This window comes from Hemitrygon akajei, chromosome 7 (assembly GCF_048418815.1).
Source record: "Hemitrygon akajei chromosome 7, sHemAka1.3, whole genome shotgun sequence".
Classification (NCBI taxonomy): domain Eukaryota; kingdom Metazoa; phylum Chordata; class Chondrichthyes; order Myliobatiformes; family Dasyatidae; genus Hemitrygon; species Hemitrygon akajei.
The window spans coordinates 140902053-141046231 of NC_133130.1; the positions used below are offsets into that span (position 1 = coordinate 140902053).

General features: G+C 46.6%; 4 protein-coding genes and 1 pseudogene across 6 annotated transcripts; 3 read left to right on the top strand and 2 right to left on the bottom strand.

The window, feature by feature from the left end:
- Positions 1 to 20495: 20495 nt before the first annotated feature.
- On the bottom strand, positions 20496 to 35192 carry sapcd2 (suppressor APC domain containing 2). Of its 3 annotated transcripts, XM_073052134.1 has the most exons (7): positions 34673 to 35180; positions 31751 to 32062; positions 30810 to 30937; positions 25113 to 25259; positions 23231 to 23332; positions 21771 to 21887; positions 20496 to 21058 (listed from the first exon to the last, which is right to left on the bottom strand). In XM_073052134.1, the coding sequence occupies exons 1-7, from the start codon at positions 34971 to 34973 to the stop codon at positions 20930 to 20932; spliced, it is 1236 nt and encodes a 411-aa protein (XP_072908235.1). In that variant the 5' UTR covers positions 34974 to 35180; the 3' UTR covers positions 20496 to 20929. The 3 variants fall into 3 exon arrangements, with proteins under 3 accessions (XP_072908235.1, XP_072908236.1, XP_072908238.1); XM_073052135.1 differs by lacking the exon at positions 21771 to 21887 and having other exon boundaries at positions 34673 to 35192; XM_073052137.1 differs by lacking the exon at positions 25113 to 25259 and having other exon boundaries at positions 34673 to 35190.
- A 5042-nt stretch (positions 35193 to 40234) lies between these two features.
- On the top strand, positions 40235 to 66230 carry LOC140730988 (UDP-N-acetylhexosamine pyrophosphorylase-like protein 1). The gene is made up of 9 exons (XM_073052133.1): positions 40235 to 40593; positions 43206 to 43410; positions 43777 to 43952; positions 45560 to 45732; positions 46376 to 46569; positions 53590 to 53730; positions 54615 to 54803; positions 55496 to 55562; positions 64982 to 66230. The coding sequence occupies exons 1-9, from the start codon at positions 40320 to 40322 to the stop codon at positions 65039 to 65041; spliced, it is 1479 nt and encodes a 492-aa protein (XP_072908234.1). The 5' UTR covers positions 40235 to 40319; the 3' UTR covers positions 65042 to 66230.
- A 4210-nt stretch (positions 66231 to 70440) lies between these two features.
- Positions 70441 to 90328, top strand: edf1 (endothelial differentiation-related factor 1). Its single transcript, XM_073052138.1, has 5 exons — positions 70441 to 70587; positions 81487 to 81538; positions 83651 to 83811; positions 86927 to 87020; positions 89922 to 90328. Exons 1-5 carry the CDS (start codon positions 70510 to 70512, stop codon positions 89981 to 89983), a joined length of 447 nt encoding a protein of 148 aa, XP_072908239.1. The 5' UTR covers positions 70441 to 70509; the 3' UTR covers positions 89984 to 90328.
- On the bottom strand, positions 72196 to 77702 carry LOC140729910 (eukaryotic initiation factor 4A-II-like; annotated as a pseudogene).
- A 31463-nt stretch (positions 90329 to 121791) lies between the features above and the next one.
- On the top strand, positions 121792 to 143333 carry LOC140730067 (ciliary microtubule inner protein 2A-like). The gene is made up of 7 exons (XM_073050206.1): positions 121792 to 121916; positions 126802 to 127022; positions 135081 to 135229; positions 137035 to 137170; positions 137919 to 138013; positions 138837 to 138945; positions 143226 to 143333. Exons 1-7 carry the CDS (start codon positions 121864 to 121866, stop codon positions 143297 to 143299), a joined length of 837 nt encoding a protein of 278 aa, XP_072906307.1. The 5' UTR covers positions 121792 to 121863; the 3' UTR covers positions 143300 to 143333.
- The last annotated feature ends 846 nt before the right edge of the window (positions 143334 to 144179 follow it).

Below are 144179 nucleotides of genomic sequence, written 5' to 3' on the forward strand. Positions count from 1 at the left end.
GGGGGGGGGGGGTGGGGTGATGTGACAGTGTAGAGAGAGCTTCACTCTGTGTCTGTCCTGCTACCCCCGCCCCGGGGGTGTGTGATGTGACAGAGTAGAGAGAGCTTCACTCTGTGTCTGTCCTGCTACCCCCCGCCCCGGGGGTGTGTGATGTGACAGTGTAGAGAGAGCTTCACTCTGTGTCTGTCCTGCTACCCCCGCCCCGGGGGTGTGTGATGCGACAGTGTAGAGAGAGCTTCACTCTGTGTCTGTCCTGCTACCCCACGCCCCGGGGGTGTGTGATGTGACAGTGTAGAGAGAGCTTCACTCTGTGTCTGTCCTGCTACCCCCGCCCCGGGGGTGTGTGATGTGACAGTGTAGAGGGATCTTCACTCTGTGTCTGTCCTGCTACCCCCGCCCCGGGGGTGTGTGATGCGACAGTGTAGAGAGAGCTTCACTCTGTGTCTGTCCTGCTACCCCCGCCCCCGGGGGTGTGTGATGCGACAGTGTAGAGAGAGCTTCACTCTGTGTCTGTCCTGCTACCCCCACCCCGGGGGTGTGTGATGTGACAGTGTAGAGAGAGCTTCACTCTGTGTCTGTCCTGCTACCCCCCACCCCCGGGGGTGTGTGATGCGACAGTGTAGAGGGATCTTCACTCTGTGTCTGTCCTGCTACCCCCGCCCCGGGGGTGTGTGATGTGACAGTGTAGAGAGAGCTTCACTCTGTGTCTGTCCTGCTACCCCCCGCCCCGGGGGTGTGTGATGTGACAGTGTAGAGAGAGCTTCACTCTGTGTCTGTCCTGCTACCCCCGCCCCGGGGGTGTGTGATGTGACAGTGTAGAGAGAGCTTCACTCTGTGTCTGTCCTGCTACCCCCGCCCCGGGGGTGTGTGATGCGACAGTGTAGAGAGAGCTTCACTCTGTGTCTGTCCTGCTACCCCCGCCCCGGGGGTGTGTGATGTGACAGTGTAGAGAGAGCTTCACTCTGTGTCTGTCCTGCTACCCCCGCCCCGGGGGTGTGTGATGCGACAGTGTAGAGAGAGCTTCACTCTGTGTCTGTCCTGCTACCCCCGCCCCGGGGGTGTGTGATGCGACAGTGTAGAGAGAGCTTCACTCTGTGTCTGTCCTGCTACCCCCGCCCCGGGGGTGTGTGATGCGACAGTGTAGAGAGAGCTTCACTCTGTGTCTGTCCTGCTACCCCCGACCCGGGGGTGTGTGATGCGACAGTGTAGAGAGAGCTTCACTCTGTGTCTGTCCTGCTACCCCCGCCCCGGGGGTGTGTGATGCGACAGTGTAGAGAGAGCTTCACTCTGTGTCTGTCCTGCTACCCCCGCCCCGGGGGTGTGTGATGCGACAGTGTAGAGAGAGCTTCACTCTGTGTCTGTCCTGCTACCCCCCGCCCCGGGGGTGTGTGATGTGACAGTGTAGAGAGAGCTTCACTCTGTGTCTATCCTGCTACCCCCGCCCCGGGGGTGGGGGGGGGGTGATGTGACAGTGTAGAGAGAGCTTCACTCTGTGTCTATCCTGCTACCCCCGCCCCGGGGGTGTGTGATGTGACAGTGTAGAGAGAGCTTCACTCTGTGTCTATCCTGCTACCCCCGCCCCGGGGGTGTGTGATGTGACAGTGTAGAGAGAGCTTCACTCTGTGTCTATCCTGCTACCCCCGCCCCGGGGGTGGGGGGGGGGTGATGTGACAGTGTAGAGAGAGCTTCACTCTGTGTCTGTCCTGCTACCCCCGCCCCGGGGATGTGTGATGTGACAGTGTAGAGAGAGCTTCACTCTGTGTCTGTCCTGCTACCCCCGCCCCGGGGGTGGGGGGGGGGGGTGATGTGACAGTGTAGAGAGAGCTTCACTCTGTGTCTGTCCTGCTACCCCCCGCCCCGGGGGTGTGTGATGTGACAGTGTAGAGAGAGCTTCACTCTGTGTCTATCCTGCTACCCCCGCCCCGGGGGTGTGTGATGTGACAGTGTAGAGAGAGCTTCACTCTGTGTCTGTCCTACTACCCCCGCCCCGGGGGTGGGGGGGGGGTGATGTGACAGTGTAGAGAGATCTTCACTCTGTGTCTGTCCTGCTGTCTCTGTCCTGGAGGCTATGACAAGACAGAACAGAAGGAACTTTACTCTATTGTGTTTCTTTGCTTCAACCCACTCAGTCGGTTTAATGGGACAGTGCAGAACGAGCATTATTCTCTCCAGACTGTTCCGAGCCTAGTAATATGTGACAGAATAATACAGATGAAGATTTACCATCTCTAACCTTTTGCTCAAAAATAACACTGAAATTTCCCCCTTGTCCAACTCCATACAAGGACGTACAACTAGCTGTCAGAATCAGAATCAGGTGTATTATCACCCAGATGTGTCATGAAATTTGTTAATTTATTACTTCAATTTTTTAATTTGTACTAATTATTTGTAATTTTATGAATTGATTTTCTAAAATTCTGCTTAAGTCAAAGCTCTGTATAGGATTCTCTGAGAAAAGATCTTCAATTCTGAATTGTAGAAGGTGAGTGCGTTTTGTTCGGGTGTCCGAGTGCAGGTGACAGCATTCTCCGGTGTATCTGCAGGCCGAAGAAAACAAGCTGCTCTGAGAGGGTTGTTGTGGAAAGAAAAGGAGACATTGACATTCTCTTTGTTCCTCCAGCTTAATCATCCACTGCAGACTTTATGTTTAAACCCGCCAACTGCAGCTCCCGCATGTCACAAAGAGCCAGATGAGTTGTAGCATTTATATCCAGAGAGGTCTGGGAATCTACGGTCTTTACTTTCAAGTTGTGTCTTTGTATAAATTATAGGCCTTTTTTTTGTACTTCTGTAAAGGTTTTGTTGACTTTACAAATGTCTGATTGTTCATAATACTTGTCTTGTGAGTCATAGTGATCGATTGTGTCTAGCTCTCTGTCCTGCCCTTTGTTGCCTCTTTCAAAATAAGTTTATTCAAAGTTAAGTAAATTTATGATCAAAGTATGTACAGTATATGCTACCTTATACTACCTTGAGATTTGTTTTCTTGTGCAGGAATCTACAGGAAAAATAAATAATGCAATAGTATTTACAAAAAAAAACTGTTCATAAAAAGTCTGACAAACAATCAATATGCAATGTGCAAAAGAAGGCAAACTGCGAGTTTTAAAAAATACTGAACACAAGAGTTGTAAAGAGCCAGCGAGATTGAGTCTGTAGGTTATAGAATCAGTTCAGTGTTGAGGTGAGTGAAGTTGTCCACGCCGGCTCGGAAGCCTGTTGGTTGTAGGGTAGTAGCTGTTCTTGAACCTGGTGGTGTGGCACCTAAGGCTCCTGTACCTCCTGCCCGGTGGTAGGAGCAGGAAGAGGGTACGGCCCAGGTGATGGGGCTCTTTGATGGGGGGATGCTGCTTTCTTGTGGCAGCGCTCTATGTAATTGTACTTACTGGTGGAAGAGCTTTTGCCTGTAATAGACTGTACCTACCCACAGTCTGACTGTCATTCCCAGTATTGCCTTTTCTGTGGCAGGTAGTGGTGGAATATGCCCCACTGTGCATCAATACAAGTTTGCCGAAGTTTTTGGTGACATGTGGAATCTGCACAAACTTCTAAGAAATTCAGTTTCAAATTATAACACAATCATTTCTATCCAGAACACACTCTAGCCCCTGTGGCCCCCACCAGTCCCGGAGAGACCTCAGTGTACCCGTGGACACCATGAGTTCCCTCTCCGGATACACACGGGTATTGACATAACCCCGGAAGAGAGGCAGGTAGTCGGCAGGGGTGGAATCCTCAACAGTCCACAGCCTGGACTCATGAGTGGCTACTTTGGCCGAGCCAACAAGTAGATTTAGTTTCAGAAACGATTGAGAGGAGGGGCAGGAGTTGTGCTATTAATCAGGGGCGATATCACAGCTGCACTCAGAGAGGATATAATGGAAGGCTTATCTATCATGTCTGTATAGGGGCAACTGAAAAATACGAAAGGTTCAATCACACTGGTGGGATTATACTACAGTCATTGAGACATTGAGGAACACGTATGCAAGCAGTTATAAAAACAGCAGGGTGTCCTGAATTTCCCGAATAGGTATTGAGACCTCCTTAGTGCAGGGTTTAGATGGGGTAGAATTTGTTAGCTGCATCCAGGAGGATTTCTAAAACCAATATTGGGCAGTCCAAAATGAGATGGGCTCATACTCGACCTGGCGTTGGGCCCGGTGACTGAACTCTCAGTGGGAAAACAGTGAGGGAACAGTGATCACAATTCTATAAGTTTTAAGATAGCTGTAGATAGGGATAAGTATGGACCTTGAGTATCAAATTGGAGCATAGTAAATTCTCAGAGTATTAGGCAGGAAGTAGGCAGAGTTAATTGGGAACACATCTGATACGTGGAGAGTGTTTAAAGACCAACGGCGCAGAGTACAGGACAGGCATTTTCCAGTCAGATGGAAGGACAAGAATGGCAGGTAAGAGAATCTTGGATGCCAGGGGAGGTGGTGAATTTAGTCAAAAAGCAAAAGGAAGCATATGTAAGCTTTGTTGTTCCTTCTCATGCCTTGTGGCACATCGGGCGGCATTTTGGCCCTTTCGGTAGCACCTGGCTGGTTTTTTTTAACAAGGCCGTGTTGTTAGTGTGGAAGTGTGCAAGAGGCCAACCAGATTGAACTTGAGACCATTCACCTCGAAGTCCAGTGCTGATGTCACTACACCACTGGCCTGCTATGTAAGGCTTAGGGAGCTAAATTGGGAATTACAGAGAAGCTAGAAAAGGAGTCTCTGTGGGTGGAGGTTAGGAAGAGGAAAGAGTCAATAACTCTACTGAGTGTTTTTGATAGACCACCCACTGGTAACAAGGACATCGAGGAGCAGATAGGGAGACAGATTCTGGAAAGGAGTAATATTAACGTGGTTGTTCTGGTGGGAGGTTTTAATTTCCCAAATATTGATTGGCATCTCCCTAGAGTGAGGGGTTTAGATGGGGTGGAGTTTGTTAGGTGTGTTCAGGAAGGTTTCTTGACACAATATGTAGATAAGCCTACAAGAGGAGAGGCTGTACTTGATTTGGTATTGGGAAATGAACCTGGTCAGCTGTCAGGTCTCTCAGTGGAAGAGCATTTTGGAGACAGTGATCACAATTCTATCTCCTTTACCATAGCATTGGAGAGAGATAGGAACAGACAATTTAGGGAAATGTTTAATTAGAGTAAGGGGAAATATGAGGCATTCAGGCAGGAACTTGGAAGCATACCAGGTGTGATTGATAAGTTCAAGGCCTAAGGTAGAAGGAGTCAATTTTAGAAAACCCAGCACATTTATTTTTCAACATAGTCCCCTCCTACATTTACACACTTAGTCCAGCGGTCGTGGAGCATACAGATCTTGGACCTCCAGAAAGTGTCCACAGCAGGAGCGATTGATAAGTTTGTGGCCTAAGGTAAAAGGAGATGAGTTATACAGCTCTCGTTACATGCACGTGCAGTTCAGCTCTTTGAGTGATTATGCAGAAAGTTTGAAGTTAATAACTCATCTCCTTCTACCTTAGGCCATGAACTTATCAATCACCCCGATGGGGGTTGCGGATCAGACCCCACTTGGAGTACTGTGCTCAGTTCTGGTCACCTCACTATAGGAAGGACGTAGAAACCATAGAAAGGGTGCAGAGGAGATTTACAAGGATGTTGCCTGGATTGGGGACATGCCTTATGAGAATAGGTTGAGTAAACTTGGCCTTTTCTGCTTGGAGTAACAGAGGATGAGAGGTGACCTGATAGAGGTGTATAAGATGATAAGAGGCATTGATCATGTGGATAGTCAGAGGCTTTTTCCCAGGGCTGAAATGGCTAACACGAGAGGGCACAGTTTTAAAGTGCTTGGAAGTAGGTACAAAGGCGATGTCAGGTGTAAGTTTTTATGCAGAGAGTGGGGAGTGTGTGGAATGGGCTGCCAGTGGCAGTGGTGGAGGTGGAAACGGTAGGGTCCTTTAAGAGACAGGAGGCTTAGAAAAATAGAGGGCTATGGGTAAGCCTAGGTAGTTCTAAGGTAAGGACATGTTCGGCACAGCTTTATGGGCTGAAGGACCTGTATTGTGCTGTAGGTTTTCTGTGTTTCTATGTTTTTAACACATGTTGGGAATTAGTAAAGCCAAGAGGGGCCATGAACAGTTCTCAGCAAGTTGGATTAAAGGAAAATTGCAACTGTTACTCCGCTATTTAAGAAGGGTGGGAGGCAGCAGAAAGGAAACTATAGACCTGTTAGCTTGACATCAGTGGTTGGGAAGTTGTTGGAATTGATTGTTATGGATGAGATTACGGAATACCTGGAGGCACATGACAAGATGGGCCAAAGCCAGAACGGTTTCCTGAAAGGAAAATCCTGCCTGAGTAACCTACTGCAATTCTTTGAGGAAATTACAAGCAGGTAGACAAAGGAGATGTAGTAGACGTGGAGTACTTGGATTTTCAGAAGGCCTTTGACAAGGTGCCGCACATGAAGCTGCTTAGCAAGATAAGAGTCCGTGGAATTACAGGGGAGTTACTAGCATGGGTGGAGCATAGGCTGATCGGCAGAAAACAGACAGTGGGAATAAAGGGATCCTATTCTGGCTGGCTGCTGGTTACCAGTGGAATTCCACAGGGTTGGTGTTGGGACCGCTGCTTTTTATGATGTGCTTCAATGATTTGGATTATGGGATTAATGGATTTGTGGCTAAATTTGCCAATGATACAAAGATTGGTGAAGGATTAGGTAGTGTTGAGGAAACAGAGAGCCTGAAGAGAGACGTAGATAGTTTAGGGCAAAGGGCAAAATAGTGGCAAATGAAATACAATGTTGGAAGGAGTGTGGTCATGCACTTTGGTGGAAGAAATAAATGGGCAGACTATGATTTAGATCAGGAGAGAATTCAAAATGCAGGATATATTGACATTGGAGAGGGTTCAGAGAAGATTCCCCAGCATGATTCCAGGAATGAAAGGGTTACCGTATGAGGAATGTCTGGCAGCTCTTGGGCTGTATTCCCTGGAGTTCAGGGGAATGAGGGGGGATCTCATAGAAACATTCCAAATGTTAACAGATTAGATATGGCAAAGTTATTTCCCACGGTAGGGGAGTCTAGGACAAGAGGGCATGACATCAAGATTGAAGGACATCCATTTAGAAGCAGCTATGCAGGGCAAGTCATTGGGTGTATTTAAGGCAGAGATAGATAGGTTCTTGATTAGCCAGGGCATCAAAGGGTGATTTTTATCGCCTGGGTGAAGGCAGGGGAGTGGGGATGACTGGAAGAATTGGATCAGCCCATGATTGAATGGTGGAGCAGACTCGATGGGCCGAATGGCCTACTTCTGCTCCTATACCTTATAGAATCCCAAGGCCTTCTACACATGTATCAAGAATACCAGGATAACTTGTAGGCCAACTCAATGATAAAGGAGAGAACATGTGCTTGGAGGTGCAGGATCTGAGTGAGGTCCTAAGTGAACACTTTGCATCAGAATTTACCAAGGAAAAGAGTGTAGAGAATAGTGAGATCAGTGTGGAGCTAATGCGCTAGGGTGGGTTAGTAAGTTTGCAAACAATACCAAGATTGGTTGTGTTGTGGAGTGTATAGAAGACTGCCGTAGGATACGGGGGAATATAGATCAGTTTCAGATATGGGCAGAGGAGCAACAGGTGGAGCTTAACCCAGCCAAATGTGAGGTGTTGCACTTTGGGAGATCGAATATAAATAGACAGTACACTGTTAGTATCAGGACCCTTAACAGTGTCGATGTACAGACCTCCTTGAAGGTGCAAACACAGGCTGATAGAGTGGTGAAGAAGGTCTTCGCTAGTTTAAGAGTCAGTAAGTTATGTTGCAGGTTTATAAAACTCCAGTTAGGCTGCACCTGGCGGATAGCAAAGAGAGTGTGTGTGAGCCCGGAATGCGATGCCGGGGGTGGTACTGGGCTAGCTTGGCTGAATATTTCATTATTAATTAGTCTGGCACAACATTGTGGGCCGAATGGCCTGTCCCTGTGCTGTATTGACGTATATCTTATGAGATTCTCCACCTGACCCGCTTCCCCCATCCACCCGCCCCACCAGGGAAGATCAGGAGTGGGGCTGAAGTACGGAGCGGGCTCGGCGGCCCAGACGGTCGCCTCCTGCTCCTGTTTCCTACGCAGCCCCTTCGGATACTCAGATGGGAACTACTCTCTTTAGGTACCCGATAAAGTGGCATCTAAGTGTATGTCTGTATGTTCATGGTCTTCTGTTGCTGTAGCCCATCTGCTTCAAGTTTGAGGTGTTGAGTGTTCCGAGATGCTCCTCTGTGCATCGCTACAGTAACGCGCGGTTATTTGTGTTACTCTCGCCTTCCTGTCAGCTTGAACCAGAACGGCTCTTCTCCGAACTCTCTCCGTTTTCACCCACAGAACAGCCACTCGCTGGATTTTTTTTTTTGTTTTTTTGGTTTTGTTTTTCATACTTTGCTCTGTAAATTCTTAAAACTGCTGTGCGTGAAAATCCCCGGAAACCAGACGTTTCTGAGACACTCGAGCCACCCCATCTTGACATCATTCCACAGTCAACGGCAGAAATCGTGCTCCCGATGTTGGGGGAGTCCAGAACCAGAGGCCACAGTTTAAGAATAAGGGGTAGGCCATTTAGAACGGAGTTCAGGAAAAACTTCTTCACCCAGAGAGTTGTGGATCTGTGGAATTCTCTGCCTTAGAAGGCAGTGGAGGCCAATTCTCTGGATGCTTTAAAGAAAGAGTTAGATAGAGCTCTTAAAGATAGCGGAGTCAAGGGATATGGGGAGAAGGCAGGAACGGGGTACTGATGATGGATGATCAGCCATGATCACAGTGAACGGCGGTGCTGGCTCGAAGGGCCGAATGGCCTACTCCTGCACCTATTGTCTATTGTCTCCTAGGTCAGTCACATTTCTCTCCCATTCTCGTGTTTGGTCTGAACAATAACTGCACCTCACGCCATGTCTGCATGCTCTGAGTTGCTGCCTCATGATTGGCTGATTAGGTATTTGCACTAACGAGCAGGTGTGTCAAATAGAACAACCGTTGGGTACATGATCCACCGTCTCCTCTCGGTCGCAGAGCGGACAGGCGGCTGGGGAGTTGGTGAACTGGCCAGGAATCTGCTGCACGGCACTGCTCGATGCAAAACTCTCCAGCTCGGGTCCCCACTGAAAGCGGAAACAACTCCCCCGTAAGGAGGTCTCCACTAGGGGACCGCCGCCTTTGCCGGACGCAAAAACAAACCACGTGTCCAGACGGCAGGCGAGGGCAAGGAAGAGAGCAGCCCGCACAGAAAAGCGGCTCATGGTTTGCAGGACCCGCTCCTCAGATAGATTTGGGGCCTTGGGTCCGATGTGTAGTTCTGGCCGAGCAGGAGTCGGCACAGTCGGGATCACTCCACACTCACAAGTCCCCTTCTATCACGCACCGTGACGGAATGGGGACCGGCCTCTCTCCACTCACTGCTCTGCCCCTGCCCTGGGTCTGTGTGACAGGATAATATAGAGGAACCTTCACTCTGTGTCCAGCTCGTACCCCTTGAGTGTGTGATGGGACAGTACAGACGGAGCCCCACTCTGTGTCTAGACAACACCTGGAAGTGTCTGATGGGACTGGTTATAGAGGGAGCTTTACAAATGGAATTGGGAGCGGCTGTTAGTAGGTGAGGTAACAACAGTAAAATAAGGAGGAGATTGGATTTATTGGGACTAGCCAACAAAGGGATGAAATCATTCTCCCTGAGACTAGCTGGTATTTCAGCTTCCTCCCACAAGCGCGTTGGTGGGTGTGTTGCTGTAAACTGTGTGGCTAGGTGAGGGAGTCTGGGGAGTGGAAGAGAATGTAGGTAAAAATAAAGTTGGGTTAATATGGGATTAGTGAAAATGGGTGATTGATGGTCGGCAGGGACTGGATGGGCCGAACAGTCTGACTCCGAGCAGCGTCTCTCTGTGACTGCCCCCACCTTCAGCGGTAAAGACCGCACGACCCTGGCGGACGCGTAATTTAGATTTGAATGACACTGCCGAGGAGACACGGTGGAAGTTACGGCAGCCCCCGGCGTGACTGTCCACGGCCGCGCCCGGCCTGCTCAGTGTCGCTCCCCAAGCCCCTGCCGGCCCACGGCCGCAGTTTCGGGGCGTGGTTGTCGGTCTCCCCACCCGCTTTGGAAGCAGCTGCCGCTTTCAGCTCCGAGCGATGAGGGGTTCCGCTGTTTGCCGAGGCGTCTCCAGGCAACACATTGAAGATGAGAAAAACTGCTTGTCGGGGCTGTTTGAATGAAGAGCGGGGACTGTGTGTGTGTATGTGGGGGGGGGGGGGGGTCAGCAGAGGTGGTTCCAGGGGCGGGGAAGAGGGGAGAGGAGAGGGGAGATCGATGGGGAGGGAAGGGGCAGAGGAGAGAGGACGTGATGGGGAGGAGGAGGGGAAGGGGATGAGGGAAGGGAGGGTACTCCCCCCCCCCACACACACACACACACACAGGGCTCTCATGGGTTAAAGCGGCTGCAGCAATAGCAAGCCATGCCAGGCGCTCTGCGGGAGGCTGTGGTTTCAGGAACAAATCAGCATCCAAGGAGGAATGCGCACAGAATGCAGCAGACCCGGCTGCATCCATGGAAAAGAGTAAACAGTGACTTCTCGAGCCGAGACCCTTCATCAGGACCGAAACGTTGATGTTTTTCCAATCTTTTCCATAGACGGTGCCCGGCCTGCTGAGTGCTTCCAGAATTTTGAGTGTGGGTTGTGTTTGGATTTCCAGTATCTGCAGATCTTCTCTTTGTTTGTGTAACATCTTAGGAGGAGCAGGAGGAAATCCAAGAAAAACAGAAGTTCCAAGGTTTGAGTAATTAAAAAAACACACAGACGCTAATTCGTGGGGGACTGCGGGGATAAACAAAGGGAGCTCATACTTAGACCAATGATTAACCTGGGCACTGGTACTTCAGCAATGACGAGTGTTCTGGGGGTTACTGCGTTGCTCCGGTAACTGGTCTAAGGGTGACCCCGTCCTGTCCGGGGCAGGTACTGGTCGGACTAGCCACAAATTGGATGCCACCCGGATCCAGAGTCAGGTGTCAATCCAAGCCGACGACGGCGTGTTTCCGCCGATCAGCCCAACCTGGAACCCCACGGGGTCATTCGCTGTCCAGCACCACTCACCAACCACGACTTGACCTCAGGTTTCTGGTTGAAAATGGATAAGCTTCCAGAGATGACACTGATAGTGCCCACCATCACTGGGCGTATTCCACTGGCAGTGCCCCACCATCACTGCTCACACTCCACTGGCAGTGCCTGTCTCCACTGGACATACTTCACTGACAATTCCCACCATCACTGGGCTCTCTCCACTGGCAGTGCCCCACCATCACTGCTCACACTCCACTGGCAGTGCCTGTCTCCACTGGACATACTTCACTGGCAATTCCCACCATCACTGTCCACACTCCGCTGGCAGTGCCCCACCATCACTGCTCACACTCCACTGGCAGTGCCTGTCTCCACTGGACATACTTCACTGACAATTCCCACCATCACTGTCCACACTCCGCTGGCAGTACCCACCACTGCTCACACTCCACTGGCAGTGCCTGTCTCCACTGACAATTCCCACCATCACTGTCCACACTCCGCTGGCAGTGCCCCACCATCACTGCTCACACTCCACTGGCAGTGCCCACCACTGCCCACACTCCACTGACAGTGCCTGACACCACTAGATCTGTCCCGCTGGTAGCGCCCGTTCTCACTGGACAAACTCCACTGTAAATGTCTGCTATCACTGGCACACTCCATTTACAGTGCTTGCCATCGCTGGGTGCACTCCACTGGCAGTGCCCACTGGATCGTCAGGATGCCCTCACCCTGACAGTGTTCTCTGACATCAACAGATCCCAACTGCCCACGAGGGAATGTTTGAAGAGTGAGGAGGCGGAGGGGTGGGCACTGGGTTAAGCCCACTGGAGTACCCTCTTCCAGTTGTCAAGCTGCCAGGGTTTTGGGACCAGGCACCCAGATTCTCACCAGAACTTGTTCGGCCAGCTCTGCTACTGCCTCTGCTCTGCCATGGCATTAGCTCGCCGATGCCCAAGCTTCGCCCCTGTTGTCTGAGAGTGACAGCAGGACAATCAAGTGTAATAAACATAACAGCCATATCGAGCAGGGTGTGTATCAGTGTGCGTGTGCACTCAGCCTCGGCGTTAATTACCAGATGAGCACGTCCCTGCTGTTTACCGGAGATCACGCTGAAGGCAGACACACGGGGACCTCGACAATTTCAGAAAATACAAGCAGCAGGGACGAACCCGTGGAGACAGCAGGTGTAGGTCGAAAGGAGCCGGTCGAATCCCTGGAGAACGAGGCAGCGAGAAAACAAACCGCGCCAGCAGGAGCTGAGCCAAATATTGTAAACAAGAGGCGGGCTGAGCGGTGCCAATTTCGCATCGCCGACATCACCTGCCAGCCAGGGCAGGAAGAAACTCCAGCACAGTCCTATGACCCAGGCTCGGGAGTCAGAGGGGTCAGAGGACAAAGAAAACTGGGGTCTGAGGAACTGAGGCCAGAGGGACAGGAGGACTGGGATCAGAGTACAGGGGCAGCAGGCGAGCCCTGCATCCGCAGGGACCCGAGGCTCCAGCAGGGAGCAGGGAGAGCGCACCGTCGCTCTAACCTGGGTATTTGCTGCCCCTTGCTGGTGACTGTCACCATGTGCACGGATAAATTTCAAATTCCCTCAGCCAAAATCTCCCGGCATTGGCACTTCCATCGACCAAAGGCAGGGTCTAGGCAACGGCCAGCCCCGCAGTCTTGAAGTGTGCCCTGTCCCTGTCAGGACGGAACAGGGAGATCTCTGTATTCAGGGCTGGTGAATCAGAGTTATATAAGAAATGAACCGAACGCCGTAAGGGCACTCGAGAGGCAATTTCAGATTAAACTGGAATCAGTGATGGACGCTCGACAGCTCACTGTAGGTAGTATTAATATAGTATATTAATACTCCCTGCAGTATTAATATAGGAGTATATTAATACTCCCTACAAGGACAAATCGAGTAGAGGCGACAGCAGCGAGCGTCGCTCTCAGATGAGCTCAATGACTTTAATATATGCTTGCATAGGGACTGCCCGCACAACTCCCCCCCCCCACACACACACCCACAACCCCCCCACACACACACCCACAACCCCCCCACACACACACACCCCACCCCCCCCCACACAAACACACCCACAACCCCCACATACACACCCCCACCCCACACACACCCCCCCCACACACACACACACCCACACCCCCCCCCCCACACACACACACACCCACAACCCCCACACACACACACACACACACACCAACTGTTGACCCTGTGCTTTCGGATTCTGAGGCCGATGTCCGGGCATCCTTCAAGAGGGCGAATCGACGAAAGGCGTCCAGTGTCCAGACAGCGAGCCTGGCCGGATACCGAAGATCAGGCTGGGATAGTTACGGATATATGCAACCTCTCCGTTTTACAGCCCGAAGTTCCCACCTGCTTAAAAGAAGCAATAGGTATACGGGTGGTGACCTGCCTCAACGACCATCCGTTACATGGATTGTAATGAAATGCTTCCGGAGGCTGGTTTCGGCGTGAATCAGCTCCTGCCTCGGTGATGCCCTGGATCCGGTGACACTGCCCCACCGCAGAACAAGTCAGATGTGATTTCTCGTGGCTCTTTGCTCTGGGTCATCCGGACACCCGGAACATGCCACATCAACCAAAGCTCGGCGTTCAGCAAGATGATCCCATTCCAACGCCATCATCCAGTTTCCGGGCCGAGGCTGGAACCTCCCTCCGCAGCCGGATGGATACTGGACTTCCAGCTTGGCGGACCTCAGCCAGTGGGGGTCGGTTACAACATCCCCTCCCTGCGCGGGTGCATCGCAAAGCTGCGTGCCTAGCCCACCGCTCTGCTCTCTGAACTGAGTAAACACGGCTCCGATGCCATCCCGGTGTGGCCTGGACGCGAGTTTATTAGCTGAAGGGACAAACTGGTATTTTTGCGGTCTGACCTGATGGAAGTTCAGGAAGGCCCTGCTGGGAGGGGAACGTGGTCTGCGTCGCCATTTTCCACAACGTGAAGCCACGTCGTCTGCACATACTTTCAGAAATGTGACTGGGAGTAAAGCGCTGTTCGCTTATTTAATTTTTCTGCGTAACTTCTGTGAGTGAATTTCACTCCAAATCTCCAATCTTGGGGAATGATTTATGACTGCCGTAAGTCCCAAATGCCGGTAATGCATACTCGCCTGCATATAAGATTAGAAGAGGCACAGATAGGGTAGAGTTCACCCAGGCAACACCAGGGGTTCCCAACCTTTTTATGCCATTAAACAAAAGGTCCATGGAACCCAGGTTAGGAACCCTTGGGGTAAACAATCCTGGGAGGAGGAAATACTCCAGGGCATAGATTTAAGGTGAGGGGGTGGATTAAAAGGAGATTTACACAAGACCATAAGACATAGGAGCAGAAGTAGGTCATTCGGCCCATCCAGTCTGCTTCACCATTCAATCATGGGCTGATCCAATTCTTCCAGTTATCCCCACTCCCCTGCCTTATCCCCATACCTTTTGATGCCCTGGAAAATCAAGAACCTATCTATCTCTGTTTTAAATACACCCAATGACTTGGCCTCCTCATGCTTGTTCCTCTTTGGCCTGTATATATCCTGTGCCTTCCAAATTGCTTCCAGAATTTCCAGCCCTTACTGCTCTGCCATCATCCCTGCGGTGTTCTTTCCCAATCAATTCTGGCCAGCTCCCCTCTGAAGCTTCCGTAATTCCTTTTACTCCGCTGTGATACTGATACATCTGACTTCAGCTTCCCCTTCTCAAATCTCAGGGTGAATGTGATCATATTATGATCACTTTCCACTACGAGTTCTTTTACCATAAGTTCTCTGATGAATTCTGGTTCATTGCACAACACCCAATCCGGAATAGCTGAATCCCTAGTGAGCTTGACCACAAGCTGCTCTAAAAAGACATCTCATATGCACTCGAGAAATTCCCCCTCCTGTAATCCGGCACCAACCTTGTTTTCCCAATCTCCCTGCATATTGAAGACCCCGTAACTCCTGCCCTCTTGGCGTGCATTTTCTACCTCCCATTTGTAGACCACATCCTTACTGCTGTTTGGGGATCTGTATACAACTCCCATCTGGGTCTTTTTAACTTTGCAGTTCCTTATCTCTATCCACAATGATTCAACACCTTCTGACCCTATGTCACCTCTTTCTAATGATTTGACTTCATTTTTTACCAACAGAGCAATGCTGCCCCCTCTGCCTTCTCTTGGACATTAAGCTCCCAGCTACAATCTTTCAGCCACGATTCTGTGATGCCTACAACAGTATACCTGACAATCTCCAACTGTGCTGCAAGCCACCTACCTTATTCCGTATACCATGTGCATTCAGATACATCTTCATTCCTGCACAACATTGTCACTCGTTCTACCCATGTCATTAGTACATACATGGTCCACGACTTCTGGCTGTTCACCCTCCCATTTAAGAAAGCTGAGGACTCTCAGATAGCTCTTGATCAGAGATATCCCGGACCCTGGCAAACGGGAAGCAACATACCATCCAGGAATCTCTTTCTCGCTCACAGAACCTCCTGTCTGATCCCCTAACTAATGAGTCCCCTATCACCACAGTGTGCCTCTTTCTCCCCCTTCCTGTCTGAGTCACAGAGGCAAGCTCAGTGCCAGAGCTTGACCACTGTGACTTCTCTCTGTTGGGTCTCCCCCTCCCCCTCCACTTCCTCCTGCACCTTGGGTATAATTACCTCTCTATCATCCCCTCAGTCTCCCAAATGATCCGGTGTACATCCAGTTCCAGCTCCAACTCCTGGACTGAGTTTGTTAGAAGCTGCTACTGGATGCACTTCCCGCAGGTGTATTGGTCAGGGATACCGGAGGTCTCCCTGCCTTACCAGGTCCCACAAGATGAACATTGCACTATCCTACAGGTCGTCTCTACCTAGCTGAGCAGTTATAACGAAGAGAAGGGAAAAAAAACTTGTTCTTTGCTTTCTCTGGGTGAAGTCTCTCTTCACGGAAGCCTCGAAGGGCTAAAGCCTTGAGGAGGACAAGGAAATGGCGGACGAATTACGGAAGTATTTGGGATCATTTTTTCCACTGTGGAAGACACTAGCAGTATGCCAGAGGTTCAAGAGTGGTGGGGGCAGAAGTGAGTGAAGTTGCCTTTACTGGGGAGAAGATACTCGAGAAACTGAAAAGTCTGAAGGTAGATAAGTCACCTGGACCAGCTGGTCTACACCCCAGGGTTCTGAAAGAGGTAGCTGCAGAGATAATGGAGCCAGTAGTAATGTCCCCTCAAGAAGCAATGGTTTCTGGCTTGCTCTGGAGGACTGGAAAGTTGAAAATGTCACTCCACTCTTCAAGATGGGAAAGAGGCAGAAGAAAGGAAATTACAGGCCAGTTAGTCAGAGCTCAGTGGTTGGGAAGATGTTGGAGTCAATTGTTAAGGATCTGGTTTGGGGTCTCTTGGAGGCACATGATTAAAATAGGCCATAGTCAGCATGGTTTCCTGCTGGAACTCTTTGAAATAACAAGCAAGTTAGACAAAGGAGAATCAGAGGATGTTATGTACTTGTATTTTTCAGAAGGCCTTTGACCAAGTGCCACACGAGGCTGCTTAACAAGTTAAAAGCCCGTGGTATTACAGGAAATACACTAGCATGGATAGAGCATTGCCTGATTGGCAGGATCGAACAGTAGGAATAAAGGGAGCCTTTTCTGCCGATGACTAGCGATGTTCCGCGGGGGTCTGTGCTGCGACCACTTCTTCTTACATTATATGTCAATGATTTGGATGGAGGAATTGATGGCTTTGTGGCAAGTTTGCAGATGACACAAACATTGGTAGATGGGCAGGTCGCATTGAGGAAGCAAAGAGGCTACAGAAGGATTTAAACAGATTAGGAGAATGGACAAAGAAGTGGCAGATGGAATACAGTGTCAGGAAGTGAATGGTTATGCACTTTGGTAGAAGGAACAAAACACAGACTATTTTCTAAATGGGCATACATTTAAAAAATCTGAGGTGCAAAGGGACTTGGGAGTTTTCATGCAGGATTCTCTGAAGGTTAACTTTCAGGTTGAGTCTGTGGTGAGGAAGGCAAATACAATGTTAGCATTCATTTGAAGAGGATTAGATTATAAAAGCAAGGATCTAATGTTGAGGCTTTATAAGGTGCTGGTGAGATCTCACTTGGAGTATTGTGAGCAATTTTGGACTCCTTATCTAAGAAAGAATGTGCTGACATTGGAGAGTGTTCAAAGGAGGTTCACGAAATTGATTCCAGGATTGAAAGACTTATCATATAAAGAGCGTTTGATGGCTCTGGGCCTGTACTCACTGGAATTCAGAATGAGGGGGGAATCTCATTGAAGTGTATCAAATGTTGAAAGGCCACAATAGAATAAAGTTGGAGAGGATGTTTCTTATGGTGGGGGAGTCTAAGACCAGAGGATACAGCCTCAGAATAGAGGGATATTCTTTTAGAACAGAGATGAGGAGGTATTTCTTTGTCCAGAAATGCAGCTGTGGAGGTCAAGTCATGGATATATTTAAGACAGAGATTGATAGATTCTTGATTAGTCAGAGTATGAAGGGATACAGGGAGAAGGCAGGAGATTGGGGCAGAGAGGGAAATGGATCAAACATGATGAAATGGCAGAGCAGGGTCAATGGGACAAAAGGCCTAATTCTACTCCTGTATCTTATGGTCTTGTTGTCTAACTCCTGGGCGTTCTGTGACCCAGGCTTACTTAAGTTGGAGGAGTTTCAGTTGTTGTGTGTTGCAGTGATATAAAACTTTGGTTAGTGGTGGTGCTGAGAACCTCAAGCTATGTTCCTCAAGGAACACACAGAACTGTAGCATAAATAGTGAAAGAAATGAACCACATCCAAAAATAAAAACACAGCTCCCTTCCCACATCAGCTATCTCAGACCCATTGAATTGGAGTGGAACCATAGACACAAGAAAGGGATTCTGCAGATGCTGGAAATCCAAAGCAACAGAGACAAAATGGCAGAGGAACACAGCAGTTCAAGCAGCATCTATGGAAAAGAGAGAAGAGTTTACACTTTCCATAGATGGTATCTGGTCTGCTGAGTTCCACCAACATCTCGTGTATATTGCGTTGAACTGGAGTGAAAGCAAGCTACCCCCAGTAGTGTGCAGATGACATGGAGACTGGTGGTGTTAAATGTGAAAAGGGTAGTCTTGCGCTACAGGATGCCATGGATCAGCCGTTGAGTTGGATAGAGCAGTGGCAAATAATACTTTATCCTGCTAAGTGTGCAGTGATGCATCTTGTGGGGTCCTGAGGTCCTGACCAGAGTACTGATCGAGGGGGTCGTTGAGGGTCAGCAACGGAAAGGGTGAGCAGCTTCAAGTTCCTGGACATCAACATCTCAAATGCCTATCCAGGACCCAACATATTGATGCAATTGCAAGCAACACATGCCTGTAGCTACCCTTCATTAGGAGTCTGAAGAGACTTGGTATGTCAGCAAAGACTCCAGCAAATTTATACACATATACCGCGGAGAGCACCGTTTGAGATTGTATCTCAATGGAGGCTCCAATGCATAAGATTGTAAAGGGCTGTAGACTCAGCCAGCTTCATCAGACACAACCCTCCCCAGCACTGAGGACATCTTCTCGAGGTGGCGCCTCAAGAGGGCTGCACACATCATTAAGGACTCTCGCCATCCTGGACGTGCCCTTTTCTCATTGCTGCCATCAGGGAGAAGGCACATGAGCCTGGACCCACACTTAGAACCCACAGTTTTAGGAATTTTCTTTCCTTTTGACAGCATACTTTTCTGAATGGTCCATGAGCAATATTCTCTTTCGTACTAATTATTTACTATTGTAACATATAGTAATTTGTTTTAAGTCCTGAACTGTACTGCGGCCACATTCCGAGACATATGACAGTGATGATGAATGTGATTCTGAGGAACGGAGGTGTACAAGCCCAAAGAGGCCTGAAGGTGGCAGCAGAGAGGTGACCACCTCTGTAACCAGGGCAGAGACTGGAAACAGTGGGACCTTGGTTCAACTTGATCAAATAAAGGGCACCGCTCTAATCAGCACGTTGCAGGAAGGACAGGGTTGCAGTGGAGAGGATGCAGAGATTCATCAGGATGTTTCAACAGAGGGGAGACTGGGTGTGTTTTCCTTGGAGTGGACAGGGCCAAGGGTGATCAGTTAGAGACGTACAGAATTATGAAAGACAAAGATAGCGCAGACAGCAAGGTTCTTTTTACCAGAGTGTCTAAGACCAAAGGGGATGGTTTAAAGAGGACTGAAGGAATCGCCGGGGGGCGGGGGCTATTTATGTGATGGGGGAAGCAGCGAGTCGCTATATTTACAAAGCTTCCGGATCAGCACAAATCTTAAAGGCATAAAAACCCATTAAGTGGGTTTATAGAAAGGGGCATGATGGTTAGCAGGACACAATGGGCTGAAGGGCCTGTCCCTTGCCGTGTGATTCCATGATCTTGATTGGCTGAGAAGATACTGAAGCACACCCAGGATGGGAGCACAAATCAATTGGGAATTTGGAGGCAGCAACCCAAGGAGTCATGAATACAGACACCCAGGGCCCAGTGTCGTTGCGGCCAGCTCCCCAGGGTCCAGGAGAAGCTACGAGTGGTGTCCTGAGCACCAGGTGTCCAGGTTCTGGGAACTGACTGCCCCGTCTCCCCAGCATCAGATCAGAGTAACACTGCTGTAACTGTTACACCTTATTCTGCAATGTTATTGTTTTACCTTGTTCCATCTCGATGCACTGAGTAACAATTCAGTCAGTGTGAACAGTAAGCAAGACAGCCCCTTCACTGAACGTGCGACTATAAACCAACTTCATGCTTGGGTTGAGTTGTTCTCCGACCCCGACAACCCACTTGCAAACGTTTCCACATCATCAGTGCGCTCTAAACTTCTGCTGTGCCCTCTCAATGCTCAGCTCTTATAAACTTACATTTTGATTCGGCCGACGTAACATTTGCCGCCGTCCCCACAAGGATCCATGAACATCAGCTGGCCATAAAGCAACATGACCAGCTCTTCCTCGACTCCCCCCAAGAAGATCGAGAGGGGCACGAATTCGGCTGGGCGTCAGCGGAAGTCACGGCGTGCGAGAGGCCAAGCATTCGGGGGGCACACAAGTGAGCACGGCACCGATGGTGTCTCCCCGTGTGGTGACCGAACGCTTGCAAATGGGCTCCCGAGATCGGAGAAGAACTCACCCATATTTCCCAGGTTATTTCCCAACCCACTTCATTTCTAAACTGGGTCAGTGCTCCTGTCTCGGGGGTGGGGGGGGGGGCTGGAATAAATCGTGGAGCGGGGCATGAGACTGAGAACCCAGCACCAACTCCTCCCCCCCCCCCAAGATCACGGCATTGCCCCACTCTCCCCCTTTGACAAGTTCACACAGACACAAGCACACAGGCTAGAAGTTTTATTATTGGAAAGAAGCAAACAGAAGCTTCGTCCCAGGTGGTCAGTGGTCAATGCCCCCGCAGTGTGGCTGACAGGGGCCTTTGTCCAGAGTCTGACAGTGAGTACCGACGGTAGTGAAATGTAAACAGAATGCAGATGTAAACACAGGCTGTGGGGATCTCCAGCACCGAGTAAACAAGGAACAGAGGGAGCGTCACTGCCTGCTCTCCCTCCGCGTCGACCAGCAAGGTCCTCCCGAGACCCAGCCCACCGGAAGGTCAGTGCCGGCGCAGTACGAGGATTTAGGAGTGAAGAGGTGTGGAGAGTGCAGGGTGCCTCCGCCTCCACCCCCCCCACCCTCGGGTGGGAGCAGCGACCAAGCAGGAGGCAGCAAGGAGTGTCGGGCCTACCGGCAAGGAGCGTCGGGCCTACCAGCCCTTAGATGAAGGTGGAGTCGAGCTGGCTGTTCTCCAACGGGGCCCGCGACCGGGCGGCAAAGAGTTGTTTGATGAGGGCCGACTTCTCCTGTTCCAGCTGGGTGATTCGCTCGCTCTTGGTGGTCACCTCCTGCCGAGACATTCCGATTAGACCAGGGCCTGCCACGCCACACCACCACCATCAGCCCCCCTCTCGCCCCATCCCCTGAGCTATTTCATCGTCACCCCCCAACCTTCGGCCACACAAGCTAACCCAAGGGTGAAAAGCGTGAACATTCTGGGCTTAATTCCGGCTGTAAGGCCGTTGCGCCCTACTAGGGAATGGGTATCAGCCCGTTGGAACTAGCCGGGCAAAGGAAAGGCTCCTCGATGAATCCAGCTGTGAGTTCAGAGCAGAGGAAGGTCAGACCACATCTGGAATGGTGTGCACTCATCTAGAATCCCTAGCCAAGGATACACGCCAATCAGGGGAAGTGCACAAAGGTTCACCAGACTATTCGGGCAGTTGGGAGGATGGGCAGTTGTCCTCCAAGGAGGGGGTCGTGCAGACGGCGACTACGCTCGCCCAGGCTGGGGATGAACAAGATCTGAACTCATCACAGCGTGCAAACCCGCCACAGCTCTGTCACCGGGGAACCGAGACCAGGAGGGTTGCGTTGGTCCAAGCAGCTGCGGTCAGCGTAAACAATCCAGAGGGAGACCCCCCGTTGGGACGGATACTCCGGGGACAGGGGTGGGGGGTGGGAAATGGATTTGGGACACACCCAGCAGGAAACAGGCAGCAAATTCGACTGCGTGAACGTGCCGCGGATCACTCCCCCTTCCCCCCCACCGTCTCCCACCTTGGTGAGCAGCCGGTTCTGCTCCTTCAGCATGCTGACCACCTGTGCGTTGTTCCCGAGTCCCGGAACGCCGGCTCGGACGGGGCCATCAGCCGCATTGGACGGCCTCGCCAGTGGCTGTGGGCAGGAGAGCAGAGCAGCGTCTGAAACCACTTTCGCGCACGGCAGGGACCAGCAGTCCACACCCAGCCTTCGGAAGGAATCAGACACGAACCGGACACCCCCACATCCAAGTGCCAGGCACTCCTCACTCTGAGTTAATGCAGGGATCAGCTGGAATGAGGGTCCTGGAAGGTTAGGGTTAGATACAGGGCAAAGCAGAGGAGGGAAATTCAATTCCCCCTGTAGCTTGTCCCGCAGACCCCACTGACAGACTGGGCACCACTGCAGCCTCTCTCCACAGGGACACGTCTTCCCAGGGCAGTAGCAACCACTGTGTGATTAAACGTGGCCACAGCATAACCTGTGATGCAGACAGCAAGAGGACCATGGCTCGGCAGGAAGAGTCGCTGCCTCACAGCACCAGAGAATTGGGTTCCATCCTGCTGTCTGTGTGGAGTTCGCACGCTCACCCTCGGACTCTGTCCCTGTCTGCTCTCGGGTGGGGGGGGTGGGAGGTGGCTAAACATCTGGGCTTCCTCCAGATGCTCCAGTTTCCACTTCACCACGACCCGCAGGTTGGTGGGTTAACCGGTCACGGTGAGCTTCCCCACAGCTCGTTGGGAACGTGGGGAAGAATTTTTTTTAAAATTAGGATTAATTTACAAATAGTGTAAATTGGTGGTCAGTGGTCGGCATGGACACAGATGGGCTGAATGGCCTGTTTCAGTGCAGTGTGATTTTATGGGCTATCGCACCCCACAGAAATTGTCCAGTCACAAACAAGAGAAAATCTGCTGACGCTGGAGATCAGACTCGGCTCAAAACATCAGCCTCCACAGATGCTGCCTGGTCTGAAATGGTGTGAGTTTTGATGGCAGTGGCTATTGGCTGGGACACTGTAGAACCCCAGATGGTCAATCCCTCCTCCCCCCCCCCCCCACCCTGAGAGCACAGGGTCAGGGTGAGAGTGACCATTGTCCGAGCTGCAACCCAGCCGGGAGGGACGGAGTTAGGTTCCAGAGCTTCTGACCGAGTCCCCCCCACTCACCGGGACACACGGATTCCGAGTCGAGAACCAGAGGGAATCAGAGCACCAGGTAACACACGAACTGAGGGCACAGGCAAGCTCAGTGACCAGCCGCCTCTCTCCATCCCCACACAGAAAACAATGAGGGACGACCCACGGCCCAGTCAGGTCAGCAAGAGGTGTAGGGCTTGGTCAGGTGTGGGTGTCAGCCGGGGGCCAGGAACAGGGCGTGAAAAGGGAGGACAATGTGATGCGAGACCGCAGGAGGTCGACCCAGACCAGAGACAGGACGGGGGGGCGGGGAAGGAGGAGTAATTTGCTGGAGCCAGACCTTTGCCGAACAGGAAGTGAGGTCGGCGAGGCAGCGGCTGACGAATTGGAGTTTGGGCAGCAGCTGGTCCAACCTCCCTGAGGTCCGCCGGGCGGCTTCAGCCTGTGGGTGGGGAGAAACAGAGGTCAGAACCCGCAAGTCCGCCAGCCCCCCCCCCCACTCAAACCCAGCACCCCACGCACACTCCTGGGGGTGGGAACACAGCGCCACGCCTCTGTGGAGCAGGGACCTGGAGCGGTCTCACAGCATCTTCTGTGTAGTGTCCCCCTCAGAAAACACTCCCCAGCAGGGGTCAGTGGAAGTGCTTCCCTCCCACGCCTAAGGGCCCAGACACTTTGTCCCAGTCACCTGCTGCCAAAGGCCCCTCCCCTCTACAGTTTTCAGCCATTCTCCGATCCTGTGAGAGCTCACACCGTCGATGAGTAAAACCCCCAGTGCAGGTTTACAAAGCCCTGCACAGACCGGTTGTGAAGTGTAAACTGACAGCGGATAAAACCGCACAGCACATGAGCAGGCCTCTCAACCCACGTCTGTGCCGAACACAATGCCAAATTAAACTAAATCCCTACGTGACCCATGTCCCTCCATTCCCCACGCATTCACATACCTGTCTAAAAGCCTCTTAAATGCCACGATCACACCCGTTTCTACCCCACCTCTGCAGGCTCATTCCAGGCACCCTCTACCGTCCTTGTAAAACAGAGCTCGACCTGCACATATCCCTTAAACATTCTCCCTCTCACCGTAAACACCTGCCCTGTAGTATTTCTGTCATAAGGTCAGAATGGGGATGTTCGCAGATGACTGCACAACATTCTGCACCATTCGTGACTCCTCAGATAGTGAAGCTGTTCAGACCCAAATGCAGCAGGACCTGGACAATATCCAGGACAAGTGGCAAGTAACATTCGAGCCACTCAAGTGTCAGGCAATGACCATCTCCAACAAGAGAGGCTCTAACCATCGTCCCCTGACATTCAGTGGCGTCACCAACACTGAATCCCCTACTATCAACATCCTGGGGGTTACCATTGATAGGAAACTGAACTGGTCTAGCCATATAAACACCGTGGCTACCAGAGCAGGTCAAAGGCTAGGAATCCTGTGCAACTCACCTCCTGACTCCCTGAGGCCTGTCCCCCATCTACAAGGCTCGGGTCAGCAGCGTAATGGAATACTCGCCACTCGCCTGGATGAGTGCAGCTCCATCGACACTCGAGAAGCTTGACACCATCCAGTACGAGGCAGCCCACTTGAATGGTACCCCTTCCACAAGCATCCAATCCCCCCACCACCAACGAACAGTTGCAGCAGAGTGTACTATCTACAAGATGCACTGCAGCAACACACCAAAGTTCCTAAAGCAGCTCCTTCCAGGCCCACGACCACAACCATCTAGAAGGACGAGAACAGCAGATACCTGGGAACACCAGCATTTGGAAATCCCTCTCCAAGTCACTCAGCATCCTGACTCGGAAACATATCGCCGTTCCTTCATTGGGTCAGAATCATGGAATTCCCACCCCAACAGCACCTACACCTCAGAGACTGCAGCGGTTCCAGAAGGCCCTCATCACCACCTTCTCAAGGGCAACTAGGGAAGGGCAATAAATGCCCGCTTAGCTGGTGACTCCCACATCTCGTAAATGAATAAATAATTTTAAAAAATTGACTGGAGAAAAGGCTTCTATCTATGCTATCCGTGCCTCAGATAAACTTGTTAACTTCTTTGCTCATTTACTTTTCTACTAAACCCATTCCCAGCTATATGTTAACTAAATCAGGTCCCACTCTGCAATGTGTCAGGAAATTGCTCGAACCAATTTGTGCTTCTTTAAGGTAAATAGTTGAGAGGCAGAGGCCAGAAGCCCCGCCCACTCACACTGCCAGCAGATGATTGGCCGATGTTCCTCTGATGGTCCTGGATGGCCTGGATGTGATGGAGGTACCAGTCACGGGCACAATCGATCATCTCCAGACCCTGCAGCAGAGCATCTTTCTCCTGCTCCAGCTCCTTCATCCACTTCAGCTGCAAACACAAAGACAGGGTTGACAGACACCAGTCATCAGGCCATGGTCCAAAAAGTCTGGGACAAAATGGGTAAAGTACAAGACATGAACTAAACTGATACAAGGGGTCAATTATAGCACAGAGCAGGAGCCCGGTCACAGACCAGCCAATTAAAACACAGACGAGAATCCCTGCCACAAACCAGCATAGACCAGGACACCTACCTACAGGCTGACCAATTACAGCACAGACCAGGACCCCCGCCACAGACAAACCAATTACAGCACAAAAGAGGACCCCTGCAAAATACAAGCCAATCACAACACAGACCAGGACCCCTGCCATGCTCCAGCCAATTATAGCACAAACCAGGGCCCCGGTCTTAGACAAACCAATTACAACACAGACCAGAACCCCTTTTGCAGATAAGCCAGTTAAAACACAGACCAGAGACTTTATCAGAAACCTGCCAATTATGGTTCAGACTGGGAAACACACAACAAACCTATCACTGACCAGTCTGAGTACAGAACAGAGGCGGTACCCAGAATCACACCACAGGCTACACAACCACAACAGAAACATGTACAAGAAACAGGAGCAGGAGCTGGACATGTATCCCCTTGGCTCAGCTCCACTTATTAACATCAGGTCATATCTGGTATTGTTTGGCCTGTGTCCCACTGACCTTCCTCCCGACCAGGTAGCTGGCCTTTGAATATACACCTGCTTGTTAATGCAAATATCTATTCAGCCAATCATGTGGCAGCAACCTAATGCATAAAAGCATGCAGACATGGATAAGAGGTTCAGTTGTTGTTCAGACCAAACCTCAGCATGGGGAAGAAATGTGATCTAAGCGACTGACCATGGAATGATTGTTGGTGCCAGACAGGGTGGTTTGAGTATCTCAGAAAATACTGATCTCCTGGGAGTTTCACACACACCAGTCTCTAGCGTTTACAGAGAATGGTGTGAAAAACAAAAAACATCTAGTTCTGTGGGCAAAAACGTCTTGTTAATGAAAGCGGTCAGAGGAGAATGACTAGACTGATTCAAACTGACAGGAAGGTGACAGTAACTCAGATATTCACAAGTTACAACGGTGGTGTGCAGAGAAGGATTTCTGAACGCACATGTCAAATTTTGAAGAGGATGGGCTACAGCAGTAGACTATGGACATACACTGCGTCCATTTTATTACGTAAAGAAAGCAGCTGAAGTGGCCACTGAGTGTATCCGAGCTCTCCCAGTTAGAGATTCCCGTGATCCCCAACACTCTAAGTTTCTCGCAATTGCCACCTTGAATGAAACAACGTCTCCCGCCCCTTCTAAACTCCACTAATCCGGGCCCAGCCTGTTCAACCTCTCCTCACAAGAGGGTCCTTTCAACCCAGGAACCATCTAACTAAACCCCCTCAGAGCTGCTCCAATGAAGATGGAGGCCAAAGCTAATCGCAATACTACCAGCACGGTCAGAGCAACCTGATACTGCATGTATACATCCTGTAGCTTAACCTTCCCGCTGTTACATTCCAGCCTTTGGATTTACTGCTTGAAGTTGATATTGCCTGCCTGGTTAATCACATAACTGCACGATCAGTTCTGTGCTTCACATGCGAGGATTCCACACCCTGCTATACTGCCCCGGTCCGCAATCTTCTCTCGCTGTTCAATCGGCCTGCCGCCTCTCTGTTCTCCCAATTCCCCCATCGTCCTCTATTTGCCATCTTTTACCATGCTTCGCCTGCAGATATCCCATCACTGTGTCTTCCTCAACCTGTTATCGTCAGCAGACTCCCCTACAGTATCCCTTCACCCGAGGTCCCGCAGTGGTACCGAGGTGCAGGTACTACAGGCATTGCTCCAGTGACCCAGGTTCAAATCTACTGTCTGTGTGGAGTTTGCACGTTCTCCCTGTGACTAGAATGTAGAACACTGCAGAACAGTACACCCTGCCGCCCACAATGTTGCGCTGACCTTTTAACTGACTCCAAGATCAATCTAACCCTTCCCTCCCTCATAACCTTCCATTTTTCAATCATCCATGTGTCTTATCTAAGAGTCTCTGAAATGTCCCTAATGTATCTGCCTCTGCTACTACCCCTGGCAGCATGTTCCATGCTCCCACCACTCTCTGTGTGGAAAGCCCATCTCTGACACCCCCCTTAAACTTTCCTCCAATCACATTAAAATTATGCCCCCTCATATTGGTAATTCCTGCCCTGGTAAAAAAGTCTCATTTTCCACTCTGTCCTTGCCTCTCGTACACCCCTATCAAGTTACCCCTCACCTTCCATCACTCCACAGAGAAAAACCCCTGCTCACTCACTTTTCCTCATAAGACATGCTCTCCAATCCAGGCAGCATCCTGGTAAATCTTCTCTGCACCCTCTCCGAAGCCTCCACATCCTTCCTATAACGAGGCGACCAGAACTGGGCACAATACTCCAAGCGTGGTCCAACCGCAGTTTGACAGAGCTGCAACATTACCTCACGGTTCTCGGACGCAACACGCCGTATGCCTTCTTAATCACCCTATAAACTCGTGCGGCAACGCTGAGGGATCAGAGCTGTCACACCTCTGGGTGCTCCATCCTCCTCCCACGTTGCAAAAGTGAGCAGGCTGCTCAGAAATAGCCCCTGTGCAGGTGAGGGTACAATCTGGGGGCCGGTGATGGGTACATGGGGAGAATATAGCGGGTTTATTCTGACTGTGCGCATGGTGGCACATGCTGAACTGAGATCAGTCTTGGACATGAACATTGCCAAGTTTACCTCAGAAACTAATCATTTTTTAAAAAAAACACTTCTTGCTAGCTCATTCTCACAATTTTCATCTTTATTTTGAAGGTTATCGCTTTAAGTTCGTTGTTCCCCAGAAAATCCATTACTTTACAAAGGGCAATTGATAAGTTTGTGGCCTAAGGTAGAAGGAGATGAGTTATACAGCTCTCGTTACACGCACGTGCAGTTTAATCCTTTGAGTGATTATGCAGAAAGTTTGAAGTTAATAACTCATCTCCTTCTACCTTGGGCCATGAACTTATCAATCACCCCGGATGAGGTATTAACTTCAAACCTTCTGCATAATCACTCAAAGAGTTGAACTGCACGTGCATGTAACGAGAGCTGTATAACTCATCTCTTTCTACCTTAGGCCACAAACTTATTAATCACCCCTGCTGTGGACACTTTCTGGAGGTCCAAGATCCGTATGCTCCACGACCGCTGGACTAAGTGTGTAAATGTAGGAGGGGACTATGTTGAAAAATAAATGTGCTAGGTTTTCTAAAATTGACTCCTTCTACCTTAGGCCACAAATTTATCAATCACCCCTCGTAAGATTATTAGTTAATTCTGCCTTATCGCACATAACCTGACCTAAAATAGACTTGCCTGGTTTGTGCCACAATGTGTTGTTCAAAGGTACTCTCTGGATATACTTGCCAATTTGAATTAAAACAAAGACTAAAGTTTTCTGTGATTATTGCAGAACCTTTCTTGCATTATTTCCCAAACCTTCAGTGAAGCCACTATTAGCTGACACTCGCCCAAGTTCGTTCTCACCTCCTGCACTAGCAGCCGAGATCAAATTTGCATCACAGTGTTGGTTTCATCCACCATTAGCAGAGCCCCTGCTTCCCAAATACCCTGGGCTATTCTGTTCCCAGCTATGGTCACACCAACCATGTCACCATTCCAGTTGTCAGACATACCCATTTATTCCAGTTCTGCCAGCAACTCACCTGTGTTTCCAAGTACACTCAATCTTTTCACTTTGTCCTTTCCTTCACTTTTCTCTGACCTGCCTGCTTACCTTCATTCCATCCTGATAACCACTAAACTTTTCACCAGCCAGCACTGTCACCCTTTCTCTTTGTTCAGCTTTCTTGTCTTCCCCTGAGCCGAACCACCTCACCTCCTTCCTCTGCATACAAAGTCACGTCTATAGACCTAGTTATTCAAAACACTAGGGCCCTCGTCTCAGCCTGATTTTTCGGATCCCTCCTGCCCTGGCATTTCTGCCAGAACCCTGTGAGATGAAAGCTCCTCCTCCCACACCTAACCATGGGCCAAGCGTTCAGCTGATCTCATTCACCCTCTGTCAATTTGCGAGTGGCTCGAGGAGCAATCTAGAACTCATTACCTCTGGAGTTCGGCTTTATTGAGACCAGCTCATTGTCCTCAGCAGAACCTCCTTTACTCCAACAATCAGATCTTCTTTTCCCACTCTGATCCCCTCTCCTGCCCCAAAAAGGTGTCTTTAACCCTGGCACTGGGCAGGTAATTCAATCCTGGGACTCAGGAGAACAGTGCCTACCATTCCCTCTCTCCACTAACTGTATCATCCATTCCTCTGTACCTGTCTCACCTGCTCACACCCTCTGACCAGGTTTACAGTCATCGTGAGAGGCAGAACTTCCTCCTGGAATGAACTGCCCAGCTAGATTTCTTCCCCCGCCCCCGAGGAACCACGGTGTTTGAAGCTTAGTCACCAAACCAACAACTGGGGCGGCACGGTGGTGGTGTAGTGGTCAGCCCAACGCTTTACAGTACCAGCGACCTGGGTTCAATTCTCACCACTGCCCGTCTCCGCATGGGTTTCCTCCCACAATCCAAAGACGTACCGGCTGGTAGGTTAATTTGTTGTAGTAAATCGTCCTGTGATTAGGCCAGGATTAAATTGGGGGGGGGGGGGGGTTGCTGGGCAGCACCGCTTGAAGAATTGGAAGGGCCTATTCCTCGCTGTACGTCAATAGATAAATCAATTCCAAGTTTAGCTTCCACAGCTGCTACGTGGGACGCTGGGCTGTCAGTCTCAGCCACTGGGTGAGAAGTCAGTGGATTTATCGCCACTGCTCCCACTTCCCAAATACCACTCCGCTCTGCTGAAAACCCACTCGAGCCCACGCAATGGCAGAGAGTAGCTGAGCCCAGCTGGGATTCCTGATCACAGATGGCTCACCGTGACAGAGGGTACAGGGACAGGGTCACGAACCGGTGATGGTATATCTGTCAGCTAATCGTAGCAGCTCACAATCCTACGACTGCACTTTGCTGTCTACCTGCACGGCGCGCTCTCTCTCGGTAACCCTTTACGCTGCGTTCTGTTACTGTTCTCACCGCACTGATGATCTGTATGGACGGCAAGCACAAACATTTTCACTGTGCATTGGCTCACGTGACAAATAAACTCAGGAAGGCCCCAGCAAACCTTAACATGTCCACCGCAACAGACAGGATCTCCCGGTTGCCACTCACTTCAACTCTCCTTCACATTCCCATTCGGGTATGTCCATACATGGCCTCTTCTACTGCCGTGATGAGGCCAAACTCAGGTTGGAGGAACAACATCTCATATACCGTCTGGGCAGCCTCCAGCCCCTTGGTACGAGCACTTCTTCGCCCATTCTTCCAATCTGTCCAAGTCCTGTAGACCCCCTGCTTCCTCAACACTGTCTGCTGCTCCATCCATCATTGTATCATCCGCGAACCCTAGAATCAGATTTAACCTGTCCACAAAGCTATCAATTCCGTCCGCTAGGTCATTAGTAGGTAACTCACTGCGCCATAGTCTGTTCCACTGGTGATGGTGTGACGCCGTGCCTCGCCGCGGTCACGTCCCAGACGCCGACTATAAGCTATTCCACTGCAGGCAACCTCACTCTGGCAACGGTTCATGTGCTTCCTGTCTGCAGGAGGAAAGAACAACAATGAGGTTCAACTGAGTAGCGGTAACCTCAATCTGGGGTTAGGGATTGTGGTGTCGGCCAGAGCTCCCTCCTCACTGAACACGCCGGGGGGTTGATGGCCGAGCCACACGGGCCCTCGACAGAGCGGTTGGAACTAACGGGTTGGCGGGGCTTCTGATTATCGCCCGGTGACCCCCTCGCACCCCGAGTGTGGGAGGGTTGGAAGGGATGGGGGGGATGTGGAGGAAGGGTAGATCCCCTCCTGCTGCGAACTCCAAAGAGATCCCCATTCGGGGAGAGGAGGGGACAAGGGGTTCAGGGAATGTCCCGTCAAAAGCAAACTTCAAAGGAGACATGGGTAAGGGGGAGTCCCGTTGCAGACTAGATCCACAGGGAGGGGTGGGTGGGGAGATATGGTCTGTGAGGATGGGTTTGCTGCGACAGTTCTTGTCGATGTTTGTCATTTACAGAAGAACCGACACTCCACCTGCCACCACCCCCGCCCCGTGCTCACCTCCCTCCCTCCCCGCCCACAACATGTCCCAACAAACACCTGCTAGGCAACTTCAGTAAGAGACAGCTGAGCTGCAGGGAAACTGCAGAAAATAAAGAAGTTGTGTCGGTTCTTAATTGAAATTTGCACAAGTCAGCAGGAACGTTTAATCCTGGAGCAGGGGAGAAGACAACAGAAACAGGGGAAGGGGAGAACGGGGGGAGGAGGGTTGGATGGTACAGACGGCCTGGGGCAAGCTATTGTACTGATACCCTAATATTGCCGAAATCAGCCCCCCCCCCCCCCCCCCCCCGTCTCACCTGCCTTCAGGCGTCTCTGCTCCTCCAGCACTCTCTGCTCGGAGGCTTCCCGCCAGAGCGCTGGCCTCGCCTCCCTCCGCTCTGCCCGCTGCTCCTTGTCGCCCACAGGGGCCCAGTGTCGCCCCAGCTCCTGGCCCAGGCAGCCCTCGGGTACGTTCATGGACCTCACCCCCAGGGGGATTTTCTGCTTCTCTCCATGACCGTCGCAGTTATCGGAGCCGGGTCTGGCGAGCATCGGGATCTGCCCGGCCAACCTGGGGCCGCCGGGGCAAGGCTGCTCCACACTGCCCCTTCCGACGTCCCTCTTCCATTCTGCAAAACATTCCCACAGCTCACAGACAGGGCGAGGACACTAATCCACCACCCTACCCCCTCACACCCCTGGGTCACGGGGTGGGACCAACTCTAGAGTCTCATCAACACAGGCCACAGCAACACTGCGGGGTTGAAGAAGAGAAGGAAACCATGAAGCAAACAACAACAAGGGCAATTAGTGCTACAATGCAGGCAAAGCTGTGCAAAAAAATAATCTCTGCATCTTATCCCCACTGCAACCCTGGCCTTGCCCGATCAGAGATACTCCTGTGGTCCTATACAATGCCTTCCTGCACCCCCCAACAACCCATTCACAACTAAACACTACCTACATCCCACGGCTGTTTATCGGTTACAGCTCTGCATTTAACTCCATCAGACCCTCAGTACTCATCAACAAGCCCCAAAACCTGGGCCTCTGTACCTCCCTCCGCATCTGGATCTTCAACCTTCCCATCAGGAGACCACAGTCCGTGCGGATCAGAAGTAACATCTCCTCGCTGACCGTCAACAGTGGCGCACTGCCAAGGATGCGCACCCCTCCTCTCTTCACCCACAGCCGTGCGGCTGGGCACGGTTCAAACGGCAAATCTATAAATTTGCCGATGACGCGACCATTGTTGGCAGAATCCCCGATGGTGACGAGGAGGCGTACAGGAGTGAGGCAGATCGGCTGGTTGAGTGGTGTTGAAACAACATTCAACATCAGTAAGACCAAGGAACTGATGGTGGACTTGAGGAAGGGGGAAGTCGAGGGAACACATCACTGAGAGTTCAGCAGTGGAAAGGGTGAGCAGTTTCAAGTTCCAGGGTATCAACATCTGAGATGATCTATCCTGGGCCCAATATAACTATGGAAGTACAAAAAAGGCACAACAATGACTTTGAGGGGACTTGGCATGTTACCAAAGGCTCTCATAAATTTTTTTAGATGTACCATGGGGAGCATTCCAACTGGCTGCATCGCCATCGGGTATGGAGGGGCCATCCGAAAGTCAGAAACCCAGCCAGCTCCACCATGGGCACTGGCCTCTCCAGCATCGAGGACACCTGCAAATGGCAATGCCACTGAAAGATGGCATCTACCACCCAGGACATGCCCTCTTCTCACTGCTACCATGAGAGAGGAGGTACATGAGCCTAAAGACACACGTTCTACATTTTAGGAACAGCTCCTCCCCTCACCATCAGGTTTCTGAATGGACAATGAACCCATGTACACTAACTATTTTTTCTTTTTTTTTTGGCTCTCTTTTAAAACTAATTAGTTAAACTTACACAAATATATTTCTTGTTGAAATTTATAGCTCCTTTCCTTTTATTGTGTATTGCAATGTATAAAAATTGCCAATGATATTAAACCTGATTCTGATTCTAATCTGGCTTCTTTTGCAGTACTAAGGGTTGTCATTCCGTTCCTCTCTCTGCAGATGCTGCCTGACCTGCTGATTATTTCCAGCGTGTTCTGACATTAATCCGCGGATGTTTCATGGTAATAAGGAAGGTGGTTGGGGCTGTCCCCCAGACGTGCAACGCCCAGGATAACCCAAGTGTTACAGGCAGAACACCTCTGCCACGATCATTCTCAACACTGGAGCTCCACAAGGTTGCGTCCTCACCCTTCTACTCTGCTCCTTCTACACTGATGACCGTTTGACCAGATCCTACTCTAACTCCAGCTCCATGTTTGCAGATGATACCACCATAGTGAGCCATCTTAAATAAAGATGAGCCGGAGTACAGGGAGAGAGAGGGCTTAGTAACATGGTGTCACAACAACAACCTTTCCCTCAATGTCGGCAAGAGTTGGTCATCGACTTCAAGAAGGGGTTGGTGCACATGCTCCTGTCCACATCAATGGTGCTGAGGTTGAGGGCTTCAAGCTCCTAGGTGTGAACATCACCAACAGGTCCTGGTCCAACCACGCTGAGGTCACAGCTAAGAAAGCTCACCAACACTTCTAGTTTCTCAGGAGGCTAAAGAAATTTGTTGTGTCACCTTTGACTCTGACCAACTGCTGTCAATGAACCATAAACCACCTCATCCCAAAGCATCTGCTCTGCCCACAAGAAATTGCAGAGTTGAGGACACATCCCCTCTATAGACTCCCTCCGTCAGCCTTGGTAAGTCACCAAGCATAATCAAAAGCCCCACCTACCCTGGACACCCCTCCTTTCTCTCCTCCTGCATCCGGAAAGCAGAACCTGAAAACATGTACCACCAGGCTCAAAGACATCATCAACCCTTCGGTTATTGTTATACAGTCCCCTGGTATAAGAAGGGTTTTTGGCCTCAAATCTACCTCATTATGATCTTGCACCTTACTGTCTGCACAAAAAGGGAAAGTCTTTACACACTGCCAGAGGAACTCATACAGATGTTGTGCAACAATGGGATGACCCCGATGTCACACTAGGAACTGGGAATGCCACATACGTTATAGGCGCCGTAGGCATTGTCAGATGTTGTTTTGAATGGGATGTTGTGTGGCTGGAGGATGCCCCCGCACAGAATTTGACAATCGTCCCACCCCTTAAATGGGGTGGGGAGAGGTGCCCCGGACACCCTGCCTCTCCGCCCGCCCTCCCCGCTGCACCCCGTTCTCACCGCTGCTGTGGCCGGACTCTCGACCGCCGCCGGGCCCGGGGCTGATCAGCGCCGAGCGGAGGCCGGCCACCAAACTCTCGAAGGTCAGGTAACCGGAGGACGGCGCCGCCCTCCGCAGGCACTGGAGCACACCCGGGGGCAGAGCCTGGCCGGCCCCGCCCCGCCGCCAGCGGGACTCGATCTCCAGGACGTGCACCGAGCCTCGCCGCTCGTCGTCCATGATGTCAAAGAGTGTCCGCAGGCTCTGCAGGAACCCGCGGGGAAAGTCCTGTGGCTCGGCATCCGAGAGCAGCACATCCATGAGTCTGCGGCCGGCTACCCAGTCCCGGCCCTTCCCCGATCAGTCTCCACCCGATGTCCCTGTCTCAACTCTGGCCCGGGTCCAGCTGTTATCCAAGTCCGGATCAGCCTCCGCCGGGACGCTTGATCCCGGTTAGCCTGCTGCTGCTCCGGTCCAATTGTTACCTACAATTTCCGGTGAGATTCCACTTTGTAACAAAAACTTTTCCCGCCTTGTGCTCTTCCCCTCTGATTGGCTGCGGGGAAAATCCTGCAACCTGAGTGGCCGAGTTCGGATCCCTTCACTTGCAGGATGGAGAAAGAGGCAGGGAGAGAGAATGAGAATAGGAAGATATCACAACAATATAGGAGCCAGTCATTTGATCAATTCAATCAAGATCATAACTGATCTCACACACACCACACAGTTATTAACACTCAACTATCACGCTCTTGGACCAGAGTGGATAACTTTACTCAACACAACACTGAACTGAATGCACAACCCATGGACTCACTTCCAAGGAGTCTACAACTCATGTTCTCAATTCTTTTTATTTATCCAGTCATTTATTTATTATGTTTTCTTTTTTTTTTGTATTTCCAAAATTGATTGATCTTTGTTGTGTTTTCGTATTTATTCTGAATGTCCACAAGCAAATGAATCTTGGGGTGACATATATCTACTTTAATAATAAATATACTTTGAACTTTTTAATATATTTTATTCAATTTTTTAAGATAATTACATAGAATGAATAGTGTAATAGAATAATAGAGTATAATATCAGCCCTCCCCCTCCCCTTAACCCTTCCCCCTTAACACCCCATCTGAAAAAAAAGAAAAATGAAAAAGAAAGAGGAAAGAAAGAAAGATTGCCTGGATATTGGAAGATCCCCACATGCTCCATGGAGTTCAAAATAACTTTAATATATATATTTATTTCTATCCCCAAATGGCTAATAAATTTATCTTCAAAGGGCCTATATATTTAATCCTATCTTTTGTAAATAAGGATGCCAAATTTTCAGAAATATATCATATTCATTTCTTAAATTATACGTAGTTTTTTCAAGTGGAATGCAGCTAAAAATTTCATTATTCCAACAGTCCATAGATAAGTATGAATCTGATTTCCAAGTGAATGCAATAGCCTTTTTGGCTACTGCCATTGCAATTTTTATAATTTTTTTCTGATATTTGTTCAATTTAAGTTTCAGTTTTATCCCTTCAATATCACCTAGTAAAAATAATATTGGATTGTGTGGAAGTTGTATTCCAATGATTTGTTCCAATAAAACTCTTAAATTTATCCAAAAAGGTTGAATTTTAAAACAAGACCAAGTAGAATGTAAAAAAGTACCAATTTCTTGAATACATCGAAAACATTGATCAGATAATTTACTTTAAACTTTGATGTGCCACTGGAGTATCATTTTCCTGTCCACCCCCTCGTTTATTTTTCTAATATCCACAAACACTCGTGTCAGTGCTGAATGTAACCTGAGCCTCTGCAGTATTCTGGACATAGAATTTCAAAGATCCACTACAGTCCAGGTGAAGAAATTACTCGTCAACTCGGTGCTAAATAACCCATCTCTTATTCAGAGGCTGTGACTCTTCAGCTGGGCAAGTGCTTGACCCTGTATCACCTTTTCCTCTGGTATTCCCCCACCTTTTTATACTAGCAATCCTCCCCCCTGCCCAGCCTCCTTCCAGTCCTGGTGAAGGGATCTCAACCCAAAACATCAACTGTCCATTTCCCTTCATTCATTGTGCGATTCCCTGAGTTCTCCAGCTCTCTTTTGTCTTTATCGAAGCTGGACGTCCTGGTTTGGAACCCAGGAACCTCTAGGTTGGGTAATTCCCTAGGGTGTAAACTCTCCAATTACTTTGGCCTGTGGCAGATGAATTAAAGTCAGACATCTCTATCAAAGCCATCTGGCAGGATGCTTTGTTACCAGAATTCACCAACACAGAGATCTCACCAGCTGGCAGTGAAATATGGAACTGATAAATTAGTTTATGACTGTTAAATGTACCAAGTTACAGTGGAAAAACTTCTATTTTGCATACCAGCCATACAGATCATTGTATCAATGGATCCATTTAATACCGGAGAATGTATCCAGTCCACAATCTGAAATTCTTACTCTTTGCAGACATTCACAAAGTAGAAGGAAACCCCCAAAGGATGAATGACAGGAAAATGTTAGGATCCCAAAGCCCCCTCCTCCTCCATCCCATACACAAACAGCAGTAAAGCACCAACCCTCTCCCTCCCTCCCCCCCCCCCACTTGTTCCAGCAGGAAGCATCAGCCCCTCCCACCACCCACCAAGCAAGCAATAGCAAAGCCCCCGAAGATCTGGGTCCATCGAAAGCTGTAGACCATAACTCTCTCTCTCTCTCTCTCTCTCTCTCTCTCTCTCTCTCTCTCTCTCTCTCTCTCTCTCTCTCTCTCTCTCTCTCTCTCTCTTTCTCCCCCCCCCCTCCCTCTTCCCGTCCCCTCCCCTCCCCTCTCCTCTACTCTCCTCTCCCCTCCTCCCCCCCCCATAACGAAATAGACAACAGTCCGCCGTAAAGTACTAGGTGACAATTCAGCAGTCTACAACAGCGGGATAAAAATTGCTTCAGGTACGGCTTTTGTATCTTCTGTTTGATGGGGGGGGGGGGGGGGATTACAATAGAGAACGTTCTGGAGGAGGCGGGAGGCATCTTTGATTATACTGGCTGCATTACTAAGGCAGCTAGATGCGTAGACAGAGTTCATTGAAGGGAGCCTGGTTTCCATGATGAGCTGCAGTTTTTCGTAGTCACGGGCAGAGCAGTTGTCACGCCACCGAGAGTGTCCCGACTGGCTGCAGCGTTGTCAGGCGCGGAAGCTACAAGACCCCGCAGGGGAGAGTAAAAACTGCCGAGAGGATCACCGGGATTTCCCTCCCCCCTCTTCGTGACATTTACCGGCAGCTTTGCAGACATTGTTGAGGATTCCTACCACCCATCTAACAATCTTTTGAAACCCATTATCATCAGGAAGGAGGTACAGGAGCATCAGGATTAGTACTGCCAGACTGTGAGACTAATTGATACCCTGTCACCACTGAGGGCGCGTTACTAGGACGGTGAGATGTTTACTCTTTACCTGCACTGGGCATTACTGCATGAATGTTTCGGTTTGTATGTTGTGTGGGTGAACTGTGGTCCGGAGGAACATTGTTTCATTTGGTTACACGTATGTACAGTCAGATGACAATAAACTTGGACTTGAAGCAAGGACACATCCGGGTCGGATGCTTTCTGTGGTGCGACAATGAAAGTTGGTCAGGATTGACGGAGACGTGCCAAGTTTCTTTAGCCTCCTGAGGAAGTAGAGTCACTGGTGAGCTCTCTTGGCCATGTTTGGACCAGGACAGACTATTGGTGAGACTTGAAGCTCTGAACCTGACTGCCGTTGACGTAGCCAGGAGCATGGGCACTGCCCCCTTTCTGAAATCTCTTCAGAGCCAGCTCTTTGGTTTGCTGATGTTTGAAAACAATCTCGTTGATACAAAAACACCAAATCAAACAGGCTGTTAGGAAGCTTTCCGATGAAAAAGGATCTTGTGCTTTCCCAGCGAATATGATGAATGAACTTGATGAAGGTGGCAGAGTTTGCCAGCGGAACGTCAGTTATAATCGATACCTGTTACCCGGCTGAAAGTCCGAGAAGAGTTCATTTGTCAAGCTTTCTGATATTGATATAACTCACCCAGCCAGACCGTGAGCAGGAAAAGCAGAAAATGCTGGAACATCTTTTCAGGTCAGGCAGCATCTGTGGAGAGAGAAACAGTCTAGCTCTGAGCCTGTGGCCCTTTTGTTCTTCTCTCTCTACAGAAGTTGCTTGACCTGCTGAGGTCAAGTTAAATGACAAAAAAAAACTTGACTTAAGTTCTTTTCAGCAGTTTCTTTTTTTATTTCAGATTTCCAGCATCTGAAGTTTCTTTCCTGCCGAAGGGTCTCAGCCCGAAACGCCGACTGTACTCTTTTCCATAGACGCTGCCTGGCCTGCTGAGTTCCTCCAGTATTTTGTGCGTGTTGCTCGGATTTCCAGCATCTGTAGATTTTCTCTCGTTTGCAGTTTTTCCCCCAGCTAGTCCAGACTAGGATACATTGGCGTTACGTAAGGTTGGCATCAAATAACCTGTTCTTAAGAAAATCTGTACAAAACATTCCGCTAATGTTTACACGACAAAAACAAGTGCTGTCGGGGGGAAGGGAGAACTATAAAGACGGGCTCTTTCCGATCTCAGATCCTGGATTTGTAATGCTGGGATATGCTGGAAGAGCCTGCCTTTGCTTTTGCAGAACAGGCGCCCCCAGCTTTGCTTTCAGTGCGGCGGGGTGTGGGCGATCTGGGGCTGACCTCGCTCCGCCAGCAGCCTCAGCCGACTCTCGGGGAATGAGTACGGCACGGGTATCCTGCACCTTTCCTCCAGCCTCAATCCTATCCGGCCGAAACCGCTGGGCTCGGTCACCGACCACCAGACCTTGCAACTCCAGCCGTAACTGCGATTCGTGGCGAGTGCTACCGACGTTGGTTGTTGACATCACGGGTTGGTTACTGCACCAGCAGAGGCTCAGCATTCTTGTCCTCGGTCAGGCGTAGGCTGGACTGAACCGAGAAGGGCTTCAAACACAGATCAGACCCTCAGAGCCCCGCCTGTCCTATCGGGAATGGAAGGAATCCCCGGGGACACACACTGCAGATGACGGTTCCAGGAGCAAAGCAAAACCAAACCGCTGCAGGGGCCAGAGGGGTCGGGCAGCATCTGTAAAGGGAATCAAAATCTATAGGGAGAGGCCAAGACCCTTCACCCGGGCTGGTACTGTCCCTGCCACTCTTGAAGGAGGGCGGAGAGTTCTCTATTAAACCTATGCCAACATGATGCACCTGGAAAGTTGTCCGGTTCCATGTCTGTGGGAGCTCATGCACAAAGGAATGCATTTTGTGATTCACGTAATAATGGAAAGGATTTATAGAAATGCAAATTAGATTCAAGGTGCTTAAGTTATTTCATCAGGATATGAGAAAAAAAGAACAAGACAGGATATTCAGCACCTCGGGCCTGTTCCAGCATGCCAGCAGACCACAAACATGAACACCATCAACTACAACGTTCCTGGCCAGTCCATGCCCCAAGATGCTTTTTCGTTATTAATCCGTCCACAATATCCCAACCGGTCGTGAATTTCAGGCCCCGCCCCTGTCCTCAAGCCCCGCCTCTTGTCCTCCAGCCCCGCCCCCTGTCCTCCAGCCCCGCCTACTCCGCCGGGTCGGCTGACAGCAGCTCCTCGGTGCTGCCGTGACTCTTTCTCCGGAGCTGCGATGTTTGAGGAGGCGCAGCGGCGGCTGGCCGAGGCCGGGCAGCCGGAGGTGCTGAGGTTTTGGCCGCAGTTGTCGGATGCCGAGCGCAGGGCGCTGGTGGCCTCGGTGGAACAGCAGGAACCGGCCGAGCTGCGGGCTCACTGCGAGGCGGCCGTCCGGCCCCGGCCCGCTGGCCAAGCGCCGCTGCCCGGTCCGATGGAGCCGCTGCCCGAGGAGGTGGTGGGCGGCGTGTGCCGAACGGACGCCGAGACCCTGCGGAGGTGGCGGGATCGCGGTAAAGAGTGTGTCCGATGTGGGGCAGCATGGAGCTGCTGGGATGATGCCTTCGGGGGTGTGCGAGAGGGTGCTGGGGAGTGGCTCTCGGCTTCTGGGAGAGCATGTAGAGGGAGGGAGATCCGAGGGGTGGGAGGGGATGGGACAAGGAGATCCGAGGGGATGGGGAAAGGGGTCTGGGGTGGGAGGGGACATGTGAGGGGATGGGGAGGAAGGAGGTGGTCTGGGGGGGTAGGAATGGGATGGGGAAGGAGGTGGTCTGGGGGTTGGGAGGGGGATGGGGGAAGGAGGTGGTCTGGGGAGGTTGGGGGGGAAAGAGGTGGCCAGAGGGGGATGGGGAGGGAGATGGTCTGGTGGGTTGGGAGGGGGAAGAGGTGGTCGGGGGGGGGGGGGGGTGGCGTGGGGGAAGGAGGTGGTCCAAGGGGGATTGGGGGAGGGAGGTAGTCCAGGGGGTTGTGAGGGGGATGGGGGGGAAGGAGATGGTTTGGGAGGATGGGGGGTGAAGAGGTGGTGGGAGGGAGATGGGGGGAGAGATGTGGTCCGGGGGGGGGGGGGTTGGGAGGGGGATGGGGGAAAGGCGGTGGTCTGGGGTGGGTGGGAGATGGAGGGGTGAAGGGGGAAGGAGAGGGATGGGAGAGGATAGGGAGTGTGATCAGGGCTCAGGTGTAGTGATAGATGTTGGGGTATTGATGGTGGATGGTAGGGGCTGATGAATCTGAGCCCTGGGTGGGCGTAGCCAGTGTGACAGAGTTGGGCTGTGGGCTGGATCGATCTGTGTGTTACTGTGACCTGCCCTGTGACGTGGTTTGCTCCACTCACCCGTGGGCTGCAGTTGTTCATCCTGTGATTCTCTCGTGACTGGGAAAGTCAACAGGAAGCTACACCATTCCAGCATGTTACACAGAACCTCTGTCTGCCTGACGTGGCAGGATGCCTAAGCCAACACCAGACCACGACCTGTGTGCCTAGTCAGCACGCCGTTCTCCAGCATGGGCTGCCGAGAATCGTGTGGTTTCAGCTCTCTTGCTGATGACCTTGCATCTTGTGTACTGTGTTAGCCTGTGGCTCAGTGTTGTCTGGGTACAGGCTGTTTCATTCACTGAGGGGCTGTAATGGGATCAAACACTCAGTGAGAGAGCAGATAGACCGAAAGATTTTGTTATTTAGTACTGTCCTCTTCCACCTTCTCTGGTCCGATAATAGATCCCCAATTACTAATAAAATCAGACTTCTTAAAAATTACTTTATAAATTTGTGTTTAAACATTCCTTTATTGAACCCTGAGGGGCCCACTCCCATTTCATGTGCTGCTACCTTGATATTTCCATGCACAAGTGTGTGTGTGGTGGGGGATGGGGTTGGAGCACTGCTGGTAGAGCTGAAAATCCGAAGTGTGCTGCAGATCTAAAATATGAACAAAATGTTCCCGGGTCACGTTTGCGAGAAGAGCTGGAAAGCGAACGTCTGAGGAAAAAGTTAGGAAAGTTTCAGGGGGTGTTGGGGGGAGAGGGAGTGTCTCTGACATTCTGTGTAACATGCTGAAATGGTGCTGTTTCCTGTTGACTTTCCTTGCCACTTCTGGGTACACCACGCTGGGAAGTTTAGTTACATGCAGCCAGTGGAGCCAGAAGCATTAGGACAAAACGGAAGTGGCCGCAGGGGCTCTGTCCCCTCTGAGCTGCGCGGGTGTACGGCCGCACGGTGACCGAAATGCTCCCGTGCTCGTAGGTTTTGTTGCCATGCAGTTTGAACTCTCTTTAATACAGTGTTAGTATTGAAGTGCCGTGCGGTCTTCAGGCTGTGTGAAAATCTCCTGCTCACGACAGTTGGTCTACCTAGCTGCGTAAAAAAAAAAAATCGATGGAATGTTGCGATGGGAATAAGCCGTGAACCCGGTTATCTGGTCGGAGACCGTGGGAGTTGTGAAATGTGGAAAAGGGGGATGAGGCCCACAGGTCAGGCCAGACATGTACTCCACTCCCAGAGAGGGTGGGGATAAAACAAGCTGAGCTAATACTACAGGTAGTCAACAGCCACAGACTGAGAAATCAAATTATAGAGTTCAGGAGGTTGCAACCTGCCCGCCGGATGTTCCTTAAGCTTGCCGTGGGCCCTAGCTTGGCAATACAGAGGGCCACAGACTGGTAGGTTGGAGTGGGATTGGGAATTTAAGTGACAGGGGACTGAAGCTGGTTGTGATGCTGCTTTGTAGTGCCAGCAACACAGGTTCACTCCTGACCCCCGGTCCTCTCCGTGTGGAGTTTGTTCTGACTATATGGATCTCCTCAAAGTGCTGTAGTTTCCTTTTACATCCCAGAGATAGTTGGTTTATTGGCTCTTCACCGGTTTCTGCGCGAGTGTTAGATTCTAGCGGTGGGGGAGAGGAGTGGTGAGTTTGAAGGAACTGTGTGGAGAGGATTGGATTACAGTAAATGGGTCTCTGGTGGGCCAACGGGATCTGATGCTGTAAGAATCTGTTCTGCGTATAACATGCTGGGAGGTTTAGGTATGTACAACCAGCAGAGCCAGGAGCATTAGGAAGCTGGGAGAAGAGGGGTTGCCTCTGTGATTTTGTTTTCATCTGCCGCTTCATACTTTGACCTTGTGCTCTAGGTTTTCAGGAGATTGCCAAAGGTCATGTAGCCGTGCTGCTGTTGGCTGGTGGGCAAGGTACCCGGTTAGGTGTCCCGTATCCGAAGGGCATGTATGACGTTGGGCTGCCAAGCAGGAAGACACTTTACCAAGTCCAGGCTGAACGAATTCGCAAAGTAAAGCAGCTGGCCGAGGAGAGGCTGGGCGGCAAATGCACGCTACCTTGGTGAGATCCCGGTTCTCCGATCGGTCTCCAAAGGGTTGTTTACTCCAGGCTGTCTGGACAAGAGGGCACCGCCCCCTGATGATATGATGCAGTATTGTCTTTGTATGTCTGGACATCAGTTACCGCAAAGTTGGCCCGAGTGTGTGACTGGATACCAGTTATGGTATGGTTTGTGTGTGTGGATTCCAGCCATAGCATGTCAGGAGTGTGGAGACCTGGGTGAGCGTGTGTGTGATAGGGCTGGAGATACCTGTGGAACTTGTTATCATCTCTCGTTTCCAACACCAGTTTATAGTGTTTACTCATGCTTTGTGCATTGCTTTACAGATAACAGCTGTTGATGGCATCACTGTTTTTGTTCCGAAGGTACATCATGACCAGTGAGTTCACGCTGGAACCCACAGAGAAGTTCTTTGCTCAGAACCAGTACTTCAGCCTGCCTCAGTCCGACGTGGTCATGTTTGAGCAGAGGATGCTGCCGGCTGTTGGATTTGACGGGAAGATCATCTTGGAAGGGAAGGGTCAGATTGCCAGGGCTCCAGGTTGGTGAACTCCGAGCTGGTTTACTCTGAGCGTCCAATGCACGTACCATGATCATCGGCAGACTGAAGCTGGGTTCTGATTTCCTGAGTGCTCCTGTGTCCGAGGTCATTTCCTGCTGCCGTAATCGGGACTGCGACAATGAAACGTAGGTGGGAATGCCTGCGTCCGGTGGGACTGTGGGGCAGATATAATGAGGGATAATGCTTTGGCAGGTTCACTAAGTTAGGCCATGTAGGTTGACTGGAGGATCAAGATTTTGCTGTGAGTTTACACGGCCTTCCAACATGCCTTAGGAGATGGAAGAGCAACTGCAGTAAAATTGATAACATACTATTCATTGGCAGGTGGCTCATCTGCTTCTCTCAATCACATTCCCTTTAACCTCACTGGGCTTCTCTTGTATGTTACTATATATTAACATTAGGAACAATGGCATGCACCTTGGATAGCCTCTGGCAACCAAGTCCAGCTCCTGGCCTTTACATGTGGCTTAGCTACTAAGCCCAGTGGAACCGTTTCTACTGACAGGCGGGCTACTGATGCCTTAAAACCAGTGTCTTTGGGTGGATGGGGCTCCTCAGCCTCATCCTCTTCATCGAGGAGAAGGAAAACTCTGATCTCAAACTTCAGCTGCCTTGCACCTGTACCCACTCATGGAAAAGGCTTTGGGAGTAAACCCCGAGGAAAAAATCTGGAGCTGGAGTCCCTAAGGCAGTCCTACGTCGAGGTCAGTGTAACTCCTGTGACGCTGCTGGTGCCAGACTCTATCCGTCTCTGCCGTTCCTTTGGGTTCATCAGATGCGTTGAGAGGGGGAGCTTGCTATGTGGGCAACAGCTCGCTCTCCATATCGTACTGCCCAGGCTCGCATACCTGGACATCTAGGACGCAATAGCCATGGTCGACTCTGACCAACGGAGGCCCTCAGGAACAATTGGAAGTCTGGAAAACCACCAGCGACATCCCGTGGCTGCCAAATTACTGGAGTTTGACTCCAGGTGGCTTATCTCTGAGGTAAAAGGTAACATGGCGGGAAGTCCAACAAAACGAGCAGAATTCTTTGACCGCGTCTAGAAGATTTTATCAGTCAGCATGTGCCCTCCAAGGCCATGTGTGGCATGGGTTCGACGTTGAATAAAATTCAGTCCCTGCCTTCTGTGCCTCTTTCTCCAGCCCTGGAGGGTACTGAGTGCTTGGTAGCAGGTGTCCATGGCACTGGCTGGATAAATGGAAGCCGTTGTTTGATGGGCTCTGAACACTTTGCAGAGAAGCAAGGTAGTGAATCCCTCAGTGTCTACAGACCCCTTCCCACAACTGAGGTTCCTGGACGTCACCTTGTGAAATGATCTCGACGTGGGTTTGGCCCACAGAGTGGGGGTGAAGAATGGGTGTGATATGGTGTTGTTACCGAGGACTCACTTTCACTTTAAATCAGCCGCTTGGCAGGAGGAATGAAGACCTGTGGGGAGAGTTATCGGATCCTGCGAGAGACGGGGAGGAGCAGCAAGTTGCTGAGGGACATGGAAGGGCAGTGTGAGGCCAGGAACTGGGGCTGAGGATGTTTCTGGGTGTCCTCGCTGACCGGATCCTGTGCTTGCTGTATTGTAGATGGAAACGGCGGCCTGTACCGTGCTCTGACGGACTACAAGATCCTGGAGGACATGGACCAGCGAGGGGTCCGATTCGTTCACGTATACTGTGTGGACAACATCTTGGTGAAGATGGCGGACCCCACCTTCATCGGTTTCTGTGTCGAGCGGGATGCAGACTGCGGGGCGAAGGTGAGTTCACCGGCCCAAGCTCCCCGCTCCTGAGAGAGTCGGGCAGAGGTTTGCCATCCTGCAGAGGCAGGGAGTGGGGCAGGGGGGTGATCAGCAAGCTCACTGCCCACCTCTCTCCAGCTCCACCACTCCTCCCACAGCCTAATCCCACCTATAATGACCTACTAAGCACCCCTCCAGTCACCAGCCCACACCCCATTGTAAAAGCCTCCCTTTGCTCACCACCAGTGTCTGTATATCATTCCCCTCACCCAACCCAACTCCTCCCCTCCCTCCCCAACCAGTGACTCCGCTGACCAAGACGGTCTCCACCAGCTGTGGTCTGGACATCCACGCACCCTCCCCCCCAGTGCTGTGTTGGGGGTGGTGTCTCTCTTGTATTGGGCTGGGCAGCTGCAGTCTACTCCATCTGGGTACCCACAATTAGATTTGTTTTGCACTGTGTCCAAATGGTGTGCGCTTTCCTAACATATTATCAGGCAAAGGCTTCCCTCAGGTGTTGAAGCCGCTGTGGGCATGGGTGAACGTTGATGGGCTCAGAACTTAAAGATGGACCGTGTTCGTGGCCAGCTTTCTCTTTGCGGAAGAGGGAAGGATGGTTGTCCCTCCGTGTCCCTCACGCCGTGGCTGTGTTTATCCCCAGGCGGTTGGTAAGGCGTACCCCACTGAGCCGGTGGGTGTGGTGTGTCGAGTGAACGGCATCTACCAGGTTGTGGAGTACAGCGAGGTGAGCCAGGAGACAGTGGAGAGGAGGAACGCTGACGGCCAACTCACCTTCAACGCTGGCAACATCTGCAACCACTTCTTCACTGTGGAGTTCCTCAAGTCCGTGACAGAGTAAGCCATGGTTACCTGATATCTGAAGCTGTCTCTGTGCAGGGTGGCAGCCACTGCTTCCTTATGGGCAAGGACGTCATTCCACCTGCTCCCTCTCTACCCCTTCACCGGGTTGTTGCTGCCTCGCCTGAGCCAGCATCTCGCCTTGGGTTACTTTTGCTTCCCCAGCCGATCCCCCATTCCTGTGGCCCTCTGCCCTCAAACCCCTTCCCCATCCCTGCTGTTCCCTACACTCCCACCACTATCTCTCTTGGCCCAGTTATCGCCTGTTGTCAGACCTTTTGCCTAACATCTAATCAAGGCACTGATTCCCTCCTGTGGCTCTGGTTCATCTTTCTACTCTGAATTCTGTCTGAACCCACCACAATCTTGTATTCCCTCCAATTAAGTGATGTGAGTAAAGATTCTGCAAGTGCTGGAAATCCAGAGCAATGCACACAAAATGGTGGAGCAATTCAACAGGCCAGACAGCATCTATGGAAATGAATAAACAGTCAATGTTATGGGCTGAGACCCTTCTTCCCGACTGAAAAGGAAGGGGGAGGATGCCAGAATAAAAAGATGGGGGGACGAGGAGGAAGACAGCTGGAGGGTGACGGGTGAAGCCAGGTGGGTGGGAAAGGTGGAGGGCTGGAGAGGAAGGAATCTGATAGGAGAGATGGGGGAAATAACAGGCAAGCGAGAAGAGGTAAAAGGTCAGTGGGGAATGGGGAGGGGAATGTTCTACTGGAAAGAGATATTGATATTCATGACATCAGGTTGGAGGGTACTCAGACGGAATATAAAGTGTTGCTCCTGCGCGCTGAGGCTGGTTTCATCGTGGCACGTGGACCAACATGTCTGAATGGGAATGGGAATAGTAATTCAAAGGTTTGCCCACCAGGAAGTCCCACTTGTGGCAGTGCTTGATGAAGCGGTCTCCCAGTTTTCGATGGGTTCTCACCAGTGTAGGAGTACTGGACACAATGGATGACCCCAGCAGATTCACAGGTGAAGTGTTGACTCACCTGGAAGGACAGTTTGGGGCTCTGAATGGAGGTGAGGGAGGAGGTGTAGGACTTAGGCCGCTGACAGGGATAAGTGACTGGAGGGAGATTAGTGGGGAGGGACAAATGGACAAGGGAATCCGAGGGGGCAGCGTTCCCTGTGGAACGCGGAGGGGGAAGTAAAGATAAGTTTAGTGGTAGAATCCCGTTGTAGATGGCGGAAATTGTGTAGGACAATATGTTGGATGTGGAGGCCAATGGGATGGTAGGGACTCTATCACTATTAAGGCAGCAGGAGGATGGGGTGAGCGTGGATGTTTGGGAACTGGAGGAGATGCGGGTGAGGGCTGCATCAATAGTAGAGGGAGGAAAACCCAATTCTTTGAAGGAGGAGGACACCTCTGTTGTCCTGGAATGGAAAGCCACATCCTGGGAACAGATGCGGCGGAGGCAAAGAAACTGAGAAAAGAGAATAGCAATTTTATAGGAGGTAGGGTGGGAAGAGGTATACTCGAGATGACTGTTGGAATCAGTAGGTTTTAAAAGATGTTAGTGGCCAGTTTGTCTCCAGAAATGCAGATAGAGAGACTGAGAAGGAAGAGGGAGGTGTCAGAGATGGGCCAAGTGAATTTAAGGGCAGGGTGGAAGTAAGAGGCAAAGTTGATAAAATTGACGAGCTCAGCATGGGTGCAGGAACCAGCACCAATGCAGTTATCAATGTAGCAGAGGAAAAGTTGGGGAGGACAACCAGGGAGGGCTTCAAACATAGACTTTTCTACATAGCCAGTGATGAGCAGGCACAACTGTGATCTTGATCATTCCTGGGGAATAGTTGTAGCTTTCAGAAGGAAGTTGGCTGGTATGAGAATTTACAGGGTTACGAGGAGAGGGTGAAAGAGTACATCGGATTAATCTTGCACGAAGATCTTACAAGCTCGTTGACTGAGTGGTTTCCTTTGTGCTGCAACCAAACTAAGACTGTGAACCTAACCTTTGTCCTCGTTAATCAGGAATGCCAATTTATTGGTCTGTGAACGTGATACACTTTGTCTCTGTATTGCTTTAACTCAATGTCATCAACAGATAAAATCTTGCCAGGAGACGCAAGGAATATAAAGTACAGTGTAAAGTTCACTGCTGTGCTTTTGTAATAATAAATGAGCTGGATCCCATTTTCCTTTCCTCACTCTAAGTGCTGATCTAAGCTGTGCTGTTTCTTTCCTGGTCCACTCTCCTTGAGACATGACGATCACCTGCTTAAGATATGTGAAGCAGATCAAATGGATGCTTGTGTGTTTGAAACTTTCTCTAATGTCTTCAGACTTAGTCCTGCTTTAAAACCTTCTTACTTTTACCTAACTCCTCTTAAGTATTTCTTTTCACTCTCCTCTGCAGTTTCTCAGTAACCTCTCTGGGTGAGCGAGCTGATTCCTTTCTCTGCTGCACTTTCTTTGCTGAAGGTTGGTATTAAGCCAGGTTCAGGTACTTGTCATTTCCTCGTGTTGTTACGCTTCCTTTGCTTATCATTCCACTTGCCCATTCTATGTTTGTATTATCTGAATCTGCAGACTTGTTCTTTTTCAAAGTATCAGCAGAACCATTTGTTTAGTGTTCCAGAATAAGGTCACATGTTACGCATGTGATATTGATGTTTTTGAGGTGATGAAATGTTTGAGGGTAGGGCAGTCGTCGTCCTTGGTCAAGCATTCAAAGTGTCCCGGGTCTAATCCAGAAGATTAAGGTGCATGGGATTCATGGAGCCTTGTAAATTGGATTCAAAATGGATTTGGCTGTAGAAGGCAGAGGGTGTTATTCTGGCTGGAGGTCTGTGACCAATGGTATTCTGCATGGCTAAAATCTCAGTCATATATAAATGTTTCAGGTAAAAATGTAGTTTGGATTGATTAGTAAATTTGCAGTCAACATGAAAATTAGGGGAGTTGTGGATAAAAGTGAGGAAAATTGTCAAAGGATACAGCAGGACCCTTCAGACCATTGGTATACAGGGAGACCTCGGAAATGCCTGAAAATGGCTTCAGGAGTGGGTAGAGTGGTGAAGAAGGAAGGCATGTGGCATGCTTGCCTATGTCAGGCAGGGCACTGAGATTAAAAGTTTGGGTGTCATGCTGTGGCTGTACAAACATTTAGTTAGGCCACGTTTTGAGTCTTGTGTATGCTTCTGGTTGTCAGGTTCCAAGGAAGCTTTGGAGAGGGTGCAGAATAGATTCATTGGGATTGGAGAGTGTTACTTATAAGGAGAGGTCGAATTGTTTGCTGTGGAGCGTCAAAAGCTGAGGGGCAGCTCGATAGAAGTATTTAAAATTATGAGAGGCATAGATAGTTTTATTCAGGGTGGAAATGTGTACTAGAGGTCAGAGGTTGAAGGTGACCTCAGAGAGAGGAAGAGTTCAAACAAGACTTACAGGACAATTTTTGTTACACAGAGAAAGTTATGTGCCTGGAACGTGTTACCAAAGAAGGTGGTGGAATTAGATACCATAGCTAAGTTTGATGAATTTTTATAGACACATGAACAAACGGAATAGAGGGATACAGACCATGTGTGAATAGATGAATTAATATGGAACACACGTTGTGGGTCAAAGAGCCTGTTCAGTGTCTCCTTACTGTGAAACTCTGCTGTCTAGCACTATTTCATTTCCAAAGGAGAAACATCCTCTTAGCTAGAGGTTTCCCCCCTCTAAATATTCAAACTAAAATTTTGGAAATATTCAATGGCTCAGGCAGAGTTAATATTTCAGGTTGGTGACTTTTCACCTGGTGAGCTATAACCAGAAAGTTAGGGCTCAAGTATCAGATGCATATTAGCAAACTGGATCAAAAATCAGCTTGTTGATAGGAGGCAGAGGGTTATTTTCCCGTCGAGAACTCTGTAACAGATGCTGTACCACAGCGATTGGTTTAAGGTGGCACTCGTGAAGTACAGCAATAACTTGTGGTAGCAAACAAAACAAAAGTTACTGTATTAATCTCACTTTTCCTTGGATACAATCACTGCAGTCAGTAGCTTGTAATTTGCCTTTTGGCGCTGAGCTGTTGAACCACCTGTCTGTATGACCTGGCATTTCTGCAGGTGCAAGATGGTTACGGCCTGGCGTGTATGAGCCAAATTGAGGCGGCACAAGAGCAGGGAAATGAGCTAATGTGTGGCCTTAGCTGGAGTGGACTCAGAGGCAAAACTGAGGGGAGGTGATGCAAAGTCAAGGCGGCGGGACCTGGGCCCAAGAGCAAGGAAAGACCCAAGGCTGATCGATTTAAGCACCGGGCTGAATTGGAAAGGTTGGGTACGGGCCAAATGGAGGTCATGGGGCCTGGGCCTGAGAGCTTATCAAAGTGGTAGGGCAGGGCCTAGGCCCGAGAGTGGGGAACAACCTGAGGTTTGGGCAATATAAGCACCTGGCCAGATCAGGCGAGGGATGGGCTGGTGTTCAGCTCGCTGCTCTGCAAGGTTTATTTGTCTCTGCTTGAACTGAGGCTGTGGCCTGCAACTAATAAGCTTCTGAATCGGCTTCAGCGATGACTGGCTTCGTGGTTGTGGACTCATTTTTGTGAACTTCAGTTCTGAATGTCATTTTCTGCTCATTGCGTGCTTGACAGTCATTTTTTAATGGATTCTATTGGGTTTCTTGTATCGTGGCTGCCTGTTGGGAGACAAATCTCAAGGTTGTATGTAGTATTCTGTGTATACTTTGGTAATAAATGTACCTTGATCTTTGAAACCGCTGTCGTTTGTAATGTATAGAAATAACTTGGGGGTCTGATTAAGTTTGCCAATGACACAAAATTTGGTGGGCCATAGATAGCAAAAAGGTTTGTGAAGGGGTACAGAGGGACATAGATCTGCAGAAAATTGGGCAGAAGGTAACTGATGGAATTTAATCCAGACAAGTGTGAGATTCTGCACTTTGGGACATCAAATTCTGGCAGGACATTAGGAGTGTTGGTGGACAGAGGGACCTTGAAGTGCTCATCCTTAGCTCCGTAAAAGTGGCAACTGAAGTGGACAGGGCAGTGCAAAAGGCATTTGATGTGCTTTCCTTCGTAGGCAGAGGCATTGAATATGAGAGTTAGGTGTCATATTGGAGTTCTACAGAAGATTAGTTATTCCGTACTTGGTCTATTGTGTACAGCTCTGGTGTCCTCACTACAGGAGGGACGTGGTAGCAACAGGGAATGCAGAGGAGATTCACCAGGATGTTGCCTGGAATGAAGGGATTGTTTATAGGGGGGATTCAAAAGGCTGGGGCCATTCTCAAAGGAATGTAGGAGGCTTAAGGGTGGTGTTATAGAGGTTCATAAAATAATGGGGGACATAGATAGGATAGAAAGCCTTCTTCCTATGTTAGGGGAATCTGTTTAAGATCATTAAGCTCTATGTGAGAGGGGAGAAATGGAAAGGAGATCTGATGGGCAGGTTTTTCACAAAGGCTGGTGAATATCTAGGATGGGCTGCCAGAGGATGTGATGGAGGCAGATTCTATCACAACGTTTAAAATGCATCTTGACGGATACAGTGGATTCTGGTTCGTTGGGCTGGCACATTTTTGGACTAGCTCTTGGAGAACAAAAACTAATCGAGAAAATAGCTTGGATTTCCTTTGTTGGTTTGGGACACGATGCTGTTTAACTGGGACAGGAGATTGCTGCCGAACAATCTCCAATTAGCGTTATTCACGTGCACTTGTGTGGCCGTTAGACACTACTCCATGCTTAAAGCAAGCTGTTTTTAAATAGCGTCAGTGTGCGTGCTTGTGTTCTGTTATTCATTTCAGCCGTCCGACGCTGAATAAAAACCAGTGACTTATAATGCTACTTCATGCAGAAAAGCAATAAAACAGTCCATTAGCTGAAGCATCACACACAAAATTCTGGAGGAACTCAGCAGGCCAGGCAGCATCTATGGAAAAGAGTAAACAGTCGACCCTTCATCAGGTCTTATCCGCACTAGGTGTCTGCACTGATTTTGTTCAGTTACAGTCAATCAAAAGAACAAGGCAGCGTACACTGTAGGAGTTCCTCCAATAACTATTAGGAATATCCAGTTTTATAGTACAGTAGTAATATTGGCAGTGTTCTGTATTTCACTTAAATACATAATTTGTTACTCAGTTAAATGTAGTTTGTCTTTTTTACCTATTTCCATGAAACTTTGGCTAGTTGGAGCAGCCGCTGAATTGGGCCAAAATGTACTGGTCCCAATTAACCAGAATCCACTGTGCTTTGATAGGAATGTAGAGAGGGAGATGTGCCTAATGTAAGCAAATGTGGTTAGTGTGAACTGGCACCATGGTCGACATGGATAAGACGGGCCAGAGGGGTCCATTCCTATGCTGTCCCCAAGAGCGTCCTCTGGAAATCCCAATACAACTGAAAGTTCCCTCATGGGCAACCGAAAGAAATTTGTCCAACCTGATTTCTCTCTCATGAAGCCATACTAACTTTATTGTCCTATCATGAACACGAGAACGTCTGCAGGTCCTGGAAATCCAAAGCAATACACACAAAATGCTGGAGAGACTCAGCAGCGTCTATGGAAATGAAAAAGCAGTTGACGCTCTTGATCAAGACCCTTCTTCAGGAATGAGGAGGAAGGGAGATGATGCCAGAATAAAAAGGTGGGGTGGGGGGCTGATAGGTGAAGCCAGGTGGGTAGGAATGGTAAAGGGCTAGAGAAGAAGGAACCTTTGGAGGAGAGGAGAGTGGACTGTAGGAGAAAGGGAAGGAGGAGAGGATGTGGGGACGTGATGGGCAGTTTATTAATGATATATTCCAGCGCGTTAGCTGTTTTCTGTCCATCTTTGCTTGATAAGTGCTGCTACATTTGTAGTTTTCTAATTTGTTGGATTTATAGAATCCAGGAACTTTTAGAAGATGATAATCACTTAGAATCCTTGGGACTGGAGTCCTGGGGGTTGTCAATCTATGGGCTTCTTAGTTTGATTTTAAGTTCCTCCTTCCCTTCTGCCTCCTAATCTGCATTAACTTCGTTATGTTCTCCTGTTACTCCCTGCAGAGAGTACGAACCAAAACTGAAGCTTCATGTGGCTGTGAAGAAGATTCCCTACGTTGATGAGGAGGGAAACTACGTGAAACCAGAGAAGCCCAATGGCATTAAGATGGAGAAGTTTGTCTTTGATGTTTTCCAGTTTTCCAAGTAAGTTGTGTGGTCAAACCTCGGCAGCTGCTTTGTCCTGCCCTTCTCCAGCCGTACTCACGGTACGGTCAGATCTGTGGCAGTCCTGTTCCTCCTCCTGCTGTAGCTGGTTGGGTCAGTGGGTATTAGAATATCCCAAAGAGCAGGGGTTATGAACATCAAAGAACAGTCTACAGAGGGGGAGAGGGTATTGTGATTTGAAAGCAGAGAATGGAAATCGGGGGGAAATATTCACAGATGCTGGAAATCTGAAAAGGTTGGCTTTAAGTTGCAGCGAAGGTATGGGAGAGATGAAGAGGATGGAAAACCAAAGGGGATGTCTGTAATAGGCTGGGGCTGGAGTACAGTGATTAGCGGGGCAGTTAGGGTAATACAAAGAAAGGGAAGGGAGGTGAAGTGCTGTGGGATGCAGGCTGTACGAATGGAGAGTAGAAAACTCAGCCAAGGTTGGAGAAGGATGACACAGTAAAAGTAACCGGTAAGATTCCTGATGTTGCAGAAATCAGTATTGAGTACGGAGGCTGCCACTGTGCCCAGATTAAAGATGAGACACTGTTCTCAAACTTCTGGCCTCTTTGTGCTTGTGCAGCAGGCCCCAACAGAAAGTTCAGATTGTGATGGAAAATTAAAGTAATAAGCAACAGGAGGCTCAGGGTCCGACTTGTGCACAGAACGTGGGCACTCTTGACCGTAGAGGCAACTATATTAATACCGGATTCAGTAAACCTGGAAAGACTTTGGCCTTCTGTGTCTAAACTGAACTATGGGTAAACCAGTGCCCCCCACTACATAGCCGCAGTAAATTGCATAGTCCTGCGCGCACGCACACACACACACTTACTTACTTATTTTAAAGATGTCTTCCTGTTTCTGTTTCTGCTCAGGAAATTTGCTGTGTTTGAGGTGCTGAGGGAGGATGAGTTCTCGCCTCTGAAGAACGCGGAGAGCACTGGTGGCAAAGACATGCCCTCTACTGCCCGGCGTGCTCTGCTGTGGCAGCACTATCGCTGGGCCGTGCAAGCTGGCGCTCACTTCCTGGACAACAAGAACAACCGTGTGCCTGTTCTCAGCCAGTAAGTTGTTGAATTTTCTCCTGTCTCTTGGGCTCGGTAGCTCCAGGTTGGCTTGGGGAGGAGGCCGGGTCTAGGTCAAGGAATCGGCTGGGTTTGAGCAAGAAGTTGGGATCTGGGCCTAGCAATCTAGGCTAGTGGGCAGAGATGAGAGCAACATCTGGCCAGGGTGGGATGAGAAATTATAAAACCATCTTCTCTTCTTGTCCGTGGTTCTATTTTAGAATGAAGCTGAAAACTAAAAGTAATAGTTCGAACCCGTTCTGCTCTGACCGTAACTCTCCAGGAGGGTAGGTGTGAATCCAGCTCCTTGCTGGATGTGTTGTGGGAGCGTGTGGTGGTTGGGTCAGACCAGTGGTGAAACTGTCCAAGGTCAGTCTGCAGATGCAGACAGTCTGCCCAGCAGCTGAGCAGCAGACACGTCTGAGCCACAGCCAGGTCGGGCAGAAGCAGCAACCTGGAACAGCGGAGGAAGGGAGCTGAAATGTTCCCTGTTCCACAGCATTGAGTACTGGCTTTGTTCAGATCTATCCCTGACCCCAGTGACCCCCAATCTGGCTTTAACAAATTGACTTTTAAAGTCTCCTCCAGTGCTGAATCGGTGCAGGGGTCACCGGAACCAAATTGGAGAGGAAATCTGAGACGTGACTCAACCCAGAGGGGCATTCTTGCTGAAAGTCTTGTGTTCTCTGCAGGCTGCAGGAAACGGAGGATCCCCCTGTCGTGTGTGAGATCTCACCACTTATCTCTTATGAAGGGGAGGTAGGTTAAAAAACTTGCAGTTTTCATCACCAGCATTGTGAAGCGCGGGCAGTACTGAGCTTGTGCACATTTCTTAATCATTGACCAGTCCCAGGAGTCTGTCCTGGTATAACACACCTACAGTTCTGGGGTCAGGTCAGTCTTTGTGGGTACCGTACTGATGGAGACAGGTCTGCCTATAACATGGGTACAAATCCATATTTGTATAACACTGGGGTACCGTATTGGTGGGGACAGGGTTGTCTGTAAGTACTGTGCAGAGGTCTTAGGTGTATATGCATAGCCAAGGGTGCCTACGACTCTTGCTTAGTACTGTATTTGTGGAGCAGAGAGTGAGTTTGTGAATCTGACGGGAGTAAAGATGTTGGGAATGGTGAGGGTGGAGTACTGTAGGAGGGGTGTGGGCCAAGTGGTAGAGGAGTGCCGGGGCAGGGGGGTGGCATGTGGGCAGACACTCACAGCCTGAGACACCAGGCAAGGTCATTTGATTACAAACAATTGGTTTATTGATTATTCTCAGTCCACAGTAGAGACCCATATCAGAATCAGATTTATCATCACTCACATATGTCATGAAATTTGTTTTTTTTGAAGCAGCAGTACGGTGTAATACATAAAATTACAACAGTACTGTGAAAAAGTCTTGGGCACCGGAGCTAAATATATATCAAAGTCTTTTGCACAGGATTGTATGTCTGTATAACACATGTACAGTACTGATAGAGATGGGTCTGTGTGTATAACATGGGTACAGGACCAGTAGAGACAGGTTTCAGTATAACAATGAGCATTGTTGTTAATATACATCACAAAAGCATCACTGAGCTCTGTAGAACTCCTATAGCTCACCCACTCAGCAAATTTTGGATCTATGGCTCTTGTGGGCTTTTATTTTTCTGTACAATCTGCCTCCTAGAGCTGTCTTTGTCAAATGACTAAGATTCATCTAGAGTGCATCAATGGCAAAACCCCACCCTGTGTGTTCCTTGTTACCTCAAACTTTTAAAAATTTGTCTGTCAGATTTGGCCTGTCTGACACGCAAACTGTGCTGCGATCTCTTCACGCGGCTGTCAGTCTCAGAGCTCCCTGCAGTGAGAGGAGCGGCCACTAGTGCTTCAGAACTTCGACCTCTGCATATCCTGAACTTGTACGTTCAGCAGGCACATACAAAAATATTTTGACAATATTATTTGAAAAGGATTGCAGTGTAGCTGTAAAGATATTGGAGAAGGCAGATGATATTGAAGGGTCTTTTCTGGATTGTGTTAAAAGCCACCCAGTTTGATAGTCATAAAACATAGAACAATACAGCACAGTACAGGCCATTCAGCCCACAATATTGTGCTGACCCTTAAACCCTCCCTCCCATATAACCCTCCACCTTAAATTCCTCCATATACCTGTCTAGTAGTCTCTTAAATTTTACTGGTGTATCTGCCTCCACCACAAACTCAGGCAGTGCATACCACGCACTAACCACTCTCTGAGTAAAAACCCTTCCTCTAATATCCCCCTTGAACTTTCCACCCCTCACCTTAAAGCCATGTCTTCTTATATTGAGCAGTGGTGCCCTGGGGAAGAGGCACCTGCTGTCCACTCTATCCCTCTTAATATTTTGTATACCTATGTGGCGACCCACTTTCTGCGCAGGCGAACCGGCTCACAAATAGCCCGCGTGTGGGGAGAGACTTTGGTAATGCACCTCTGATGTCATTTCCGCCCGGAGAGGGCGGGAACTAGGGATTAAAAGCCAGCACCGCGAAGTTTGAATAAACTAGTCTCAAAATGACTTACCGACTGCGTGTCGTTTCTAGCTCTGTATGTAGTACATCGCTACACCTCTATCATGTCTCCCCTCATTATCCTCCTCTCCAGAGAGTAAAGCCCTAGCTCTCTTAATCTCTGATCATAATGCATACTCTCTAAACCAGGCAGCATCCTGGTAAATCTCCTCTGTACCTTTTCCAATGTTTTCACATCCTTCCTATAGTGAGGCGACCAGAACTGGACATAGTTCTCCAAGTGTGGCCTAACCAGAATTTTATAGAGCTGCATCATTACCCCGCGACTCTTAAACTCTATCCCTTGACTTATGAAAGCTAACACCCCATAAGCTTTCTTAACTACCCTATCAACCTGTGAGGCAACTTTCAGGGATCTGTGGACATGTACCCCCAGATCCCTCTGCTCCTCCACACTACCAAGTATCCTGCCATTTGCTAATCCTGCCTTGGAGTTTGTCCTTCCAAAGTGTACCACCTCACACTTCTCCGGGTTGAACTCCATCTGCCACTGCTCAACCCACTTCTGCATCCCATCAATGTCTCCCTGCAATCTTCGACAATCCTCTACACTATCCACAACACCACCAACCTTTGTGTCGTCTGCAAACTTGCCAACTCACCCTTCTACCCCCACATCCAGGTCATTAATAAAAAATCACAAAAAGTAGAGGTCCCAGAACTGATCCTTGTGGGACACCACTTGTCACAACCCTCCAATCTGAATGTACTCCCTCCACCACGACCCTCTGCTTTCTGCAGGCAAGTCAATTCTGAATCCACCTGGCCAAACTTCCCTGGATCCCATGCCTTCTGACTTTGGTACCTTGTCAAATGCCTTACTAAAATCCATGTAGATCACATCCACTGCACTACCCTCATCTATATGCCTGGTCACCTCCTCAACTCTATCAGGCTTGTTAGACACGATCTGCCCTTCACAAAGCCATGCTGACTGTCCCTGATCAGACCATGATTCTCTAAATGCCTATAGATCCTATCTCTAAGAATCTTTTCCAACAGCTTTCCCATCACAGACGTAAGGCTCACTGGTCAATAATTACCCGGACTATCCCTAATATCTTTTTTGAACAAGGGGACAACATTCGCCTCCCTCCAGTCTTCCGATACCATTCCTGTGGACAACGAGGACATAAAGATCCTAGCCAGAGGCTCAGCATTCTCTTCCCTTGCCTCGTGGAACAGCCTGTGGAATATTCCATTGGGCCCTGGGAACTTATCCATCCTAATGTATTTTAACAACTCCAACACCTCCTCTCCCTTAATATCAACATGCTCCAGAACATCAACCTCACTCAAATTGTCCTCACTGTCATCAAGTTCCCTCTCATTGGTGAATACTGAAGAGAGTATTCATTGAGGACCTCGCTCACTTCCACAGCCTCCAGGCACATCTTCCCACCTTTATCTCTAATCGGTCCTATCTTCACCCCTGTCAACCTTTTGTTCTTCACATAATTGAAGAATGCCTTGGGGTTTTCCTTTACCCTACTCTCCAAGGCCTTCTCATGCCCCCTTCTTGCTCTCCTCAGCCCCTTCTTAAGCTCCTTTCTTGCTACCATATATTCCTCAATAGACCCATCTGATCCTTGTTTCCTAACCCTCATGTATGCTGCCTTCTTCCACCTGACTAGATTCTCCACCTCACTTGTCACCCATGGTTCCTTCACCCTACCATTCTTTATCTTCCTCACCAGGACAAATTTATCCCTAATGTCCTGCAAGAGATCCCTGAACTATGACCACATGTCCATAATACATTTCCCTGCAATAACATCATCCCGATTCACACCCGCAAGTTCTAGCCTTATAGCCTTATAATTTGCCCTTCCCCAATTAAAAATTTTCCTGTCCTCTCTGATTTTATCCTTTTCCATGATAATGTTAAAGGCCTGGGAGCGGTGATCACTGTCTCCCAGATGCTCACCCACTGAGAGATCTGTGACCTGACCTGGTTCGTTACCTAATACTAGATCTAGTATGGCATTCCCCCTAGTCGACCTATCAACATACTGTGACAGGAATCTGTCCTGGCCACACTTAACAAACTCTGCCCCAACTAAACCATTGGAACTAATCAGGTGCCAATCAATATTAGGGAAGTTAAAGTCACCCATGATAACAACCCTGTTATTTTTGCACCTTTCCAAAATCTGCCTCCTAATCTGTTCCTCAGTATCTCTGCTGCTACCAGGGGCCTATAGAATACTCCCAATAGAGTAACTGCTCCCTTCCTGTTCCTGACTTCCACCCATACTGACTCAAAAGAGGATCCTGCTACATTACCCACCCTTTCTGCAGCTGTAATAGTATCCCTGACCAGTAATGCCACCCCTCCTCCCCTTTTCCCCCCTCTCTATCCCTTTTAAAGCACTGAAATCCAGGAATATTGAGAATCCATTTCTGACTTGGTGCCAGCCAAGCCTCTGTAATGGCCACTACATCATAATTCCATAGAGAGAGACATCATGCAAATGGGCTTTTTGGCTCACTGACTGTGTTGACCATCAAGCACCCATTTATGTCATTCCTACATTAGTCCTAATTATTAAAAATTATTACATTCCCGTCAGCCACCCTCCCCCTGAATTGAGTGGCACAGTAGAGTAGTGGTTAGCACAGCACTTCACAGTGCAGGTGACTGGGGTTCGATTCCTGCCACTGCCTGTAAGGAGTTTGTACATTCTCCACGTGGTCACGTGGGTTTCCTCTGGCTGCTCCGGTTTCCTCCCACAGTCCAAAGAAGTACCAGTTGGTAGGTTAATTGGTCATTGTAAATTGTCCTGTGATTAGGCTGGGGTTAGATCAGGGACTGCTGGGCATCTGGCTCGAAGGGCAGGAAAGCACTATTCTGTGCTGTACGTCAATTAAAAAAAAATAAATTCTACTACTGGCTACAGATAGACAATTTACAACGATGTCTGGTCACAGCAAGAACTAGCTAAATTCACATATCGCTGTGGAGTTTGAAGTTTTTGTTGAGACCACATGGGTCTCCACCCACAGACATTTGGGAGCAGCTGAGGTAAGGATTGAATCTGGGACTGTGAAGTAACAGGTCTGCCAGTTGTGCCACTGTGCTGCCCCCTTGTGAAAAGAAAAGGTGAAAATTTAAAAAACTTTTGGCACTTCCTCCAAATTTTAATTTGAAGAAAGTGCCCAATTAAATTTAAATTGTGTAGATGATTATCTATACATACATCAAGAGCAATTAGGAATAGGGTAGAACCACTTAAGGGTAAAGGGAGAAACATTTAATGGGATGTGGAGGATGTGGGTAAGGTCCTTAATGAGTACTTCACATCAGTATTTACAAAGGAGAAGGTGGAGGATAGGGAGATCACTGTTGAGCAGGTAAAGAAGGAGGTATTGTGGGGTCTCTTAAAGGGCATTAAGGTGGATAAATTCCTAGGGCCTGATAGGATATTGCCCAGGTTATTGAGAGAGGCAAGGGCAGAGATTGCTGAGGTCTTGACCAATATCTTTGTGTCCTCTCTAGCCACAGTGAGGTCCAAAGAACTGGCGAGTAGCTAATGTTGTTCCATTATTCAAGAAGGGAACCAGGGACAGCCCTGAAACTATAGAGCAGTGAGTCTCATGTCAGTGGTAGGGAAGTTACTGGAGAGAATTCTTAAAGATAGGATTTTTGAGCATTTGTTAAACTATAGCCTAATTGGGGAGAGCCAGCATGGCTTACTGCAGGGAAAGTCATGTCTTACTAACTTGATTGAGTTTTTTGACGAGGTGATGAGGGTGACTAATGGAAAATAGAGCCTTGGACATTGTCTACATGAATTTTAGTAAGGCATTTGACAAGAACTTTCTTGGGAGGTTCATCCAGAAGATTAAGCTGCACGGGATCCATTGTGAATTGGCCATTTGGATTCAGAACTGGCTTGCCCATGGAAGGCAGACTTAGTCGTCAAATGGGCTTATTCTAGCTGGAGGCCTGTGATTAGTGTCTACAGGGATCTGTACTGGGACCTCTGCTATTTGTGATGATCTGGATGGAACTGTAGATGGGTTGGTTAGTAAGTTTGCAGATGATACGAAGATTGATGGTGTTATGGATAGCATAGACGATTGGCAAAGAATACAACAGAATTATAGATCAGTTGTAGTTATGGGCAAAGAAATGGCAGATGGAGTTTAACCCGGCCAAATGTGAAGTCTTGCATCTTGGTAGGTCAAATGTAAAGAGGGCAAGTCTCTAAACAGTGTTGATGAGCAGAGGAATCCTGGGGTTCTAGTTCATAGCTCCCTGAAGGTGCTACACAGCTTCATAGGGTGGTTACGAAGCCTTATGGCATGCTTCCTTTATTGGTCAAGGCGTTGAGTTCAAAAGTCAGGAAATTATGTTGCAGCTTTATAAAACTGGCTGCATGTGCAGTATTGCATACAGGTTTGTTTACCCCTTTATAGAAGGGATGTTGAGGCTTTGGAGAGGGTGCAGAAGAGGTTTACCAGGATGCTGCCTGATTCAGAGGGCATGTGCTATCATGAGAGGTTGGCCAAACTTGGGTTATTTTCTCTGGAGCAGTGGAGGCTGATGGGAGATCTGGTAGAGGCTTATAAGATTATGAAAAGCATAGATAGAGTAGACATTATCTTTCCCCCAGGGTTGAAATGTCCAATTTTAGAGGGCATGCATTTAAGATGAAAGGGGGTGACTTCAAATGAGATTACCCCGGAATTTAGAAGAATGCATGGGAATCTCTTTGAGAACTACCAGATGTTGAAAGGATTAGATAGGGTGGATGTGGAGAGAATGTTTCCTATGGTGGGGGTATCCAGAAATAGAGGGCATGGCCTCAAAATTGCAGGATTTTAGAACAGAAGCAATTTTTTTAGCCAGAGAGTAGTGAATCTGTGGAATGCTCTGTCACAGACTGCAGTGGAGACCAAGTCTGCTGCTATATTTACAGCAGAAGTTGATCGTTTCCTGATGGGTCAGGGCATCAAATGATATGGTGAGAAGGCAGGTGTATGGGGTTAAGTGGGATTTGGGATCAGCCATGATGGGATGGGGAACAACTCAATGGGCTGAATGGCCTGATTCTGCTCCTGTCTTATGGACTTATGAGATGTGAGGGGCAAGTTTTTTTACACAGAGAATGGTGGGTGCCTGGGATGCACTGTCTGGGGTGGTGGTAGAGGCAGGAACATTAGGGGCATTTAAGAGATTTTTGAGGAAAATAGAAGGATATGGATGTCGTGTAGGCAGAAGAGATTAATTTAGTTATCATTTGATTACTAATTTAATTGGTTTGGCACAGCATTGTGGGCCAAAAGGCCAGTTCCTGTACTATAATCCACAAATGGTGCCAGCGAATTTGAGAATTGCAAAGACTAGAGGGAGAGGGGTGGGGGGGGGAAGAGTGCCAGTGTGACAAGAGACTGAGAGACCCAGAAAGCAGTGCAAAATCGGTGGTGGGAGGGGGGTGAATCGTGTGAAATCAATAATTCAGAATGTGTGGAAACTTTTGAGAAATGGTAATGAATCAGAAGATCAGCTTTGATCTTAATGAATTGCAAATCAGGATCAAAGAACTAAATCACTTATTCCGACATAATTCTTTTTTTTAATCGAGTACACTTACTCACGCTCAGTTTGAGTTTACCAAGACGATTCAAATCCAGGTTCGTTATACCCTGGGTCTATACACGGAATGAACAGCTGAATTCCAGAAGTGAGTGTGACCCTAAGACAGCATTTTACTGAGTGTGACACTGAGGAGCCCTGGTAAAAACTAACGTCAATGGGCACTGGGGGAAATGATCCAGACGTTGGAGCTCTGCACGTTCCACACAGTGCAGAGAAAGAATCTCTTAAACTAAGGACAGTGCTGCTGTTAAAGTCAGGGAGCCCGGCTGGTTCTGGGAAGGCTCACTTTGTGTTTGGGGAGGGTCGGCAGCGGGAAAGGAAAAGAGGGTTAAGGTGCACAGAGGAGTGGGAGTTGTTGGAGGAGAAACCATTTCCAATAGAAGCAATCCTGCACGGACTGCAGGGTACACCGACTCTTCCTAATGGGTGTAAAAGAATAGTGAAGCAGGTTGGTGAGCTACAGACACACGTGGGAACATTCTGTGGTTACAACTCGGCTTTAAAATGGTCAGATTCAGATGCTTAATATCTACCAATAAAAATGAGAAGGTGGAGTGCCCATGACAACTCGGGAAGGGAGGGGTCCTTGAGGGGCCAAGGGGAGAATCTACCTGGCTGGGGCTGTGGGGCAGAAGATCTCACCATGCACTGGGGCAGTCTTTCGGACTCTGGAGCAGTCTTTCGGACTCTGGAGAGGGAAAGGGAGCTGGAGGACAATTGTGCAGGGACGTTTCAGTGATTTGCAGGTAGTAACATGGAGGATTTCAGTTAGCTGAATATCCATTGGGAATGTGTTAGAATAAAGGGAACAGAGGGGGAGGAATTTTTGAAATCTGTTTAAGAGCCACATAAATTGGTGGCCATTGTCGATAGGAGGATAGGCTACAGGATGAGATCATTGGGTGAAATGGGCTGAGAGATGGCAAGTGGAATTTAATCGCGATAAGTGTGAAGTGAAGCATCTTGGGCGGAGGAAAAAGGGAAGGATACATGCAATAAATAGCAGGGCCCTGGGGATTCACGAGGGAACAGAGGGATCTTGATAAACATGTACAAGGATCCCTGAAGGTGAGAGCACAGTTACAAAAGGTGCATGAAATTGAGAGGTATGGATTGTGTAGACGAGGCTGAGTCTTTACCCCAGGGTGGAAGTGTCAAACACGAGAGGGCACAGATTGTACATCAGAGATGTGGAAGGGAAGATTTTTAACATAGTGCTATGTGCCTGGAGGAGTGGTGGTAGAAGCTGATAAAGCATCATCATTTAAGAGGCATTGAAACATAAACAGGCAGGCAATGGAAGGATGCAGGCAGATGGGATTAGTTAGGTTAGCATGGTCAGCACAGGCATGGTGGGCTGACTGCTCCATCTCTACAAAGGAAGATGTTTGTGGCTGGTGGTTGTCCATCACAGCCTCAGAACATCAGTGCAAAGTTCTTCAGGGCATAAACACAGCCATCTTCAGCTGTGTTACGTTTCTTTCTCTTCCTTCACAAAGGCATCTCTTCAGTGAATGAAGCAGCTCGAGCCTCTCTGCAACAAGACCAGGAAAACATTCTCACTGCTTTGGGCTGATGTTCAACTCAATCATACAAATTGAGTGCCAGGGAATTTCCATATTGAGCATGATAGAGTATAATCTTCTCACAACATTCAATGGCATTTAATGAATCCTTGAAGGGGGAACTTTCAGGGTTTTAAAGAAAGGATAGGGCTTAAGGCAGCTTCTTCAAAGTACTGACAATTCAAGCATGATAGGCTGAATGGCTGCCTGTAAATGGGATTTGTCACAGTACTGGAGGGAATAAGTTTGTGCACCTGACTAGTGTTCTGCCGAGCAGACGAGTTGCCAGGGGCCAGATGGTACCTGCCCATGGAGTGGTGTGAAGGACAACTGGTTTATCTCCCTATTACATGTCTGCACCTCTGTGCGGCCAGGTTTGATCCTGTGGGTGTCAGTCCTCCTGAAGAAGTGTGTGGTGACCTGCTGTGTTTGACTTTATTTTCCAGGGCCTGGAAGAACGCCTGAAGGATCGGGAGTTCCAATCCCCGCTGCTTCTAACGGACTGACATTTAGGAGGATCCATTCAGCCAGTGGACAGGCCTCACACGCAGGGCTTGAGCTTGTGCCTTCATTTTGACACTGCTGACTTTTTTTTAAAAAAAAGAATCTATTTTTTATTTTTACTGACTTTGAACGTGTGGCGGGCAGGTTCATCTATTCCATGAAGCTGGATCTTCCCTGGAACTGCACAACACCGAGGTCCTCAGAAAGAGGTGACCACTGCTGCCTAGCCTCTTTCCAACCTGGATTGTGTGCAGCCTGCGCTAGGCAGGGTTGCTCGGCAACTGCACCCTGCTGGGTTCTGGGGTCATTGCCTCTCATTAAATCCCAGCACCTGTGTTCAGGGGGTCGCTTCTGCTCCACACTTAGTAAACACCAGCAAATTAGGTTGAAGGGTCATTTACCCTTGCAATACTCCAGCAGGGTTGCCTCTAGCTTTCCCTGGTAACCCAGCCAGCCAGCGGGACTCGGATGTCCCTTAAATCCCAGAATAATCTCATCACATGGGGAAAAGGTAGCATAATGTAAGATACCCCCCACTATTAAGTTATGCATAACAAGTAAGATATTTGCTATCCATGGGTGTGGGGGGGCGGACACAGTGCTAGTTTGTCAAATATCATGATTAGTCAAGAGTTAAATGTGTTCTCACGTGATCAATACTAAAAGGTTTAGGGGAACTGAAATTCAATTGCCAACACATTTTCAATGATTTGACAACCAATATTAGCTAGCAGGCAAGAAAATGGATAGAAGTGATGTCCAGCTCTAGGGATGCTTGAGCACTCTCTTCTCAGTGCCATAGTGTCAGCCCGGATGCTCCCTCTAAAGTGCCAGTTACTGGGGAGCTTTGGTTAGTGAAGTTCTGGATAACTGAACTTTTACCACATCGAGATGAGGCCCCAGGCACCAAGTGTACTCCTGGACACAGAGTTTGGTGCCAGATACATCCCACACCAAATGCTGCAACTTCTCTTTAAATATTGTTTTCAAGTCCTGCGCCTGTTCTTCCAGCTCTCTCCCTAGTTATTCTGATTATTAGAATGCTTTCTCTCCTGCAACCTACTTGTGAGCGATCGTGGATGGGTTGACCCAGCATGTTGTTGTATGAGTTCAACACCAGCAGTGTGATTGATGAGCTTTAAATCAGATATCTTCATTACTAACAATAAAGTGCTTTTCTGGCCCTGTCAATAGTCTCATTCCCTTCATTTATCTAACTCTTCTCTGGACCTGACAACCTGATTCTTGGTTCCAAGTTTGTGCAAAGCTGTGAATTTACTTTCAAACCTTAGCATTACCTACGGGACAAAATGAAGGTGGTATGTTGTGTGAATCCTAAATCCTAAAATTAGAATTAACAATCCAGAGACACAAATTTACATCCAAACAGTGCCAGCCATACTAAAATTGTAGTGCCAACCTATCAAAGTTCAACAGTGAAGCCAACGTGCAACAGATCAGCGTTGCTCAATATTCTTCTGTGGCAAGAATCAGTGTTACAACAGAAACCACTTCTGATATTTTAGTTGTATTTGAAGTCACAAGCTCAGTGGTTATTGTAGCTTCACTCATTACATTTAGAGCATGTCTTTCCATTACTGTAACTGACCTACACTGCCATATCCATAAGACAGTGACTTGTAAATCAAAAAAGAACTGCAGATGTTGTAAGTGCTTTTTTGTCTGCATTCTCACTCTGCTTTCATTTACCAGATAACCTTGTTTAAAGTTTATTCACTCTGTCAGAGACATCTCCTCTCTGCAACTTTAAATTTCTATTGTCCCTTTCCCAGCTCTGAAAAAGGGTCTTTGAACTAAAACATAAGTGGTGTAGCTTCTGCAGTGAGGCCTGGCCTGCTGAGTATTTCCAGCATTTTCTGTTTTTCGATTATATTGGTAGATTACTTGGCGTCTGTAAGTTGCCCTTTGGATGGGTAAGTGGTGCAAGCTGGTTGGTGTTGATGGAAATGTGAGGTGCCACGTCAAAGGTTATAGTGGAAGATGAAAGTTGCTGAAGCACAATGTAACATTTTTGCATGAGCAAACACTTGGTCAGGTATCAAGAAATGAAGAGTGGCTGCGCATGGGTCAAGCTTTGTGAGATACGTGGAACAGTCTTTGTTTCGGTCTTCTGACGCTGGAACATGGTGCAAAAAAAACAAACCAAACTGCGAGAAGTCGTCAGCGTGTCAGGCAACATCTATGGGGGGAAATGAACAGTCGGTGAATTGGGTTGAAACCCTTCATCTGGACTAAAGATGGGGAGGTAGCTTAGTATAAAATGGTAAAGGAGAACGTGGGGTAAGAGCTGGTAAGCAAAAGGTGGATCCAGAGGAGGAATGGTGACTGGCAGATGGGGGAGAGGAGAGAGTGATGGAGGCTGTGAGGAGTGGAGATGGGAGGGCTGCAGATGATGGAATCTGAAAGGAAAGTGCAGCATGGGACCAACTAAGAGGGTGTGGTGGACAAATGGGAACAATGGGAGGAGTATGTGGGTGATGGGCAGTTGGAGTAGGTGGGGTAAAGGATAGAAGCAGGGTGGGGATGTGAAATGGGAGATGCTGGAATCTGGAGCAATGATAATTTGCTGGAAGAACTTAATAGGTTAAGCAGCATCTGTGTGAGGAAAGAAATTGTCCATATCGAAACCTTGCACCAGGACAGAGAATTAGAGAGGTGAGATGGTGATTGGCGAGATAGGATTCTGAGGCAGGTGTAAGATCACAGGCAGTTAGTGCCCGGTATGGGAGGTGAGCAGCAGTGGAGTTGGAAGACTGGCAAGTGAATGTTTGTAGCAGACAGAGGATGGAGAGGAGGAAGAAAACAAATAGAACAGAGCGAGGGGAAGAGAATGTGAAGATAATAGACAGCTGCTGGAGAGGGATAAGCAAGAACACAACCAGTGCTGGATTTGGATAAGGAGTTGAGAGTGAGAGCTATTGGAGTGAATGACAGTTGTATCCAGGTTAGGGAGGGAGGAGGTAGAAACTCTATTGGAAGTGGGTGGATGGAGTCAGAAGGGGATTAAGATGTGTGAAAAGGGGCTGGGGGAGGGTGGGAAAGGGGTCAAATTGGATCAATGGATCAGAAACGGGGGTGGGAGAAAGGAAAAGGGGCATTGTCTAAAATTGGAATTCTTAACTCATTCCCCTAATATTCAGGCAGTGCTATCGCAACTATTTTAACCATTTGCATCCTAAATTACCAATGTGTTTATTTTGGACTTGTAATCTTTATCAAACATCAGACGTCAGGCTCCAAACAGTCTCATCTGCTTGTCCTGCGCTCACAGTGGGATGCTTACAATGAGGTACTGTAGTACACAGGACTGTCGGGCAGTCTCAGCTGTGTTCTTGATTGAGACTGACCCAATGTCAAATACATGAACTTCCTTCACTGTCTTCCCACAGCTCTTCCTAGATAGCAGGGTATCCTCTCAAAGCCTGATGGGATAATTGGCATTGCTCACTGCAGCATTTCATCTCACCCTGCCTCTTGAAAGGACTGCACTCCATTTTCCAGTTCCTCCATTTATACGGGTGGCACAGTAACCTGGTGGTTCGAACAACGCTTTACAGTACAGGCGACCTGGATTCAATACCCACCACTGCCTGTGAGGAGTTTATACATTCTCCCTATAACTGCGTGGGTTTCATCCAATAATCCAGAGATGTACCAGTTGATAGGTTAATCAGTAAATTGTCCTGTGATTAGGCTAGGATTAAATCAGGGGCTTGAAGGGCCTAGTCCACACTGAATAAATAATAAATATTTGCTCCAATGATAAAACTTCCCATGCAGGTGTCTCTGAAATGTCTTCTGGAACTTGGCTTCCCCTCTATCATTGTTAACAGAGCTCTTGAATGCATCTCATTTATTTCCTGTGCTCTCACTAGCTGTGCACATACTCTGCTATTTCTGCCAGCAGAATTCACCAGGCACATTGTGTGTATTTGCAGGTGAGACAGTTACATCTTCCAATTTAGTGCATTGTATTTGATATTCACAGTGTGGCCTCCACTACATTGGAGAAACTGCTTTGTGGAACACTTGCATTTAATTTGCACGGGCAACCCTGAATTTCCTATTGTCTGCTGCTTTAATTCACCATCCCATTCTGACCCGTCGATCTGAAACCTCCTACACTGATCCAACACTTCCATCATTCATCTGGTCGTGTAGCAGTCTATCAAACTCTATTTGAATTCAACAACTTCAGGTAACAATTTATATGTCTTAATCAGTTACCTATCTGTGATATTGGATCAGCTTGTTTTTACCATCTTCTCCTCTGGGAGTGCAGAATGTGCCCAACCCAACCTGGTAGATATGTCCTCCTGCTCTGGACTATATTCTAATTGCTCTCATTTACTCAAATGACTAGCAACCTTGGTTACAACCTATCCCCATTTTATCCCTGGCAGAGATGTGCACCCCACCCTCCACACGGCTTAACAAACTTCTTTACCCTCCTTCCCAGTTATTACTGCTCTTCAAACTGAGAAGTTAGCACTGGTTCTCTTAATTTTAGAGTGTGCATAAGTGGGTGTGTTTCTGGTTGGCAAACTGTTAACGTGTGGAGTGCCAGAGATTGTTGGGTGTTCAAAATTTTTACCATGTATCAAAATGACTTGGATGGTGTGTCTCAAAAGCTAGGAATGAAATTTGTGAAGAGAACATTAGGAGGGTACACAGGGATTAAATAACCCGACAAAGGTCTTACATGTATAATAATAGTGGGAAATGTAAAGTTGACCATTTTGGTGGCAAATATGAAAAGGAGTGTGGCGTTCTGACATGCAGAAGGACCTGGATGCCCCTGTGAGTGATTCATGAATAGTATGCAGATAAAAACAGGTCCTCTCCAGTGTGACTTTAATGTAAAGCCCATACATGCAAGAGTTTTGGGGGGTCCAGGGGGGGTAGATATGCCGACTACTTCGGGGATCGAGAATGAATTTCATACAATAGGAGCAGGTATTCACTCGGACCCTCAAGTTGTACAGGCATCAAAGATGATGATGGCTAGTATACCCCAGACCCTGATCGTTCAAACATCGAACTCCCTTCACGATTCTGAAGCGGGAGATGGGTCCCGCTCTCTGCCGCTGTGGGGATAGATCCCGAGTGCCTCAGGAACGTCTCCCCCCCGGGCCAGGCTGGTCCACGGGTACGGTGGGGGTGGTGTTCAGCAAGTACGTGAGGGGTCTGATTCCATGCACTGTGACTGTCACAAGGGTTGTATCCCGCTGGGAACCGCCGGCAGCGGCTCTCGCCGACCGAATGCGACGCCAGATGAGCCGAGCCAACGTGCGCCTGGCCGCCCAAGGGTTTCCAGCACTTTCTGTCCAGCGCCGCCTCTGATTGGTCGCCCGGGCTTTGTGTCAATAAAGTTGTCAGCCCTTGCTTGTTTTCAATAAAGTTTCGTCAAGGCGGGCGGTGGCGCGGCTGCGCAGTCAGGCGGCGGAAGATGGCGGAGAGTGACTGGGACACGGTGACGGTTCTGCGCAAGAAGGGCCCGAGTGCGGCGCAGGCCAAGTCCAAGCAGGTAGTGAGCGGCGGGAGCCGGGGGCTGCAGCTGGGGTCCCGTCCCTGTGATGTGGGCGCTGTCCCTCCCTGCCGGCCACGCCACAGGTGGGCCCGATGTCGCTGCGAGCGCAGATCGTGTCGTTTCTCTTCTCCCCCCCCCCCCCACTTCCCGTGCTGACGTGTCCCGCAAACTCTCCTCTCCCCACTCGTCCTGTCCCGTTACCCCCCACCACCACACCGGACTCCATCCCCTTCAATGCCAGCCTCTGTCCTGTCCCACTGTACCCCACCTCTGTCGTGGCCTACTGCTGATCGTCCCCTCTTCCTTTCCTCATCCTAACTTCCCGTCTCCGACCCCTATCCTTTCCTCTCTCCATCCCTTCATCCCATCGCCATCAACGTTCCTCACCTTCATAGTATTAGAGTGCGCAGGAAAGGAGCTTCGGCGACGCTCTTTCCCCAAATGCGCAGCGACCGAGGGATTTATTTCCCCCCCCCCCCCCAATTCTACCCATCTTGTCCAGGACGCTAAGGACAACTATAACCGCATTTTCTCTTCCACCGCCCTATCCCCACCTCCCAACACTGCTGAAAACAAAACCAGTGCCTTCCCCAGTGCATTGCACTGTTGACACTTTGAGCCAGTATATTTCAGATGCTTGGGGAAATAACCAGCTGTGTGTGTTTGCAAGTTAATTTGATGGTGTCTGTTGCTCATCTTTCTGAAATGTGGCGGCGATTGTTGGTTTATGGTGGTACTTATTGCAACATTGCACCAGGAATGGGGACAAAATGTAGATCAGATCGTTACCCAGGTGGAAAACCACCGATTGTTCATTCTAGGAACTAGACTGGACAGCTGTCTTGTGCACTTTATGACCTAAGTACCATGGAACCAATCAAATTTATGTGATTTATACGCATATGTTGCAGCACCAGGTTCATTAGGTGCAGATGTGAGTGAAGACAATTCAATTGTCAAGTGATATTAGTGGGCCACAATTGATATCAAAAAACAAACCAACCCAGGCGGTTACAGTATAGGTTAGATATAGTGTTAATCAAACTCTGAGACATTCCGAGAATGAAGAGCACAGGTTAAATATAAATTAGAACTTTCCATAATGGATGATCAGCTTTATAACTCGATGCATATGCCATATCCCTTTGTGACGCGTTTCCTCACAGGGGTGTCCAACCTGGGGTCCACAGACCCTTTGCGTAATGGTATCAATCCATGGCATAAAAAAGGTTGGGAGCCCCTGGTAGAGATATGGATGAGAGCGTGATCGTGAATTTAGGTCTTTATAAAAGAGAAATGGAAGCAGAACGCAGGAATAGGGAAGACGTTCTTTCAGCTGTGCTCCCCTATACAATAAGGTTGTGGCTGATTCTCTCATTGCTACTAGCAGACTCATGTGCTGAGACAGCCTTGGAGATGAGTGACTACTGCATTACACCCACGTATTTCTGGTTTACTAGAAGGGTTGAGTTGCTGCCTGTGTTTGTGTGTACAACAACTCGCCATTGTTAGACAAGAGCAAATTTATGTGTTTTTATATTTGTAGATGACACCAGCAACTCTGGAACTTATTGCCTGTGGTGAATTCTGCTGTCCTGAGTCCGATCAGATGCATAGACACTCCCACAGTGTCCCTGGGGCAGGAGTTCCAGGGTTTGGACTCAGTGATGATGAAAGATTGGCAATATATTTCAAAGTCCGGATGATGCATGCACTGGAATTGAGCCAGTAGCCATTGTCCCATGCACCTGCTACCCTTGTCTGTCTTGCTGATGAGTTATGGATTATGGATAGAAAGGTGTAGTTGAAGAAGCCTATATCAGTAATTGCAGTGTACAGAATCTTTTTTAATCCAGGTGAGCAGGTGTTCCAGACCATTAAATGGCATACAGTTGCACAAGATAGAAACTTGTCCATTGGCCCACCTTTATATGTCTCAGTTACAAAGTTAATCGCAACACCCGTACTTCAAAAGTGACCACCCCAGCCAGTTCTGTAAATGTAGATGTCCTGATTTGTCAGCAAGTCCCAGAGACACCTGTTGCATATCGGTTCCATGAGCCAGTCAGTCAGTAGTGATTGACATGCTTCCAGTTCTTGAATAGAAAATCTCTCATGGTCACATCACACTCTTATCTCCGTGCACCACAGATAGTGAAGTTCCTTACTTGTATTATTCAGTCAGTTATTTGACCTTGTTCCTTGTGTTAAGAAAAATTGCAGCCTGTTTGTTATTAGTCTCATTAAAATCATACTGTGTCCAACTTCCATTCCTCTCTTTCCGCATTGATGTACAACTAATTGATGCCCTCAATAGTGAGTTCTCTTTAACAAATTGAATCACACGCAAACCTTTTACTCACCCCCAAAACACCGCTTGGCAATTATAGCGGATAACAGAACAATCTGAATATTCGTGCTTAGCTTCTGAAAAATTTCATAAATTTGGTCTGATCAGGCTGCAGTGATTTAGCCAAGTTGGTGTTTTGGAGCCTCTAACACCTTCTCCTTTGTAATGTTGACATGCTCCAGGATCTGCTACCCTCACCTGAACTGACTAGCTTTCACAGTAAATACAGATCAGAAGTATTCATTTAAATTCTAATCTATTTTATTACCCCCCCCCAACACCTTCTCATTAACTCCCCAGATTCTACCATTCACCTACACCAGCTGTAGTTTACAATGGCGATTAATTAGCTTAGTTCTTTTGTTACACATTACTTGCCCCTTGTCAGCCTAAGCCTGAGTGTTTGTATAGGCTGGGTGCATTCCAAATTGCAAATGCAGTTGAGTTTTGCAATGATCAGTGGTTATTCCATTTCTAATGGAGAGGTTGTCATTAATGAAGCAGCTGAAGATTTGGGGCTTGGCCCTGGGATGATTGACCTCCAACAACCAGAAGCATCTGGAGTCATATGGGGTACGAGTCCAACCGTTGGAAAGATTTTTCCACTTGATGCCCCTTGAGTCGTTTACTCTAGTATCATAGTGGCAACTGCACCCACTTGTCTTGTTCCATGATATAGTGTCTTAATTGTATACTTTTTTAGTTCCTTAAGCACTGTATCATAATACATCTTATCCCACCTAGAGTATCTAGTTTCTCCAGTGTCTGTGTTTTTCTCACCAACATTATAAATTGTCAGACCTATACCCATGTGTTTAATAGTTACAGATGTGAATTCCAGCTTTACACTTGTCCCTAATTTCTCTTCATCCTGGTGTTAAAGGTTATCTGCACTGCAAATCAGTAATTGATTTGCATAGTGACAACACTATATACTAGATTATTACAGTGTCTAGCTACTTACACCAGAACTGTACCCCAGTGTTAAAGATTGATAGATACACTGTGCTATTAGTATTATATCCCAGTATTACATATAACAGCTGTTGTGTAATTATAGACCTGTACATGAGGTCTAATCCTTGTGTTGCATTAAAGGGGGTGATTGAGGCACTTTTACCCTCAGATGAAGTATCTCAATGAGTGTATCAGACTGACATATCAACAAGAACTGTAGTTATCTAGAGGGTTAGGAACCAGGAACCAGTGACCAAATTACAGAGGTGACAAAACATATCAGTTGTCACGCAGTGTAACAAAATGTAAGAGCTTCTTCATGTGTGTAAACTGGAAGGACTGTCACAAAGAAGTCTCTGTAATTTACAGAAGGGAGGATGTAGAATGGAAAACCAGGTAGTGCCTGTGATGTGAGCAAGTGTTTTGTGTCTGTGTACATTATAAAAATACAGTGGTTAATGGTTAGCCAACAGCCTAAGTGTCAGCAGTTTGAGTAAAGTAGCACCAGAGACAGTTGATGAACTGGTGTTGACCTTTCAAAGTTCTCACGATTTTGGAACAGAGATTGAAAATTGGAGGGTGTGTTTCTAACAGGTTGGGTGGGGGATGTTAAAAAAGACCTTTGGAAAATCAATGATTCAACCTGACACCAGTATAATTTTTGCGTGTAGGGGATGGGGGGGGGTGGGATGTTTTTCTTTTCCATGGTTTTCTTTGTTTCATGCCTGTCTGCAGAAGACAAATCTCAGAGCTGTTATATTGCATACATACTTTGATAATAAATGTACCTTGAACCTTGAATATGAGCCAATAGCTTTATTTTGACCACACAAAGTTAAATTGATAACTATCTCCGGTGCTGGGAAGATCACACAGACACCAATAATACTGATCATATCTGTGAACATGCCCCATTGGACCACAGGAAAATGTCCCAATTTGCATCAGTCCCTCGCACAGGTACCATTGTGTTGTTTACCTCAACTCAAACCGTATTTCACTCTAAAATTACTAAACGTCCAGTTAAAAACATTTCCATTTGCTTAGCTCTTTAGTGATGAGGTGTTTTCTCAAAGCTTCTCACATTGTCAACAGCATCACTCTCCCTTGCACCGTAAACCTGTGCATTCAGCAGCTGCAGAAAGTGTTTATGAAAACATTTACAGGAGAAAATCTGCAGATGCTGGAAATCCAAGCAACGCACACAAAATGCTGGAGGATCTCAGCAGGCCAGGCAGCATCTATGGAAAAGAGTACAGGAAGGGTTTCAACCCGAAACATCAACTTACTCTTTTCCGTTATGAAAACATTTACCTATTTGAGGGTTGTCCCAGAGAAACTAAATTCCTACTGTTTGAATATTTACTTGTCTTTTCTGTGAGGCTTAGCTTTTCTGTCAGCAGTGCTCCACACTCTGGTTTTCATTGTTACTTTATCCTGACTGCATACTCTCACAGGCAGCAAATGTCATTTAAGATAGGGGAGAAATGCTGTAATAAACTTAGTTAACTTGATATCTATTGTCAGTAAAATTTTGGAATACTTTACAGCATCCTTAAAAACGGAAGTGGGATCCAGAATTTGCATTGTGTAGAGCCTCTTGTGCTCACCACTGACCCACAGAAACTTTCCAGAGGGAGCCTGGCTGGACAAAAGCACCACCAGCCTGCTCAGTTATGGGGCCTTCTGTGATTCCTGAGATGTAGGGTGTCGTGTGAGGAGAGATTGATCAGGATGGGTCTTTATTCAGTGGAGCTCGGGAAAATGAAAGGTAATTTTATTGAGAGACAAGATGCTGAGAGGATTGCTATGGTCGCTCTTTTGGCTGATAAATCTAAAATCCTAAGTTTAGACAGACGTGCTGTGGAGAGCAATCTAACCAGTTACATCATCTGGTATGGAGGGGCCACTGCACAGAGTCGGAAAAAGCTGCAGAGGGTTGTAAACTCAACCAGCTCAGAAAGGTGGCATCCATCATTACCACAATTTCATGACACATTACTGATAATTAACCTGATTTTGATTCTAAATTTCAGAATTCAGTGAGAAATTTACACAGGAGGTGGGAGCTCTGTACACCAACGGCCATGGGCACCGTTAAGTAAAGTCATGGCTGTAATTGGTTGTGTTTTTTAAAATATAACGTTAAGGGAATTATGGAGAAAGCGGAATGTGGACTTGATAGGGAGTTGACCATGATTTCATGACTAGAGGATTGAGAGCTAGTGCTGATTCCTGTTTTACTCATGTGGCCAACCTGCGTCGTCGATAAGGTTTTCCACTGTTGCACTTGGTATGTACCCACAAGTGCATTGTGTTCATTTAATTAGTAAGGAACCAGTGCACTGGATGTAGAACAGTGATGACATTTGTTGCTATGTTTTATGGTGTAAACACTATTGCCCCTGTATTGATTGGTGTGACAGATGGTGGAGTGGCACAGTAGCAAGGCCAACAGAGCTGTTGCCTCACAACTCCAGCTCCAGCACAGTGGCTTGATCCTGACTTTGGGTGCTGCAGGAGTGGAGTTTGCACGTTTTCCCTGTAAACACATGGATTTGCTCCAGGAGCTGTGGTTTTCTTCTACATCCAAAAGTGTGTGGGTTGGTAGGTTAATTGACCACCAAACTACCCCTGAATGTGGAGGTGAGGGGAGTGGGGAGAATAAAAATGGGGTGAGTGTGAATGTGTGGGTGATAGTTGTCACAGACTTAGACCATAAAGCATAGCAATAGAATCAGGCTATTCAGCTCACTGACGGAGAACCTTCTCCACCATGGCATTGCATCATGGCAGATTTATTATCCCTGTCAACACCATTCTTCTGCCTTATCCCGGTAATTTCTGACACCCTGACTAATCAACTTCTGCTTTAAAAATACCTAATGACTTGGCCTCCACAGCCATCTACGGCAATGAATTCCTCAAATTTGTCACCCTCTGGCTAAAGAAATTCCTCCTCATCTCCTCACCTCAAAGGGATGTGCCTGTGTCCCCTGGTCCTAGACTCCCCCCCCCCCCCCCCCCCCCCCCCCCCACATCAGGAAGCATCTTCTCTGTGTCCACTCTATCTAAGCCTTTCAATATTCAATAGCTTTCAATAAGATCCCCATTATTCTTCTAAACTCCAGCGAGTACAGGCCCAGAGCCAACAAATGTTCCTCATATGTTAACTCTTGCATTCCCAGGATTATTCTCGTGAACCTCCTCTGGCCCCTCTTCAATGCCAGCAACACTATTTGCAACACTCCAAGTGCAGTCTGAGTAATACATTATAAAGCCTCGGCATTACATCCTTGCTTTTATCTTCTAGTCCGCTCGAAATGAATGCTAACATTGCATTTGCCTTTCTCACCATAAAGTCAACCTTTAGGGAATTCTGCACAAGGACCCTCAAGTCCTTTGGCACCTCTGATTTCTAAATTTGCTCCCCATTTAGAAAATGGTCTACACCTTTATTCTTTTTACCAAAGTGCATGATCAAACACTTCCCTAAACCGTATTCTGTCTGCCTGTTTTTTGCGGATTCAACACTACATGCCCCTCCACCTGTGTTTGTATCGTCATCAAATTTGGCCACAGTGCCATCAATTCTGTCATCCAATTCGTTGACATATAACATGAAAAGAAGTGATCCAAACACCGAACCCTGCGGAACACCATTTGTCACTGGTAGCCAACCAGAGAAGACTCCTTATTCCCATTCTTTGCCTTCTGCCAGTCTGCCATCCTTGTTAGTATCTTTCCTGGAATACTGTGGGCTCTGGTTTAGCAGCCTCATGTGTAGTACCTTGTCAGAGGCCATCTTAAAAATCCAAGTGAACAACTTTCATTGATTCTCCTTTGTCTATCCTGCCTGTTATTTGCTTAAAGAATTCCAATAGATTTGTCAGGGAAGATTTACCCTTAAGGAAATCATGCTGACTTTGGCCTATTTAACATGTGTCAGTAAGTACCCTGAAACATCATCCTTAATAAGGGATTCCAACATCTTACCAACCACTGAAGTCAGGTTAACTCGTCTATAATTTGCTGTTTTTTTTACCTCCCTGCCTTCTAAAGAGTGGAGTGACATTAACAATTTTCCAGTCCTCTGGAACCATTCCAGAAACTCGTGATTCTTGGACTTAACATTACTAATGCCTTCACAGTTTCTTCAGCTACCTCTTTCAGAACTCTGGGGTGTACACCATCTGGTCCAGGTGACTCATCTACCTCCTGACCTTCAGCTTCTCAAGCAGCTCCTTAGAAATAGCAATCACACTCACTTCTGCCCCCCGAACAGTCTCAGATTTCTGGCATACTGCTGGTGCTTTCCACAGTAAAGCAGACGCAGTCTCCATGGCTCTTCACACGCTTTTAGATGAGCTAGACAACACAAACACCTACATTAGGATGCTGTTCGTCGACTATACCTCAGCATTTAATACCATCATTTCCACAATCCTAATTGAGAAGTTGCAGAACCTGGTGGGCCTCTGTACCTCCCTCTGCAATTGGATCCTCGACTTCCTAACTGGAAGACGACAATCTGTGCGGATTGGTGATAACATATCCTCTTTGCTGACGATCAGCACTGGTGCATCTCAGGGGTGTGTGCCTGCCCCACTGTTCTACTCTCTGTAAACACATGACTGTGTGGCTAAGCATAGCTCAAACACCATCTTCAAATTTGCTGACGATACAACCATTGTTGGTAGAATCTCAGGTGGTGACAAGAGGGCATACAGGAGTGAGATATGCCAACTAGTGGAATGGTGCCAGCACAACAACCTGGCAGTAAGACGAAAGAACTGATTATGGACTTCAGGAAGGGTAAGACCAAGGAACAGATACCAATCCTCATAGAGGGATCAGAAGTGGAGAGAGTGAACAGCTTCAAGTTCCTGGGTGTCAAGATCTCTGAAGATCTAACTTCGTCCCAACATATTGATGTAGTCATAAAAAAGGCAAGACAGCAACTATACTTTATTAGGAGTTTGAAGCAATTTGGCATGTTGACAAATATGCTCAAAAACTTCTGTAGTTGTACTGTGGAGAGCATTCTGACAGGCTGCATCACTGTCTGGTATGGAGGGGCTACTGCACAGGACCAAAAGAAGCTGTAGAAGGTTGTAAATCTAGTCAGCTCCATCTTGGGCACTAGCCTACAAAGTACCCAGGACATCTTTAGGAAGCAGTGTCTCAGAAAGGCAGTGTCCATTATTAAAGACCTCCATCACCCAGGGCATGCCTTTTTCTCACTGTTACCATCAGGTAGGAGATACAGAAGCCTGAAGGCACACACTCAGCGATTCAGAACAGCTTCTTCCCCTCTGCCTTCCGATTCCTAAATGGACTTTGAAGCTTTAGACACTACCTCAATTTCTAATATACAGTATTTCTGTTTTTGCACATTTTAAAAAATAATCTATTTGATATACATAATTGATCGATTTATTTATTTATTATGTTTTATTTTATTTATTATTATTTTCTCTCTCTCTGCTGGATTATCTATTGCATTGAAATACTGCTGCTAAATGAACAAGTTTCACATCACATGCCGGTGATAATAAACCTGATTCTGATCCTGTTGCAAGATGCTTATTAAGTTCATCTGCCATTTCTTTGTCCCCCATTTCTTGATGGGCTGAAGGGCTTATTTCTATTCTGTATCATTGTAAATCTGTTTGTTGCTAACCAGTGATATCCAGAGCCTGTTTGTATCTGTGTTCCTGCATCAAATGAATTCTGGAAATCTTAAGTGTGATGGATCCATTGATTCCCTTTCATCCACAGCACGTTACTTCTTCAATAAATAACTTCAATAAACTGGTGAAATCTGATCTTTCCTCCCTTTCACAAAACCATGTTGACTTTGTGTTGATTACTTTGCTATACCCTGCTACACCATTTTTATCAATAGCTCGTAGCAGTTTCCTATGGCATATTAAGCTAACTGGCCCATAGTTTCTTGCTTTCCATTTTTTTGAATCATGGTGTCATATTTCCTATTTTCTAATGCAGTGGAACTTTCCTCAGCTTTCTTAGCAGCCACTGCAGTTGAGATGCTGGAAAGAAGTCTATCGAAACCCAGAGACTTGTCAATTGTAATTTGCGTACTACCTCTTCTCTGGTTGTCATAACTCACCTTCCTTTCAATTCCTGATTTACAACTGCTTCTGGGACATTACCTGTATCCTCTGTAATGACAACTGATGCAAAGTGCCCGTTTGATTAATCAGTCATCACCTTGCTTTCCTTAATTCCCCAGGCTCACTCGCTATAGGGGCAAAGCTCACTTTGTTTCTAAGTATCTGCCTCTGACTGTTACGTTTCTGGTTCACTTTGTATTATATTTTTATTTTCCTTCCCTTCTGATCTTCTGACTTGTCAGCCATCTTCACACAATTATATCCTACTTCTTTACATTTAATACTTTATCGTTGGTTAATTGGGGATGGTGAATTCACCTTGTGCAACTTCTTTTTACTGTTGAATTGTTTATCATGGCACTCATTAAACGTCTGCTACTGCATCTCAACTGACCTTAACTCAATCTACCAGGTTTCCCTCCATACCCTCAGAACTGCCCTTATTTCAGTTTAAAGTTCTTGGATTCATTCTTTTCTCTGAAAAGTTTGGTTATATTATGATCATTGTTAGTTTGAGTTGCTTTCACATTGGGGTTATTAATTAATCAATCCCATTTCATTGCACAATACCAGATCTAGTTGAGCCTCTAATTCAGTTGGCTCCAGAAGATCCGGTTGCAAGAAAACATCCTGTAAACATTCCATGAATTCCTCACTTGGGCTACTTTGCCCATCTGATTTTTCCACTCTATAAATCTCCCATGGTTATTGATGAACTTTTCTGACAAGCTCCTGTCATTTCTTTCTTTATATTCAGTCCTACCTTGTCCAGACCCTGACAGTACCACCACTCCCACAAGTAACTTTTTGCCCTTGTTGTAAAGATTTAAATTCAGGTCTGAAATACAGTTTCTATATCAGCAGACGATACAAGCTTACAGTGATATGGGAAAGTGTGTAAGTTGACATTGTAGTGAATTAAAAGACAGCATTAAGCGGAAGACTGATAAAATAATTGGCAAATTAAGTTTAATCCGTAAATGTGAGATGGAACATCTTGGTGGGATGATTGGAAGAGGTGATCATATTACTTGAAAGGTGTGAGTACAGATGGAGTAGAGGTTTAAAGATATCATGGATTGCGAATGCATCAAATCTAAGCATTGCAGCAAAAGTTGTCGAGGCTAGTAAAATAAAACAAAATCTCAAGATTTATTTCTGGAGGGACAAAACTGAAAAGTAGGGAAGTTATGCTAAACCTGTATCAAACCTTAGGTAGACCTTACAATGATGCATAGTGATTGTATTTTTAGAAAGATGAAGTCACAGGGAGAGTGCATTGACAATTTATAAGGATACCAGGAAAGTAAGGTAGGCTCCTTCATGGGATAAGTGCTACTGTGAGTCAGCTGCAGTGTAAGTGGAATTAAATGATGGTGACGAAATTGTGTGTTCAAGAATCCTTCCAGAAGTGAATATTAACTTGACATTTTTTTCTTTCTCTTTCCTTAGGCCATCACATCCGCCCAGCGCAGAGGAGATGATGTGGAGACTACAAAGAAATGTAAGAATATTTTATTAATTGTATCTCACTGTCTGAGGGGATGGGAGCAGGAACCATTTATTCACTCAAGCAAGTCCTGTCCATCACTTTTATGGTGCCCCTTCAATATTATTTTTGAAACTATGCCCTCTGAGCCTTGAATAGGGAGTTTTTCTGTTCCATTTCCCTTTGCTTATCCCAAATGTTTCAAATCTCCTCTCATTACATTTATTTCTCTTTTGAAGTTAATGCACTCCCACCATTGGGGATAACTTCACTCAATGTCACCTGCCCCATCATTGAAATGTTCCCACGACCAATGGACTCACTTTCAAGGAATCTCCATCTCATTTTCTTGATATTTATTGCTTATTTATTTATTATTTCTTTATTTTTGTATTTCACAGTATGATGTCTTTTGCACTCTAGTTGAATGCCCAAGTTGGCAATCTTTCATTGATTCTGTTATGGCTATTATTCTATAGATTTATTGGGTATACCCACAGGTAAATGAATCTTATGGTTGTATATGGTGACATATAGGTATTTTGATAATAAATTTACTTTGAACTTTGTAATCCCCAGAATTATTCCAGATGTGGTCTAACTAGGACTTTGTACAACTGTAGGACAAATACTGTGCTTTTATATTCTTAAGCACCAAGTATGAGAACCATTCATTCTATTGGTCTTTTCAATTATTTTCTATAGATCCATGATATTTTATGTTCATGCAATTTTGCTGTTCCCTGTATTTTTCATTTTTTAGAAAGTTTTCTTGTTTTTGTGCCACAAAGGAAATAATTTCAAGTTATTGCACACTGAAATTCTACTGTTTCCTCTCTTCACGTAATCTCTTTAATCCCTCTTTCCATTGACATGCCCAAGCCCACAAGAAATTTCAGAGAGCTGTGAACACAGCCCAGTCTCCATCATTCAAATCAGCCTCCTCTCCACTGACCCCGTCTGTGCTTTCTGCTGTTTTGGGAAAGCATCTAATGTAATTTGAGGGCTCCTCTCACTCTAGTCACTCTCTGTTCATTTCCTCTGTCAGGCAGAAGATATACAGTACTGTACAAAAGTCTTTGGTGTATATAATCTCTTTCAGCACTGTTTTGCTTGTCAGCTTTATCCTGAATTTTAGGCTGTTGTGATTCTCAACAACAGATAATAAGTTCATTGAATTTTACATTGCTGGATTTCTCTCGGTGACCTTTCTCTGCCCTACTGTTTTTTTTTAACCCCACTGCGATTATTAACACACAGATCTAAAATAGTCACAAAGTAAAAGACGTGAATTAGTAACCGTAGGAGATCTGAACTGTGTGAAACTCATAGAATTAAAATAATAATCAGCTGGAAATCTGAAATAAAAACTCGGGTCAGACAGCAACACACTCAAGATGCTGGAGGAACTCAGAAGGTCAGGCAGCATCTACGGAAGTGAATAAAAAGCCGATGTTTTGGGCCGAGACCCTCCATCAGGAATGGGAAGAAGGTGGATGAGGGGAAGGAAGAAACTAGAAGGTGATAGGTGGTGGAGGGAGGATGAAGTAGGAAGCTGGGAGGTGATGGAAAGGTAAAGGACTGGAAGAGAAAGAATCTGATAGCGCACCGTAGGAGAAAGGGAAGAAGGAGGGATACCAAGGAGAGGTGATGGGCAGGTGAGATTACCAAATAATTACTCTACTGCTGAGCCTGTTAAAGTTTTTCTAAGCTGATTAGAAAAGGCTTGCTGTTAGATCGAGCAATGTTCTAACGATGGGGTAATAAGCTACAACAGGGAAACATTTAAGCCCTAAGAATCACAGCAATATTGAAGATAACTACTGAACGGAGACACGGGTATGACATTAGGTTTTTATTTCTGATTTCTGGCATTTGTTTTCCATTGCCCAGCCGGGGTAGTGTCTGCTCCGTGCAGGTGGAAGTTAGCTCTGAATCCGTTCCTTACCGTATCTGCCCTGGGAATGTTTGACAGGCCACTAGATGGAGTTTCACTCTTAATTAACTCATGACTGCCTTTTGAGGAGTTGATGGGGAAACCGTGTTGGTCTTTACTATATGGGTTTATTCGATGGGATCATGAGAGCTGAGTAGCTGAAGGACCTCTCTGCTTTCTGCTGTGCCCAGGGGCTGCAGGACAAAACAAGCAACACACTATAACAAAGAACACTGCAAAACTGGACCGGGAGACGGAGGAGCTTCACCACGAGCGAGTGTCGCTCACTGTTGGCAAACTGATCCAGCAGGGCCGACAGAACATGGGAATGAATCAGAAGGACTTGGCCACAGTGAGTACACAGCTGCCCAGCGTCTGAAGTTGTTTTCTGTACATCGCGTGGTGCTAGTGAGGAGGCAGGAGCAGTCATCTGTGCAGGGTCGGTGACTTGGGAGGCATGGTGTAAGGTAGGACTGCTGGAGGGTGCGTCACTTCTGCATCCCATAAGACATAGGAGCAGAATTAAGCCATCTGGCCTGTTGAGTCTGCTCCACCAATCAATCATGGCTGATCCTTTTTTCTATCTCCTCCTCAACCCTAGTTCCTGGCCTTCTGCCTGTAACCTTTGATGCCAGTTCAATCCAGAACCTATCAATCTCTGCATTAAATACACCCAACAACCTGGACTCCACAGCTGCATGTGACAACAAATTCCACAAATTTCTCGGCATGTTTTGAAAGGGTGACCCTGTATCCTGAGGCTGTGCCCTCTTGTCCTAGACTCTCCCACCATGGGAAACATCCTTTCCACATCTACTCTTGTCTAGGCCTTTCAACATTCGAAAGGTTTCAATGAGATCCTCCCCGCATCCTTCTGAATTCCAGTAAGTACAGACCCAGAGCAATCAAACATTCCTTGCCTGATAATCCTTTCATTCCTGAAATCATCCTTATGAACCTCCTCTGGACCCTCTCCAATGCCAGCAAATCTTTTCTAAGACGAGGGGCCCAGAACTGTTCACAATACTCAAGGCGAGGCCTCACCAGTGCCTTATAAAGCCTCAGCATCACATCCTTGCTCTCGTATTTTAGACTTCTTGAAATGAATGCTAACATGCCATTGGCTTCCTCACCACGGACTCAATCTGTAAGTTAACCTTTAGGGTGTTCTGCACAAGAGCTCCCAAGACCCTCTTCACCTTCGATTCCTGGATTTTCTCTCCGTTTAGAAAATAATCCGCACATTTATTTCTACTACCAAAGTGCATGACCATGCGTTTTCCATCATTGTATTTCATATGCTACTTCTTTGCCCATTCTCCTAATCTGTCTAAGTCCTTCTGCATCCTGCCTGTTTCCTCAACACTACCTGCCCCTCCACCAATCTTTGTGTCATCTGCAAACTTGGCAACAAAGCCATCTATTCCATCATCTAAATAATTTATATACAGCATAAAAAGAAGCAGTCCCAACACTGACCCCTGTGGAGCAGCCAGTAGTGATGGTTTGAGGGAAGGGTTTGCTATGCAGGATATGGAATCATAAGGGCATGGGAGCAGGTCCTTCAGGCCATTATCTCTGCTGACCAAAGTACTTAGCTGAGACAGAACTAATTGCCTGCTTTTGGCCCATGTCCCACCAAACCTTTCTTATCCATGTATCTGTCCAAGTGTCTTTTAAATATTGTTACGTAACCTCGTAACCAGGTAACTTACCAGCAAAGATAGCGGGATCAGCTGAGTCGGATGCTACTATTTTCAAACGTTTTATTCAAAAAGGGGCACAAACGTATGGTTAATACAAAACATTCAGATCATATACATCGTCAAAACTCAATCTAAAACACCGGTGTAATAATAATCAATCAGAAATAAGCTCTATAGTTGTCTAGGGGTTAATACTGAGTCCAATTGAAATATAAAGAGTCACTCAGAAGTTTGCAGGCTTTTCCCTTTTGGGAACCGCTGGGGTTTCACGTTGTGGAGAGAGAGAGAGATGGTTGAGAAAGGATAAACACTTGCCTGTTGTCTTTACAGAGCAAATCCTTGGAATCGGGAGCAGGCTTCCCCGTTGTTAGTTAAAAGCGGTCTTCCAAGGTTCTAGCCACAGATTCAAAATTTGGAATCTAACGCACGTGGCTTCCTTCAAAATGGCTTCCCGCTCCCACGGGAATCGGTATCGTGCTTCCTTGGTGCGTCTGAGGGTTGTCCCCCCCTCAGACCCTCCTTTATACTTCTTCACGGGATCGCAGGTGTCAATCAGGTTGCAGGTGATGCGACCTCTCTCTCAACCAGCCCACTTTGCCCGAGGGCTTTTCACGTGGTCTCCATGAGACACTAGTCAATGTCGCCTTTATTCTGCTTCTCGGGAGAACGTGGTCTTCCGCACGTCTCTCCCCCTCTTGGGTCAGTTGACCCCCCCTTGACTAGGGCTCTTGCGATTCTCACAAAGGAGGGGGCCGAGGTTATAACAATATTATGATTGTACCTGCAGCCATGTACCCACTGCCCTCTGTATGGAGAAAGATTTGCCCTTCAGACCCCCTTCAGTCTTTCCTTTCTCACCTTAAACCTATGCCCTCTAATTTTAGACATCTTCACCCTGGGTAATTCAGCCTCTCCTTATAGTCCTTTAGTCCCACTAACGTTCCTATGAATATTTATTGCACGCTTGCCAGCTTAATGACTTCCATCCTGTAGCTTGGTGACAAACGCTGCAAGTGTGGCCTTACCAATGACTTGTGCAGTTGCCGTGTGTCATCCCAACTCCTCTAGACAATGCTGGATTGATGAAGGCTGCCTTCACCATCATATTTACCTGTGTCACCACTTTTAAGGAACTATGTACTTGTACCCCAACATCTCTCTGTTATACCAGAATCCTGCTATTTACATGCAAGTCCTGCCTTGGTTTAACTTGCCAAGGTGCAACACTTTGCACTGTCAGAGTTAAATTCTATCTGCCATTCTTTAACCCACTTTCTCAATTATTCCTGATCCTGTTGTAATTTTAGCTGCTTGCTACATTTGTATGCACCAAAGGTATCTCATGGTTACTATTTGCCTTCCTGATTTCCCCTTGTGTACTACTTTCTCCAGCTATTTCACTTGAGACTAGCTGCCTAAGTGCCTCCTTTAAACTGACAAGATCCTTAATATTCCTTAGGTTCTCTTATATTGCCAGCCTGGCCCTTCATTCTAACAGGAATATGCCAGCCCTCAACTCTCCCTATCTCATTTTTAAAAGCCTCCCACTCTCCAGACATTCCTTTACCTGCAAACAGTCTCTCCCATTAATATTTGCAAGTTCCTGTCTAATGCCATCAAAATTAGCCTTGCCCCAATTTAGGAATTGAGGTTGTATTCTCATAACTAATAATCACTGCTCCAGCCAGCATGCTTTAAAAACCCTGTAATACCAGAAATAAAGTATTTCAATCTAACCTATGTTGTTTGTTTTCTTTTCAGCGTATTAGTGAGAAACCTCAAGTCATTGCTGACTACGAGGCTGGAAAAGCTATTCCTAACAACCAGGTTCTTGGCAAGATTGAAAGAGTGATCGGTGAGTTACAAGTTTGTATTAGGGTTGTGAGAAATATCCAGCCCTCGGCTTGCAGCTCCTACATTTCATTGTAGTGCTGTTCTGCCCTTGATCTGAATTGTCTTGAGTTCTCCTCTGCATCTCCACTGTGCTGTCAGTTCTGTACCCAGAGGGTGCACGCTGGGGCGGCAAGGCTGCATATCTCCAGTGATTCAGGTTCGATCCTAATCTGGGGCGCTGAACTTTTGCATGCTTTTCTCAGAAACTCCAGTCTCCTTCCACATCCCAAAGATGTGATGTAAGGGTCATTGGCCACAGTCAAAAATTCACTCTCATGGAGGTAAGTGGTTGGAGAGTTGGGGATGGGGAGCGTTGAACAGCTTGAGAGACCTTACAGGGAAATAGCAAATGGGAATATCTAGGAGGTGACAGTGGTGGACGGTCCAACTGACCCAACAAAATTCTCATCAGTTACATCTGTGGGTGTACAAGGATCGAGATTCCAACCCACAGATCTTTAAACCAAAGGCTAATAGTTATTCTCAGAATTAGACCTTTCAAGCATCGCCTGAGATACTGCCATCACCATCCCCAAGTATGTTCTGTCCACTGGCAAGACAGATCCATCATTTTACTGCTCAGGAAGGGTGTGCCTGGCATCCTGAAACAGGAGGAACATCTCCATGAACACGTGAAGCCACAACACAATATCTTGTGTTAATTAAACTATAGAGAGTTATTCTTCATTTGAAATTCTGCTCCCCAGTCATGAATAGTGGTGGGTAATTAAACAACCATCGGAGGGTTCAGGGAAATCCATGTACTCAAACTGCCCTGTTTGAGGACAAAAGACAATACTGAAAAGTGTATAGTCATCTTCAGCCTGAAGTGCCAAGTACATGAATTACATGTCTTTGCTTCCTTCTAAGGATGGGCCATCATTGTCTTTCTCTGGTCATTGAACCCACTTGTTACTACAAATGCTATGGTCCCACCAATTTCCCAGCTGCTGTGCTCCTGAACTAGCTGAGCTTTCGTACATTTACATGAAGTTTACACATGATAAATCCTGTGCAATGTGTCCTGTAGATCTAGCCATTAGCATTCTTTCAATCATCAGCTTAATGACGAACACTATCTTCGTGTTATTAAGCTCCATTTAACTCATCAGCGACGCACTCACCATTGCATGTGAAACCCCTTTTTAGCAGGCGTCTCAAGAGATGTGGCTCGTTAGCACCTTGCTAATGGTGGCTGGACTCAGCAGTGAGAAAACCACCTTGGTTGGAATGTCTTGCCAACCTGAATCCTGATCTGTATGAATACTATGTAATTACTTTCCCCATATAGTCGCCCATCAGCAAGAAGTAACAGACTGTATACTACATACAATTATAAAGAAAGTATATTTACAAATTTAAGCTGTATCAAACAGTTAGTAGGAAAAAGAAAAGGAAAAAGAATGAAAAAGGCCCATTACAGTTAACCTAGTCCAAATGTGTACGCAAGTTGAAGCTCATCTTGAAGTTGTCCTTAACTCGTGCGCTGGACCCTCTGTCTGTGTGGAAGCGCACACCAGCTTCTGAGTGATGCTCAAAATCCATCTGGAACAAATGGGCCCCCCCCACGGGAGAATTGGTCCTTCCTCCTTGAAGCCATTCATCTGCACAAGGCACCTTGTGCAACAGGATCAGCATCCTCAGCCATCTTCCCTCCTGTCTTCTCACAGCTCCTGCCAGAAAGACTTCGACCCACACCGGTGTCTGTCACAAAAACCTGTCTGCCCAGTGTTCTTTAGAACCTTTTCCCAATTCCACCATCCTGATTGGATGACACCACATTGCTAAACATTACAGCCCCTTTAGCTCAAACCCAAACACACTGAAAGCAGAACAAACTGCTCTTACGGAACTGCTAACATGAAAAACCTACAGCGCAGCAGTAACAATCTTAACCGGGGTGTTACACATGGCTTGGGTTGTACAAGGGCCTGTGCTTCTGGCTGCACTACAGCCTTGTCATAGCATGAGCAAGTGGAGAATGGGTGACATGAGTGTGACGGGCCCATACAGCCAAGAAAACAGTGAAAACTCCTCCTGCTTAGAGTTCTGCCTATCGTAGACATGGTTAAAGGTCAGCTTCTCAATATCACTGCAGGGGTTTGTCCCAGGCACAACATTCTCAGCTGTTTCATCAGTGATCTCTCCATCATAAGTTCAACGGTGGGCACATTTGCCAATAAATAGACTGTTGAAATCACAATTCGAAATACAATCTGCTCGGTATTTTAGACTTGCTGGGAATAAGGTTTGTCAATGATAATTTCCATCCAGGGAATCTAATCATGTCTCCTTGACCTTCAGAGGCGTTTCCATGACCAGATACTCCAGCTTCACAGACTTGGAGATTCTGAAATATGTTTTTTTTTTCATGACCAGAGGGATAACTGGGGCTATGAAGCAGTAGATCTGAAGTTGGACATTTTCCCCACCTACATTCCACTTATCTAGATGAGTTGAAATGTCACTTGAACTTCAACATCAACATGGTCAAAGCAGCTTGCTTGACCATTGTTCCACCCACCAACAGACTTCCCTCCTGTCACCTGTGTACAGTGGCTGTACAATTTGCAAGGTGCTTTTAACTCTGCTCCCCGAACATGCAGACTGCATGTGTAAGCAAGCAATTGTATTGTTCCGTACTGATTTGGAAATCTATTTTAATTTTCACTCTTGCTAGATTAAAATCTTGGACATCCAAAAACCAAGGAGGAGGGGGAGCCTTAGTCACATAGTGCAGTGGTTGAGGGAGGGGCTCTGCCGAGGGCATTGTGACACATTACTTGCTGTCTTCTGTTGCAGGTTTGATTTGTCCTGTGTGGACTTGTTTGGTATCAACTAAACGTTCTTTTCCCTTTAAAAGGCCTCAAGTTACGTGGGAGGGACATCGGACAACCTCTGGAGAAGGGACCCAAGAAAAAATGAGAACAAAGCCTCGAAATCAGTTCGTTTTTTGAACTGGTCTCCCCTGGCTTTTTCAAAAGTCAGATTGACATTATTGCCAAGCTGAATATGGGCTGGATTATGGGCTGCCGCAGCACAGTTACTGACCCATCTGCTGCCTTTGTACTTCACCCAAAGAAAAGCTTACTGTCTGAATCCCAGGCATGGTTCTGAATGCGATTAATCTCTCAACCAGAGATGGAAGTGTGAAAACTTTATTTGTGTTAAATCTCCATTTCCCAAACTGTGCCACCTGCAGGGAGGCCAATATGATTTCCTCTCACTTTCCCTGTAAGTTTCTGTAAAAATAAAGTTTAAGACTTTGGACTTGGTGTATGATGGTTTTGTGTGCATTGCACTGGGGCCTCATTCAGGCCCCATTTTGACTCACGTCTTCAGGCCTCATTTTGACTGTCGGGACCAACCTGCTGTTCCAGTAACGTGAGTCTAGTCAGGTCTGTTATCACTGACACGTACTGTGAAGCCTTCATGCCTCACCTTGATGGCAGAGCGGCTCCTCGGTGTCAGTCAGTAGTTAATATGTCTGTGCACCACAACTGTATGCTGGTAACTCGGGGAGGAGGCCCCTCTAATGGCTGGAGACTTGAGTGTTTGAGGAATCATTTGGGGTCAGCTTGGGTCAAGGGCGATCTCGCATGGAGGTTCAATGAGATCAGCACTCAACGTGGGAGTAACATCCCAACACTGAACAGGTTCTTTCCCCACCCACACTCAGCTCAAGATCCAAGCTACGTTCGTCAGGGAACACCTCAGATCCCAGCACAGTATCTCATCGACCTGCACAATGTCCCAGCTCAGTGCAGTGATCCCCTGGGGTTGTATTCTAACTCATTGCCCTGTGCTGATCCAAACTCTGCCTTGGGAGTGTTTCTCAACTCACTATAGCAGCGCAACCTGTGACTGTGGATGATGAATCTCCCTGCTCTTTGAATTCAGCCTGAGCATATACAGGTTTAGGTAAACTCGACAAACTGGAATTTTTGTTAACGATGAGTAAATTCTGCAAACAAAATAAGTGCAATAGACACAGTTACCTAGACCAGTACAAGAAGCCACACGAGAGTGATATCTTAACAGTGTGTGGTATTTTGCAGCTTTAACTCTCAGTTGTAGCTGTAGTTTCAGCTCTCACACTTGTGGTTATCTCGCCCTTTGATTAGATTGAACAATCCCTTATCTCCTTGAGCATTGTGTCTTCTCTCACTGCTTCCAGAGATCCTTCATGGGTTGTGTAATCTATAGGGACAGGCTACTGTTACCCTTGCTGATAACCCACCAGCAGAGAAAAGACTCCAATCCAGTTACAGAGAAATTATTTAAAAAACTAAGAAGTATTATCTCAGGTTGCATTATTTGTATCTCATTTAATATCTGTTCACTTTGAACAGCAACATCCATAAAATAATCTCAATACCACTCCTTGCACTGTAATATTGGGAGGATAATATATATATATGTGATAGACTGTCTGAGCTTTAATTAACCTTCATTTACACTGGCTTACACGAGAAATTTGATAGTTGATTGTGTTAAATATTCGTGACTAATCCACTCAGGTGCACTTCCCTTCTGCAATTTCACTAAAGGAGGCTGGCTTTTTGTCAATGAGTTCTGTACGTTATTCTGGGCTGTCCTGGAACTGACATGTTGATCTTAATAATGATTAATCTTTTTAACAGTATTTAAGATGGGATTGGGAGGCTTTGTTTAGATCTCCACATGGCTGTCACTGTGTTAAATTATCTTCGTTGTGATGTATTCATTTGTTAGTTTATTATTCATTGTTATTAATGTTATTCTAAGCTGTGTTAAATCTTGTTGCTGCCATTAACCAAGCCCCTGCTCTTCTGCTGGGATGTTTAGTCCTGACCACAGTACTCAGTGTCTATATGACAGCAAATGCCTGTATCTCTCCCACAGTATCTCCCGCATCAGTCTACTTTTCACTGTAGGATATGTTTATTGCACCCAAGTGTCAGTGTAACATGTATCACACCTGCAGTGTCGGTGTCTCATCCATCGTTCCATTGAGTTACCAGTGTCAATATTATCTAACATCAGTTCAGTATTGTCCTTTTGGAGATGGAAGGTGAATGTTCCAATCATACTCTATGTGACTCCAGACATATCATTGTGGTTGACTGTTAACTGCCCTCCAAAGTAGCCCAGAAATCCCAGTTGACCTTTCAAACTTCTGGAGATATGTATCCAGACTGGGCGAACTGTCCCTCAGACTAGAGGAGCAACAGTCTAGTATGGTCTTACAGTTCAGACAAGGTGCCAGGCTCTCTCAGTCCCTGGTTGCGTCCTGTCCTAACAGCAGGACAAACCCACCAAAGATAGCAGATTTGAGAGTCTTCATCATCGACTCCATGAAGTTTCATGGCATCAGATCAAATGGGCAAGGGAAGTTCCTCCTGATTTCCAACTCCTGAGCTCCCTCAGCTGCTGAATCAGTGATTCTCCGTGTTGATCAACACTCGGAAGAAGCAGCAAGGACAAGGAATGGACTTTGGGTGGAGAACTTCAAAGGGCTGTTGGTATCACCACTGATCAAGCTGGCTAAACTGCTAAACTAGGTCTGCAACCAGTAGTGAGGGAAGCAACTTGAAGAAATGCACCTAGCCGGTCTCAGCACTCTGCCTGTGATAGGTGCATCTGTCCCTGGCAGGACTAATAGAAGTTACCACTGCCTTGTGGAGGAAGCCCTGTCTTCACATGGTGGACGCCTTCTGACACCACAGTCCTGCCAAAGGTGATGGACACTACAGCTCAGAAATGGGTTTCCATGAGATGCAGTGCACCATCAGCAGCAGAAGAAATCACCACCACCATGTGTAAGTTTATGGGTGGGCACTTCGCTTGGTTCACTGTCATTGTCAACCCAGGAGATCAACCCTGGTTTAAAGAGGGGTACAGCAGGCTGTGTGGGAGCAGTACCAGTGGACCTAAAAGTGAGGTCTGGAGGAGATGCAATCAGAGCTGGGTCCATGCTAAACAGCAGGCAATAGGGAGAGCAAAGTGATCTCAGAACCAAAAGATCAGATCAATACTCTGCCGTCCTGAATAGTGGTGAACAATTGAACACGGCAGGTGAGAAGGCTCCAAGGACATCCCTGTCCTCAGTGATGGTGGGACCCATGTTAGAGCGGGAAACAAGTCTGAAGCACCATAACTATGTTCAGCCAGAAGTGCCAAATGGATGCCCACCTCAACTTCCTCCCGAGGTTCACACCATCACTGAAGCCAGTTTTCACCCAATGCAATTCACTCCACGTGATGTCAAGAATTGGTTGAGAGCAAAGGCTCCGGGGCCAGATAACATCACAGCTAGTGAAGACCTCTCCAGAACTCACACTGGCATCTATCCAAGAATATAGAAAATTGCCCGGGTATATCTTGTTCACAAAAAGCAGGACAAATCCATCCAGTTCGTTGCCACCCAGTCAGTCAACAAAGTGACGTAAGTTACTCACCAGCTCAGAATGGGTCTCACTGGGTCCACTCAGCTCCAGAGTTCCGCATAGCATTGGTCCAAACGTAGACTTTAGAGCTATGACAACTCCCACTTCCTCACCCTCATTCTCAGACCACTTCCCTTTCTCTCCAACACAACCATATGGTTTGAATGATAGTTAAACTTGATTTGAATTGATTTATTATTGTTAACTTTCTTATATTAGTTTTAGAAGTCCTTGCTTCAATTCAATAAGTTTCTTTGGGATGACCAGATACTGTAACCGTGCACTATTTATCAATGTTGCCATTTTCACTTAGAACATAGAACAGTACAGCTCACATTAAAGATCGGCCGCTCTGTGTATAAAAAAAAAACCTGTCTCACACATCTCTGCAATTATCCTTTTTCGCCTTAAATGCATGCTCTCTAGTGGGGCTCCTTGGGCCATCATCTTTCTAAATAAATCCCACATCATGGGCTTCGGCATTAAATTCATCGTTCTCTGTAACTTCTGCTTGAGATTCCCATCACCAGCCACATCTTTCCAACCCCCCCACCCCCCACTTTCTGCAGGGATCACTCTCTATATGACCTCCTTGTCCACTTGACCCTCTGCACCAACCTGACGCTTATCCCCGCAACCGTGCTAAATGCTCTACACCTGCTCCCTCACCACCATTCGGAGCCCAAACCATCTTCCAGTTGAGGCTGTGCTTCACCTGCAAGTCTGTTAGGATCATCTATTGTATCTAGTGCTCAACATCAGTGAGACATAACATAGATTGAGGAACCGCTTTGCTAAGCAACTTCCGCTCCATCTGCCATTACAGCCTGGATCTCCCAGTGGCCACCCATTTCGTTTCCACTTCACATTCCCACATGTCTGTCCACGGCCATGATGAGGCCAGACGCAGATTAGAGAAGCAACACCTCATATTCTGTCTGGTAGTCTTTAACCTGACAGTGTTTGGTAACCACTCTCCTGTTTTCCTCCACCCCCACCTTTGTTTTTCCTCATTCCTGTGGCCCTCTCACCTCATCTCTTCTACTCCCCACCCTCAGAACCTGTTTATCACCTCCCTCTCCATCTATGGTCTACCACCTATCACCTCCCAGCTTCTCACTTCATTCCTTTTCACCCCACCCACCTACCTGCTCCCTCTCACCTGTCGGCTTGCACTGCTCCCCTTCCCCATGGCTTTTAGTTCTGGTTTCTGTCCTTTTTCTTTGCAGTCCCGAGGAAGGGCCTCAGCTTGAAATGTCAACCGTATATTCCTTTCCGAAGATGCTGCCCGACCTGCTGAGCTCCTCTGGCAGCTCATTCCGTATTCACACCACCCTCTGTATGAGAAGTCGCTTCTCAAATCCCTTTTAGATCTTTCACCTCTCACCTCTGCCCTCTGGTTATTAATGCCACGCCCCTGGGCACAAGACCACGTGTATTCATCCTATCTATACTCCTCCGGATTTTACTCATGCCTAAAAGATCGCCCTCACACTCCTATGTTCCAAGGAATAAAATCCCAGCCTGTCCAACCTCTCCCTATAACTCGTCCTCAAATCCTGGCAGCGTCCTCGTAAACCTTCTTGGCAGTTTAATGACACCTGTCCTACCAAGACTTCACACAACACTCCGTGTGTTCTCGACAATGTCTTCTACAACTGCAACCTACGATGCCCTGACTGAAGAAGGCCAGCATGTGAAATACTCTTTCTACCTGTGTTGTCACCTACAGCGAACTGTGTACTTGTTCTCCTGGGTCCCACTGTTCCATAACACTCCCCAGGGCCCAGCCACTCATTGTACATGTCAACTCTCTAAAATGCAACATTTTGTACTAATCTGAATTGATCCACTTACCCAGCTGATCAAGACCTTCCTGTAACTTTCGATAGCCTCCTTCACTGTTTACAATGCCTTCTATTTTTGTATCATCCACAAACTTATTTACACATGTACATCCAAATTGTTTATGTGAGTAATGAACAAAGGTCCCAGCAATGACCCCCGTGGCACATTAATAATGACAGGCCTCCAGTCCAAGAAACAGTCTTTGACCATCTCCCTCTGCTTCCTACCAATGAGCAAATAGCAATCTCCACATGGATCTCATACCATCTGACTTTCTAGACTATAGCAGGACCTTGTCAAAAGCCATGTTAAAGTTCTCACTTTATTCCTTAAACCCTGGATTGTTGAATGCTTTATTCTCATAGAACAGGCTCTTTGACGCATTGATTTTGTACTGACTGTTGCATTTACACTAATCTTATAATAATCCCACTTTGTAAAAAAATCCTACCTTTAAAAGACTAAAGATGTCCTAACTTTGAGGTGAATGGTGAAATCCTTGGGCTGCAGTGCTGCGTCTGGAGTGTCAGAAGTGAGCCAGGTTTCCACAAAGCAAAAGTACACAGCAATCCTCGGTAATCATTTATTGGACTTGGACTGACGAAGGGTCTCGGCCCGAAACGTCGACTGTACTTCTTCCTATAGGTGCTGCTTGGCCTGCTGCGTTCCACCAGCATTTTGTGTGTGTTGCAACTATAGGCCAGTTAGCTTAACATCTGTAGTTGGGAAAAGGCTTGAAGCTGTAATTAAGGAAGAAATAGTGAAACATTTAGAAAGGAGTGGTTCCATTAGACAGACGCAGCATGGATCCAGAAAGGGCAGGTCCTGTTTGACAAACTTACTGGAGTTCTTTGAGGACATAATGAGTGCAGTGGATAGAGGGGAACAGGTGGATGTCGTATACTTGGATTTCCAGAAGGTGTTCGATAAGGTGCCGCACAAGAGACTGATAAATAAGATATGGATGCATGGAGTCAGAGGAAGAGTTTTGGCATGGATAGTGGATTGGTCAACTGATAGAAGGCAGAGAGATGGTATGAATGGGTGTTTCTCCAGTTGGCAGTCAGTGGTGAGTGGGGTGCCGCCGGGGTCGGTGCTGGGCCCGCAGCTCTTTACCATTTACATTGATGATTTGGAAGAGGAGACTGAGTGTATCATAGCAAAATTTGTTGATGACACTAAACTGAGTGGAAAAGCAAATTGTACAGAGGATGTGGAGAGTCTGCAGAGGCATATAGATAGGTTATAAGTGAGAGGGCCAAGGTCTGGCAGATGGAATACAATGTTGGTAAATGCAAGATCATCCACTTTGGAAGGAATAATAAAAGAGCAGATTATTATTTAAATGGTGAAGGATTTGCAGCATGCTGTTGTGCAGAGGGACTTGGGAGTGCTTGTTCATGAATCACAAAAAATTGGCTTGCAGGTACAATAGATTATTAAGAAGGCAAACAGAATGTTGGCCTTCATTGCTAGGGGGATTGAATTCAAGAGCAGAGAGGTCATGCTGCAGCTATACAAGGTGCTGGTGAGGCCGCACCTGGCGTACTGTGTGCAGTTCTGGTCTCCATACTTGAGGAAGGATATACTGGCTTTGGAGGCAGTGCAGAGGAGGTTCACCAGGTTGATTCCAGAGATGAAGGGGTTAACCTATAAGGAGAGACTGAGTTGCCTGGGACTATACTCTCTGGAGTTCAGAAGAATGAGAGGGGATCTTATAGAAACATACAAAATTTTGAAAGGGATAGATAAGATAGAAGTAGGAAAGTTGTTCGCATTGATAGGTGAGACTAGAACTAGGGGATATTGCCTCAAGATTCAGGGGGAAAGATTTAGGATGGAGATGAGGAGAAACTTTTTCCCAGAGAGTGGTGAATCTGTGGAATTCTCTGCCCAAGGAAGCAGTTGAGGCTTCTTCACTAAATATATTTAAGATACTGTTAGATAGATTTTTACATAGTAGGGGAATTAAGGGTTATAGGGAAAAGACACGTAGATGGAGCTGAGTTTACTGACAGATCGGCCATGATCTTATTGAATGGCGGGGCAGGCTCGATGGGCCGGATGGCCTACTCCTGCTCCTATTTTTTATGTTCTTATGTAATCCCTGATGTCCCTTTGGTAGGCAATCTTGCTCTGAGGTCTTCAATTTTATCTTCCAGAGACTGTACATTCACCAGCAGGATAGCCAAGAGTGGGGACTAAGGCGTCTGTGTTTCAATCATACCTGAATCCCCACACACTTCCCAAGCTTCCCTTTTCTTAGAGGGGAACTGCACTTGTGATCGGATGAGGTCTGCCGATTTTGAGGATCAATAGATTTTTAAACATCTCAAAATGATGTTGCTTATTGAAGTACTTATGGCTGTGACTGTGGATTTCAGCTGTAGTAGTCCTAAACAGGAATATTTGATGATTCCCATTGAAGGTGCATGCAGAGTTGCCACTTATTAGTGCATCTTAAAGGCCTCTCATTAACAAGGCACTTTTGCCCACAGAACTATTACTCCCCAGATGTTTTTTTGTTTTTTGTACCATTCTCTCTAAACTCAAGAGACTATTGTGCATGAAAATCCCAAGAGATCAGCAGTTTCTAAGATACTCAAACCACCCAGTCTGGCGCCAACTATCATTACACAGCCAATGTCACTTAGATCACATTTCTTCCCAAACCTAATGTTTAGCCTGTACATCAATTGAACCTCTTGACAATGTCTGCATGCTTTTATCATTGAGTTGCTACCATATGATTGTCTGATTGGATATTTCCAGTAACGAGCTGATGCTCCTAATAAAGTGTATTTCCATAAAAGTACCACTCTCTGAGATCAAATGATGTTGCAATTCCCCTTTCTAACTGTTCTTTAAACTGATGAATCCCACACCCACCAAACAGACGTCCTTGTAACTAAGCAAACAAAAAGACGCCAGTGAGAAATTTATTCTGGCTGCTGCTGATTTTATTGTGTCTCCCATTGGTGAGGAAGAGTCACTGTTAACAAGAGATCGTCTCCACACCACTGCCCGGGTTTGGGCACTTTGCTGAGTATATCCATGTTAACACTCCTGAAAAATAATGAACAGAGTTTTCTTGTTACAGTCCTAACATCAGAATCAGAATCACTGGCATACGTCACGAAATTTGTTGTTCTGCGGCAGCAGCACATAATCTCGCCGCTGCCTGTGAGGAGTTTGTGCGTTCTACCCGTGACCGCGTGGGTCTACTCCGGCTTCTGCCCACAGCCCAAAGACAACCCGGTCAGTATGTTGATTGAGCATTGTAAATGGACCCGTGATTAGGCTGGGATTAAATTGAGGGACTGCTGCGCGGCGTAGCCTGAAGGGCCGGAAAGGACTGTCCTGTACTGTATCTCAATCAATCAACCAACAGGAGTGTATATACATGGAATTATATTAGTAGTGTAAAAAGAGAGCTAAAAATTTAAAAAAGGGATGCAATATACTGTACACGGATTCATTGTCCATTCAGAAATCAGATGGCAGAGGAGTAGAAACTCTTCCTGAAGTGTTGAGTGGGTGCCTTCTGGCTCCTGTACCCCCTCCTTGATGGTAGCAATGTTTTGGTGATGGGGTCCTTAATGATGGATGCAGCTTTTTTGAGGCCTGTGCCCATGATGGAGCAGGCTGATTTCACAACCCTCTGCAGCTTTTTCCGATCCTGTGCAGTGGCCTCTCCGTACCAGATGGTGATGTAACCAGTTAGAATGCTCTCCACGGCACATCTGTAGAAATTTGCAAGTATCTTTGGTGACCTACATAGTCTCCTCAAATTCCTAATGAAATATAGCCACAGTCAAGCCTTCTTTGTAATTGCATCAATATGTTGGGCCCAGGATTGACCTTCACAGATGTTGACACCCTGGAAACTGAAACTGCTCATTCTTTCCACTGCTGATCCCTTATTGAGGACTGGTGTGTGTTCCCTCGACTTCCCCTCCCTGAAGTCCACAATCAATTCCTTGGTCTTGCTGACATTGAGTATAAGGTTGTTGTTGTGACACCACTCAACCAGATGATCTGTTGTAGATCCTGGGCATGTCCTCAGTGCCAGGGTCAGAGATCCATCGATCACCAAAACCACAGCACTAACGAACTATACTCAATGTCTGGTGTGAACTGTCCCATAGGGAGGAGGTGCAGGGATCTTCATACCTCACACCCTCACACACACACTCACACACATTCAAGCCTACACCACACACGCACACTCATATCAACACACACACACACTCACACATACACATTCACACCAACACCCAAACACACACACTCACATACATACACTCACACACACACACGCACACACACTCTCACATAAATACACTCACACACACACACTCACATACATACACTCACACACACATTCACACCAACACCCGAACACACACTCACATACATACACTCACACACACATTCACACCAACACCCGAACACACACTCACACACACACACTCACATACATACACTCACACACACACTCACACACTCACACACACACACACACTCACTCACATACATACACTCACTCACACACACACACACACACACACACACACTCACTCACATACATACACTCACACACACACTCACACACACACACACACACACACACACTCACTCACATACATACACACACACACACACAATAATCAATTCCGGTGCCTCAGCGATGACAGGGCCTGACACTGGGCTGAATTTATGTCTAGCCCAAAGTCCGAGGGATGACCCACTACAGCCTCCTCTTACGACCCTTTCCTCCCCAAGTAACTGAAGGCACTCCTCAGCCAATTCAGTTCACTGCTTGCAAGATCAAGAATTGGCTGTGGGACCAGACAACATTCGAGTCACTGTACTGAAACCTGATCTTTTGCCAAGCTGCTCCAGCACAGCTCCATCACTGGCATTTACTTGACAAAGATGGTCCTGTTCACAGAAAGCAGGACATATCTAATCCGGCTATCTAGTCTCAATCAGGAGCAAAGCAATGAAGTGATTCTCCACAATCCTGTCAAGCAGCATTCACTTACCCATAACCTGCTCAGCAACAACCACCCTGAGCTGACCAGAGCCCTCTGACCTAGACTTCATCACATCCTTGGTCCAACATGGATCTGAGAGCTGAATTAGAGGTGAGGAGAGAGGGACTGCCCTCAGCATTGGACTGGTAAATCTGAAACGGTGGGCAGTGAGGGGGCACACTGCCGTGGCCGGAGTCACAGCTCACACAGAGGAAGAGGGTGTGTAGTCAGTCACCAATCAGCCCGGTCCCAGGACATCACTGTGGCAGTTACTGGGACCAAACACCTTCAAATACTTCGTTCTATGACAAGGTTGGAGGTGATCTGGTAGTTTTTTGTGTGCTGAGGGGGTTGAGGGGGGGTTTGATGTTGCTGTCGCTGTTCTTTTCTGAGAGTGAGGGGGTCTGGGATTGTTTTGTGTGGGGGAGTCGTTGATTGTTACCGTGGCTGCTTTTCACTGTGGGTGAGGGGGGAGGTTTGGGGTTGGTGAGATTTGTTTCTTTTCCTTTTCGTGCTGGGGTGGGAGTTGATGTCATCTCTTTCATCAACACCATGCTCTTTCTGTATTTCATGGCTGTCTGGAGAAGGCGAATCTCACAGTTGTATTGCACATTCATACTTTGACCATAAAATGAACCTTTGAACCTTTAAGGTGGTAAAGTTCACTGTCAGGTGAAGCAGCCCATCCTTACATAAAACATAGAACAGTACAGCACAGAACAGGCCATTCGGTCCACAATGTTGTGCTGAACCAGCTAAAAAGCAAATCAAAAACACCCAACACTAATCCCCCTACCTACACCATGTCCATCTCCCTCCATCCTCCTCACATCCAAGTGCCTATCTAAAAGTATCTTTAAAACTTCTAATCTATTTGCCTCCACCACCATACTGGGCAGCACATTTAGCACCCACCACTCTCTGGGTAAAAAACTTACCCCTCACATTCCCCTTGAACCCACCCCCTCTCACCTTCAATGCATGCCCTCTGGTTTTAGACATTTCAACCCTGGGAAACAGATACTCCCTGTCCACTCAATCTATGCCTCTCATAATCGTGTAAACCTCTACCAGATCTCCCCTCAGCCTCTGGCGCTCCAGAGAAAGTAACCCAAGTTTATCCAGCCTCTCGTGGTAGCACGCACCCTCTAAACCAGGCAGCATCCTGGTAAACCTCTTCTGCCCCCTCTCCAAAGCCTCAACGTCCTTCCTATAGTGAGGTGACCAGAACTGTACACAGTTCTCCAGATGTGGCCTAACCAGAGTTTCAAAAAGTTGCTGATAAAGAATAGCAAGAGTTCCAGGCAGTGGTCACCTCCAAGAGAGAGTGTAACCCCTCCCTTTCCATTTAGTGGTCTGGCCATCACTGAGTTCCCCACCTGGGAGTCACTGACCAGAAACAACCCGTAACAGCACCCGCAGAAATAGATTTAGAGTTAACGTTTCAGGTCAAAGGCCCTTTGTTAGAACCGGGAAAGAGAGAAAAGTCATTTTTATGTATTGGCCTAATTCACTCCATCAGCAATGCACAGTGGCTGCAGAGTGTACCATCTACAAAATGTATTGCAGTTACTCATGTAGGGTAACTTTCCAAAACTATGATCTTAACTAGCAAGAAAGACAGAGCATCAGATGCAACACTGTCTGCAGGTTCCCCTCCAAGTCTAACACCGTCCTGCATCGGATCACAGGTCTACATTCTGGAACGACCCCCACCCCCCAGCCACACAGTGGAAGCTCCTTCATGGATGGGCTGCAGTGGTTAAAAAGGGCAGCTCATAGCTTCTTCCCATGGACTGAACAATAAAAGCAGTGATGCCCAGAGGCTGGAAATGAATTTAAGGATAAAAGTTACCAGGCTGTGGATAAAAGCCACAGACTGGGCAAACCAAACACATATTTTTAGTTTATTGTTTTAGTAAAAGGTTAACTGTTCTCTTTACTCATGCAATGAAATGCTCATGGTTAAAGTTATAGGGTTCTACAGCGCTGAAACAGACCCTTTGGCCCAACCGAGCACCACTGGCAGTGTAGCGGTTAGCATGATCCTATCACAGTTCAGGTCACTGGAGTTCAGAGTTCAATCCCTGTGTCCTTTGTAAGAAATTTGTACGTGCTTCCTGTGGAACGCATTGGTTTTCTCCAGGGGCCTCGTGGGGGTTTCAGCATCTTGACGGCAGCCAATCAGAGACTGCCAGCGAGAGGAGAGGTGACCCACATAGGGCGGCGAGTGTGCATTAGAATGCAGCCCTTTGTGGGTGTTCCGGCATTTGAGCAGTGGCCAATCTGATAATCAAGAGTATATAAAAATAAGGCAGGGGCAAGCGGAGTGGCCCTTGTTGGAGTGGACAGTGTTAGAGTGGATTTGAGGCTCTTCAAGGCTTCAGCAGCTTGAGTGAGAGAAAGAGAGAATCTGTAGGTAGATTTTTTAAAAGTTTGTTTCATCACACAGTGAGAGCAGTAGGGATGCCTGGCAGGATAGTTGAATGCCCCTCATATGGGATGTGGGAAGATAGGGAGACCTCCAGCATCCCTGATGACTTCACCCGCAAGAAGTGCATCCAGCTGTCGATTCTAACACTCTACAGTAAGGAGTTGGAGCTGGAACTGGCAGAATTCTGGATCATTTGGGAGGGTGAAGGGGTGAGAGATAGGTCATATAGAGAAGGGTTTTGGCCCGAAACGTTGACTGTACTTTTTTCCATAGATGCTGCCTGGCCTGCTGAGTTCCTCCAGCATTTTGTGTGTGTTGCAACGTGTAAACCACAGCGGTCGGGTCTCTGGCACCGAGTCTGCATCTGTGACTCTGAAGGGAAGTGGGGAGAAGGGGCGGACTGATGTGGTAGGGGATTCGTTAGTTAGGGGAATGGAAAGGAGGTTCTGTGGACAAGAACGATTTTCCCAAAATGTATTGTGCCTCGTGAGCAACCAGAGGTCATGATCCTTGTGGGTACCAATGACATAGGTAGGAAGAGGGACGAGGCTCTGCAAAGTGAGGTCAGGGAGCTAGGTGCTAAGTTAAAGGACAGGAGCTCCAGGTTTGTAATCTCAGGATTGCTACCTGTGCCACATGCTAGTGAGGTCAGAAATAGGAAGATCATACAGTTTAAGATGTGGCTAAGGAGGGTTCAGACTTTTGGGTAATTGGGTTCTCTTCCAAGGAAGGTGGGACCTGTACAGATGGGACTGTTTGCACCTGAACTGGAGGGGCACTAATATCCTAGTGGGACGGTTTGCTAGTGCTGCATGGGGTGGTTTAAGCTAGAGTTGCAGAGGGGTGGGGACCAAAGTACCAGAACAGATAGTGGAGAGCTTGTGGAGACAAATGTTATTAAGATCTTGTCAAAGTCAAGAATCAAAATGTTGAGCTTGGTGTTTAATGTCCTGAGCTGTCCTAGGAAAGGCAGATGAGCTCAGGGAATGGATCAACACATGGAAATATGATATTGTGGCCATTACTGAGGCTGGGTTGCAGGAGGGGAAGGACTGGCAGCTCAATATTCCAGTGATCTGTTGTTTTAGACATGATATACCAGAAGGGATTGAAGGGGGAGGGATGACGTTACAACTCAGGACAGACTGGAGAACTTGTCCAGTGAGGCTTTATGGGTAGAAATGAGGAATGAGAAAGGTATAACCATATTACTGAGATTATATTATAGACCATGCAACAGTCTGCGGGATTTAGAGGATTTAGTGCAGACTGTTGCAAGGAACATAAGGTTGTGATAGTAGGTGATTTTAACTTTCCGCATATTGACTGGGACTCCTATTCGGAGTGCAAATGGACTAGAAAGGATAGAGTTTGTCGAATGTGCTCAGGAAAGTTTGCTTAATCAGAAAATAGAAGTCCCAACTAGAGAGACAGTTAGACGAGAAGCTAGACTGGACTGCCAACACAGATGCCTTGTGCAGGAAGGCACAGAGTCGACTGTACTTCCTTAGAAGGTTGGCGTCATTCAATGTTTGTAGTGAGATGCTGAAGATGTTCTATAGGTCAGTTGTGGAGAGCGCCTTCTTCTTTGTGGTGGCGTGTTGGGGAGGCAGCATTAAGAAGAGGGACGCCTCACGTCTTAATAAGCTGGTAAGGAAGGCGGGCTCTGTCTTGGGCAAAGTACTGGAGAGTATAACATCGGTAGCAGAGCGAAGGGCGCTGAGTAGGCTACGGTCAATTATGGAAAACCCTGAACATCCTCTACATAGCACCATCCAGAGACAGAGAAGCAGTTTCAGCGACAGGTTGCTATCGATGCAATGCTCCTCAGACAGGATAAAGAGATCAATACTCCCCAATGCCATTCGGCTTTACAATTCAGCCGCCAGGAGTAAGATATGTTAAAGTGCCGGGGTTAGGACTCAATGTATTTAAGTAAACTACTTAAGAACTTTTTAAAAGCTATTATTAATGCTTTTTGAGAGGGTGATTTTAGATGCATATCATATTTTTACTGAGTTAAGTATTGTATGTAATTAGTTTTGCTACAATAAGTGTATGGGACATTGGAAAAAATGTTGAATTTCCCCATGGGGATGAATAGAGTATCTATCTATCTATCTATCTACTAGATCTCTGAGACAGGGCAGGTGAAAGAAGTTTGTGTAGGGGAACACTTTGATCATAGCGCCGTTAGTTTCAAGGTAATTGTGAAAAAGGATAGGTCTGGTTCTTGGGTTGAGACTCTGAATTGGAGAAAGGCCAATTTTAATGTTATCAAGAAGAATCTGGCAAAAATGGATTGGGAGAGGCTGCTTTCTGGCAAAAGTGTACTTGGTAAGCGGAGGCCCAAAGTGAAATCTTGAGAGTACAAATCTTGTATGTGCCTATCAGAACAAAAGGTAACCTTGGTTTTCAAGAGATGTTGATGCCCTGGTTAAGAAAAAGGAGGTTTGATGCAGGTACAGGCAGGTAGGAACAAATGAGGTACTTGAGGAATATAAGAAATGCAAGGGAACTCTTAAAAAAGAAATCAGGAGGACGAAAAGAAGGCATGAGGCTGCTCAGCAGACAAGGTGAAGGAGAATCCTAAGGGTCTCTACAGATATGTTAAGATCAAAAGGATAACAGAGGAGGAGGTGATTGCTGCCTTGAGACAAATTAAGGTGGACAAATCCCCAGGACCTGACAAAGTGGTGCCCCAACCCCTGTGGAAGGCAAGAGCAAAAACCACAAGAGCCCTAGGAGAGATATTTAAATCCTCTTTAGGTGAGATACTGGAGGATTGGAGGGTAGCTAGGGTCGTTCCGCTGTTTAAGAAAGGCTCTAAGAATAAGCCAAGAAATTATAGGCCGATGAGCCCGAGATCAGTAGTGGGAAAGTAATTGGAAAGTATTCTAAGGGACTGGATAAATGAGTATTTGGATAGACTTAGGGATAGTCAGCATAAAGGTCATGTCTAACCAGTCTTACTTTTCAAGGAAGTTACCTGGAAAGTGGATGATGGCAAGGAGGTGGATGCTGTCTATATGGACAGAATTTGGCAATGTCCTGAATGGGAGGTTGGTCGAGAAGGTTCAGTCGCTCAGCATTCAAGATGACAGTAAATTTGATTATACGTTGGCTTTGTGGGAGAAGCCAGAGAGTGGTAGTAGAGAGTTGCCTCTCTGACTGGAGGCCTGTGACTACTGAAGTGCTGCAAGAATCGGTACTGGGTCCATTGCTGTTTGCCATCTGTAGCAATGATCTGGATGATAATGTGGTAAACTAGATCAGCAAATTTGTGGGGAACACCAAGATTGGGGATATAGTGGACATCAAGGAATACTATCATGACCTGTAGTGGGACCTGGAAAGATGGGCTGTAAAATGGCGATGGAATTTAATGCAGACAAGAGTGAGGCTTTGCATTTTGGTAGGACCAACCAGGGTAAGTCTTACACAGTGAGCGGTAGGGCACTGAGGAATGCAGGAGAACAAAGGGATGTGGGAATACAGGCCCATAATTCATTGAAAGTGGTGGCACAGGTAGAGAAAGCTTCAGGCACATTGACCTTCATAGATCAATGCCATCTGAGTACAGGGGTAGGGATGTTATGTTGAAGTTGTATAAGACATTGGTGAGGCTAATTTGGAGTATTGTGTGTAGTCTTGGTCACCTACGTATGGGAAAGATGTAAATAAGATTAAAAGAGTACAGAGAAAATTTACAAAGATGTTGCCTGGAGTGGAGGTCCTGTGTTAGAAGGAAAGATTGAATAAGTTAGAACTTTATTCCCTGGAACGTGTAAGATTGAGGTGTAATTTGATAGAGGTATACAAGATTATGAGGGGCAGAGATAGGGTAAATGTAAGCAGGCTTTTCCCATTGGTGGTAAGTGAGACTACAGCTAGAGATCAAGGGTTAAAGGTGAAAGGTGAAATGTTTAAGGAGAGCATGAGGGGAAACTTCTTCAAACAGAAGTTGGCAAGAGCATGAAACGAGCTGCCAGCACAAGTGTTGCATGCAAACTCAATTTCAATGTTTAAGAGAAGTTTGGATAGGTACATGGATGAGAGGGCTGTGGTCCGGGTGCAGGTCAATGGGACAAATAGTTCATCACAGACTAGATGGCCTGAACGGCCTGTTTCTGTGATGTGGTTTTCTCTAACTCTATGCTCCGGTTTCCTCCCACAGTCCAAGGACGTACTGGTCAGTAGATTAACTGGTCATTGTAAATTGTCCCGTGATTAGGATAGAGTTCTTTGGGAGTTGCTGGGTAGCACCGCTCAAAGGGCCAGAAGGGCCAGCCCTGTGCAGAACCTCAGAATAAATAAATAAATCTCGTCCATGCCAACCAAGTTGCTCGACTGAGCCAGTCTCATTCGTTTGAGTTGCTAGGACCAGCTCCTGGATCAGTTTGCTGCTTGGCAGGGAACTGAAGAGGGAGAGGTCCAATTTCTCTGTTGGTTCAGTCTTTGCACTTACCAAGGCATTCCCGAGACCAGCTGTATTTGGATAATAGATACCCGAGGGTGTTTAGGGATTAGTTCCTGTGATCAGCCGTGTGACTATCCCTCGTACCAGAGGTCCAAGCCCTGACTCCCTACATGGCTTTGACAGAGTTGGTAAGTCTGCAGATGACATCGATGCCGTTAGTGATATAAGGTGATGTTTTGTGGGGAGTTCACAAAACCACAGACTATTCTTCTGGACTTCGATCACTGCAACCCACAGCCTGTAATTTCCTTTTAAGGAATATACGTTTGAACCGTCTAAAAATTTGAAGTTAATAACTCATCAGTTAATAACTCCAGGGATGATTGATAAGTTCGTGGCCTAAGGTAGAAGGAGATGAGTTATTAACTTCAAACTTTCTGCATAATCACTGAAAGAGTTGAACTGCACGTGCATGTAACGAGAGCTGTATAACTCATCTCCTTCTACCTTAGGCCACAAACTTATCAATCACTCCTGCTGTGGACACTTCCCGGAGGTCCAAGATCCATATGCTCCACGACCGCTGGACTAAGTGTGTAAATGTAGGAGGGGACTATGTTGAAAAATAAATGTGCTAGGTTTTCTAAAATTGACTCCTCCTACCCTGGGCCATGAACTTATCAATCACCCGTCGTACTTTGATAATAAATATCCTTTGGCATGAAGGTTGGTGCAGTTGTGGATAGTGTAGAAGCTTGTAGTAGGATACAACAGGACAATTATAAATACCTTATTGATCCCAAAGAAAATTACAGTGGCACAGCAGCATTATAAGTACATAGATATACAAATATTAGAAGAGAAGTAAGAAAGAATAAAAAATAAGTTACCTCAAACAGTCTAACAGGAGGGGGTCATCACTTCCCCGGCTATAGGTTGACTCATTATAAGCCTAATGGCCGAGGGTAAGAACGACCAGTGGAGTGCAGTCGTCTTTGTCATAAGATGAAGAGCTGGGCTGAGAGGCAGCAAATTGAGTTCAATCTAGAAAAGTGTGAAGTGATTCACTTTGGAAGGTTGAACTTTAAGGCAGAATTCAGGGTAAATGGCAGGATTCTTGTCAGTCTAGAGGATCATAGAGCCCTCAGAGTTGCTGTGCAAGTTGATAGGGTAATCAAGAAAGTGTATGGTATGTTTGCCTTTGTTATTTGGGAGATTGAGTTCAAGAGCTGTGAGGTAATGTTGCAGCTCTGTAAAACTCGGGTTAGACCACACCTGGAACATTATGTTCCGTTCTGGTCTCCTCATTATAGGAGGGATGTGGAAGCTGTAGAGAACTAAGCGGTAAGGGAAAGTGATGTAAAGACTATGGAGTGTTCACTTCCATCACTCCGAACATGTGACATCTCTGCACCTACACCACACAGCGCGACATCACAGGCTGGATGATATGGATCATAATTTGTCAGTATGGTGTCTGATGTCACCATTTCCTTTGGTTTTGGAAAGCCACTTGACTCTGCTTCATCCATTGTCATTTCTTCCTGATCTGTAGTAATGAGTTGAAGAGGTGTTGCACAGTAGCCAGGATTGGCAGGACCCTGTTATAGCAATGGACAGATCCTTAAAAGGACCACAACTGTGACATGTCCTTTGGCCTTGGGGAGCCACCACTGTTTGAATTTGCTCAACACACTTGTGTAATCCTTGTGCATCAATAGTGTGACCGTTCACACTTGTTGAGTTGTGCTCTGAGCCCATAATCTTCCAACCTTTTTAACACAGTCCTGAGATTTGGGAGATGTTTCTTGTCATTGTCATCGGTAACAATGATGTCATCCGGGTAACACTGAGTGCCTGGGCAGCCTTGCAGCTCCTGGTCCATAGCTTTCTGCCAGAGCGCAGGTGCAGATGCTACTCCAGAAATCGCATTAAAGCTCTTTGTGAGTGCTAATGGGAAGAAACACATTGGACTCTTCTTCCATCTCTGTCGGTAGCTAGGCCAATTTAAGTCCACTTTGCTGAAGTATTTTCCTCCAGAAAGGTTTGCAAAGATATCCTTTATCCTGGGCAGTGGGTTTTGATCTACTTTCAGTACTAGGTTAATAGTGACCTTAAAATCACCACAGATCCTGACAGACCCATTCTTCTTGGTCACTGGGACCAGTGGTATTGTCCACGGGCTCCACTCAACCTTGGAAAGAATTCCTTCAGCCTCCATGTGATCTAGCTCACTGGCTACTTTATCACAGATGGTATTAAAACCAGACGGACTTTGTAAAACTTGGGTGTGGCATTTTCAGTTAGCACTATTTTAACCCTTGATACCTTTGAGTCACCATTGTTACGTTTTGAGACTCCAAGACATAAAACGAATTGAAAGAAAGCAATGGGAGCCCAGGTATAAATGTGCCAACTTCGTTGTTACTTCCCTTTTCTTTAGTGAGGTGCACACAAACAATGTGGTGGCATAATGACATACAGCATTCATGTACTTTGCACAGGTAATCTGTAATGACATATGGCATCCATGTACTTTGTACAGATAACCCATAGTGAATTATGTAAACAAAGAACGCTTAATCAAACAATATACTTATAATATTATTCAAATATTAATGAAATATTAAACACACAACAACTGTGTTTAGCCTCAACAACTACGGTGAATGTTTGTGAGCCTAACACAAATCCTCATGAGACATTATCCATCACATCATGCCAATTTAATTAATCTTCTTCCAGCCAGAAGTACAAGTCACTTTTAACTGCCCTCTGACTAGCTTGGTGGAGTCGGTACAGGGGAAGTCAACAGTGGGTAATAAATGGAGCCACATTCTCCCCCAAGTCCCATCAACTCTGACTCCTACCACTCAATTAATATTCATCTGGTGAAGACTCCTGTTGGATCCGGGATACATCATTGCAGAAAAGTATCCTGAACACAGTCTGAGATCTAATCTACTACATTACAGACAAGAACCGGCCTGCTCTCCCCAGACCCTAAAAAGAACCCAGTTAAAGCCTTGAGCTACTCGTTTGTGAGCTCCTGGATTCCCCAGATGTTTCAGAGTGTTGGCTGACATGTTGTTGTCCCATCGTGGCTGTCATCAACTGGATTAGGGATCGGCTTCCTTGCCGTCAGGAGCACTGTAGATCTCACGGGCAAACCTCCCTCTGATTTGTAATGACCAGTGCGCACAAAAACCTTGAGCTGTGCAATTTTTTTGCCCAGTGACAACAACATGAATTTTTAAGTGGAAGTAAATCTGAAGCTATTTGAAGGATAATAAACTATCAAGCCCAGTTTGTTGTTCACTGTTTAAAAGAAATACGATAACTGTCAATAAGAGCTTGGATCTCCTCTCGGTTTGATCATCTCTCGTTCATCTGCACTCTCAAAAAACATACAAGCAGGCTTGTAGTGGGTAATGAAGGACTTCCTTACCAGAGCTTTTGCACACTATCCATATGTGATTTGCTTGCTAAATGACACTTTAAAAAGTGAAGTTTACAAATATCACTCCACTTTTTCCCGCTTGCAAGTTCTCCAGCAACTTTTGCATCGTGATAATACACACAGTTAACACCAGTTTCTGCATTGTACAGAAATCTGTCTCGTAACTGCGCATTCCTGATCTCATGAGCTTTTGGTGTAGCAGTTCTACTCTTTCGTTAAGCCGTTCCACTTTCAATGAACTCGCGGTTATTCTGTGCTTCACGCTCTTTGCTTCTTTGGAATTTGACGTGGCGAATCAATAATTTCTTCAATAAAAACAGTATAAATATGCCAGTTCTAAAATCTACTGACAAGTCATCACAACCTCCACTTTGTCAACACCATCCACATCAGAAACCGGAAAAAGAAATGTGATTGTGCACGATCGTGAAATATGCTTCACATGCCACTGAGTTAGAGGGTGACAATCTTTGGTACACAGTTTAAATTTCTTTGTGAGCTAGTGGCAGAAGATTTTTCCATGCTCATGCGCGCACCTTAGAGGGAATTGCTCACGGGTCTCCTTACCACCTTCCCAGTGCTGTGTGTCCAGAGTACCGTAATTGGTCATTAAACCAAGTAGTTTCTTGATCAGGTATTCGCCCAACTATACCCATCATTATATTTCCAACCAGTAGGGAGATTCCAGCATTCAATCTCCAGGCTGCAGAGTGAACTGCTTCTCTCAGAGGCTTGAATCAGTGTTTCAATAGCCCACTCCAGACCAGGTTGATTACACCAGGATGATATTCACCGAGGTGCGTGATGTAGACAAGAACAAAACCAGTCAAATTCAACTGACCCTCACAGAACCGGTTTCACTATGCCCATTCACCAGCTGTTGTACAAGTACTCAGCAATGTCTCAATTATTCACCCTCTGATTTTTACATCATTGTTATTACCTCTTCATATTAAGTGAAAAAAAAACTGCAGATGCTGGAAATCTAAATTTAAAACCAGAAAATGCTGGAAATGCTGTGATTTGAAACCAGAGACAGTGTGAGCCTGTATTTCCATTATGTTCCACTTGTATAACTCATTACCACTCTGAGAGTCGAGTCATTCATCCGCGTATGAAAGGAATGCTTTGTCCATAACGCAAATGGTCACTATGGATACTTTCAATACAGTGTGGACCTTGATAGCGAGAATGGCGTGTTGCTTGTTACAGACAACAAAATAGCTCCCTAAGCCCAAAACCTAGCTGGAAATTCAATGGCATTGTAGCAAAAGTTAGTAAACCAAATGTTTATAAATTGAGGAATTACTGTTTATCTTGTTCAAAGTGCACTCCTGACGTTGCTTATCCATATCTGTATTGTGTAAGCGCCTTGGGGCGTACATTGGATGTGCACTACAGAATGTTCTGGTCAGAGCTTTGCAGGTTCCACGAGCCTGTCTGTCCCATATGCTACTACAATGCTGCATCTGACACGTTTAGCACTGGAGCAGTCCCCGTCAACATCCTTGTGCCTTGTACTGGATCATCAACAACTGTAAGGGTTGAGAGAAAACTTGAATTTTCCAAAACAAATTAGTACTCACACCAACTTATGTTTTGGGTTCCTGCGGGCCACAGCCAGTCACAAGTCTATATCTGGCTAGACCACATCCCCACATTGTCATTCTAAAGGTGATGACACTGGCTTTCTACGGTTACTTACAGAGGATCAAAACTCACCAGTGTTCCAGATTCACTTTTCTCTTTGTCGTTGCAAGCAGGATGAAGTGTTTCCCAGGAACTGCTCATGAGGTGACATGGTGACTGGGGTTAGGTGGCTGAAAAACAAACAGGTCATTATTGATCTTGTGGGATATTACAAGATGACATGGTATTGATATTAATCTGTGAATTGGTCAAGCAGTAATCGATCCAATGGTTCAGACGTGGACATACTACTGCGTACTTGGGATAATGGGTCAGAGGGTCAGTCACTGTCCTGTCACTGGATACAGGGATCAGAGGGCCAGTCACTGTCCTGTCACTGGATACAGGGATCAGAGGGTCAGTCACTGTCCTGTCACTGGATACAGGGATCAGAGGGCCAGTCACTGTCCTGTCACTGGATACAGGGATCAGAGGGCCAGTCACTGTCCTGTCACTGGATACAGGGATCAGAGGGCCAGTCACTGTCCTGTCACTGGATACAAGGATCAGAGGGCCAGTCACTGTCCTGTCACTGGATACAGGGATCAGAGGGCCAGTCACTGTCCTGTCACTGGATACAAGGATCAGAGGGCCAGTCACTGGATACAAGGATCAGAGGGTCAGTGGAAGGTACTGTCAGAGCAGCACATGCTCCAGGTGGACAGGTATTGTCTGTCAGGTGTGTGCGTCACTGACCAAATGCTTCAGACAGCGAGCATAGGTCAGTTGCTACTGTATCAGGTGAGTCAGAGGATCAGATGCTGCTCCTGATGTGGATGGTTGGAGTGTGGAATGGGCCCGATCTTGCACTGTTAGGCTTTTGAGCTCAGTGATGGGTCATATTCTGACCTGTCAGTGATCATGCACTGTCCTTTGGGGGGGGCAGGAAAAGTGTGGGGAGGTTGGAGGGTGGTTGTCAGTCATCCCCTGTTGTGGGTGGGTCAGAAGTCAGACAAGGCCTTGTCAAGAGGCCGAGAGGTTTATTGGGCCAGATAGTGCCCTGTCGTTAAAATATAAAAAGACAAGGATATAAAAAGGAGCAAGTATCAGCCATTCAACTCATCGACCCTGAACTAGTATTCAGTGAGGTCACGGCTGATCAGATCTTGGCCTCAATTCCAATTTCCAGTCCACTCCTAATTACCTTCCTAAACACTGAAAATCTGTCTCTTCCATCCTTAGATTTATCAATGACTTCACCTGCACAGTTCCCTGAGGTAAGAAGAGTCAAAACTAGGAGAATCAAATGATTAACCGCGTGATCCTTTATCCTGAAATGAAGCATTCTCCTTCCAGGCCCTCATGGAGAGAGCATGTGAACATCCTGCTTGTCAAGCTCCCTCAGAACCTTCTCTGATTCACCGAGGTCACCTCCCATTGTTCCACAGTGAGTGGGGATGGCACAGACGTACACAGCTTGCAGTGGCTCCGGCTCCATTGTAACCTGCCGCACTGTCCGTGTGGAGACCGCACATTCTCCCTGTGACTGTGGTGAGTAAGTTACCTGGCCACTGTAAATTGGCCCATTGGGCAGGTGGCTCGCAGATCCCAAGGGTAGTTGATAGGAACCACTGGAAAATGATGCTGGAGAAGTAGCAGTAGGTGTAAAACGAACACAGATAAACTTCATAAACATTTTATATCAGTCTTCACATAGGGAACAGCGGCAACTTGCCAGAAACGCGAGAGTCAGGGAGCAGAAGTGAGTGTAGTTGCTATTATTAAGGAGAAGGTGCTTGGGAAACTGAAAGGTTTGAAGGTAGATGGACTACACCCCAGCATTCTGAAAGAGGTAACTGAAGAGATTATGGCGGCATTAGTAATGATCTTTCAAGAATCAATTGATACTGGAATGGTTCCAGAGGAATGGGCAATTGTAAATATTGCTCCATTCTTTAAGAAAAGAGGGAGGCTAAAGAGGGGCTAAAGGTAGGCCAGTTAGCCTGACTTCAGTGGTTGGGAAGATGTTGGAGTCCATTATTAAGGACAAGGTCTCAGGGTACTTGTAGGCACATGATAAAATAGGTCACAGTTAGCATAGTTTCCTTACAGGGAAATATTGCCTAACACATCTGTTGAAATTCTTTGAGGAAATAACAGACAGTACAGACAAAGGAGAGTCAGTGGGTGTTGCTTTCTTGAATTTTTAGGTCTTTGACAGGGTGCCGTACATGAGGCTGCTAAACAAAATACAAGCCCATGGCCTTATAGGAAAGATATTACTATTACTATTGATAAAAGATAGGAGACAAAGTGTGGGAATGAAGGGAACCTTTTCTGTTTGGCCGCCAGTGACTAGTGACATTTGGCAGGATTCGGTGTTGGGACCTGCTTCTTTTCATGTTATATGTCAATGATTCGGATGATAGGATTGATGGCTTTGCAGCCAAGTTTGCAGACAATACAAAGATGTCCTCCAGTTGAGGTTCTAAACTAGAAAAAGGCCAAATTTGAAGAAATGAGAAAGGATCTAAAAAGCGTGGATTGGGACAGGTTGTTCTCTGGCAAGGATGTCATTGGTAAGTGGGAGGCCTTCAAAGGAGAAATTTTGAGAGTGCAGAGTTTGTATGTTCCTGTCAGGATTAAAGGCAAAGTGAATAAGAATAAGGAACCTTGGTTCTCCAGGGATATTGGAACTCTGATAAAGAAGAAGAAAGAGATGTTTGTCAAGTATAGGAAACAGAGAGCAAATAAGGTACTTGAGGAGTATAAAAAGTGCAAAAAAAAACTTAAGAAAGAAATCAGGAGGGCTAAAACAAAACATGATGTAGCTTTGGCAATCAAGGTGAAGGATAATCCAAAAAGCTTCTACAGGTATATTAAGAGCAAGAGGACAGTAAGGGATAAAATTGGTCCTCTTGAAGATCAGAGTGGCCGGCTATATATGGAACCAAAAGAAATGGGGGACATCTTAAATGGTTTTTTTGTGTCTGTATTTACTAAGGAAACTGGCATGGAGTCAATGTAAATAGGCAAACAAGTGGTGAAATCATGGAACCTATACAGATTGAAGAGGAGGAGGTGCTTGCTATCTTGAGGCAAATCAGAGTAGATAAATCCCCAGGAGCTGACAGGGTACTCCCTTGGACATTGAAGGAGATTAGTGTTGAAATTGCAGGGGCCCTGGCAGAAATATTTAAAATGTCGGTATCTATGGGTGTGGTGCTGGAGAATTGGAGGATAGCTCATGTTGTTCCATTGTTTAAAAAAGGCTCTAAAAGTAATCTGGGAAATTAAAGTTTGATGTTGGTAGTAGGTAAATTATTGGAAGGAGTACTAAGAGATAGGATCTACAAGTATTTAGATAGACAGGGACTTATTAGGGAGAGCCAACATGGCTTTATGCATGGTAGGTCATGTTTAACAAATCTATTAGAGTTTTTTGAGGAGGTTACAAGGAAAGTGGATGAAGGGAAGGCAGTGGATGTTGTCTACATGGACTTCAGTAAGGCCTTTGACAAGGTCCTGCATGGGAGGTTAGTTAAGAAGATTCAGTCGCTAGGTATACATGGAGAGATAGTAAATTGGATTAGACATTGGCTCAATGGGAGAAGTCAGAGAGTGGTAGTGGAGGATTGCTTCTCTGAGTGGAGGCCTGTGACTAGTGGTGTGCCACAGGGATCAGTGCTGGGTCCATTGTTATTTGTCATCTGTATCAATGATCTGAATGATAATGTGGTAAATTGGATCAGCAAATTTTCTGATGATACAAAGATTGGAGGAGTAGTGGACAATGAGAAAGGTTTTCAAAGCTTGCAGAGGGATCTGGACCAGCTGGAAAAATGGGCTGAAAAATGACAGATGGAGTTTAATACAGACAAGTGTGAGGTATTGCACTTTGAAAGGAAAAACCAAGGTAGAACATACAAGGTAAATGGTAGGGCACTGTGGAGTGCAGTAGAACAGAGGGATCTGGGAGTACAGATACAAAATTCCCTAAAAGTGGCATCACAGGTAGATAGGGTAGTAAAGAGAGCTTTTGGTACATTGTCCTTTATAAGGCATTGGTGAAGGTGAATTTGGAGTATTGTGAGCAGTTTTGGTCACCAAATTACAGGAAGGATATTAATAAGGTTGAAAGAGTGCAGATAAGGTTTACAAGGATGTTGCCGGGATTTGAGAAACTGAATTACAGAGAAAGGTTGAATAGATTAGGACTTTATTCCCTGGAGTGTAGAAAAATGAGGGGAGATTTGATAGAAGTATATAAAATTATGATGGGTATAGATAGAGTGAATGTAAGCAGGCTTTTTCCACTGAGGCTAGGGGAGAAAAAACAAACAGAGGACATGGGTTAAGGGTGAAGGGGGAAAATTTTAAAGGGAATATTGGGGGGGGGGCTTCTTCACACAGAATGTGGTGGGAGTGTGGAATGAGCTGCCAGATGAAGTAGTAAATGTGGGCTCACTTTTAACATTTAAGACAAACTTGGACAGGTACATGGATGAAAGGTGTATGGAGGGATATGGGCCAGGTGCAGGTCAGTGGGACTAGGCAGAAAAATGGTTTGGCACAGCCAAGAAGTGCCAAAAGGCCTATTTCTGTGCTGTAATGTTCTATGGTTCTATGGTTCTATAGGAGGAGGGGAAGGTTGTTCTGAAGCAGTAAGGTGTCTGCAGAAGGAATTAGACAGATTAGGAGAATGGGCAATGAAGTGGCAGATGGAATTCAGTGTGGGAAAGTGTCTGATCATGCACTTTGGTAGAAGGTATAAATGTGTTGACTATTTTCTAAATGGGGAGAAAATTCAGAAATCAGAGGCGCAAAGGGACTTGGTATTCCTCGTACAGGATTCCCGAGAGGTTAACTTGCAGTTGAGTCGACGGTGAGGAAGGCAAATGCACTGAAAGCATTCATTTCGAGCGGACTAGAATATAAAAGTTAGGGTGTAATGCTGAGGTCTTATAAGACATTAATCAGGCCACTCTTAGATAGATAGATAGATACTTCATTCATCCCCATGGGGAAATTCAACTTTTTTTTCCAATGTCCCATACACTTGTTGTAGCAAAACTAATTACATACAATACTTAACTCAGTAAAAAATATGATATGCATCTAAATCACTATCTCAAAAAGCATTAATAATAGCTTTTAAAAAGTTCTTAAGTCCTGGCGGTTGAATTGTAAAGCCTAATGGCATTGGGGAGTATTGACCTCTTCATCCTGTCTGAGGAGCATTGCATCGATAGTAACCTGTCGCTGAAACTGCTTCTCTGTCTCTGGATGGTGTTATGTAGAGGATGTTCAGAGTTTTCCATAATTGACCGTAGCCTACTCAGCGCCCTTCGCTCAGCTACCGATGTTAAACTCTCCAGCACTTTGACCACGACAGAGCCCGCCTTCCTTACCAGCTTATTAAGACGTGAGGCGTCCCTCTTCTTAATGCTTCCTCCCCAACACGCCACCACAAAGAAGGGGACTCTTGGACTGTTGTGAATAATTTTGGCCCCCTTATCTAGGAAAGAATATGCTGGCATTGCAGAGGGTCCAGAGGAGGTTCACGAGAATGATTCTGGGAATGAAAGGGTGAATGTAGGAGGAGCATTTGAATGTTCAGGGCCTGTACTCGCTGAAGTTCAGAATAAAGAGAGGAGATCTCATTGAAGTCTATCAAATATTGAAAGGCCAAGAGTGGACATGGAGAGGCTATTTCATATAGTGGGGAGTCTAGGACCAGAGGGTACAGCCTCAGAATAGGACAGCTCAGTAGAACAGAGGTGAGGAGGAATTCCTTTAGCCATAGGATGGTGAATCTGTGGAATTCTTTGCCACAGACGGATATGGAGGCTGGGTCACTGGGTATACCTAAAGCTGGGATTGATAGGTTTTTGATTAGTAAGGACATCAAAGGTTATGGGGAGAAGGCTGGAAAGTGGGGTTGAAAGGAATAATAAATTAACCAAGATGGAATGGTGAAGAAAACTCAGCGGGCTGACTGACCTAATTCTGCTCCCATGTCTTCTGGCCTTATGGAATGCAGCAAAAATAAATTGGGAAGAGTGTAAGTGGGTGGTTGATGGAGGGAACCAACACTGAGGCCTATTTCTGTGGTGTGTTTCTCTGTGACTCTGGGAGTATAAGTTTACTTAGTCAACCTCTCCCCAGAAAATAACCTCTCTATCCAAGGAATCATCTCAGTGCATCTTCTCTGAATGGCCTCAAGAACAAGTATATCCCTCTGTAAAATTGGAAGCCAAAGCTACACATTGCTTGTGTCTAGTTTTGGCGATGTTGTATTGTAACAAAGCCGTCTTACTTTTATAGTCCTTCCTTTGCAAAGAAGGTCAATATTTCAGTTACCTTGCAAGGAACTTCTTGTGCTTGCATGCTAACTTTGTACGTTTGGTGAACAAGTTCACCCAGTTTCACTTGTTCAACAGCATTCTGAACACTTCTCCTTATAAACTACACTTTTTCTCCCCACAGTGACCACACTGGACATCAGGATGCACAGTTCACAAAACACAAAGAACTCCAGACGCTGGACGTCTGAAATCAAAAGTCTGAAATGTTCAGAACACCAAGTAGCATGTGTGGAGAGAGAAACAGAGTTGACACTTCATGCACCAGAACTTAGAAAAATGGATGAGTTTTAAATTGTGAAGATGGGACAAGGCAGAGGGAACCAGGGGCTTCTTGGTGACAGGATTGAGGGTAAGGCAGGTTGAGTGATACTAACTGGCATTGGAGTGAAATGCTCACTGCAACCTGTACTTGCTTCCAGCTCATTCTTGGGAAACAACAGGTTCTGTGAACTCTGCGGTCCATCGGCACATCACAAGTGCTCAGCGCCAACCTGGGCAAGGCTCGCACATCAGGTAGCTCAGCCAAGGTGAAAAGTGAACGCAAGAGCAAACTTGTTCTGGGAGTCAGTGAATTGGGGACAATTCTCACAGTCACAGGAATGTACAGTCGATGGGGAGACATGGAAACGGTGTTGTCACAGTCACAGGAATGTACAGTCAATGGAGAGACATGGAAACGGTGTTCTCACAGTCACAGGAATGTACAGTCGATGGGGAGACACAGACATGGTGTTCTCACAGTCACAGCTTTGTACAGCTCTATGCCACAATGCCCCTTAGTCCTCTCCTACTGACTACCAGGCATGCTCAACTTGCCTCGCCTGCCACTGACCACAGTCCTGTGAATGTCACCAGCACCTCAGCCCTCCACGTCCACAGACAGGGACGTCAAGTTGTTCCCTACATGGATGGCCATTCTGAGAAACCGCAGCAACAGGATCATTCCATTATCCAGCCAGAAGCAATCCTGGGACTTGCGCAGTGTGGGAAAGCTCAGCTCCTAGCCCACAGTGATGCCCACCCCAGTTGACCCTCCCATGGAGACAGTGTCTGGCTCATGGCCCACTGCTCCACAACCAGGAGACTCTGTGTCCCAAAGTGTGACCGCAGCCATGAGTCCCAAGCTGTGCACCATGGCACCCAATGCTGTCCACTTGGGTCTCGCTTCTTCATAGCGCTGGAGGAGGGTAGGAAGTGTCTGGACGCTGAGTGTGAAGCATACATCATACAACGGAAAGTGATCGAACAGAGGGCCAGAGAGTGTGCATTCAGCAGGGTAGGAGACAATAACGCAATCAGGAAACTCAGTCACTACAACTACTAGAATAGTTTCTTGGAGGGGACTTCTCATCCGTGAGCTGGCGTGGCCTCCTCTCCCAGTTACTTTGTGATGTCAAAGCTACTTCCACGTGATATCACTAAACAATCAACTTCATGGTGTGAGATTTCACTCGGCAGTGGTCTAACCCAATGCATGGAGAGACGTTCCCACTGGGAAATGAGCCTGTTTTTTTTCTGTTCTACCAACCAGTCCGCCTTACAGCGGCATGTGTAAGGTGGAAGGGTATGCAAGCTCCCACTAAGGAAAGGAATTCGACTAAGATCCTGGTTGTAAAAGAACAAACACATTCTGCTGATTGAGAGAGGGTAATGTTTCAAGGCTGAGCCAGGCTGTGTGAAGTGTGTTGTGGCCAATAGTGAACTTTAGCCAGACAGGATGGGCGATGGTTCTGAGTCAGGTCAGGGTCTAGAACACTCAGATTCAACACAACGACAGGTTAGCACAATATCAAAACCATCAACATAAACAGACAAATAATTCTTCATTATTGTATTTTTTTTAAAGAATAAGACGTGAGTGTATTTACCTGGTGACTGTTTCAGTTCTCTTCTGGCTCATCGACAAATGCTTAAGGTTCTTCTGCTAGTTGATCAGGCGAAGTTTTCCGGGGTTTCTGCGGGTTCTGTTGGAAATGTGTCCGCCTCCTCTGCGGGTTCTGTTGGAAATGTGTCCGCCTCCTCTGCTGGTTCTGTGGGAACTGTGTCCGCCTCCTCTGCTGGTTCTGCAGGAACTGTGTCTGCCCCTTCTGGTGGTTCTGCAGGAACTGTGTCTGCCCCTTCTGCAGGCTCAGCTGAAGCCACAGCAGCTTCCTCTGCTGGTTCAGCTGTGTTGATGGGTTCTGCTGCTTCAGTGAGATCTGTGCCAGTCTGTTCTGCTGGTTGAGCTGGGGCAGTGTCAGTATCCTCTACTGGTTCTGTGGGAGCTACTTCAGGCTGCTCTGCTGGTTCAGTGGGTTCTATCCCCTGCTGATCTTGCCCCGGAGTTGTTGCTAATTCATCTTCCTTCAGTTTCTTACAAGGACAATAGGTCAGAGTGATCATCTCACATGGACATTGCGGCTGAAACCCTGGTACCGGGGCTGTCGTGGTATCTGGGCAGAATGATGACCCAAACGCAAACCTTCCAGATGCTTGCCCACAGTGCCTTAGATCACTAATCATGCAGTAGTTCGGGGCCTGGTCAGTTACTGCCTTCTGGTCTTCAGGGGCCCGAGCTGTTTCCGTTCCGTGGCCATTCTGAGCTTCCTCCTCTGGGCCTCCCTGGCTGACGGGCTGCGCTTCTGGGGCCTGGTCAGCTGTCGATGAAGGTCCTGTTCTGGTTCCCTGCAGGACTTCTTGCTGCAGGGCTCGCTGTTCAGCTGGGGATGGGATGTGTGTCCCCACACACACCAGGCCGGCCCGTGCCATCGCCTTTGCCTCGTACTGAGCAAGAAGGGTTAGAAAAGCTTGGCTGCCATGAGGGAAATACTTCTCCTTCATGAAGTGGTGGTGAGGTGGATGGATGGGAGCTTTCTTGTCACAGGCTGGCTGGTGGGATGATGGACAGCCCAAGTCATGCTGGCCCAAGTTCACTGGCTTTAATTGAAGGAAACGTCCATGGCTATCTACACATACTTTAGGCCAGTGGGACTTGAATGGGATCGAAGAGCCCATCATTTTTCCTGTCCAACAGTGCTCATCGATGTTCAGCAGCAAACTGACTGGCAAAGGTGCCACTGCTGTTGTCACGGACCCTGTCATCTGGTTGCTTAGTAACCACTTGACATTGACAGTAGGAAAGGGGTTGTGTCCCTGCATCTCCTAAATATTCAAGCTAGTAACGTACCTGAATTAGCAGGATGACAACAGTGAAACACCATCTCTTCACTCCAGAACCTCATTATATACCTGGGTAAGTGACCCTCACTCAGACTATTAATAGAAGCATGTCCTTGTCTAATAAAACAAGAACCAATATCATCACTCCTTTACACAAAGCTGCCTGACCCTGTTCAGTAATTCCCGCATCTCCTATGTTAATTTCAGGCTCTCAGCATCTCAGTGTTCTGCTATCTCAGCATCAGGTAACTGTAGAGAATCACCAGCAAATCTTTCTTTATGCTGTAGCCCTCTTCACCTCCTCTCCATCACTTCAGTGTCCGTCACAGTCCCTGTACTGGCTCACCTTATTGCTGGGGCTCCGAGCTAGCTTTGCCTCCTACAGACACAATGACTCACCTGGATTCCTTCTTTTTAAATTCAGCTCATTCAAAGTCTTCAGCACACATTCTATTCTGCACGTATCAACTGACACCGACTCTCTCACCTGACACATAACTGAGTTTAAATTTCTTCTCAGCATCGCACCCCCATCTCAATTTCAGCCTTTTCTACCTCAATCCCCTTCCAGTCTTACCTCCACCTCAGTCCTCTCTACCTCAATCCCTTCCATCCCAGTCCTCCTACCTCATTTCCCTCCATCTCAGTCCTATCTCAATACTTAGAACAATTCCAGCTCGACCGCCTGTTCTCCCTCTCACACCATTGCCATTCTCAGGTGTTTGTGTGTTCCGGAATTCCCATTCTGAATTTTCCCCTCTTTGCCTCCTTCTAGAAACATACCCTTTTTCGCCTCAGATCATCGTCACCACCCTGCTCCCTCCTCCCACCCCCCAGATGCCTTCTTCAGTTTGCTGTCCAGTTTTTCTTGTTCATGCTCCTAACAGAAACACTGGAATTCTCTTCTCTTCCTCTCAACACCCCACAGCTGTGACTTTGCAATCAGGAAGTTTGCTTTGCAATATTTCCTCTTTCAGGAACCACTAGGATCGGAAATTGGCCATTCTTCTCTTAATTATGTACTATTTTAAAATGCTGTTTGTGCTATTCAATAGTGATTTAATATATACCATTCAATGCATTTACCGTGTCTGAATGCTATGCATCATTGAGTGAGGGTTCATCTGTGGTTGTATGTACTATTCAGTGTATATCTGTCATAAGTGGCTTCACAGCTTATTACTTTGTCATTGTGGCAGGGGGAAAACCTAATTTACAGCTGGAACTTGGGGGAAGATAAATCTGACTTTGAGGAGAGGAGGTTGTTGGGGCAGAGGGACCATTGTGATGGAGATGGTGTTTGTGACACCATGTGTGATAGTGCAGCTATAAAGATATTTTAGCCCAATACAGCATTTACTGTTTAAACAGCACCGTGTAGAAGTTTCAGGGACATGTATATAGCTAGATTTAATGAATGTTTTTTTCTATGTAAATAACTTTATTTTGTAATATTTCTGAATAAAGTATTTTTAGAAAAACATGTATATAGCTAGGGTGCCTAAGACTTTTGCACAATACTGCAGTAATTTTATGTATTGCGCTGTACTGCAAAATAAATCAATTTTCATGTCATATGTGAGTGATGGTAAATCTGATTCTGATCTGGGTCTCTATTGTGGGGTAGGGGGCAGGGAGAGGGGAATCATGGTTGGGAAAAGGGAGAGGGGAGGGAGCAGGAAGCACCAGAGAGACATTCTATAATGATCAATAAACCAATTGTTTGGAATAAAATGACCTTGCCTGGTGTCTCAGGGCTGGGCGTGTCAGCACCCATGCCCTCTCCCTCGCCCCCACCCCTGGCACTCGTTCTCTGCCACCTGTCCAATTACTCCTCCCCTCTCTAGGCTCAGCCCTCCTGGTCCCCAGGTTCCGGGTCTCCTGGCCGCTCCTCCTCTGGCACCGGCTGCTGTTCACCAGGCCGAGCAGCATGCAGCCAGTTCGCAATGCTCCCACCTGCCGGGTACCGTAGGGGACCACAGGGCTTTGTAAACCACTGTAATCCTTCCACATTCCAGTACTTCCTCAAAGTGCTAATCCTACCAAGGAAAGATCTGTCGCCATGTAGCACTTTTCAAAATGCCCTAAGCTATTTCTCAATAAGTACAGTAGATTGACCAGTATACTGTAGGTAACACAGCAATGCAAATGTGGTGAGTCAGTCTGTTTCAGTGTTGTTGATATGGGATGCATTTTCACCCGGATGCAGGAGAACAGAACTCTTGCAGGAATAGGCCAGATCACCTATCATGGCTGCTGCACCATTCAATTGGACTTTGGCTGACGTGCCCTGGCCTCAGCTTCACTTACCTACCCATTCTCCATGACCCTCCATTCCCAGAGTCCAGCGTCTAGAAATCTGACGACCAACACCCCCCTCCCCCCCCCCACCACCAGCGAACTGATAAACTTCAACAATTCTGTCACCACAGCTCTGGAGGAGATAATTCCAAAGACTCACAACCCTCTGAGAGAATAAATCCCTCCTTATCACCATCCTTTACAGACAACTCTGTAATTCTCTATCCTGAGGCCATGCTTGCTAGTTCTGGTTATCCCCCAGATTAAACATCTACGTACTTGACATCCAACCTGTAAACTTCATCATAATCTTATATACTTAATAAGGACCCCTTCTAAACTCAGGCTATAGGGGCTGTCTGCACAATTTTTCCGAGAAAATGAATACTCTCATAGCAGAAACCATCCCAATAACAGACTCCAATACAAGTATATATGTTCATGAATAGGATCAAAATCTGAACACAGAACTCCTGGGTGATAACACCAGCACCCCGAGCAGCTGCTGAATACAGTGCCGTGCAAAAATCTTAGGCACAAAATATAACTAGGGAGCCTAAGACTTTTGCACAGTACCGTAGCAATTTTATGTCTTGCACTGTACTGCTGCTGTAGAAATACAAATTTCATGACAGATGTGAGTGATGATAAACCTGATTCTGATATGGGTCTCTGTTGTTGACTGAGAGTGGGAAGGAGGCAGGGAGAGGAGAATCATGGTTGATGTACGGGGAAAGGAGAGAGGAGGGAGTGGGAAGCACCAGAGAGACATTTTGTAATGATCAATAAACCAATTGTTTGGAATCAAGTGACCTTGCCTGGTGTCTCAGGGCTGGGTATGTCTGCACCCACACCACCAGCTGCCCTGGCAACTCCTTTCTGCCACCTGTCCCACACCCCTCCCGCAGTGCTTCACCCTCACCAGACGCACCATCCTTCTCTCCTGCCAGATTTACAAAGTCACTGTCCATTCCACGTTGACAAACACAGTATTGTACAAATGTGTATATTCATGTTCCTGAACAGTTACCGTATGCTCTACCCCATTTACTGCCATACTGGCATCCTCACTTTCTGTGTTGCATTCTGTACTCTCCCTCCATTCCAACAAGATTCTGCTTTTCTATTCTTCCTGCCAAAGTGAATAGCGTCACCTTTTCCCACATCTTACTCCATCTGCCATCTATTTGTTCTTTCACTTCACCTATCTACATCCTTTTGCAGACTCATGCCCCCTGCTCAGCCTGTTTTCCATCTATTTTTGTATTATCAACAATACAACCTTCAGCTGAGCCTTTAATCTACACTGAAAATAGCAGAAGTCCCAACACTTGGTCTTACCCGGTGCAGTCCATCCACATGAAGATGACCCCTATTTTCTATTTCTGCTATTAAATTACCTCCAAACTGTGTTGACACTGGGTACCTTTCATTATTGACCTATACCAAATGCCTTTTAGATATACGAATATCCTGAATCCACCCTTTTCCCGTTGCTCACCTATTGATTACATGCTCAGAAGAGGCTCAGAGTTGAGTCACTGAGAGCAAAAACAGGTCATTTGGTCCACCATGTCCCCATTTATACCATTTTCCAGCATTTGGCCTGTGGCCTTCTGAGTCCTGGCAATTCGAGTGTTTATCTGATGCTTCTTAAATGTTGCGAGTGTCTGCTTTCATCATTTTCTTGAGTGGTATTTTCTAGATCTTACCTCTCACTCCTTACCCTTAAAACTCTAGTTTTAGACACCTTTTACTATCAGTGCTCTCTGTTCCCCTTTGTACAGCTCTATCAAGCCATCCCTCTTCTTCCCTGTTACAAGCCCAGCCTAGCCGTCTCTCCTCACAATTGAAACACTCTATCCCGGAAATTGTTTTGGTGAATCTCCTCTGCACCTTCTCCAGCGCAATCACAACCTGCCCATAACATGATATCCAAGTGCCCAATATATTCCAGTTTGGCCAAACCAATGTTCAACTTCGCTGCTCTTACAAGTGTCCTTCCTAGCTGTCGTCTTCACCATTCTTCCCATGCATTCGGAAATATAGTCCAGAAAACATGATCTGTGGGGTTGGGAAGGGAAGGGAAAGAAGGGGAGCAGAGATGTTGGGGAGAAATGAGAATCGCAGATCATCTGCATTCTCTGGTCTCCACAGCATCACATTCTAACAGGTCGCCACACACTGCAACGTGGACAATTGCACCCTGGGTGTCAAATAGGGGTAACTTGGGTTAGTGACGTTGAAGGTTCCTGATTAAGGTATACATAATTATAAAGGGCATAATTATATCGGATACTGGGAAATGTTTCCCTAGGGCAAAGGTGTCTGAAACTTGAGGGCATAAGTTTACAGTAAGATGTACACTACTTAAGGGCAGAATATTTTTCTTCATGAAGAAGGTGATTGGAAGCTGGATGTTTCTGCCTGAGTGAAGGGAGGCAAGTATTCTTACAACATTTAAGTATCCAGCCAAGCACTTGATGCACCAAGGTAAACAGGCAGCGTGCTGGTAAATTGGATTAGTATGTGTACACGGTACTTGATGGCTGGCATGGGCGAGGTGGGCAGAGTGGCCTGTTTCATTGCTATATCTAGTTTTGGAGCTGTTGTCTGCGGAGTGCTTCTGAAATGAGTTGCTTTTGTCCCCGATCCAGGTATGGAGGTTACACCCAGACATTCCCATTCCGGTTTGGGAAGACTTACGGAAAGACTACTCATGATATCCTGCAGGATCCTAGGAAATCGAAAGCTGACCAATCAGTCCTGTCACCAATGACTGAACCTCCATCTGAGGGCCTTCCAGAATATGAGGAATACTGTCTGCCTGATGTGTCGGACCAGATCCATCCACAGAAACTGATTCCGGGTTACACTGGTGAGTCATCCCTGCCAGCAGAGAGATGCTCTATATTCAACAGTTTCCCCATCTTCCCAAACACCTAATGCTTATCGTCTCAGTTAATAAGCAAGGATGAACAATTAACAGTAGTGACTGACACAGAACAAAAACTGGATGCTGTAACAAAAAATATGACTGCTGGTTTGACAGGCTGAGGGAGTGAAAGGGTGATCTGAAACTTGATCAGACCCCAGAGCCACTTCTCACTTTTCCTGTGTTCCCTCATCCTGTTCATACCTGCCTGTTCACATACTCTGTACAGATCTCATATTCTCACCTGGTACCACTTATGAGTACCAACCTCTGTCCCCACCCTTCCCTCATACCAACAATCTCTCATTTTCCCTCTCAGTCCTTCCTACAGGAGCACGATTAAGAGCATCCTGACTGGCTGCATCACTGCCTGGTATGGGAACTGTACCAGGACTCTGCAGAGAGTGGTGCGGACAGCCCAGTGCATCTGTAGATGTGAACTTCCCACTATTCAGGATACTTACAGAGACAGGTGTGTAAAAAGGGCCCAAAGGATCATTGGGGACCCGAGTCACCCCAACCACAAATTGTTCCAGCTGCTACCATCCAGGAAATGGTACCGCAGCATAAAACCCAACAGGCTCTGGAACAGCTTCTTCCACCAGGCCATTAGACTGATTAATTCATGCTGATACAATTGTATTTCGATGTTATATTGACTGTCCTGTTGTACATACTATTTATTACAAATTACTATAAATTGCACATTGCACATTTAGATGGAGACATAACAAAGATTTTTACTCCTCATGTATACGAAGGATGTACATAATAAAGACAATTCAATTAAATTCCTGATTTAAGGTCGACTGGAAACATACTTACAGTCAGTGGCCACTTTATTAGGTACACATGTACAAGATAGATAGATAGATAGATAGATAGATACTTTATTCATCCCCATGGGGAAATTCAACTTTTTTCCAATGTCCCATACACTTGTTGTAGCAAAACTAATTACATACAATACTTAACTCAGTAAAAAAAATATGATATGCATCTAAATCACTATCTCAAAAAGCATTAATAATAGCTTTTAAAAAGTTCTTAAGTCCTGGCAGTAGAATTGTAAAGCCTGATGGCATTGGGGAGTATTGACCTCTTCATCCTGTCTGAGGAGCATTGCATCGATAGTAATCTGTCGCTGAAACTGCTTCTCTGTCTCTGGATGGTGCTATGTAGAGGATGTTCAGAGTTATCCATAATTGACCGTAGCCTACTCAGCGCCCTTCGCTCAGCTACCGATGTTAAACTCTCCAGTACTTTGCCCACGACAGAGCCCGCCTTCCTTACCAGCTTATTAAGACGTGAGGCGTCCCTCTTCTTAATGCTTCCTCCCCAACATGCCACCACAAAGAAGAGGGCGCTCTCCACAACTGACCTATAGAACATCTTCAGCATCTCACTACAGACATTGAATGTCGCCAACCTTCTAAGGAAGTACAGTCAACTCTGTGCCTTCCTGCACAAGGCATCTGTGTTGGCAGTCCAGTCTAGCTTCTCGTCTAACTGTACTCCCAGATACTTGTAGGTCTTAACCTGCTCCACACATTCTCCATTAATGATCACTGGCTCCATATGAGGCCTAGATCTCCTAAACTGTTCATTAATGCAAATATCCAGTCAGCCAACGCCACGAGGTGAAGCAGGAGTGTCCTCTCCTGGTTCGTATTGATGCCGCAAGGTCACGTCAATACGCAAGCCAGGGTGTACGATATGGCGAGAAAGTTGTTGCCCATGCGGCAAGCTCCCCTCTCCACACGGTTGATGAATCCAAAAGAATGGTACAGTTTGGCACCAGCAGTGCCACAGGAGTTGCCAGCCAACATTGAACTCAACATAGGACTGCCTTAGGAACTCCAGCTCGAGGCTTACTCCCAAAGCCTACCCCGTGAGTGGGTATAAACACAAGGCAGCAGAGGTTTGAGATCAGAATTTTCCTTCTCCTAGATGAGCCACCAACCATGGTTGATGAGTCCCTTTTGCCCGAAGTGACTGGCTTTAAGGCACAGTAATCCACCTTTGCCCCTTCTCCTGTCAGTAGAAACGGTTCCAACAGACTTAGTAGCTAAGCCACATGTAAAGGCCAGGATCTGGGCTTGGTTGTCAGAGGCTATTTGAGACACACATCATTGGGAGCATTTAGCGGGAGCTTATCCCCACTACACCCCATGGCTTTGACAGCTTCCAGCTCTCTCTTGTGCTGGCCTCCCTAGCTTGTACACCCTGATCAGGCAACATGGTCTGCACTGCCTGGGCCACGTCTGCCGCATGCAGGTTGGCCGCATCCCAAAAGATATCCTCTTCGATGAGCTGACTTTAGTCAAGAGAACTGCTGGTCACCCACAACTGAGCTACAAGGATGACTACAAGTAGGACATGAAGGCACTGGACATCAACTTTGAGTCCTGGGAGGAACTTGTAGTCAAACACACCCTAAATCAAGTGAGGAATAATTCCTAAAAACCGGCAGAAGTCAAATAGGCCCATAGACAGGAATGTGGAATCTCCAGCAGAGCTGAGACCACTTATAAATGCAACCTTTGCGACAGAGACTGCCACTCTTGCATTGGTCTTGTCAGCCTCAGACAGTGCTGCACCAACAACAATAGCGAGGACATAACATCCATGGTCAATTTCGACCAATGGAGGGTCACTAATCAGCCAGTCACATAGCAGCAACTCAATGCATAAAACCATGCAGACATGGTCAAGAGGTTCAGTTGTTGTTCAGACCAAACATCAGAATGGGGAAGAAATGTGACCTAAGTGACTTTGACCATGTGTTAGATGGGGTGGTGTGAGTATCCCAGAAACTCCTGATCTCCTGGGATTTTCACGCACAACAGTCTCTAGAGTTTACAGAGAATGGTGCAAACAATAAAAAATATCCAGTGAGTGGCAGTTCTGTGCATAAAAACACTTGTTAATGAGAGAGGTCAGAGGAAAATGGCCAGATTGGTTCAAGCTGACAGGAAGGCAACAGTAGCTCAAATAACCACATGTTACAACACTAGTGTGCAGAAGAACATCTCTGAATGCACAACGTGTTGAACCTTGAAGCGGATGGGCTACAGCAACAGAAGACCACAATCGTACACTCAATGGCCTCATTTTACCTGCACAGATGCTGCCTGCCCTTTGAATTCCTTTCACCTTTGCTCCAGGTTACCGCATCTATAATCTCTCATGTCCGTTATGGACACATTCAACTCCACTTAGCGTATGCCAGATTACCTGTACGCTTACCAAGTACACATTCATCTGTACACACTCACCTCCAGTAGCACTGTCTACTGTCAGGCCAATGAGTCCTCCATCAGTGATGGGGAAAATACTGGAGAAAATTCTCAGAGTCAGGATTTCTGTACACTTGGAAAATCAGGGACAGATTAGGGAGAGCGAACACGGCTTTGTGCAGGAGAATTCCTGATCCGCTAATCTGCTTGAGATTTTTGAGGAAGAACCTGAGGAGATTAACGAAGGTTGGGTGTAGATGCTGGAAATCCAGAGTAACGCATGCAGCATGCCGGAAAAAACTCTGCAGGTTGTCTATATGGATTTCAGTAAGGCATTTGATAAGGCCCCACATGACAGACTGATCCACATGGCATTCAAGCATGTTAGGTCATTGAATCCAACACTTGGCTGCTGATATGAGGCAGAGGGTAGGAATGGAGGATGTTTTTCTGATTGGAAGTCTCGACCAGTGGTGCACTACAGCTCTTTGCTGTGTGTGATTTGAGTTAATCACTGACATCTGAGTGTAGGAGATATAATTATTATCTTTACAGATATCTCAAGAATTGATAGTGTTGTGGAGAGCAAGGAAGGTTGTCTAAAGTAACAGTAGGAAATAGATCACTTGAAATGTTGAGTGGAGATTGGCAGATGAAATTTAATCCCAACAGGTGCATGATGATACAGCTTCTGTGGTCAAATAGAGGCAGTATGTACTGCACATATACAGCAAGTGGCTACTAAAGAATTTTGATGAACAGAGACACCTGCTGTTCAAGTTCATAGTTCCTTGAACCTGACAATGCGGGTTGACTGGATGGTGAAGGAGACGTATGGCATGTTTCACTGCAGGGGTCAGGACTCAATGGAACACTGCAACTTTTACAAAACGCGGGTTAGATTGCACTTGGAGTGTGCAGTTCTGGCTACCACGCTATAGAAAGGAGGTGAGTGTGCTGGAGGGGAGATTCATCAGGACATTGCCAGAATTGGAAGACTTCAGTTGTGGGGAGAGATTGGCTGAATTGTTTTCCCCGAAGGAGCTGAGAGTGAAGCTGTTAGATATTTACACTTAATGGCCACTTTATTAGCTACACCTGTACACCTGCTCGTTAATGCAAATATTTAACCAGCCAATCACATAGCAGCAATTCAACGCATAAAAGCACGCAGACATGGTCACGAGGTGCGAACAAGAAAAATATCCAGTGAGTGGCAGTTCTGTGGGTAAAATGCCTTGTTAATGAGAGAGGTCAGAGGAGAATGGCCAGACCGGTTCAAGATGACAGGTAGGCAACAGTAACTCAGATAACGAGGTATTACAACAGTGGTGTGCAGAAGAGCATCTCTGGATATACAACACATTGAACCTTGAAATGGATGGACCACAGCAGTAGAAGACTGTGAACATGCACTCAGTGGCTAGTTTATTAGGAACAGGAGTTGTCTGTAGTTGTATTGGGCTTAGGTGAGATCACAGCTGAAGTACTGTGTATTGCTCCGGTCTTGTTACTTTAAAAAGATTATACATGCCATGAGAGCCTGTGGGCAAGATTAGTTCCTGGTAAATTGGGTAAGATGGTTGAGGAGAGGCTGACAGTCTAGGCCTTATTCTTGTAATTATTTATCTTTTGCTGCCTTTTTATTATTTTTATCCTATTAGAGCTGAGAAGAATAAGAATAAGAATCAAACTAACGGAGATGGGAGTAAACTCTCATATGGTGGATTGGATAGTGGACTACTTGACAGATAGACCTCAGTATGTGCGGCTGGGAGACTGTAGTTCTGACACGGTGGTCAGCAGCACAGGAGCGCCGCAGGGAACCGTACTCTCTCCGGTCCTGTTCACCCTGTACACATCAGACTTCCAATATAACTCGGAGTCCTGCCATGTGCAGAAGTTCGCTGATGACACGGCCATAGTGGGGTGTGTCAGGAATGGACAGGAGGAGGAGTATAGGAAACTGATACAGGACTTTGTGATATGGTGCAACTCAAACTACCCGCGTCTCAATATCACCAAGACCAAGGAGATGGTGGTGGACTTTAGGAGATCTAGGCCTCATATGGAGCCAGTGATCATTAATGGAGAATGTGTGGAGCAGGTTAAGACCTACAAGTATCTGGGAGTACAGTTAGATGAGAAGCTAGACTGGACTGCCAACACAGATGCCTTGTGCAGGAAGGCACAGAGTTGACTGTACTTCCTTAGAAGGTTGGCGTCATTCAATGTCTGTAGTGAGATGCTGAAGATGTTCTATAGGTCAGTTGTGGAGAGCGCCCTCTTCTTTGTGGTGGCATGTTGGGGAGGAAGCATTAAGAAGAGGGACGCCTCACGTCTTAATAAGCTGGTAAGGAAGGCGGGCTCTGTCGTGGGCAAAGTACTCGAGAGTTTAACATCGGTAGCTGAGCGAAGGGCGCTGAGTAGGCTATGGTCAATTATGGATAACTCTGAACATCCTCTACATAGCACCATCCAGAGACAGAGAAGCAGTTTCAGCGACAGGTTACTATCGATGCAATGCTCCTCAGACAGGATGAAGAGGTCAATACTCCCCAATGCCATTAGGCTTTACAATTCAACCGCCAGGACTTAAGAACTTTTAAAAAGCTATTATTAATGCTTTTTGAGATAGTGATTTAGATGCATATCATATTTTTTACTGAGTTAAGTATTGTATGTAATTAGTTTTGCTACAACAAGTGTATGGGACATTGGAAAAAAAGTTGAATTTCCCCATGGGGATGAATAAAGTATCTATCTATCTATCTATCTAAGAATGAGACGAGGACTCATTGAAGCTCGCACAATTTCTACAGGCCTCAGTTCCATGTAAAGCGGACAATTCCCCCGATTGAGTGTTCTGGGGACAGGAGTCACAGTCCAAGAATTAGGGGTGCACTATTTCAGGCTTGAGAAAAGGAAAATGCTTTCAGTTCGTAATCATCTGCCCCTGTAGAACTGTGGAATGCACAGAACAAGAGGTTGATTAATTTCAGTTACTATGGGCGTCAGGAACATGGGGAAGGTGTTGGAAAATGCCACTGAGGTAGGTCATCCACTGTCTGAAGAAACTAAATGAGCCACTCCTGCTCCTATTTCCTATCTTCTAATATTCTTCACCCTGTACCGACCCACTTGCACCACAGAAACTCACCTGGAACATGTTAGTACTTAATCACTTCAACACATTCGCACAAATACACATACACCCACTCAAATCCATCCCCTACACACACTTTCATACCATCTGTGCACAGGCAGATTCACCACCACTGCTCACACCTCCACCTATGTATACCAGCCCTCCACCCACGCACGCCTCCCCCTCCACCCCTATACACTTCTACCTCTAGCCCAGTATACCCTCAACCCCTGTACACCTCCTCCTCCACCCCAGTACACCACTCTCTCCACCCACGTACACTCCTACCTCCCCCTTCACCCCTATACACTTCTACCTCTAGCCCAGTATACCCTCAACCCCTGTACACCTCCTCTACCTCCTATAGACCCTGGTACACCTCCCTCTCCACCCACATACACTCCTACTTCCCTCTCCACCCCTATACATTCCTACTTCCCCCTCCACCCCTATACACTTCTACGTCTCCCTCTATCCCAGTGCACCTCACCCGCTATTCCGGTACGCCTCCCCCTTGCTACACCTCCCTGTCTGCCCTGTGAACTTTTCTCTCAATCCCTGAACACATTCGCCTCCATCCCATATGTCATCTCTACCCCTCTGATCTCTCCTTGCACACCCTCATCCCCACTCACTCTGGACGCGGTCTCTACACTCATTTTGAACAAACTCAGTTCCACTTACCTGTCACGCTGGTCGTCAGCTGAACATATTTACACCAAATGCATTCTTCTGAAATTCACTTTGCACTCACCCCAATTTCTACACATGCACACACACACACCCCCTGCACATTCGCTCCTCACAAACAAATCCCCACTCACTTTGCACCCATTAACCGCGCTTACTGAGCATACAATCAGCCTGCGCACAGTAGCCCCACTCCTCTCCATAGCTGAGGGTTACGTTGATATTCCCATCCAGCAAAATTCTATCAACTTCAATTCTGCATTTGCTTCATATTGTGGGGTGGGGAAAGGGGGGGGGGTGTCAGCTTTCCAAGCCTCTCTGGATGAAGGCAATTCTGCTGACTGTACCCCTCTTCTAATGCCACGCCCTTTGCTGCAGCATCAAAGGTATAGCTAGTTCTCTTTGACCACTCTCACAAGTTGCTTCAAAATTCTTAATTACTGCAACTAGATCACTTTGACCTACCCCAGTAATCTAACGATGGTGAATCTGTGCAGCACATGTTCAAAACCCTGTAGAACAAAGTCCAATGCCAAAAACCAGTGCCTTGAATGGAGTCCTGTGAAAGCCCTACACAACGTAGGTTTTAGCACTTTGTAGAAACATAGAAAACCTACAGCACAGTACAGGTCCTTCGGCCCACAAAGCTGGGTCGAACATGTCCTTACCTTAGAAACTACCCAGGGTTACCCATAGCCCCCTATTTTTCTGAGCTTCATATACCTATCCAAGAGTCTCTTAAAAGACCCTATCGTATCTGCCTCCACCACCTTCGCCAGCAGCCCGTTCACGCACTCACCACTCTCTGCGTAAAAAAACTTTTGTACTTCTTCCTCATAAATGGAAGGTCCGATTTCCTCATCCAAAGGATGGAGCAATGATGAACACTCAGTCTTCTCATCCCTCACTGTCTTTACTTAACAGGCTACATTCCACAAAGGTTATTCAACTTTGGTGGGACCTACTACAGGGAGACCCTCGAGTCCGGACTGGATTTACGGAAACGCCAGATGGAATACACGCAGAAACTGAAAGAGCCTGTGTTCTTTACTCATGTGGATGGGAGGAGAAAGGTAAGCCTGTGAGGTACCAAGTCATTAAACTCATTTCAGGCTTTCTGCTGGATAAACATATCTATTTTAACCAATGTTACATTGACAGACTCTGCCATCTTTATTAGGAATGACACCTGGACATGTCTGGTCCAGTGGTATTTATACTGCCGTCACCCGTCCCTCCTAATTGGTTAGTCCTCATCCAATCAGGTTTCCACTGTCCCACCTTGTTTGCAATAGAATTCCAGCTTTTACTTTGCGTAAGACCCTTGTCTTTGTTAAAATTATTTTCCTCTAGTTTTATTTCAATAGCTTCCTTCACCAGGCGAATGCGCAGCAGTCTATATTGGACAAATGGGATGCACAGTGGAAACTCACATCAAGGAGCACAGGAGGTAAATTTGTTTGGGCTACCTGGAGAAATCAGCAGTGGCAGAACATTGCATTCACAATGGCCGAAGGATTGACTTCGACAGCACAAAACTGTTGTGCTTATGTCAATGGCTTTTATGACCACCTGGTGAAGAAAGCCATTGAAATAAAACTAGAGGAAAAGAGTTTTAACAAAGACAAAGGTCTTGCTCGAAGTAAGAACTGGAATTTGATTGTAAACAAGGTGGGAGAGCGGAAACCTGATTGGATGAGGACTAACCAATCAGGAGGGATGGAAAACAGGGTATAAATACATGCCCAGGCATTATCCCTGAAGAAGATGGCAGAATTTGCCTCCAAAACGTCAGTTAAAATCAATACCTGTACCAGCTGGAAACCCGAGAAGAGTTTATTCTCATATAAGCCAACAAAGCACTAGATCTTTTTTTATTAACCAAGTTATTCCTTCCCACTTACCTGGTCAGCTACATTGCTGCAGGGCTAGAAACCTTTTGACCTTCATGAAACACTTGAATTCAACCCAAAGAGATGAATGCTTTAATTGTGAGCATGAAAAGACCTGGTTCCATTCCAACCAAGACAAAAAGGATCAATGGCTTCTTACTGAGAGAGTTTAAGCAAGAAGTTTACCTGCAACTGGACAAGGCATTCATTATGAGATGAACCCAAGGTATATAGAGAATGGAGAAGTGCCACATTAGTTCTTCCAAAACTGGGGCTACAGTATTCTGTTGAGGCAGAGAGATTTAGGTTTAGCAACACATTCTGTATCTAACCTGGGACAAGGGGAGTGAGATTAGAGGGTGGTGTATTCCCAAAATCTCAGCCAACATTAAAGTACAGAGGAGAAAGTATTACATGATGGTAAAGGATGAACAATCTGATATGAAGATATTTGCTCTGGGGCTTTCGATACATCAATATAAGAACATAAAATATAGAGTATTCACACCCACAGGCCTGCTCAACTACTTAACAAGATCATGAATTATTTTCTACATTCAAACCACTTTCCTGCTCTATCCCCAAAATCTTAATTCTTCTAATGTCTAGAAACACATTGCATTCAATAGCTGAGCCCCACAGCCCTCCAGGTTACAGAATTCCAAACACTCGCCATCATCCAGTAAGAAGTTTCTTTTCAGCTCTGTCCTAAATGACCTACTCCTAATTGTAATACTGTGGTCCCTAGTTCTAAGCTCCTCTGCCAAGAAAGACACTTTCCTTTTATCCACCTTGTCACGCCCTTGAAGAATTTTGTACTTGATTCATACTTGATCTGTAGCGCCGAGCAGAGAGACAACAGAAAAGCAGAGTGATCAGTTGCATCCACAATAACCTCTATACAGAGGGAGTGAGTGCTGAGGCTCACAGTCATAATGTAGATGAGATGTTATTTCTGCCTAATGAGATGATTTTCCCTTCCTTAGCTGGTCACGGCCAATGAGAACAGGCCACTGAAACCTGTAGCTGCAAAAGTGGATCCAGTAACCTGGGCTCATCTGTACAAGAACAAGCACCTTTTTGCTACCCAACCTCCTGAACTCCAGAGGAGAGCAATCTCAGGTAGGCGGCAGGGTCAATCTTGGAAAAAGTAGTTGGACTGAAAGGAGACAAGTCCACAATAATCAAAGCATATGGAGTATGTGGACAAATTATATTTCAGTTAAAACAACAAACCGATTTTCATGCTTATGTTTTAACATAGTAAAATTGCTTTACACGCTTTCAATCCAGTCCATTCAAGTGAGCTAAAAGAGCCGACAGAAGGTTTTTCACCCAAACCATGTTTGGTGGAGTTATTTCTTAGGAAGGAAAGCAAAATGGAGAACTGTAGCCGAGTAAATGTTAATTAGCTGATGGTGGAGATCGGGGATATTAACCATGATAACCAGGGGTGAAGATGTGGTCACTTTGAAGTAATAGTAGGTAGCTGGAGGGTGAGATTGAAGGTAAAATTTCAATAAGTGGGTTTGAGGAACATGGTGATTGGGAGGGGAGGAGCTATGGGCTGTCAGAGGGTAAATAGGCTGTGGAATGGGAGGTGGGTAGGAAGGGCACTACATGGTTGGGTAGGATTTTGTTGAATCTGATATCCCATTGAAATTTTGTTTATTTTACAGATGGGTGATTGATAAGCTCATGGCCTAAGGTAGAAGGAGATGAGTTATACAGCTCTCATTACATGCACATACAGTTCAACTCTGAGTGATTATGCAGAAAGTTTGAAGTTAATAACTCATCTCCTTCTACCTTAGACCAATCACCCCTGATGAGTTATTAACTGATGAGTCCTTCTTTTTGTTTGGTGTAGGTTACACTGGATTTATCCCATCTCTGTCCAATGAATTTGCACATTCTTACCGACAGCAGGTGAAGAATGCCATGGATCGGTTTCAGCGCAAGCAGGTAAAATGTAACTTCCGTACAGAGGTTAAAGATATGAAGTGAAAGCGGCTGGAGGCCACTCATCCCCTCAGATGCGTTCTCTATGTAATAAGATGATGGCTGCTCCAATGTAATTGCAACCTTGCACTCCCTTCACCACCTTGCTTAGGCCTCAACTCAAAAGCTGATTGAACACATGGTCTTTGAAACTCTGACCCTCGGCTTTAAAAAAAAAAAGTAGATATTTTTTCAGCATTTCAGAAATCAATGCTTCTCACAAAGAGCAAAGAGAGTGTGGACTTGGAAGCATGGGAAGGAGGTTGGGGAGGAGATCCAGTTATTTTTAAATCTTTGCGTTCTCAAGTTAATTTGACCTAAGATGGGTAAAGGTACCAATTTTTAAGTTCTGTAATCTGCAGGGGTGCCAGGATGTCACAGTTTCTAGTCCAGCCATTGAACCAGCTCTCACTTCCTGAGTATAATGGTTTTGTCAGGAGGAACTCAACCATGTCTATGAAGTCTTGAACCTCAAAAGAACAGGCTTGGAAGCTTGGTACGCTTCTGACTCTGATCAAATAGATTTCTCGGTAAGCAAACCTTCCTCACTGGAGAAGCATGTTGGCCCCAGAATCTCTCACTCCATCTCCAGAAACGCTGAGGACAGCCTGGATACCCAGAGCTGAGACTGAACTTATGGGACTGATGTGGGAGCTTTCTGACACCAGTGGACCTCCAATCAAACGGTTCAAGCAGTAGGGACCTTCTGCCAATTCACAATGGATATAAATGACGTGTCAACAATGGGAAAGATTTGCTCTGATTCAATTCTTTTTGTTCTTTTCAGTACTTTGTAAGGAACATGCTCAGAGGTTACCGTGAAGATGATCCTCAACCTAATAGTATAATTTACATTAACAAACCAATGATTCCCAACTATGGAGGTCATGTGCCAGGTATGTGTAGTAGATGACACTCTATGTAGCCCATGTGCCCGTGTATTCGTGCTTCCTGGTTTCCCACAGGTCACTTACTGATGATGCATGTAGATTTACTGAGTAACAGAAGTTTTATGGAGGAGCTGCTGTATTGTGCTGACACTTCAAGCTGAACATGGGCCGCCAGCCATGGTTGTATAAACTAGGTTTTATTCTAAGCTAATTGGCACCATTTGATGCTCTCCTCTTGCCAAACAAGTTGCAAGAAACTGAAGCACACTGCAAGAGCAGTAGGCCACTTGACCTCTGATCAACCTGTCAGCTATATAATCCAATCATTCCTAATCTGCCTCTTAATCACATTTACGCACTTTGAGGCCTAAAATTTCTCAATACCGGTTTTAATTGTCCAAAATCCCTACCCCAGAACTTCTTAGAGAAGGAGTTCCAGTTTCCCAGTCACTTGTGTGAAAAAATCCTGAACGTTCCAGATCAAATTTTATACCTACTTCTTCTGGTCTTCCTTATCAGAGGGAAGAGTTCTCTCCATCTGACCTATCACCTCAAACTATCTGCCAATCATCAAAAATTCCTAATTCAACCACTTTTCTCAGGGATCATCCATCCTCCACTGACTAGATTTTCAACCTTGCCCTTGATCATCTGGGTGGCGTCACAGATTGCAAATGAAATCTGCTTGAGGACAAATATCGATATAGCATAATTTGTTTCTTGATTTAAACCCGTATGGTCTCAGAATTCAATTGATTATTTAAACATCTGTATGGGGTGCAAAGCTGATTGACTCAGTATGGAAACACTGGTCATATTACTTTTCCCATGAGAATGCAATAGGCCCAACTACGCCTTCTGAAACTAACTTAGGCTAACAGATACAGTCTCAGTCCCTCTGTTAAGTTACTTGACCACAGAATCTGGCACTGCTGGGAATTGTGCAGTTACGGTAATCATGGTGATAAAGGCAGAATAGAAGTATATCCGTTTCACACACATGAACCTCAACGATCTTGCAGAGGAGATAGATCCCTGACAAGAGATCCAGAAGCCTTGAGGGGGAGGGCTGAGGGAGAGGAATAAAATGACACTGGAGAAAAGATAGTTAGAGGTGTATATCTTGTCATATTTCAGGGACTCGACATAAGTGTCAGAAATATTTACTGACCTCACACACCTGCTCAGCTTTAGTGGAAACACCAACAAAACCCATCTAAAAACAACAGCACTACGTGTTCACACACCAAACACTATGCCAGCCTTCACCTCTGATGCACCATCAATAACTCTAGGAGACTGGAAGTGAATGATAGGCTTTTATTAACAGTGAGAAGGGAGCACGACCATGTTGAAGACTGAGGGAGGAGTAGTGCCCCAATCGCCTTTATACAGGGGTCTGTGGGAGGAGACACAGGAGCAGTCAGCAGAGGAGTGTGTCCAGACAGGTATACATAGTTTACCACAACCTCTAAAACAGTTTGTAATTCAACAACAGCAAGGATGCCATGCACAGATCAACACACACAAAATATAGGAGGAACTCAGCAGGTCAGGCAGCATCTGCTGAGAGGAATAAACAGCCAACTTTTCAGGCCATGGCCTGTCATCAGGACTGGAAAGGAAGGGGGAAGAATCCAGAATAAGGAGGAGGGGAGAAGGTAAGGAGTATAAGCCGACAGGTGATAGGTGAACCCAGGTGAGGGGGAAGGTGGGTGGGTGGAGGCAGAAAGGATGAGCAAGTAAAGGGCTGATAAAACAAGGAATCTGATAGGCAAGGTGAGTGGACCACAGGAGAAAGGGGAGTTCGATGGACGCCAGAGGGAGGTGATGGGCAGGTGAGGAGGAGAGAAGGTGTAAAGGGGAAGACAGAATGAGTCATACATAGATATACGTTTCTACCTTTCTTGCAAAAAAAAAGACTATGCAGCGCAGATTGGTGAGGGCCCCATTGGGTCTACAGAAGAGATGCAGGAGATCACAGCTTCTGTCACAGTGCTACCAATAAATAGTGCAGGACCAGACATAATTGAAGATGACAACATCCAACCTTCTTTCTCCTATCCTTTCTCTCCTCCCAGCCCCACCACATCTGCCTAATTCATATAGACCATGTATGTGATTCCTTCTTGTTACAACGTACGACAATGAGTACCATTTGTTTTATGTCATCAAATCAGTGTTGGATCCCTTTTCATTGGCAAAGTAGGGGAAAGTTCCAAATTAATTTTCTTTTAGAGAGACATAGGTTAATAAAGAACAAAAGCATTGATTTATTTCTGGAAGGAAGGACATGTCTGACTAATACCATATTTTTTTAAAGGATGTAACAAAAGGGGTTAATGAGCCTGAAGGTTCTCGGCCTGAAATGTCGACGGTACTTTTGTTCCATAGGTGCTGCTTGTCCTGCTGAGTTCCTCCAGCATTTTGTGTGCGTTGCTTGGATTTCCAGCATCTGCAGATCTCCTCTTGTTTGTAATGAGGCTAGTTGTCTTCATGTCATTTGCGTGAATTTCAGCAAGATCTTTGACAGGTCTTTAACCACGACAATCAATGAGAAATGGAAAGTTGGTTCTAGAATAAAAGTATTTATTGGCATATCTTTTGTGATAAGAAGACATAAGAGATCCAAAAGTGATTCGATGACATTCTTCCAATGGTGTAAATGGAATCTAATGTGGCGTGGTTTGCACTTGTGGGGGACCAACAAGTGAAGGAATTATTTCATAAATAAGAGTCTAATGAGAACTGCAGAGGAATGAAGACACTTTGGATTGCCTGTCCACAGATACTTTAAGGTGACTGGACAGGTAGGTAAGACAAAAAAGAAGATACTGTATTATTCAAGCAATAGGTATAGAATACAAAGCAAGGCTGTGCTGGAGAAGATACTGTCTCTAGTCCTGGTCATATTACAATGTAGTTATATTGGAGGAATCCAAAGGAATTTTCTGAGGACATTTCTGGAATTGTATGGTTTTAGATGTGGGGAGAATAACTGATCTGCATAAAATTACACCATTCGTGGATAAATTGGGTGAAGAGCTATTTCTTTAGCAAGGATGTTAACAACCAGGATCATGGGTTTAGAATAATTAGTAAGTGGATCATCATCATGTGCCTTGTCATATGACATGGTCTTTGATCATGATTGCTCTTGGAAATCTTTTCTACAGAAGCGGTTTGCCATTGCCTTCTTCTGGACAGTGTCTTTACAAGACGGGCGTCAGTGGTCACATAACCAGGGCTTGTGATATGCACAGACTGCTCAAATGACCATCCACTACCTGCTCCCATGGTTTCACGTGACTCTGAGCAGAGGGCCTAAGCAGGTGCTACACCTTGCCCAAGGGTGATCCGCAGGCTCACGGAGGGAAGGAGCACCTTACACCTCCTTTGTTAGAGACGCATCTCCACCCTGCCACCCAATTATAAGGTTGTTAAAAATATATTTGTCCAGAAGTGTTAGGGATCTGGAACATAGAGCTTGAAAGGACAACAAAGGTAAAGTCAGATAAACACTTGAGGTGTTTTATTCTACAAGACTATAAGAATGAAAAGTGGAATTAAGCTAGAAAGTGCTTCTTCAGCTGTCAAGTGGCCTCTCTCAGTCATCTGCCATTGGAAAACATTGGAATCCATTACTGAGACAAAAGCAGGGCATTTAGAAATCATAAGGATATTAACTTATGAAAGGGAAATCGAGCTTGCTAGGCTTACACCTTTGAAGGTGTAAGGTTGTTACAAAAATGCATTGAATTACAAGGCAGTTAAAGAAAGGACAAGGGTTGTTCATTTATTTATTTGAGATACCGTGTGGAATAAGCCCTTCTGGCCCTTCGGGTCGAGCCACCCAGCAATCCCCAGATTTAACCCTAGCCTAATCACAGAACAATTTACAATGACCAATTCACCTACCAACCAGTACATTTTTGGAAACCGGAGCACCCGGAGGAAGCCCATGCAGTTACAGGGAGAACATACAAACTGCTTACAGGTAGCGGTGGGAATTGAACCCAGGTCGCTGGTACTGTAATGCATTGTGCTAACCACTACACTACCATTCCCTGTGTTTAGAAGAAGGTTGGACCAGCCATGATCTAAATGAAAAGGATTTACAGGTTTAAGCAGCTAACTGAGCTATTCCTGCGACAGTTTTCTATGCTCTCGGTGCCCATGACCCAGATGTCACATTTCAAGTGTTTCATAAGCTCATTCTTTACCAACTAAATGGATGCGCACCAATATTCTGTTTCTCACTTGTTTCCTTGTCTTGTGCTTTACAGGATCTAAATTCGATGTTGGATCAACATTCGGAAGGAATTCTAGGATTGCTTCTGAACAAATCCATTGTCTCTGATAAATCTCAGTATATAAATCTGTAATAGCTTATCATTGACATATGGCAAGTATTCGTAACTCAAGCAGAATAAAGTTCAGAAAAGTAGGAAAGAAAGGATTGATAAAATAGGCTTGAATTTGATAAGACAGACTGGTTCTGAGCAATTCATACACATTACTTCTTGACTCGAACAGCACAAAAGGTGATACCAGCTACAGATAATCCTGACTGTGTCTAAGCCCAAGCTAATATCAATACATTTATAACGCTAATTCCAAATCTCCGATTTTTATCTCTGGGTTGGAGTCATGTGGGCAGAGGAAGGTTATTCCATCTGTAAAGTGCCTACCTAGAGATTTCTACACTAAGCTGGAGTGTTTTCTTAGCTGAATATAAGAGCATAAGTCATAGGAGCAGAATCAAGCCATTTGGCCCATCAAGTCTGCTCCACCATTTCATCCTGGTTCATTCCCTTCGACCTACTATCCTGCCTTGTATATTATAGGAGGGTCGACAAAAATCAACACCAGTGTAATTACTTTTAACGTAAACTTTAATGAAAAACCCAATAAATAGCGACGTCGTATATATAAGAGAAAACCTCACACCCAAAACTTAATAACGCACAACATAACACGTAACCTACACGTGAACTTAACCCTTAACAGTCTGGATGAATTCTGCCTAATGAGTCCCTACACATGCCCCCCAGAATTCACCCTTGCAGACAAAATCAAACGAGCAGCGGCCCACAAAACTCAGCTGAACCTACTCCTGTCTTCATGGGCAGGTGCTGAGGAGGAAGCACAGTCAATGTTAAAAGGCCTGGAGGTGGGAGGTGGGCCCCTCCGCAGGGGCTGTGCCACTTCCACTGGAGAGTTCAGGTCTAAATGGGCAG

Coding starts and splice junctions, on each gene's coding strand:
- sapcd2 (XM_073052134.1), bottom strand. CDS start 34,973: ATGGATGTGCTGCTCTCGGATGCCGAGCCACAGGACTTTCCCCGCGGG. Junction 21,888..23,230: donor TCACTTCCTGTTCGGCAAAG/GTCTGGCTCCAG, acceptor TCCTGCCCACAG/CCACTGGCGAGGCCGTCCAA. Junction 21,059..21,770: donor AGAACCGGCTGCTCACCAAG/GTGGGAGACGGT, acceptor ATGTCTCGGCAG/GAGGTGACCACCAAGAGCGA.
- LOC140730988 (XM_073052133.1), top strand. CDS start 40,320: ATGTTTGAGGAGGCGCAGCGGCGGCTGGCCGAGGCCGGGCAGCCGGAG. Junction 43,411..43,776: donor GGCAAATGCACGCTACCTTG/GTGAGATCCCGG, acceptor TTTGTTCCGAAG/GTACATCATGACCAGTGAGT. Junction 55,563..64,981: donor TTATCTCTTATGAAGGGGAG/GTAGGTTAAAAA, acceptor TTTATTTTCCAG/GGCCTGGAAGAACGCCTGAA.
- edf1 (XM_073052138.1), top strand. CDS start 70,510: ATGGCGGAGAGTGACTGGGACACGGTGACGGTTCTGCGCAAGAAGGGC. Junction 81,539..83,650: donor TGTGGAGACTACAAAGAAAT/GTAAGAATATTT, acceptor TGCTGTGCCCAG/GGGCTGCAGGACAAAACAAG. Junction 87,021..89,921: donor CAAGATTGAAAGAGTGATCG/GTGAGTTACAAG, acceptor TCCCTTTAAAAG/GCCTCAAGTTACGTGGGAGG.
- LOC140730067 (XM_073050206.1), top strand. CDS start 121,864: ATGACAACAGTGAAACACCATCTCTTCACTCCAGAACCTCATTATATA. Junction 127,023..135,080: donor ACTGATTCCGGGTTACACTG/GTGAGTCATCCC, acceptor TTTACTTAACAG/GCTACATTCCACAAAGGTTA. Junction 135,230..137,034: donor ATGTGGATGGGAGGAGAAAG/GTAAGCCTGTGA, acceptor TCCCTTCCTTAG/CTGGTCACGGCCAATGAGAA.